Genomic DNA, 144179 nt, shown 5'->3' on the forward strand with positions numbered 1-144179 from the left:
TCTACATGCTCATGATCTCTCGATTACAGCTTTTTGCTTTGTCGCAGGCTTTTTCTTGTTCTGCTGAAATGGCGTTCATGGTCCACAGACGCTGATTCCAATCACCATAGTGACCTTTTTGCGTTTCCATCATATGTATGTCAAGCAAATTTTGTGAACACGCTCATGCTAACTAGAGGGTGAAATGAACCCCCCAGCTTTTGACTTGTTGCCCTCTGAATAACCAGCACTATAAGCTGCTTACAGAGCTGTGCGTAATGCTCTGTAACTGCAGCTTGATTCAGATACAGTAGCTGTCGTGTGATATTCCACCAGGCAGCAAATAGGTCCTGTATCAAAGTAGCCCCCAGGCAGAGCATTTAACACCTTTTTATGGCACGGCATTAACTCTCTGGCAAGGCCCTTCCCCATTAGATCATGTTCCTTGTCTGCTGCTTTTGCAGTTACTCTGCTTTGAAGAGCAACTGATATATGGAATCATCTTCCATACTTCTCCTCAGGAGTAATAACCTCGCTGAGAAGTGGGAGCTTTGAAACCCTTTGAAGCCCGGGGGCTGAGGAAAACTGTGCTAAATGACACGTTGGGGAGCCTCCCCTGATTCTGATGATGAATGTTAAAGAGTCTGTGGACGGAGAGCTGCGGGACAGAGGATGGAGACAGAACCTTGATACGCTCCAGATGCTACTGGCATTACGCATATTACTTTTTACAAATCATGGCAGCAGCGCCGGGCGATCTGACTGCCTTTAAAGGGCATTTAACATTCAGTAGGGCTGTGTGAACATATACAGGAGAGCTGCTTCGATTCCAACTTACACCAGCTTAGTAAATGATACAGTAGGGAATCAAAAATGTAACACACACTGTGGCTTATTACGGTTTTTATTTATGCTCAAGTGTGTTTGGCACATTTGAGTCCGGAAAGCATCTACGGGCTGCATCTTTGCAATTAAATATTAATAACAAAACAAATAGTGTGTTGCTATTGTTGCTGCTTCTTTTCTTCCTTTATAACCAGCTGAAACACACGATGTCTGCTCTGTAGCTTGTCCTGCGGTCAGCAGTGTTCAATATAAATAAACCATAATGACTTCAATGCTGTACATAAATATATTTTTGATGTACTTGTATTTTACTCATGTACATTTCTATCTCATTTCTCTCATTATTTTTACAGTCCAGTACATTTCAGAGGGAAATAGTGTGAAATGTTAAAAATTCAAATAAAACATTGAATATAATAAGATATAAATTATCCTGGTCATTAAAATATGAGTAAAACCATGAGTTGGGCTACATCAGGTGTATATAACACATTATTACATAGACTCACTCTGCACCACCACCTGCGACTGACTTCCAGCATCCATCCAGTTCTTGCAGCTGCTGTTGTTATATTATATGAAGATACAGATGGAGTAAACTGCACGTTGATAGCTTACACAATAATACTTTCACAGTTTCTTATCACAGCCATAGAGGCCGGGCCACTTTCTGCACAGGTTCACACTCACCTCTTGAATCTGTACTGAGCAGCAGCAGCAGCAGCAGCTCAGGTGGTGGAGGAAGATAAGAGCAGAGAACAATGCACAACGCTTAGCACGACAAATACTCTTCTGCTAAACAGCTCAAACATTTTCCTGTCCTCATGCTATGCAGTTCCACAGTCTTTTACCTTTTTGAATCATTAAATATATAAAATGTGTGTACAGTATGTAGATATATACAGGTTCTGACTCTTTTAGCTGTCTGCCACAGACTGTGTCAGTCTGTTGTTCGGTGCTGTGGGTTTTCAGAGGTCTCTCTCTCTGCAAACAGCTGGTTCCTGTGGTTGAGAACAATGCTACGAGGGTGGTGAGAGCGAATCGAAACAATAACACTGTGGGTCGGAGCGAAACAATCAGTTGGGGCTCGGTGAAGTTCAGTAAAGCCAAGCAGAGCTGCAGATACAGGTGATAAGAAAAAATACTTAACATGTACTTATCTAATATACAGCATTTACTTACACAAACTCAGGGCTTACAAATTATATTTCAACTATTATTTATACTATAATTGATTTTTGAACAACTGTTGATCATTGATATTTCTATTGTGGATTAATCTGATTATTTTAATTGATTCATGATGAATTGCTTGTTTTGTCCAGACAATAGCCCAGTCCTCAGACTTACAAAATGAAAATCATTGAAATAGCACAAGTAAAAGAAACAAATCCTAACATCTGAGAAGCTGGAACAATTAATTCTTTTGGCGTCCTTACATGAAAAATGATAATTTCTTTTTAATTTACCAGACAATTAATTGTGACGGAGTTTTTGCATCATTTTTGCAGTGATTATATTTCCACATCACTTAGCCCCAAACTAATGCTGTTTTTTAATCCTCATTTTTTTTAAATGTGAAAGACAGATAGAAACTTTCCAAAAACCATCATGAAACTAAAATATTTAAAAGTTTCCTTTGATGTATTAAGTTTGCTTTCGGTGCCTCAGGGCTCAAGAGTAGTGCTATACTCACATGCCACTGCAGTGCGCAGAGACACAGCGTGCGCTAATGAAAGTTTAATAAATCTCAGCTACTTTCAAATTATTCATCACATACTGCTCTGTTGTTTGATCACAAAGTGTTTTGCTGTCACACTGTTTGAATAAGTGGCAAAGGCAGCGTACATGAAAGTCTCTGCAACTCTGGAGAATGCATACAATAACAAGGGTAATACTGTTGCAGTGCAGAATTAGTGGATTCCTGTCAACAGGTGCCCAGACAAATGAAGTGCGTAGGAAAATGTGTGTGTGTGTGTGTGTGTTTGCTGAACTTTGTAAATGGGTAACAAAAGCGTAAATATTCATGTATGTGTTAAAGAATGGAATTTATATTGGACATCTTTAAAACAGGAGGTTACAGTAAAAAGATCATGAAGAACATGACCAACACAAATAATAATTTCACTCCAACAGAGTGAGCTGCACACAGTGGCAAAGAAAGTATGTGGAATATCATGGTTTAAAAATGTGATCTGATCTTCATCTATGTCAAGAGTATTAATAAATATAGTGTGCCTAAAATAATAACACAAAATTATATATATTATATATATGATGTGTATATATTTTATGTCTTTATTGAGAACAACCATAAAAACCTCATATTGCTAGTGGAAAAAGTATGTGAACCCATAGAATAATGAAAATCACTTTAACTTTTTGAGTTTGCACCGCACAACAAGAATAGGCTTATGTTAGTCATACCTCTCCAAAAGAAGCTTTACAGTCAAGAATTATTCATTTACATAAAGCCAGAAAGCATTACAAAGTGATGTCAAAGACGACCAAGTGGACGACCAGTCAAAATGACCCCAAGAACACAACAAACAATCATATATGAGGTAAAGAAACAACCCAGAGTGACAGATAAAGATTTGAAGGATCATTGGAACTGGCCAACATCTGTGTTCATGAGTCTACAGTAGATACAACATTGAACTAGCAGGGTGTCTATGACAGGACACCACGAAGGAAGCTTCTGCTAACTTAAAAGAACAGTGCTACATACTGTACCTGAAGTTTGCCAAAGAGCACATTGACACTCCACAACAGTGTTAGCAAAATGTTTTGTGGACTGTTAAAATTATATTGAACTATTTAGAAAGAACACACAGCACAACATCTGACGTAAAAAGGACACAGCATATCATCATGAAAACATGATCCCAATTGTAAAGTATGGTGTAGCCCAATAGAGATGCTATGGACTCTATGAGAGTCACACACACGTGACGTCCAAAGAATATGACAGAGCTAAAGAAGTTCTGCAGGAAGAATGGACTAAATTCCTCCTGAACAATGTGCAGGTCTGATCTACAGCTACAGGTAGAAGCTGGCTGATCAAGCAATTATTAATTCCAGGGTTCACATACTTTTTCCACAAGTACTATGAGGTTTTTATGGTTGTTCCCGGTCCAAGACCATTTTTTATGTGTTATTATTTTAGGCACATTATATTTGTTAATACTCTTGACTTAGATGAAAATCAGATTTACATTTTATGACAAATTAATGCAGAAAACCATGTTAACATTTCAAAAGGTTCACATACTTTTTCTGCAAGCGCTGAAAACAATCTTTCCTCCGAACATCTGTTCCAAGGTACAAAAAAAATTAAAAAATAAACATAGTTATTAACCTCCAATCTATTTGAGAGCACTATGACAGGAAGGCAGCAGTGAAACGACACAGACATCAGTCAATTAAAAAAAGATATGGCAGACAGTGACTGACTGCCGTTGTCTCTGTACAGACTGGGATGCTGACTAGGAATGAGCAGCAGCTGGCTGGGCAGGTTGTCAGGTCTCAACAGCTGATGAGATAAGGCGGGAAACTAAAACATGATGGCTGGTGGACAGGTGTGGAGGTCTGTACCGACAGGAGAGGTTAGTATTCACGACACAGACATTAATCTGATGAGTTAGAGGCAACGGGGGAAAGACAGGAGGATGGAGCTGCCGTTACCATGACAGCAGACTACCTAATTATGATTCTAAAACAAATTCAATTTCCTCTACTGTAGTGATAACATACCTCTGTTAAAGTTTAAGGTAACAGCTTTTCAGACCTTTCCACGAGGCTTGTGACATTTTTCTCCAGCAGCACTTTTACTACTGACTCGTAATGAAATTGACAGAGGCGCTTCTGACCGGTCCAGAGCAAACAGCAGCCTAACTAAGAAGGACAAATCCTGGTGTATACAGCCCGGACAGAAACAAACCGTGTGGGAGGTTGATAGGAGAAAAGGATTCACCCACATCCCAACAGGCTGCGACTCCTCACATCAAGCTCAGGATCTCAGATATGTTATGAATGGGCATGTAGCAGCTCTGTTTCGTGCGGCCTATATTTCCCTAAAAGTCCCCCACGTACAAAATACACATAAACCTGTCCACCAGGATGGAAATCGGATTTGCTGTTCTAATGATTTGAAACAGGCAAAAGCATCAGTGGAGAAAGAGTTTCTAAGAAGTGGATGTTACACATTTCAGCAATGATTCACCTTGTTTACTGTGAAGCTACTGTCACTGTTGTCACAGTGATGTTCCACACTAAACATAAGTAAATTGGAAAAACCTTTGCCTGCTTGCTTTCAAATAAAAATGAAATTACTCTGCATAGATAAAGCTCCAAATAAATGACTTTTCCATCCAAATGTCAGTGGAAGCCTACATCTCTGTAAGACAGTAGAATCTACTCTCAGTGCAGATATAGACCAGGACAAAATGTACTATTCTAATGTCATTTATTGTTCATCATTTATAGTTTTTAATTGTTGCTGTTAGATTATGACTGACTAAAGAGTGTATGGTATGTTTCCTGAGTCACAGATAAAATGTGTCTTAGATAAATTTGCCATAAATTTATTATTAAAGCACATTTAAATAAACTGATTAAAAATGTATTTTTCAATAATTGTACAAAAAGTTAGACTAGTAGAAAAGTTGAATTACGTATAATTAAATGTATATTTAAGATTTAGTACACTTCAAAAAATGGACTAATAATATGCTTCCACACAAGTGCAAATACGTACTCCTTTAACCTCCCACACACTTTATATGCTAATAGCATAATTAAAGATAAGATAAGATTTCACTCCCATGTCACAGAGTGAAGCAGAAACAAAGAAAGTAGTAGTTGTGTCTCCTGTTTCGTCCAGCATAGAGGCATCGGAGCGATTTGACTGTCAAGTACATTTAAGATCCTCAATCCTGCATTAAAATTCTTCATAAATCTCCAGCCAATCCTCGCTCGGATCCTATCCTGATGTTCATGTTCTGACATTACATACATGTGTTGGGTGCCCATGTTACGCACAGTCAGCTTGAAGTGAACGCGTGTTTTCAGTGAAATGCTCGGCTTTCCATACGGCCTCTTTGCTTCATGTCGTGTTTCACAGATGTCCATTCGTAACTAGTCTGTTTTAGGCTCCTACATCTACTAAGTACCGTCCCGCCCTCCCTCTCAGGTTAGCTGCCACTGCTCCACTCACTGATAAAGCTCGTTTGGGTGTTTGTGCAGACGTGTCTGGTAGAAAGTGTTTTTTTCGGCTCTCAAGGAAAATTAGGGAGGGGCCTTAAAGGAGGCTCAAACAAGCCTTTGTGGTTTCAAGGCCAGAAGAGCTGCTGACATGAATTTTTATTGAAACTGGCAAATACTATAAATGAAATGCAAGAAGAAAATATTAACCCTCAATTAAGGGTCAACAAGGCCGCTTTAAAATGTTTTCACATCTTAAACCTTGTCCACCACATTAACATTAGCGTTAAATTCACCAGGTGGTGTTAATGATGTTGCTGCTGTGAGGAATGAGAAGGTCAATTCAATCAATTCAGTTTGTATAGCTCCAAACCACAACAATAGTCATGTCGAGGCACTTTACAGTTCAAGGAAAACACCTTAGGAAATATAACTGTACACAGAATGATGTAGAAAACGGTTACAGTTCCTCCGTTTGGTCCCCGTCATGTTGGTTTTGTTTTCGTTTGTCACCTGCTCTCACCCTGTTCTCCTGCCACTTCCTGTTTGCCCGTATATGGACTTCCCCTTCCTCCATTCACCTGGACTCATTGTTGACTGACTCATTTCACCTGTTAGTCTCTGTCTCTATAAAGCTCCTCTCAGTCTTTTGTTTGATGCTGGTTTCTGTCTGTTAGTTTGTTGACTGGATCACTCACCTCCATTCCTGGTTTGTTTGTTCGTTCGTTGTTATCTTCCCTCTGGACTTTGCATTTTGTTTGTTGGCCTTGTTTTCTTTAGTTTGTGAGTAGGTTTCCTGCCTTAGCAGTGACTTTTTATTGTTACTTTGTATGTCTACTGTGTGCGTTTAGTTTTTTGTCTGCTTCGGTTCATTCATCTTCGTTTGTTACTTTGTCTCATTAGTGACTTTGTGTGTTTGGTTTTGCATTTAGTGCTCTGGTTTTCATTGCTATTTTGTATGTTGGTAGTGTTTTACCTGCCTTAGAGCAGCGCTTTTGTTCGGTACTTGTCATTAGATATCTGTTGTTTTGTATGTGCGATTATAAGGTAGTTCGTCCCTGTGTTAGTGCAGTGTTTTTTTTTTTGTTTTGTTTTGTTTTGTTTTTTTTGTTACTTTGCTTCATTGTATTTTGGACCGGGTGTTTTAGTTAATAAACCCTTTTTGTTTTGTACTCGTTTGTCCCGTGCCCCCGTCTGTAACATAAGAAACCTTCAGCACAACCAGGCTCAGGATGGGAGGCCATCTGCCTCGACCGGTTGGGGTGTGTGGGAGGGGAAAAAAGGAGAGGCATACTTATAAAAAAAAAAAAAAAAAGAAAAAAGGGACCTATTTAGCATTAGATACTGGGTGGAGAATTTGAATAATTTATTAAGGTCCCACTGTGAAAAATGATTAAAATATCTCAGTGGGCCTCGGTGACGCACTGGGTGAAGTGTCACTTCATTACCAGGAACACACACACAGTCTTTGACTAACCATCAACGGTTAAACCTGTCTTCACCCTAAAACTGAATCATTTACATCGTGTTTACTGACTACTTTATGTAAATACTGATGTATATGTATGAAATGTTACATGAATATTAGGCTGTGTGTTTACTGATTGAATTCAGTGAACTACTAACCTTATCTAAACATGCATGAAAGACTATTCTGAGCCTAAGGGCTTCAGAAACGTTCCTACCAGTTAATGGAGAGAAGGCATCCATGTCTGCGTACAAACACACTGCGTGCATCCCAGCCTCCACACATTTAGGGGATTTCTCTGACTTGTAAAATTCCACAAGGAAGGAAACCACAGAACTCACATAATGGAGGAGATAAGGATAATGAGGCTGAAGGCGTGTTTATTTATAGAGCACATTTAAAAGAAAATGAATCTGACCCCAGAGCTGTTCAAATCAGAGTAAAGAGCACAGCGATGGAAGCGAGCCGCTGATGTGGCCTGGACTAGCCTGCCGTCGTTTGAGGATCATGGTCAACATGTTAATCAGCTGTCTGCAGATGATCACACACGCTGCTTCATTCACACGCCCAGGTTTTGAATGATTTTCCTTGAAGATTATGGTGATTTCACGTTTGCTGCCAGGCAGTTGTTGGTCCTTGTCAGAGTTCTTGGCACAAGTAGCAGCAGAGACTCTCATCTGCGGGTTCAGCCAAGGACACGGCTTCCTTTACATCCTCACAAGCCTTATTCGTTTTCTCAGCAAATACCAATTGCTGTGATTTATCTCCAATTTATACTCTGTCTTATATCACTGTGCCAGCTGAACTCAGCTGAAGCCAGGAGCACATTTTTCCCATCTTCTTCGAGCGTGGAGAGTAGCCAAGCAGCGAATATCTGCCACATTTCAGTGATCTATGGAGGGGCTAGTCAATACAGAGGTGCTGCGTGGATGCTCTAAAGGTGTTATTCGACTGAGGTTAAACATTTTTGGTATTCAGCACGATGATCTTGAAAGGAACTGAGAAGCTATACCCTAAGTTATCAGTGTGTAAATATGTTGGCAATGACATTCAGGCCTTACAGAAGTACAGAGACGTACATGTAGAGAGGTGCAGAGCCTGCTGACTCAAAACGCTCGATGAATAAAGTTGGTGAAATAGAAGAAGAGTCGTGCGATGCCTTTGGATTCTGAAGGATTTGTTAAGTTGAGAGTTTCCATTTAGGCTGAAACCAAATTGTCCATCAGTGTCAGGAGTAAAGAGGTGATCGGGCAGTCAGGAAGATGAGATGAGGTTAAAAAAGGGCATCTGTCAGAGGCATATAGAGGTAGTAGAAGTAGGAGATTCAATTACACAAAGCCAAGGGGTTACAAAAGACTTTCTGAAGGGCGTTCACTCCCACAGTCGACTGTCAGGCCGACAACATGCCCCCATGTTCATGCAGAAATAGTTAAAATCCTGAGGAATAGCTCACAGCTATTCTAACGCTGATGTATAGTGAAACTACTGCTATTTCAATACACTTCCTCATCTGTGGGTTGTCTTGATGGGGAAAAGATGGGGAAATAGCGTACTGCTGAATCCTGCGGTGTGTGCAGCCAAAATGACGCAAGAGTTACATTAGTCATCTCTGCGAGAATCAAACGCGCAGCTACAGCCAACGCTGAAGCAGAATAACAAGACGCTTGCTGTATCACGTCTCTGGAATATTTCACAACAGGTTAAAAAAATCTGAACGGTGATTTTTTTTTCTACATTTCCTATTGAGCTCGCTACAAGCCTGTAATAAATATTATTATTAAAAATGCCATGAAAAGTGACTTCCCCTCAACGCTTCAACATCTTTATAAAGACATATAAGATGAGACTGAGACATTACATACAGCCTGCTGACAGAGAAAATCTCTGTCTACGCTTTGCGTCCCGTGACGGTGAAGGATGTGTCGGCAACAGATGGCTCCTGATGGGACAGATGGAGATGCTGGTCCCATTAACACTCACAGAAGGGCAGACTGCTGCCTTGCTCAGTCACCTGCGTGGATAGCAGGCACACAGGTAGGTAGAGCAGAGAGGAACGGGGGTGGGAGGGGGGGGGGGTCACAGGTGACGGAGGAAGAGGAAGACGAGGCTTCATGAAGCCCAAGAAAGCAGTGAGGAAAAGTTTGCACAGACAGAACGTAGTCACGACGCCTGTGAAACGACTTGACGGTCGTCAGGTCCACACGTAACGCTGTCACTGACTTGAACAGACTGGACTCAGCCCTAATACACAGCTACTCACTTGTGAGTGGGAGTTGTTCACAGGGGTCACGGAAAAGTTCAAATCACACGGAGTGAAATATATATGTAAAAAATGCAGATGGTACCACTTTAAGAGGATCTGTGTAACACAGACATGGTGGAAATGAGCAGTTCCAACAAAACACAGTGTTTTAATGGCAGACGACACATAGACTGCACCAGTCAAAACAGCTCCTCATCAGTGTTTGTCTTTGTCTACAACATTGTAGGAAGACATTCAAACTATAGAAGAGAGCACTTAAAGAACTGTTGGTAAACTAAACGACCTCGTCCTACAGATGCTGTGCTCCTCCTGTCTTCGATTTCGCCTCTGTTGGCTCTGAACTCTCTTCCCTCCGGCTCTGTGTGTAAACACGGTGTTCTGGAGAGTGTTGCAGCCTTCTGTTCGCTTGCCGGGCCGCGTCGACAACCTGGCACGGAGCGAGGGAGAGCCGGGAGTTTAAATACTGTGGTCTGATTAGCCGGGCAGAGGCGTGCCCGGTGGGGGGGGGGGGGCGAATACAGGAATACTGAGGGAACAGCTGCCTGTGTGTATGATGGCGACTTTGTCTCGTAGTGGACTTTTTAAACATTACTTTACCTTTACTTTTAAGTAAAGGGTCAAAATATTGACTTTGTGCACAAAATGAATGAAGAAGAAAAAAAAATCCGAGCGGTTTGGTTTAATGTCGCAGGCTCAGTCAAAGATTTTCTCCCGGAACAAACACGAGGAAATGATGTTTTGATGATTCCTCAATGTGATGTCGGTCTTGCACTAAATAAACTGTGAGGGGAAATGAGCGTTCCTATCGTAGATGGAAGTCAGAGCTGCCGGTGAATCGTGCTCTTCTCAGCATCAGTTGGAGAGATGATCTACACAATGAAATGTAAAATGTACAATCTAAAGATAGTTTTATTACGTGACCCGACAGATCACTGTGTCCTTAATTCCCCCGACATGACGACAAACAGAGGTGACACAGGCAGTCTCTATCAGCCTGCGCACACTGAAGACAAAGTAAAACACGGCAGCCCTGGCCTCTGGCTCCTGATTAGACTTTGAGAGACAAGCATTTCCTAAATCCTGTCATTGTATTCACTCAGGGAGGGATGTTTTCATGTGGCCCTGAGAGCCCTGACGATAAAGATGCTCCGTCATCCGGGTGAAGTAGCTTCCTCAGTCTGAAGATCAGGCTGAGACCTAACAAGAAAGAGGACCAGCGGCTGCATGAGGCAACTTCCAGACGTGATTTATGACGTTTAAATAGTTTAATAGTTTCACCTGACTGCTGATCATTTGTACTGAACTTACTATGTTCTGGTTCTTTTTAGCTTTGGTCTTATTATCACAGTTCATATCTGTCAAAGTGAACTGTGAATGTATTACTGCACCACATGCCGTAAACAAAGCCGTTTACACAGCCACTTCCTGTTTCACGTTCAACCTACTGGACTCACTGTCTGTGTGCGGTTGTGTATACCCGTCGCCAACATTTCATTATTTTCAGCGTGACTTCCTAATATAAAGTGCTGATGATGATCTGGATGTACTACTGTCTGACTTCCTGTTTAAACTGACTGGTGGAGCGAGATGAGCAGGGATCACATGAGGACGACCGTGTGGACCGTGGCAGTCTGAGCACATACAATTTCAATTTCTGATACTACGTCCAGACACCCGTTGTGAGTTTTTAATTTGAATACGGGGCCTCCATAGGCAAGCGTGGCTGGTACGAGTTAGTGGTGTCTGTGAATAAGGCTGAGAGGAGGACACAGATGTCATTGGGACTGTTTTAGACTGCACCGCTCAAGCTAAATTAAAGATCATATCCCAGAGAGAAGACAGAGTGAAGATGACTCACCACTCAGGCACCGGTTATTGAGCGTGAACTGACAGTGGGCTAAATGTAATCAGGAGAGATTCGTTGAACTGTGACAGCATCCAGCTGCGATGCAACTCGACATCAGTGATATACAAGGTGTGGAAAGAACATGCAGCTACCAGCAGCTCCTGGGTGGATCTGTTTAAGAAATAAATAGCAAAGTCAACAGGATAACCGATTCAATGAGACAGTCCCTGCGCTGTATGAAAAACTAGCACATCATTCTTACTCAGAGAGGAAGGATCTGGCCAAACCACGTTCTTTAACGCCTGGAGCCTCTGGTGGACTTGTGGTAGTACACTGATGGAAGTTCTGCTGCTGTTTATTCCCTCGCCTTCCTATGAGCTGGTAGCCCTGCAGAACACAGGCCTTGCGTGTGCAGGTCATTCTGTGATACAAATAGTGGTTCGAGCTGAGCATCTTAATCACCAGAGGACAATATTGATTTTGAGCATAAAAAAAAAAAGAATGTCGTGTAGTTATAACTACAATAGTCAGGTTGTAAAGGTGACATGGTGATTTTGAAATTATTAAAACTGGAATTTGCAGCAAAAAAAAAAAAAAAAGTGTCCTGGTAGCAGTGAGTGCACAGCTTCAAGGCAGCGAGCTTTAGGATAGAGACTAGTGAAGAAAAGTCTTTGTTCCCGTCAGAGCTGTTCTGTTGAATGTTTCCAAGAGTCTGCAGCAGCCCCAAGAAAAAAAGGCACTTCGATTTTTCTCCTAGAACAAACACAAGGAAACGATGGGTTGATGCTTCTTCACTGTGATGTGGGCCTTAGAAACAGTCGTTGTATATTGCATCAGGCCGCCTTGTTCTGCATTGACTATGAGGGGGAAAAGAGAATTTTATCCTGCGAAGGCAGAAGAAAATGTACAAGGAGTCAGTGTTTTCCCCCAGTTCTCTACAACTGAAACAGGTCCAGCTGGTAGAAATGAGATTCAACTCCCCCCTAACCTGACATCTAAAAAGAGTTCTTCCTCTCACTAGTTAAAGATAGATTGTTTGGTTACATGGCTCCACAAATCTCCGTGTTGTTAATTTCCTGACATGACAACAAACGGACGTGACGCAGACAGGCCGTGTCGATTATTTATGAATGTTGCAGTGCAGCGAAAGCCAGGGCCGGAGCCAAGGCCGTGTCTGCGCCGAGCTGCGGCTCTGCCCCGCGGCCGGTGATTAGGCTGTTAGTGGCAAACATTTCCTAAATCCTGTCACTGTATTCGTTCATTCAGAGGGAAACGCTTTTATCTAGCCCATTACAAGTCACCGTGGCCTTCATGTCACGCTGATATAACATATCTGTACTGAGAGCCAGGTTTTGATATAGTGAAAAAGTGTTTACCGTACCCGAGTCTCACAGAGATAGAGAACCGAAAGTCTCAGATTTGGACTAATCTGACAAATAAAAGCAATTTCCATTGTCCTTGGCCAAAGCTGTTCTCCTCTTATTATTGTTCTCCATCAGTAGCGGGTTGTAGTTTCTTATCATTTAACTTCACCAGGACTCCAGTATTTTCTGTACAGATCAGTGCCTCCAGCATATCACAAACAGTTTTTCAGCATTGTCGCAGCCAGATTCTAAGAAGTTTCAATGCATTTTGCAGTGTTTTCAGTCACGAGTGCTGAGAAGTGAAGACTGCAATAACAGATGTAATGCTGTTTGGTATAATTCAGAGAACAATCAAAGGCGACTTGTTCTTGTGAGTTTAAACCTCACGTTTCTGATTGTTGTTGTGCTGCGTCTGCAAATTCCATACAACATCAGATATTTCATCTCTTTTTGTCTTTGTATGCAGGTTTACGCTTGAAAACGTAATAACGTGTGGCATTGTGTGATTTTCATATCGACACTACAACCAGGATGTTTCAGATCTACATTTCCAACGTTGAGGTTGCAACTTCTGTGTCATCCTTATTATAACTTTGATTGGATACATAACTTGAGGCAGAGCACAGCAGAAGGTGGATTCATATTCGACTGGTTTTTAGCAGTGTTCAGTCGTGGTGCATTTGAAAGTGTGTGCGAGAGCGTGAGAGAACATAACTCCAAGGTTGCATTTGCATCTATAAGGATAAAAGATTAATATCTCAGTCCCCGAGCACACATTGGCTTCGCGCATATTCTGAATTAGTGAAGAAGTGAAGTCTGGAGCTGTGATTCTCGTCAGCTTCTGCTAAAACTGCTCAGAAATCCCTGTCCACTCATTCACCACTCCCTCTGTGACACTCACTCAGCAGTGAGCCCTAAACTGAGGTTTCAGACACTTCTCGCTAATCATGGTCATATTGTGTAAACTCACCATTAACCGTTTAAGCTGATTGACGATCATGTTCTCATGTCTAAAACAGGAAGTGGTGCATTGTGGGATGCTGTTTTTTTTTTCAGGTTTTGAGTGCCCGATGTAGTGGACAAGTTTCCACACTCAACAATGGCGAACATGCTGTGGAGTGATTTCAGACACAGCCTTCGTGTTCCTACAGAGTTAGTAACAACAATAATAATCAGCGCTGGTGTTGAAGCTTTAACAATGACACTGATTAAAAAATCTCATCCTATTTTCCCGTCGCTTGAGGCACTTTAGGTGTGTTTGGATTGCAGTTGGATTGCAGGTGTGAAGGCTGAGCTGAACTCATCCCTCTGCTGTGACGAAACACACTGCACAAACACATTGTTAGATATGGCATTGATTTTTTATATTTCATAAAATATGCATTAAGTTGGATTGTTTTCTTCCAATTCATTTTAAATTCTTGTGTTACACAGGCGAACACAAGGACGCTGCAAGGAAACAAGCACTCAGTGAGCCATACAAACCACAGCTGTTAAACATGAACAACAGCAACAACTAAAAAGTCTTAAGATCAGTGTAACACTTTGGGCATCTTGCTGACTGGTTTTCTTTCAGAGAGTGAGAAGACAAGATAGATATCAGCCTCATGCCTGTGTCTTAACTACAGAGCTGGAGTGAGACGGTGGGCAGCTTAACGTAGCACAGAGACTGGAACGAGCATTGTCTCCTTCTAGTTTGTTTTCCAAAGCTCAAAATGCAGGAGCAGATTAAACTGCGCTTCTCTCCTCTTCATTAAGCGCTAATAAAAGGGAACATCAAATGTTAGCTTGCCTAATTAGTCGCCGAACAACAAAAACAGTTCTTTGCTTAAAGTTAGAACTGGAACATTGTGATGTTAAAAAGAAATAATCATTTCATGTAACTTGTGATTCTCTCAGCGTTGGTACATCTTCAACAACTGATGCTGGCTTTATGCCCAGGACATGTTCCTTTAGTCTTTATCTTTTTCCACTTGATACCATGATAACATTTATGTATCATGTCAGCTAAGCTGACCGTGACATGACGCCCCCTCTGTACTTAATGCAGAGACACCAGATTACTGCCAATCTTCTTATTTCACTCCAAGAAAGAAAATAAGGGTCCTTCCCAAAATGTTAAATGTCTTCTTTCTGCTAAGCAAAAATTCACCAGAACATGAAAAGTAATTAAACCCATGTTGGCTCCGGAGGGCATAAACAGAACCATAACAACAATAATGTTAATAATTATAAGAACAGATGGAGGAGCCGAGGTGAGGGTTCCCTGCTACAGAGCTGCCTAGCACAGTAATACTGTTAGACAATGGGACACATTGTGCTGTCAAGGCAGAGAGACGAACACACAGACACGGGACAACACGCACTGTAGTACATTCTGGAGTAAAAACACTTCATAAATGTCATCATGCAATAAAGAATAGCAACTATTTGTTAAAAAAACAAAACAAACATGGCACATAGGTGATCATATTATCTCAATGCATTATCAGATACATATCAAATATAGAGACATTTCTTAACAAATATAAAATTATTGCATTTTTATTATTACTTCATATAAGATACTATATGCAAGGCAAAATCTCTCAGGAAAATCTCCTCTACCCCTAATGGATTGTGGGTAGTGACTAGCTGATTTTCCTTTTGTTACTGAATGGCTTCTAGTTCATTTGTACAGAGAGCAAGCATCCCTTTTAATGCTTTTCAGAGCTACTGGCCTCACACAAAGGCAGTGACGATGCAGGCTTTTCTGCTGCTTTATGCTGAATCAGAGCGTTCAGCTGCTGATGGGAAATGTCCTGACAGCACTTTAGTAGAAGTGGTGATCATAGAACAGTGTTTCCCTAACACTCGCAATACGGAAATATGTTGGTTATCACGGTGAAATTCTTAACTATGAAGACATTCAACAGTTTTTTAGGCGCTGTCCGGCTGACTTAGCAGGTTCCAGCTGTTGGATGATCTTTGTTAAATCTGAGAAAATAATCCTAATGAGGGTTTTGTCAAATTAGGGCTAGAGATAGAGAAAACTCTGCTTTGGAAGTCAAATCAGGAAAGTCTGCAAATGTCAAATGCTAATTCTGCGTCCACGCTGGCCATTTCGTAAAACATGTCTTCTTCTTTACAGAAGTCTAAATGAGTGGATAACAGGCTTATCGACCAGCTGTTGCAGTTGGGGATGCTCTGACACAGTATCATTTGATTTTCTAACAACATGTAGTTCTAGCAGACGACTTTCCATTTCGAAGCATCTCCTTCTCTTTTAAGCAACACGTCACGGACAAGAAAACTGAAGCAACGCTGACTCAAGGATCCCTCATCACAGGTTGCAAGTCTATGATTTGTGTAATAGTTGGATCAAAGAGCAACGTTTGCCACAGTTTTTTAACACCTGGAACTATCCCAGATTTCCCAATAAAAAGAGAAAAGATGATCTGTATAAACGCTTTTACCATGTTTGAACCATTAAAGTTTTTACCCTTCTATACGTCTTTCCAGGCGCACTGAATTAAAGATATTCTATCAACACCACTTCAGGTTAAAGAGTCGCCAGGTTTGTTTTGGAGAAAAGCTTGAGGATTGTCATCGGGATTGTCATCAAGATTGGGTTTGATCCTAGACCATCGCCATTTCAGCTGGGATCTACTTCAAACCTGGCTATCACAATCCTATACTTCAAATTTCTATATTGGCTTTAGATCAGATTTTGGCCACTTTGTTTGGTCAGTAGTTACAACCAACTTTGGAGGCTGGATTAGTTTCAATGGGAGCTGACTCGCTCCACGAACATGACACTAATACTGCTGAGGTTAGAGATTCAAACACTATATAGGTCCATATACACCTCACATGTATATACACAATGCACTGTGGTACAGACTGAGCATCTCAGTTACAAGAGGCTCCAAAAGTGTCACTTTAATGCTGATCAAACTCCATCTGGTCCATAAAAAGTCGGGATTTAGTGACACCAATTGTTCTGTGGGACGTCATGTGAGAGTGTGTGTGGACGAGGGAATTTCAGGTAATTTGTCAAACAGATGCGCTGCCAGACAGTGATGTTTTGTCCTTGCCTTTCTCTGAAATCCAACAGGACACACACACACACACACACACACACACATACAGAGACAGACAGAGAGAGAGAGAGAGAGAGAGAGCAGAGAGAGAGAGAGAGAGAGAGAGAGAGAGAGAGAGAGAGAGAGAGAGAGAGAGAGAGAGAGAGAGAGACTCAGAACAAGACAGAGTGATTCATGAAATTTACATTCCCACTTAACAGCTTCCAGGGGAGAGCCTGCTGCTGGGACTAATGGATAAACACTGCTGATATGAAGTCAAATGCTTCTTAAAGGTCGAACACACGAGCGCGCGCACACTCATTCACACAATTAAGCACTCTTCACTGGAGGGAAACCCAGTGAGTATTTCATCCACTGAATAATACTGTTCATCTGTTCATACCAAAGCTTTTTATAGTAATAGCTTTTCCACCGTCTTGATTGTTTGACGCGCAGGTGAGTCAGTAGAAATGATTGTCAAAACATGTCGCCACAACCTCTTCCTGCTCAGCGACCGCCCCAACACGCTCACCTCATGACAACCTGGTCTTCCCAGGAAAGGCGGTGGGGTGGGTGGGGGTACTTTGGATCGGTTATTTAGGGGAATGCTAGGAGGAGGTAAGAAGAACTTAGAGCTGGTGGAGACCAGGGACTGTGGCAATGAGGAGGCCAAGGAGGAAGCACACGAGCGGGGGTAGAGGTGAAGGCGGAGCGCCACCAGAGGAATGGATGGAGGAGGTCTTGATCTTAGAGGTGAGGAAGGCAGAGAGGGGGACTTGGGAGACCAGTGTGGGGCTGGCATAGTTGATGAGAGAATCGATCTTCTCGGCCTCCTTGCTGCAGGCTTCGATCTGGAAAATTCAAAAACAATTTGTATGGGATGGATGTCAGTCACCTCTTCCAGGGCACATAAATCAACCTCACATTTCTAAACATTATTTGTCTCTCTTGCTCCTACTCCTTCTTACTTTGGTTGCGGTCCCTGGACCATATCTCTCTCCTCTATATCTGAATGGTGTGTCTGAGTTTGCCCTCATGTGTGTTTGTGTATTCGTACTCACTTATTAAATTATTTCCAGTTTTTGGAGAAGGAGGGGGATTTTTCCTTTATTCAGTTCGATGATCTAACCTCGGAGGGGGTTGTTAGTTGTACAGATTGTACCAGAGCCATGAGGCAAAATCGAAGGTTGAATGTAAATCCTTGTTTGCTGGATAATGTATAAAATTAATGTATAATGTATCAGAATCCACTGAAGAGGCTACTTGGATGAGTAGTGAAATGTTTCCACCTAACAAGAAGGAAGTCCAGTTGCTATGCCTCAACTTCCAGATATCAGAGTCAAGTTACTTTAAACTTGACAAATCACTGCATAACATTGTTCTTGAAGGGCTTTATTGGTGTAACACAGTAAAGCTACAGTATAGAAACAGTCACACATTGTTTTAGTAGAAATATGCTGTAAAACTCCACTTAGAGTGGAGATGTGATGTGAACAGAACAGAACAGCACTGCTGGCCGAGATATTTGCTTCACCAATGTCTTTGAGCAAATTGTGCCAGACAACCTGCTTTTAAGAGCAACTGTTGTTTTAGGAACATCACGACATTTTTTTAAACATGATAAATGTTCTGGTAGTTTTGACCAAAACTTCAGTTTTTAGTTGAGTATGAAGGTATACAGTGACCATGCATGAAACTAAATAGATATCAAGGGCTTTCTGGTAAGTCGCTCATTTTGTTGACACACTGCACAGATCTTTGCTGTGGAACTGCCCTCATCAAAGCTACGGGATGAAAATAAACCAAAGCCTACCACAAGAAGTGTACTTTAACCACTCAGACTCTTAGAGCTTTTTTCAAGTTTATCCTTGTCTTTTCATTTCTATCCAATGCCACCTGTGAGATTCATCCTGCTTCTCTTCTCTTTTGTTAGCTGGATGGTTTGTTTTTCAACCTTCAATATGGTTTTATGGGACTTAATGAATTACCTAATCTTTTCTGTTTTTCCGCTTTGTTGGACTAGTTTTATCAGAAGAATTACTAAACCACTCAGGGGCTTCACTAAGTCTATTAAGTCTGATTATTTTGTGTGTGTGTGTGTTTTGGAAGCCTGCCTAACTTTGCACCATGAACTCCTAAATGTAAAAGTGTAAATCAGTCACTCCTACAGGCTCGGTTCATTATTGGCCTTAACAGATGGAAGAAAGTGAGGAATTGCAAGCTAAAAGTGAAGGAGGCCTTGAATCAACAAGACATAATTGCTGGAGAGGGATGTGGACACGACTGTATCAGTACCAACTGATCATCTAATGGCCCAGAAGCACAAGCACAAACAAGTAATGTAAACCAACTGAAAGACTGAAAGTCAAATTGCACAGCTCCATCACCATATGCTAAGTTAATTCTCCACGATGTTTTCAGCTACATTACTGTGCTGATGAGGGAAATGTAGCTGAAAACATCTGGGGGAATAAACGGAGCATATGGTGGGAGGGTTGTTACCACAAAACACGAACAACCTTCATCAGTGCTTGTTCCTGTATCCAGGTACTGATTACATATTAATACAACATCAAAAAGAGGCCCCAAAGTCTAATAGAAATAAGACTGCTCCAAGCCTCAAAGAATTTGAAAGCCCAAATACGTAGAGGTGCAGTCGTTATGGAGGCAAACTAGCTGTCACTAAGGTCAATCACTTTAAATGCTCTATACAATACATTTCTTTTCAGCATCTCACTTTTCTTTTAGAAATACATTTGCTGCAAAGTCACTGTGTTTGCTCACGGAGATAGAAGGACCTTGATCTAAAAAAAGACACAAACAAAACGAAATATCTGCGCTGCCACACCCTGCTGTTTCCTGAAAGGTTTCAACTGCTGTCACAGTGACACAACTGACGCAACCCTCATTACATTCTCTCTGCAAAAACGTTGTTGGAATGACGTCCTCTGTTGTTGTTTCTCCGCTGATGATGGGTCTTATCATTGTTTTTGACAGGAAGCTGCACTGTGACTTATTCAGAAAAGCACCAAATGAAAATAATCATCTGAGAGGAAAGATGATCAAGTCAGGCTGATGCAGCTGGTCGAGTGTTTGTATAGCAGAAGCTGTATATGAAACAATATACTGTTATGAATTTAAGTTGAGACCTGCGTTAGTTATGGCTTGAAAATGTTTTTTAAACACATTCAGTGTATTTGCCAATAATGCACATAGTAAACTATCATGACAATGAAATCATCCAAGCAAAGTGGAAAGGGGTGAAGTCAGACACTGAAAGTGACAGATGCGTCCTCCCACTCAGTTTACCACTTTAATCACGGTTAGCATGAATATTTATGTCGAGAAGGAGCGGGTGGATAATTAACACAGCTAAACACAGCTATGTTTGGAAGTTGCTCACTCTGGGTGTTTGTATGTGTGTCTGCAGAAAAAGAAACAGGAAGAATGAAAGAGCTCACGTGTCAGGCAAGCTGGCACAACGCTACTTTATTAATTACAAGAAGCTTGGTAATTTCCAAAATCAGCTGGACAATGTAGCTTTTAGCAGACATTACTCCAGCAGGGGAAAGAGGGCATTTGTTGAAGAGCCTTTTTCAGTAGTGGATTAAAGCACATTTCGTGCTGTAGTTAATATTTAAGTCAGCAGGATGGTGTGTGTGTGTGTGTAACGGTGTGTTTTTGTGGTAATAAAAGGATATGACACCCTCCGAGTGTGGGTAACAACTGAGCTCCATGGCAGAGAGGAATAAGAAGACTCAGATTTGGATACACTAAAAACCTTATTTTAGGGTTAGTGTAATCTAAGTTCATCAACTTCAGTTAATTTCATAAATTCAATGTTTGCTTTTCTTCATGGTATTCTTATTTCACAGTATTTGTAAGAATTCAAACCATCATAATTTACAATACTTGTTCAAAAACTGTTAAAAACAACCAGTAAGTGTCCCCTTGACTAATGTTTTCTCTATTACACATTTGCATCAAAATAAATAACATGACCAATATTTTCATTCAATGCAGACTTTAAAGGGTCATTTCCTTTTTATGTGCAATTAACACAGAAGCTTTGTATTAAGTGCAATGATGTTGGCATGACTTTGGCCTTCACAAACTTGCTACACAGATGATCATGAACTCAAATAAAACACTCAATGAAAACTCATTTGAGTTTTAGACCTTGGAAGTAATACTCTTCCTGGAAACTAATACTCTGATTTGTCCGTATTATAGGACAGCTCCTTACAGAGTAGTTTCATGATTAAAACTCGGTTTTAGAGATAAGTGTACAATTAGGTTAAGATTAGTGTTAGTATTGGGTAAAAGGTTGAGGTATTTAGATCAGGGTAATTGGTAAGGGAATGCATTAGATCACATGTACAAAGTGTGTACGTGTGTGTTACCTGCAGCGGTGTTGGCTGCTGGTCCACCGGGGCGATAAGAACCACCAGCTCATGGTCAATACTCAGGAAGCCAAACACGTCACACTGCGGCACCGAGACATGAAGCCGCAGGATTCGCAGGATGTCATGGACCGTCACCGGCTGGTCCTTATTCAACTGGACAGAGGTGAGATAAAACAGGTCAGACTGAGGGAACTTCTGCATTGTGGGTAGATATCATCTGGGAAGAAAACAACAGGCTTGTTTTCTGGGGCAGAGCTGCAGAATAAACATACACCAGAAAATGTTTTTTAAAGGCTTGATTGATGAACATGCCCAGCTGTGCTCTAGACATTTTAAGAAGTTAGAGAATGAAGATTAAACATTTGGAGGAAAATTGTCAAATGTCAAAAACGTCAAAATACTAAATAATAGACTTTATGTTTGCAATCAAAAGAATGTCAAAGAATAATTTAATATGTTGTAATTTTTCAAGAACAAAAATACGATATATTGAGAATGAAATTGGAATGTAATGAGATTTTTAGATTGTTCTGACTTTTTCTTGCAGTTTCTGCTCAAAACCTTTCTTACAACTAGAATTCTTTTTTGTTTTCACAAATTTTTTTCTGTGACTTTTTGTGACTCCATTAAACAGAGTCGTTTATTCCAGGATTAATGTGTTAATTGCTTCATGAAATAAAGAATGACAAAATTAAAGGGGATTCTGCAAGTTGAAGAAATCCTTAAAGAAGAATGAGGTTATCAGTTTTTGTTTATTTAATGCAAATTTGGAAACATGCTAAATTAAAAACCAAGACCATGGGTGGAATGGTTTGATCCTTACAATGTCCCAGAACTCACTCGAATATGGTTGGCAGGAGATAAAAAAAGCGTTTGAATGAAAAACAGTCAATAATAACGACACAGTCACTCGTGAGGAAATATTTTGTTAATATGCTTTCCTTTTTTTCCCCACTTGTCTACAGGAAGGTGTAAAAAACATATTGACAGATCTGATCAAGTCCAGAGCCTGGGCTGAGAGAGGGGGGTCTATACTGAAAGGTGTTGCATTTGCAAACCTTAACATGGTGTGTGTTTAGGCAGCTGTACCGTTTCTAGTCCTTTGTTCTTTTGTGCAGCCTGGTTGTGGCTGCAGACAGCCCCCCCAAGTGGCCAACACATGCAATTACATCTAATACAGCCCCCAGCAGCATCCAGATAAACACGATAGAAAGTAATAATTATTTTATTTTTCAAAAAAATTACTTCATTCCATACTTTCAGCAGTATTGAAAGACTACAGTAGTCTTGATTCATCATGAATACGTTAAAAGAAGACAGTCACACAGATCCCTACCTTAGAGAACCTGTTCATCTGCTCTTTGTTCCAGAGGATCTGCAGCATGCTGGCACAGATTGGACAACATGCTCCTGGAAAGAGTTGAGCCGATATCACAATACAATTTTCAGAAACTAATGGGGTGTATTTTTCACTGCAACCCCTCCATCGGAGGTGTTGGTCCACTCACCAGGTGGTATGACAGGGTGGCAGCCTGGAGTGGAGAGAGGTGGACACTGAATCAAACTGCAAGCCGAGTCGGAGGCCATGTCAGACACGGTCCCCACAGCGTGGCATGAGCCCTTGTAGTCCACAGCCACGCGGTCGGAAAAGGCATCACACACTGTGTTGTAGGTCTCACCGTTATGGCCACAAACCTGCTGTGGCTTCCTACAAGCATCCTGACAACAGAAAACAACAATCAATGTATACATGTATAGGATGTATATAAAGACCTCATCCTCACCACTAAAATCCCCTCGGCTCCCTTATGCAAAAGCATCAGACAAAAGCAAAACACACAAAGGAAGATTGAGAAGCCCATTAAAAATACTGGCATTCATCCACTGGCAACTATGATTATCAAACTGAAACAGGCACTGCACTGGTTTTACAGGTCAAAGGCTTGTGTAGCATTGATGTACTTATTAATAATGTTTAATGAACAGCAGTGTACTACAATCTCAAAAACATGATATATAATAAAAATGCAACTTCAAGGTCCATGGTATAGTGGTTCAGTGCCTGCTCTTTGATCAGCATTTCAAATGGACGAGGAACATCAGTAACAGATGACAGAGGTACACATCTGCTTGGATATGAAGATGAATTTACACACAGATGTGGAGTTTGAAAGACAAATGCATCTATCAGGCTAAAACAGCAGTCTCTGTTTCCAGTGGAACCTACTTGGCAGTGGCCCATGTAAGCCAGGGTTTTCCCAGACTGCTGCAGGTGACACAGACTGGGGTGGACCTGGCCATCAGTGTCACAGACTGGCTCCACGCTGTTCTTATCACAGGCTGCTGGCCGGTCAATACACTCGTGCTGTGGGCATTCTGATGAGTCACTCAGACACACGCGATACTTTGGGATGCACCTACACATACAGATAATATGGGTTAAATTTATTCATCTACACTATTCATCTTTCCATATGTGAGGAGACCAGGTGACAGGTTCTACATTTAATATCTGTATTAAGTAGCAATGCTGTGCACACCAAAAGGAATGTCTAACACAGTGAAATAGGTAAATGATACACATTCAGGAGTATAATTTGATAAAAGCTGAAATAAAAGAGCAAAGCAACAGTGCTCCATCACTGTAGCATCTGCCAAGTCTCCAATTTACCACAAGTTGCCTTGCCCACTTTTACTACAATGTTTACCCTCAGAACAAAGGGAAGTTGTTTAGAGAGGGTGTGTGTGTGCATGTTTGTGTGAATCTGCACATAACACCACTCATTGTGTGTTTCCAGTCTTTGAACAAAGAGCCAAGAGAGTTTATAAGTGAAGGTGGAAAATCTGCCTGTGTGCATGTGTCTACGTGGTTTACAAATGTCTTCCAGACCACATTCCTTGCTGGGAAAAGGGAAAACTCAGGTGTGAGGCTGGGAGAAACATGCAAGTACTCAGGATACATATTCTGAAGCACAGCTTTAGTGTTCCACAATTTAACATTATGGGGATGAGCACTGACAATTCTTAATTTAGATTAGTTGGAAATTAGAGATTTTTAGTAGCTAAAGAATTTAAGGGGACATCTATAATGTATTGTTTGTTTATTATGCAAAAGCCTCAGATTAAGAGCTTGAACCTTTTCAGTTTCATTATGTATGGTATATTTATGAAAAGAGGCCACAGTATAAGCAGAGTAATATCATCCCAGTATTTAAATCCAATAATGGTAATGGATGTTACAGAATGAATCAACCTCCATCTGGCAGCTCTTAGTCTTATCACTCACCCACTGTGATCATGGAATGTACAATTTGTCAGGTATTACCCCTTACTTACCTTTATCCAGAGCAATTGGCACTAACACATAAAGAACAGTAAGTAATAAAGGGCAGGAGTTATCTACAATTTCCTCCAGAGCTAAACATAGGGAGATCAAGGCAAGAAAAGTGAGCAGCTGAACCCACCTCTGGTTTCTCGAGCAGGGCTTGTTGGAGCATGGGTTACTGAGGCGGCACTGGCCAAAGACAAACTGGTCATCCTTGAATCCCATACAACGAGCCACGCAGGCACTGGGATACGTTCGACCATTAGAGGCACAGACGGGGACGAAGCGGTCTGGACAGCTACAGGGAAGACCTGCAGGACAGCAGAAGGAGACGATTATTATGAAGGAGGAACACATTCCTTCCATAACTAGTGATGAGATGAACAACATAACGGCATCCTTGTCGTAAGCACTGGTGGGCTGTGTCACAGAATTGATCACACCTTATGCAAACCATTACACGGACTGACCGGTAAAGTGTCGACGTTCGTTATCTGAGTTTCTGAAGTCGAGGCATTGTCTGGTGGAGCAGATGGTTTCACCGGCGAAGCAGGAACAGGTGTGGCAGTCGATCTTGAAAGATGTCCCGTGGCCTTATGGTAACACAGCGAAACAACAGAAAAACAGTTAAAATATTACAGATTGTGTAAGATGCATCTGTTCATGCATCCGCATGGTATCAACAGTATATCTTATTAAAACTGATATAGGAAAGGCATCACAAACTGAGTGATGGAGTATGTTATTAGATACAGACATGGAGAATATTGTTGCTACCTTTCCAATCAAGAAGGAAAAACCCATAAAGGTCACCTTAATATCTTAAAATAATAGCTAATAAATAAAATATAAAATAATAGTTGTGGTTAAAGTTTTTTTAAATAACAAATTAATGAAACAGGCCTGGCAAAAATGATGGTTCCTTTAACTTAATATTTTGTTGCACAACCGTTTGAGGCATCACTGTAATCAAACAATTTCTGTAACTCTAAATGAGACTTCTGCACGTGTCGACAGGTATTTTGGTCCAGTCCTCACAAGCAAACTGCTTCAGCTGCCTCAGATTTGAAGGGTGCCTACTGCAGACTGCATGTTTCAGCTCCTTCCACAGATGTTCAATTGGATTTAGATCAGAACTCTCAGAGGGCCACTTCAGAAAAGTCTAATGATTTGTTCTTAGCCATTCTCGGGTGTTTTTAGTTGTGTTCTGGTTATTATCCTGTTGGAGGACTATGACCTGTGACAAAGACCAAGCTTTCTGACACTGGGCAGCACGTTTTGCTCCAGAATGCCTTAAAAGTCTTGAGATTTCATTGTACCCTGTCCAGATTTAAGACACCCTGTGCCAGATGCAGCAAAGCAGCCCCAGAACATAACCAAGCCTCCTCTTTGTTTCACAGTAGGTACAGTGTTCTTTACTTTGTATGCTTCATTTTTGAGTCTGTGAACATCGAGCTTATGTTACTTGCCAAAAAGTTTCAGCTTTGTCTCATCTGTTCAAAGGACATTCTCCCATTACCTTTGTGGTTTTTCAATATGCATTTTTTCGTTTTTTTATGATTTGCTTTCAACAGTGGAGTCCTCTTCTGTCGTCTTCCATTAAGTCCACTTTGGCGCGACTTGACACTGATGTAGCTTGACCTTGGATTTCACCTCTATCTATTTGGGAGATGTTCTGGGCTCTTTTGTTACCATTCGTGTTATTCGTCTCTTCATTTTCTCAACAATTTTTCTCTTGTGGCTACTGTCCCTTTCAGTGGTCCATGTTGAGTGTGGTACACCATGGTTTTTAAGGAAGGAAGGGGAAGGAAGGGTACCAACGATTTTGTCCACGTCTGTATTATGCTATGATGCATCTAGTGTACTATTAGCATTTGACGTATTGCTTGTTATTAATGCCAAAAATCATTATTAATCTTCTCATTTCCAAATGAGAGCGGTGATTTATTACTATATGATGTATTACTATAGTACCATTACTGCCTTGATGGTTTTGCTTTTTTTGTATTACATTAAAAATTGATAGATTTTAAAATTTGTGTTGAGCCTCAAGAATATTTGAACCCAGAGAAAGCAAACTCTCCTGCCATTACTCACAATAAAGTTAACTTTCAAAAAACTTGATGACTGCACATTGCACAGTCTGGGTTTGCCGGTGTTCACTGAAACAATACAACAGGTGATGAAGAGGAAAACAAATAAATGCATTAGGCTAATGTAAATAAGGGCTGTCTGACAGAGACACAGGAAACACTGTTATTGCTCACCTGGTCAACAATAAATGAGTTTAGATGAGAATATAAGGTGCTCTTGTACATGTTGTTTGTGGTCGTTTTATAATCCAGCTGATCATGAACATTAATTTAGTTTGAGGACCTAATGTCTGAACAGTGATGTTAGAGAGGAGCTAATAAAAATGCAGCTTTCTCCTTCAATGTTAACTGTTACCAAGATCTCACAGCAATTACAAGCAGAAATATAATATAATTTATGGGTCTTTTTCCCCTGGGTCTGACCTCTCAGGTAACATACATGCTGCCCTAAACCTGTCAACTAATCACTCTCAATAGCCCCATTAAAAAGATTTTAAAACAACAGTGATTATAATGAAAAGCAATAAACAAAACTGAGAGGTGGTTGTGAGTGCTTTGTGGCCACAAACTCTACAGTATATCTATAATCAATCTTGAGGATGCATGCATGGAAACACAAATTGTATTGTATTGTATTTATGTATATTGTATTATGTATATTGTTTATTGTATTGTATTTATATGTCTTCTATTAATTATAAAACTATATGTTAAAAAGAGACACGTTTGCTCTAATGTGTTATAATTTCATATCAACCTCTGTATTCCTCAATCTGAATTAGTTGCGATCTTAATAAATGCTTTTATGAACTGGAGTGATGTGCTGTGCAGCAGTGCCACGTGGCGGGTTTGATTTAGTGACGCATTAATCTCTGTTTGGTAAAAACATTCAGTGTAACTGGGTGAAAAATTACATTCGCTGATGCAACTGACTGCAGGAGCTGAACTGTTCTGAACATGTTGTGTTTAACCTTTATTTAACTAGGTAGATCAAATATACATACAGAGAAGGGCTTGACTGGAAACTGGTTAGAAACCCGCCAAGAGATGGCTGGCGGCCGGGTGGGAGCAGCAGTTCTGAGTAGCTGGGATCATTTGACTTAAACATAAAGACTAAAAGTAGGTGGTCTCTGAGAACCAAACCAGTCTCCTCTTTGATGAAAGTGCAGTGCATGAAAAAAACAGTGTTCCATTTATTCTAATTTAGATGCTAGACATTAATCATAGTTGTCAAGTTTCTTTTTCCTCTCAAAAGAAAGTAATGAATCTCATTATTTGAAATGAAACAATCAAATTAAATTAAATGATTAAATGAAATGAGGCTCATCGCAGGATGTTTCTCACCCACAGTGGCCAAACCTTCATCAACAGAAGGTGAGGTGATTTAGCCAATGACAACATTTTGTCAGACTTGAACACATTTCATGAGAATTAATAAATCAGTACAACATGCTGTATATGGACGTCTACTACTGTATCTTAGACTTTTTAGAGGGAGATCTTACTTTTCTTCTGTCCTCCTATAATGCAGGGCTTGTCGATGTCCACACAGGGCATCTCCACACAGTTTTCCAGACGCCCACTGGGCCCACAGGTGCACAACTCATAACACCCAGATGGACCAGTACGAGTAGGCACCTGGATACGAGCATCCTGCTGCACCAGAAATTCTGAAGCCTCGCCGAGTTTACATCCTGAAAACATACACTCAGAATGACGGCCATGCTGCAGTTTGCAGACACTGGAATAACCTCGGTAAAGCTGCTTAGCTGTAGCAGTGGTTGGTCCTACCTGGGACACACAGATGTGGCTGACAGTTGTCATCAAGGCAGCCTTTCCTGTTAACCTGGCATAAATGGTTGCTGGGGCAGGGGTTGGGGTTGCACGGGTGGATGACCTCCTCAACAATGTTGTTGCCAAGGGAACTGGGAGCTGATGGATGAAATAGTGGAGGTGGAGGTGAGGAGAGGAGAGGCTATTTATTGAGATAAATGATCTAGCCTACTAGTTTTTGGCAAAAGGTCACGCGTGAGGCTGGGCCCTTCCTTATTAACAAAGAAACGTCTGCGTCGTCACTATCAAAGCCTAATCTTGACAACACAATTTTGTTGAAGTCATGGCGTCATGACTGGAACAAAGGTGGTTTCTGAATCTGTAGGGTCAGTGTTGTGTCTGGGAGATATTGTACTGTACACAGTGACTCACTGAGGTATCTGTGAAGGGGGATGCAGCGTTCAGGGTCATCAATGGGTGAGAGCAGCTCACAGATTCGCTCAGGTGTTTGCCCTTCATGGAAGCGTTTCCTGTCACCACACTGGGTCAGGATGTCCACACAATCAGACCTGAGGACAGATGAGTTAGACAGTAATTTAGGAGTAATAGTAGAACTGCATTTATGGTAGCCAAAGCTGTGAAACTAGACTAAACAGACGACACAGAGTAGAAAAAGAATGAAGACAAGCTGTTCCAAAACAGTATTTTACTGTGCTGACTAGCTACAAAGGCTTCCTATGTGACTGGCAAGTTTTGTATGATTCTTATTGATTGTACCTTTATAACTAATTAGGGCTGGGCTAAGCATAGAACAGTGGAATGAATTAAATCTTGTGCTAAGACTAGCTGGATTCCCAAATGCAGCATACTGGAGCTTTAAGGAAGGAATATTGGTAATTTGAAGTATAAGATTCTAGTATAAATCTGACTGGTGTCATAGTTCTCTCACACCACTTAGCAATTTGTAGTATACGCAGATGACACTGTATTTCCATCTGTAGTATGTTATGAAAGTGTGAATTGTTACAAGCCATAGTAGATGTTAGATGGTGGTGGTAAACATACATGCATATGACGCTCCCTCTGGACTTGCTGTTGCAAGGTTTAATCTGCAGGGAACAGGCTACAGCCTTCCACATGTCGGGCAGACACTTCCTGATGTCCAGAACAGGGATGTTCATGAACGGCATTTTGATGGTCCCATTGGACCACAGCTTGATGTCGTTCATGGCTCCCTGATCTGACTGGACATTACAGCTTCGGAACAGCTCTGTTGGCCTGTGAACAGAGTGAAAAAATCACGTGTAAAAACATCAACCTAGCACTATTTAACAATGCAAGTTAGGGATTGACATTGTGAAAGAAATGTGGTCAGTATCTCAGCAGCTGCAACCAGCTGACTGCAGAACAACTTGTGCTGGCAGTTGTAGCCGTGCAGCAGTCTTCACTGTAAGTCCCACACAGGGAGACCGTCTTCCTCTGGCTAATAGGAGGGTTGTTTTCCTCCTCTCACGCACCAGGAAGTGTCTTTGATGTCTGATTGGTGGGTTTGGTCTCAAATAAGTCAGCTAATTGGTGGTTTAAATGGAAAAAAAGCCAGAACTTCTGGGTGTGGCTCCATCATTTCATTTGCTTCTTATGGGCTGTTTTGTTTTGTCGTGTGTGTTTATGTGTGTGCATGTTACACTGTATACTGAACTTTATCCAACTTCAGATGGTCAACAACGATTTTCCTCTTTAACAATTAAAAAAATGCAGCAATCAGCTGAGTTTTTTACTCACTAAGATCTTTGTTTGATTCTTTGTTGTCTGTGTTTACTTATGGAGAAAGACAGGCCAGTCTAAATGGGGCTGCTGCAGCAGATACTGTCCTTCCTGTGGGTTCTTCATCTATTTCAGACAATCCAGGAGAATACATAAGCTATATTTGAGTAATGTGGTTCCACTCATTTTCAATATCATTGGGATCTTAAAAAACACACACAAAAAAGAAAAAAATATGATGAAAAATATTTGTTCATGAGTTCATGCCAAAAACAAGACTAAAACTAATACTTATAATAATTATTAATAACTAATGTATGTCACAAACTGGATGTAATAAATCAAAGTTTCCTTCACTGCCACCATTTAAAACTATGAGAGTGAGAGCAACACACTAACACTTGTGAAAATTTCAGCTATTTTAGGATTAGGTGCTGAGCCAGTGGATGCACTGTGGCACTAACAGTACTGTCAGGTGTCATTCTTTCGGTTGCAGTTTTCTCATTGCCGTGACAAATTTTCTGCTGATTATCCACATGCAAACACAAGTGATACAAATAGACTTTAATGATAACACTCTTCAAGACTGTCTCTGAACCTTTGCTGGTCACAATGGCTCAAATTGTACTGTGCAGCAGTAATTCTACTGTATAGTGATTATAAGTAATGCAAATGTGAGTCACGGAACCTGCAAAAAAACATTGTGTGCATCATAAAGAACTGTCGAAGGCAGTTGTGCGGTTTATTTGATGGCATTTTCCCAGATTCAAATGATACTACTACAGTCTCATTTTGGAGCAGGGCCCAATGGAAAAAAACTTAATCTCCTTAATCTGAATGTACGCAACAATCATATTCGCCATGTGTTCAGAGGCACAGAGAAACTATTCCTTCATCATTGCTTATGAATAATACAGTGTTTAATAAAACAGTTGAATGACGCAAATTAAAGGTACGTGAGTGAGTTACTTTCTAACTGACTATGGTGCGTTAAGCCTAACACAATACTCTGAGTCAGGCTTTACTTGATGAATTGAGGGATTTGTTTCTAATTTAAGGTTCTAGAGCTTTTTGTTTGTCTTATACCCACATGGACACATATAAACGCCATTATTATCCCCATGCTCCTTCGCTCTGGAACTCCAACTCCAGGCCAGTGTTTGTATTCCATGCTGTGCTCGGCTACACGACGCAGCGTTTGAACCCTTCAGGGGGGCACAAAGCCATAGAAAGCTTTCCTAGAGACCATCAAAGGAAACCCAAAGAGCCTTACACACAGTTTGTTTGCTCGAGTTTCAAGTCCCACAGTGCCACAGCAGAAGATCCATGCCATCATTATTTAAAACCACAATATGTCAAATGGTTTTCTTTGTGAACAATATCAGAAATAGTGAATTTGAATTTGAAAAATACTTGAAACACTTCATAGGTACAGCACCATGGTAGCCTCAAAGAAACTAACAAAGCTCCTTAGTTTAAGAGAAAGCTGTTGGTTGAGGCTCAGCTCCAGAATCTTCAAGCAAGTTTGACACATCAGGTGAACTGTAAGCAGTGAGAGCAGTAAAAATGTCAGCTGTGGAGTAATAAATGAAAGCATAAGAAAAGAGAAGGAGATGAAAGCAGCTGAAACAACAGTTCATGTCCAAAACATGAAAGCAGTAGAAATGTCAGTTGACTTGTACATGCTGAGTTATTATTCTATTCTATTCAACACCTAACTCACAAGTCATATTTTCTGTGATCTAAACGATGATGCACATCTCCAGGAATCCATAACTAAAATGCTTGAGTGGTTAATTTTCCTTTTTCCTGACAAAATCCTGGAATTATCCTCTAAATTTGATGCTGACTACACCCAGCCTGCAAATTATGAAGCAACACAATGTTCTCTCCCAGTGGCCCATGAACATGTAGAGCTTTGTAAGTAAGAAGTAGGGAACTCAGACTAAAATACTACCACTACTACTAGAAAGCCAGTAGTTTAAAGTTGGGATCACAGGCTCTTTAAGAAGCCCTGTTAGAAGAAAGTACTGTAATGCCACTGCAACAGCATTTGGTAAAAGTGCAACTTTTTAGCTCAGGAAATGTGATGTTGTCTTGACAAGCGCTGACTGAACAAGTCCAACACATATTGTAATGAAAAGACTGATGGTCCTCTTGACACAGTTTTTTGTCTTCTGGCTATTTTGAAGTAATGACAAAAGATCACTGGCAATTAAAGAAAAAAGCTGTTGAGAAAAGCCATAAACCATGAACATGCTTGTGAACAGCAGGAGACTGACCTGTTGTTGAAGTTGGTGCAGTAGGTGAGGTCCTCACAGCCCAGCTGGCAGGGCTCTCTGACATCGGCCAGGCAGTTGATGAGCTCTGTCTCCACTGGGTTGTATTCACAAAGCTGATCAAAGTCCTGCCACGTCTGGCTGCCCCAGTTAGTGCTGATCTCCTGACACATATCCCTGTCATGGCAGAGTACAGCATCTGAGTTAGAACAAGTAAAATATCTCACCTCAACCTGAACTCTGACTCGGAAGAAATCCCACTTTGCAGCAGAGGCAATGCACGGAGCAGTGAATCGTACCTGCAGAGTGAGGTGTTGGCCCTGGCGCAGCAGTGCAGCTTGGCACAGTCCATCTTGGCAGGATGGGGGGTCTCTTCTTCAGGTGGGGAAGGAGGGTGGGCACTGCCCAGAAAGCACTGCCACATGGGATCCTGAGGCAGGGGCTGCGAGCCACACTGCTCAATCAAACCCTCCATGATTTCATGCTCTGTGCTCATTGTTCGAAGGATTCTGTGACAAGCTAACTGGCAGTGGGGAGCCTCCGCCCGGTCACAGCAGTACAAACCTGGATAGGGGGGGCGAATGGAATAGATTCAGCCTCATTTTGATCGAGGTTTCTTTAGGTTGCTTCTTGGACCGGATTCAGCCTCCAAAACATTAGTGATGTCACAAATCATGCTTCTTCCAAGTTTATGGTGAACTTAGACAAACTTTAAAACAGATTTCAACCTATGACTCTGGGTTGCCATCAAAAATTAATTGTAACTGTCGTGAGGAGGAGCAGGATCCAAGAAGTTCAGAGCCAGCTTTCACCTCCACAGGTGGTGTCTATGAATTATGGTGGTGAGTACTTGAGCCGACTTGTACTAGCAACTGCCATCATGAAAAAAGATATGTCTCGGAGTTGTTTATTCCATCCTGCAGTAGAAAACAACAACAGCTGTCCACAGTGTAGAGTGTAGGTGAACTTACTGTCTATAGGGCTGCGTATGGGGTAGGACTTGGTGAAGTTGCTGACACAGTTGAGCAGCTGAGTGCTGTGACTCTGACAGTACTCTTTAACTGCATTGATCTGAGACACAGTGGGCGTTGAGTCGGTCCTGAAGATGGCCTGGCAGTACTCCCTACAGGTGGTGTGGCGCCCTGCATAGCTGCAGCACGTGGAGCCCACTGGAGTAACACACACACACACATTTTATTTAGTGATGATTTCTTTTGGATATTTGGATACTTTCCTTTTTAACAAGGAATGGACCAATAAACTAACTAAAGCACGCTGACAACACTTCTCCACGGGACCTCACATCCTGCCCGACAAATAACGTGGATGTTCATGTTGTGTATTGACAGAATGTGTAACAGTGCAAAACGGAGGCAGATGAATAAACAGAGATAAAACACAAACAGGACTGTGTATTGGTCTGAAACGATAACATGTTGAAGAGAGTTATTTCTTTACTGGCAGGTTGGAGAGGTATGTCAGTGTTTGCACGTGTGTGTTTCTTCACTGTTCATCTTGTGTAGGAGAACGGCAACTTACTTTCATTTTTGGTGATGCAGCTGTAGAGGGAGTTCTAGAACAAGAAGATAAAAGCTCATATAACTCCACTGCTGTTTTTGAACACAATGCAAAACAAGAAAGGATACTGTACTGAAGCGCTATGTGAAGCGTTCCCCAGTGTTTTGCTTGACACTGCCCAAATTTTTGAAATTAAATATTATTGTGAATCATGACAAAATCAACAAAACAGGATGTATTCCTATCTATAGAGGCCTGAAGAGGTGAAAGTGTGCAGTAGATATAAGAAAACAGCCAAATCAGGCTATTTTGTTCAGCAGAAATGTATATCTTTTCACATAACATCACATAACACATACTGTAACTTCTGACAACAATGCTACGCCTCACCCCAGGCTGGGAACAACTGCTACAACTACAGTATGTTTTCCTTAACATGAATATATATTGACATCTTAATGAGAAATACATTTGAAATATACTGTATTTCTTTTTTTCTACTTTCTACTACTTTTTAAATTGTGTCAAAGTAAGACAACCTCTGATCATTCGTTCATTTCTTGGACTTACCTCTGTGACTTTTTTGCATACTTTTGTTATGTCATTTTTAGATGATGCCTTAAAAAAGGGAAACAAGAAACAAACTCACATTAGGTCAGGTCAGGTCAGGTCATAAAAACAGAAAACACATCATTGAAAATTGAAATAAGGGTCTAAGCAAAAGTGGTGTTAGGGAAGACGGTGTTAAAAGGAAAGCTTCTTACCTGCCTACATTCCCTGCGACACTCGGCTGAGATAGCTAGCTCACAGCAGCCTAACCCCACCCAGCCGTCTGACTTCCTTGATACTCCTGTAGACCAATTAAACACCACACAATTAACCATGTCCAATGTCCATTTTTATGGAGAATTATACTAACTTAATTCTGAGTACTGTTCACATAATAATGAGCAATACTTGCTTTTATTAAGAGCTTTATTTTGTATATGAATTTTCCACTGCTTGTTTTGTTACCTACTTATATTTGCCAGAACCAGTTTGAAAAACTATATTAGATATTATATTATGATATTAGATTATTGTGGATAAATTACTGATTGCTGCCCTTTGCAGCAATAACTGCTAGATAAATCTGTGGTGCTCTATTGATCAGTTTTTGTTGATATTCAAGTGTGATTTCCTCTCTCTCCATCTGCAGCACTTCCCAAAGGTCAGCTGTGCTGGTTGAGCTGTGTGTCCCAACTCTTTGGTCCAGGTTGTTCCACAGCGGCTTAATGGAGATCAGATCTGGTGATTGAGGTGGCCAAGCCATTGCCAAGAGTATTTAAGCTACTTTCTTCTCCAAATGATTATTACACAACTGGAAAGAATACTAGATGGTCTACATGTACCTCCAGATTAAACTGAGGATCATGTTTTCTGTGTGATTTCTTTTTTTCCATTTCATTGTAAAAATCTGATAAAGTGTTGGTGTTTCCAAATTTTTTGTGGCCATATACAGAGAGATACAACACCTCTGTGCATGCGGACTACAGCAGGTCGTAGGTCCTACCTCTTGGAATGAAGGCACACTTTTCATTTTTGGTGGAGCTATGCCCCCCACTTTAGCCTCCAGTGCCTATATGCCATTTGTCATTTATCTGTGTTAAGGTAATGCAGCACATAAACATTCTTTTCCTGATAATGTTGGCTGGGTGCTTTAAGGGAAAGAACTTCAAGCGTTATGAATGTCTGATTGTGTATACATCCTGAAGATTACTGATCAAACATGGACAAATGTCACATAGTGTGAGGATTTCCAGCATACTGTGCTGTTTAGCCAAGAATCAATACTATATCAATACTACAACCATTTGGCATTAAACAAATATTCAACAGAATTCCAAAGTAAAGTGTGAGAGAGACCAGATCTTCCAGTCACTGTAACATCAATAGCTATACGGCTAGTAGATTTACATTACACACAAGTAGTTTTGGCCATTGCTAAAAGATTTGTTGTGGGGTTTTGTGCTACTGTACAGTATCCTAGTGATATAGATGGCCACAGTTAACTTAGGTTAGCCCCTAAGGGTATAGGTCATCTGGCAAATGTAAATTAGAGCTGAATCCGCTTCCACTGTCAGTGAGATCTGTCATTTGGGAAAGTTTTCATTTCTTAGTACAGTTGCTGAAAACTCTGTGATGACCTGTTGAACAGAGACTGACTGAGTTTATGCCTCTTAAAATACAAAGAATAAAATAAAACACTCTAAATGTTTTTAATTTGAACCCTGTTATAATGTTCTGTTGCTTATCTGCTCATTAAGAACCTCAAAACTGAACTTTACTGTGGAGTTTGTGAGCTCCTACTTTTACTGTAGATGTGTTACATTTGGATTTCTAAAAACTTCCAAAGCAAACATTGTAGAGAAGTATTTGGTTAAATGAAGGAAATGGTGTAATGAAGAAAAGTGGTTACAACAAGAGACTAAATCCCTAAAAGCTGCTGGTGAACTTCAGTGAATTGATGATATCTCACAGCCTGAGAAGAGGCATTTTCCTTAACAGGGTCAATCTTTCCCAGACTCCTGAGGCTGATGCTGCCTGAACGTTGGCAATATTTATTGGTTACATTCAGGTAAGAATAACAATATTTCCCAATGTGGAGGCAATTAGGGTCCTGACAGATAGATTTGTTACAACCACAGGCAAAAGGATTTAGGCCTTTGATCCACTGCCCACAGCTTTAACAGATTCACTTGCTACCATTTCACTTCTCACGCAACCAGAAAAGCAGGAGATAGAGTCTGTGTCTTATTTGATTTAATGTATTTACATTGTTCAGTTGCATAAATATGTTGAATAGTTTTAAGAATGTTTTTTGTTAAATCAAAGCACTTTCTACAATTATCACTTTTACAGTGACACCTTAATCAAGCTTTAATGTTCAAATTTAACAAAGTGAAAACCTGCAGCCTTATAAAATTGATATGACTTACATGATTGAGGAGGTGCTAAAGTCAAAATCTGTAAATCTCCTAAACATTTTGGCTTTAATATTAGCCGTCTTCCTTACCTGGAAGTGTAGAGTTGATGCAAGTCCACAGTTCATTCTACAAGACAAATGAGAGGAAAGAATTGATAAAAGATTTCTGTTGAGGATAAATATACACCAGGAAGTGTGAACATCTACTAATATGGAGCATTTGATGTCGTAACAGAAAACATGTGTCAGTGTCATAAACTGAGCTCCTACCTCTTCTGAGGCACAGTACTGTTTTGAATCACCACCAGGGGAATAAAGTGACACAGTGAGTAATATGAAGACCATATTGACTTAAAGAAGTTGGTTCTAGTGATGGTTTTAACTTGCTTATGCGCATCCACAAACATCATTTATGAAATTATTAAGATTGCTGCTTGCATGCTGAACTTCATGTAGTTCTCCAAATTCAGCAGCCTACAATTATTTTATCATGTATGCATCTGGTGTATGGCTGGCGCATGGTTTGTATAATTAACAGTTGTAATGAATTGTTTATGAGACAGAACAATATACCTTTGTCTGAAGAACATAATCTTGACAGAAATGTTAAAACTAAACTATCAGCATCGGACAAAGGAATTGGACAGTACAGAAAAAACAGGAATGTCTAATTACTAATAAGGAGCCATGTGTATTCAGGTCAAAATTCCTGGTGTACACAGGTATTTGCAGAGCCTGCTGCAAAAAGCAAGTAGCTGGACTATCTGTCAGAAAAAATGTAGACTGATTGCTGGTCTTACTTTTTTAAGAGATGGAGTTGAACATGTGCTTGCTGCCAAAAAAAAAAAAAAAAATGCTGTACAGGCAACACCACACTGGTTTGAGTACAGGCGGTGGCATCATACTGGTACTGGTATACTTTGGATTTTGTGTGGTTATTGGAACAAAACAAACTCATACTCGTGTTAAATATATCTCCCTAGTGTACTGTTGTTATGCTACTTCACATGTAAAAAAGTAAGATGTGTTAAGTACAATGTTGATATATGTAGTAAGGCTGGACCCAAATATTCAGATACTTCAATAATTGCTTGTTGAATGGGTATTTGGTATTTAATTTTGATATTCGACTAATCAACTAATACTTTTTATTGGAGAAAGAAGAAATTATTCATTTATTAAAATGCTTATGCTGCTGTTTTATTTATTTGTTTTTTTTATATGGTTAAATGTGAAATTGCTATTGCTAATGCTACCAACCTAGTTTGATTTCAGTTCATTCCATTGTTTTGGGTTTTTTTGCTGGTAAAATAAAGTGAAATAGATCTTGATCAGCAGATTGAATATTTACTTCAGACAACATAAAACACCTAAACAACATCACAACCAACAAAACGAAATTAAGCATTTATAATAACTTCCCAAAGACCAGTTAATTAAACAGGGAATGTTTGTGAATTTAATTTGACCTTAAAATTACTTTAACTACTAGTTATTCTCAACTAATGTTGCTTATTGCATTTAAGGTCTCTGAGATTTTTACTGCAGCTTTATGCTGACCCTGTGGTGGCGTTTATAGTGCCTGGTGTAAATTGTCACAGGATGTCCATGTTGTTGGACATGGCAAATACTGCACTGGCATGGTGGTGAACTCATGGCTTCAGCTTCGGCTATATCTGACATTAGTAGTTCATATGGAAATGATTTTTGGTTTTTGGTCAGGGATTGGGACATATGATTTTCTGGAATGTGATGACAAACACTTGGGTCCAGGGTTAGACTCAGACTAATTATCCAGTAATTCCTTGGTTTGGAAAAATTTTGTCACCAACAGAATATCTTAAACAGACTTACTGTAGATGTTAAAGAGATGTGAGAAATCAATGAGGACTTGTGAGATGTTTTTCTACTTTCACAGAGAGCAAACATTTGATTTGATTTATTGGATTACAAAAGGGTTGAAGTACAGGAAAACTTATAAAACACATGTTGAAAACTCACCCCTGTCCCTGTCCCTCCTGCCTAGAGGACAGGGGACAAAGATAGGGACAGAAAACAGGAAAAGAGAAGTGTGGAAAAACCAAGCCTCTCACATGCTTCTACAGGACAATCATTTCTGTAAAGTCAACGTCACTGCTAACACTCCCGCCGTGTCTCTTGGCTGGGGAACAAAGGTTCCCGTCAGTGGGCGTCAGCATCATTTATGAGACAGTCTGAGGAGTAACTGGGTCTTTACGTAAAGCATAAACATGATTTGCGATGAAGCAGGGGCCAGAAAGGCAAGAACATGACAGGAAGACTAATGCTGCAGTTAAGATGAGCCAAAGCAGAAATCCCTTCATCTACAGAGAGCCAGAGCTTTTGTGTGTACATGTAACTTTTTTTATGCTTTTGTTTTAAGGCTGATGTGATTCAATAGCTTCAAACTGACCAAATAAACCTGTGTGACAGCAAGCATACCTGTGCATAATATAAGTTGAGATTGAGATAAAATTTGAACCGATCTTCATCTAAGTCAAGAGTATTAACAAATATAATGTGCCTAAATGATACAAATTATTATTAATGTTATATAATACAAATTATTATTAATGTTATATGTTTTAATACTGTACTCAGTACTGTACTGTGCTCAGTTGGCTTTAAGCTCTACCTACTATTGAGTGTAATTCACAGTTCACCACTGATTCACCACTGTTATGGATGTGCTCTCACATCTTCTGCATGTGATTCCAAAGTTGCATAGTGCAATAACAGACATGCAGGCCATGCAGTGGCATTAGCAGAGACCCTTTTCCTTATTAAGGGTTATTAAGGGCTTAATTTAAAAATGCAACATGTTGTTATTTATGTGATGAACCTAAAGACTATACTACACCCTGAAGACAGAAGCATCCCTGAAGTGAAGCACTCGAGCGATGTATGACATCACAATGAGAGATGAAGGATGTGGGGAAACTACTTGTGCGAAGTAGCAAAATTTCGCACATGTAGTAGCAAAATAGCAACATTTTCAGAAGAGAGATTGAACAAAATTTCATAATTTCCGATTCAGACATCAGTTATCTGGAGATCAGACCAAAATCACTCAGCATCCACTAGCAAGAAGACAAAGGTGACCAAGCGGGTGTCTGCCAATATTCTATGTGCATACTATACGTACTGTGCAATTACCCTGCATTTTTTACAGCATTTTTTTTATTTTTTTCAGATTCACTAAATAAGTACAGGGGACATGTTTAAATGATATAAAACATTTTAGGCTGCACAAGTCTAATTACTGGTATGGTTCTAATAAACTATTGGCGAGAGACAAGACAAGCACACAACTATCCTCTCTGCTTTGTAATTAGCCATGGTGGGAGGAAGGAAGGACTCAGCATGTGTGTGTGTATATGTGTGGGTTTCACCAGGTGCTATAGTAACCAACCATAACCACCAACCCACTTCCTAAGTTAAATTAAAGAGTTGATACTAATTATGTCTTAACATTGGCCAAGAGTTAACAATCAGCAACACAGTTAAACCAAAATGATATTTTGTATCAGTCAGTGGCCCTTCCTGTGTATGTTTTGTTCATATGAGCATCACGTTCACCAAACCCCCTGGCTTGCACAAAGTGTTGCAAACCAATTATTTCAGTATGATGAATGCTATCTGCTCCTGACAAGCTGTATCCATGAGACTCACTCACTCCTAAAATTGCCATATTCCACTTTGTTTATGAAAATGTTTCATTCACAAAAATGTCACATGACCATAAAAAGAGTAATTTTACACTGCAACACTGCAAGATTGCTGTTAGAAATCAGCTAACTAAAACAACAATTATACCAGAGTCGGCTGGTCACAGAAATGCCAAAGTACCTAGAAAACTACTGACACAAATAAAGCCGGGCTGTTCACAGTTGATGCTAAAAACATCTTTCTAAAGCAACATGCTCTAGACTAATTTGGGATGTGGTCAGTTATATAGCCTATAGTAGGTGATCTTACAATGTCAGTATGTTATGATACTGGACAGACCAGGTGCTGTAACAAGAAGGGGAAAAGAAATGCTTATTTGCCTTCATGATGAAAGTTCAACACACTGCCCATTCAAGGTAGGATTATTGCAGCATGTTGCTGCCATGAATTCCTGTAATAGAAGGTACAAGCCCATGATAGTGGGGGTCATTGCTGTTGACCCTGCGTTACGCCAGCAGTGAGGATAGTAAATTGCTGCATCTTTGCATTTTGCAGTGACATTTGAGAGTCAAATGACTTCTACATCATTGCTGGCAGAAAACCAAATCCAAATGTTGTATGTGATGCACAAACCAAATGCACAAGATTAGCAGAAGCTCATCTATTCATCTGCCAATTATTATAGCAGCACAAGTGTGCTTTGTATTTTTGATGCCAAAAGTTCAAATAATTAGTTCAATTCAAAAGAACTTAGTAAAGAGTAGAGTTAGTAGAGTTACATTTCTTTGCCTTGTTATTGCTGTACTCAGCTGAAAGGGAAAGGAAAAGGAAATAACCACACCCACAGAAATGCAAAACAAACGTCACCACCCTGATGAGTATAAGATTACATAACTAATAAGAGATATAAGCAAAAATTATGATCATGGCAAAAAGTTGAATGGGAGGATGTGATGACAATAAATTCATTGTTCAATTATTATACATTTTCAGTTTCATGTTAAATACAATATGACAGCTCTAGCAGTGGGATGCTGGGGGCTGTTTTTGGGCCGTCATTCTGTCTGCTTTGGTTTAGTGTAAATAATGAAGGGCCAAAGTAATGGCAATAAAGCAGGATCTCCACAAGGACTGCAGATATAGGCCTGCCATGATCATTCCCTTTCTCCTTAAAGAAATAACAACACTAACTAGCCTAAGAAAGTTAGGTAGCAACCTACCCGTGATGTTAAATTATGTGTTCACATAACTGTTTTTTAATTGGGTATTTTTGAACACAATGTTGTTATTATTAGATTCTTTAAATATTTCTGCAGTGAGGTGCTGTTTGTTTGTATTTTGAAAAAACAGTTAATTCTTTTTCCTTCTATCGAATATATACATTGATGAAACAAAATTTGTGTTAGTCTGGTTTGTATAAATTCGTATTTTTCCTACAACCGACCAATGCAACCAGTGCTGTTAACTCACCATAGACTCTGGACAATAACTGGGTAACCTCTGGAGGAGATGCTTTAGACGGGACTCACTCTTTATAGTGGCAAGCTGCAAGACAGGAAATAAACATACCATTAATATAGAAAATTATAATTGAAGAATTTCTAAATGAATAGATTTGTTGTACACAGACAGTTATTAAAAATCACAGGCAATCTCAATCTCAGCTATTTGCCATATGTGGAAACTCAAAAACAAAACAAAACAAAACAAAAAAGCATTCAAGTGAAACTTCAAAGATGAGGAACACTGCAGATATGAATTTGAAACAGGAGTTTATATTGAGAGAACACTTCTAAAACATTAGCCCCTCCAAATTTCTGAACTCTATTACTGAGTCACATCGGTACTCATCAGGATGTTGATATTATGTTCACTTTGATCAGTGAGACCATGAAAATATAAATGTGCTGGCTGCACATTTAGCCTCACCTTACGTTGTTTTGTAACACTGAGGAAATGTGAAATGTGTTTTGGCCATGGGAAAGTGTTGGATAATGTAGTCGGTTCTGAAATATGCTCATTTAGACATCAGTAAGACATTCACAAGTCTTGGGTGTGTAGCCACACACACACACACACACACACACACACACACACACACACACACACACACACACACACACACACACACACACACACTTAACCATAACACATCCAAGTGTTATGTGAACATACAGGGCGAGAGCCTGGGAGAATGCAGCCATTGCCAGCAGTCTCTGGCTGAAGTGTGAAGTCATGAAACCAAGTGAGTGAGATTTACAGCTTCACACACTCAGGCTGCTGAGAAAGCTCGTCATTTTGTGCATCATCTCATACCTTCCACAGCTATAGGACATTACAGTGGCTGAGAACACTGTCTGAAAAAAACGAAAAGGCTCAGTAGTTTCCAGCCACACTGTTGTGATTGTGATCTTCACTAACAAATGTGGAAAGAGAGTCTACTTTGTTGAGAAAATACGCCCACACAATAAATAATGGACAAATCCTGATGTTTGTGATCAGAGACTTTGTAAGATACAAATTTCTACAGAAACTGGTCAGATATTTGTTAAGCGGAGGCCAGTTTTCAATCTGTAGGGCACTTAAAAGGTAAAGGTGAGGTGCAGACAGAGAGATGGGAAGAAACATACAAACAAAGGAAAGCTGCCCTCAGTGGCAAAATCATACTAAAACACGGGACCTACAAAATCCATTATTAATATTATCTTTTTTCATAATTTTTCACATTTTTACATGCTCCAGGTAATGTCACATCACCATAGTCTTTAATTGCCTTAAGTGTCTAAGTCATGGTCAGATTAGCTGTTATTAGCTGCTGAACATAGCAGCTCAAAGGTTTTAATCAAAAAAAGATAAAAAAGAGTGAAATACTAATGGTAAGTTGTGTATAGATTTCACTTCTTGATCTTCAAGAAGAAAAAAAATACTGTCATTGTAGGTTATATTTATTTTAACCTTATGTTGCTTCTACTATAGTTTCAAAATGCTGTAATGTTTCTGTTTTTATGAGTCTGCTGTTGTACATTATTGTACAGTATTACTAAGTACTATGTTAATGTCTAGTTTTGTTACAGTGTCCCCAGTGGACTACTAAAGTTTCTTTTCTCTAAACTCTTTAATGACACTGTGAGATTCAGATTTCTGATGTAAACCACTGCCCTTTTGGCCTATTCATTCCTTTTGACAGGCTGCAGGTGCTCATAATGTGTTTGTAATCAGGTGTTCCTGGACTGTTCTTTGTTGGAACAAGCTAAATCAGAGGAATGCAGGACAGACTGACAGTAACTTCATCTGCCCCTTTTCACAACGTCCTTACATCCTTGCTGGACTGACACAAAACTGCAACACCAAGCAAAGCATCAGTGATTAGTTGGCGGACAATCAAAGGAGAAATCTCACTGATGCAACAAAAGACAGACTCTGAAAACCAACCAGACAAGTGGACCTTTTGTAAGACTCTGCCCTTCTGCATTAAGGGTGAATAAGTGCTGGATGGCAGACTGATCAAACACTGCACGCCTAAGAAAAATGCAGCTGCAGCTTCCAAAAAGCTGTCATCAAGGGCTAAGAGTTGTTAGGGACAAAAACAGCTGATTGTACTGACTCTTCTATGTTTCGAATATTTATTAGTAGAATTAACTAAACAAGATACTGTAGAAGCATTGATTTGTTTGCTGTTAAGACGTGCTCTTTATATTGAAGCCCTGTGTAGAAATGGATCCTCATTATATAGCACTTTTACTTTTATTTAGCCATCATTCTTAACACTTTATCCTTTAAAAAAACACAAAGATTTTCGTGAATAAATCTAATCACTAGAACAAAACCATCATGGTTTGAGTTCCAATAACTTTGGTAAGGTTGTTGTCATTATGCTGAAGAAGAACTACTGGGTTAAAGTTACAGAAAAAGTAGTTATAATTAAAAGAAACACATGTATTTACATACTTTGGTGACACACTCACCCCAACCTCCTACTCAGAAGTACTGTGATTGTTTATTGTCCCAGTGCTCACACCTTTTCACTGGATAGATATGTCGTCATATTTTACATGACCACGAAAGCTCCTTGTCAGTCAAACAGAAACAGATCTTAGCATAGATTTGCATAAATGATTGATGCATTACCCTCTTAAATTTTAGGAGACAAGATGGATGCATCATTTTAAATTCCTGTCTTTCTGGAGACATACAAAACAGGTGGACTTTCCCCTTAAAACATGATTAGTTGATGTAGTTTATTGGAAGTTTAGGGGACCCCTCTGGGATTGCATTAGGTTTACAACTGCAAAGTGCTCATTTTTTTACTTATAATAATAATTTATGTAATAGATTAATGTAGGACCTTACTTTAAAAACTGTTATGAAGCACATTGTAAAACCATTACAGCAAGCAGCAGCTTGTTCTCATAATTCATCCAGGAGCTTGATAATAAATCAGGGAACACCACCAAGTTGTTTCTTTCAAAAAATTCCAACCAATCTAATTTTTTAGGTAGTTATTTATCCATTATCACCTATAAAAAGAGCTGTTTACTGTTTTGGTGGTCTCACCTGACTCAAAATAGATAAAATGTACTACAAATTCAAATTTATTTTAACTTTTTCTTTCAATCTTGGTTTTGCATTAAATAGATTTAAATTAAACATGTTGTACTGAAAACAAGTTAAGCAGTTAAGCAATACTGGTCTTTCGTTTACCAGACTGATGGTTACCTAATATTAGTACCCTTTTATATTAAATGCACTGTATCAGACCAGCTGTATCAAAAAGCTTGGAACCACATCAGGCACTTTAATCTTGTTAATTAATTTAAATAAAGAAACACAAAAGGATTTTTTGAGCCTTTATGGTTCTATATATAACACCAGAAACCGCTTGTTTTCTGGGTGTAACCAGTCACAAGGCAGTTTTGATTAGAGCTAAAATGGTCCTGGTGATTACATATGTCTGCCAGCCACCCCCTACACTCTGACACCAAACCACATCTACCCACACACTCAAGACCTTAACCACAAGCTCTTAAAGGGTGTTTTTAGGCCATTACACTCCTAAAAAACAGTTATCTTTCCTTCTCCATCTTTTTTATCTTCATCACTTGTTTCTCTTTGTTTTTTTTTCCCACCTTTTCTTACTTCTGAGATTCCCCCGTTCTTCACTCCTTTTTTATTCATTTTCATCTGTTATTTAAGGTCTTTCTTTCTATGGTCTTTTTATCTTTGCCTAGCAAAATGATGATGTCAACCAATAAGAACGCAATAAGTTCTGTCCAACCTCCCTCTTCAGATACCACACCCGTACCCCCATCCCAGCCCATTACTTCAAAAGCAGCAGATAGGTTTGAACTGTATGCTTGCAGAGAAAAGCTTCTTTCACATCTCCTTTATGTGTCTTTTGCGGTAAAGAAAGACATGAGGGCTTCAGAGGGAGAGACAGAGAGACAGAAAGAGAGTGAGCGTCACCTGCTCCCAATTGACACAGAGTGAGACAGAACTTTTATTCTGCACTTCAAAGACCCAAAAGAGACAAAAAAAAGACCACTCCCCTTTAAAAACCTCCATTCATGGACTAACTATAATGGGCCAGAGGAGTGGGCTTGTTTGTGTGTGACAGTTAGTGTGTTCGTTCATACCTGGTCACAAGCTTCTTTACAAGATGAGAACTCGGCAGCATGGTGGCAACAGGAGGGATCTGCAGACAAATACACCAAGTTAGTTTTGATATTGCTATCAGGGCAATATAATGTTTATTGTATTATCATAATTTCAGATACAAATGTTAGGATGAGCAAAAACAGTTCATTCAAGTAACCAGGTTTCAGTCAGCTTTCTCGAGAAAGCCAATTTCTTAAGTGTCATGTAAATGGGGAAACCTGGTTACCGTAATCAGGGTAGGGGATTAGAGAAACATGATTTCCCGAAGTAGATTTCTCCTGCAGAGCTCAGATTACACTGCTATGTAAACACATAATCTGGTTTTTAATTGGCTTTCTGCAAGAGCGCATGTGCAAGCACAGGCTGCAGACACTAACCACTCTGCTACTATCAGCTGAGAGGACCAGCTTGATAAAAGACAAGAGATCATTACACAAAGTGACGCAATATCGTATTTAAATAAACCTAAATCACTTTTCATTGTGCATTTCTTTAATTCAGACAGTTTGAGCTGTCCATCACCTCTCTGACACACACTTTTTTTATGAGAGAAGGAGAGAAAAAGATAAAGAAAAAGCGATCAGAAAGTATTGTTTCTGTCTCCATACAGTTAAAATCTGTGAACCATGCTTCCAAAATTAGCTCAGGGCAGAGGAGAGATTACTGTTTTGCTGCATATATATACTCAGATTTCCAGGTTATACTCAGGTTTCTTGAGTGCATGTAGACGCACCTCGATTACCGGAGAAACCTGGTTTCTCTCAGTAACCTGGTTACTTAAGTCCATGTAAACACACTGAATAAGTAACTGTTTTTTTAACCTGGTGAATCAACAAACCATAAACACAGAACCAGACCTGTTTGAACTTTCTTGATATGGGTGGTGACTCAGAGATTTAACTACTCAGTTAGGTTTGGTTTGCGATTTTCTTGTGATACTAGAAAGTGGAAAACCAAAATTCAGTTGTGTTTCTTATGGAAAAAGTTAGTACTGGGAGCTTGGTGGTACAGTGACGAGTTGTGGAACTAGTCGGCTATTCACTTTATGTGGTTACTAGGGGTGTGATGATACATTTAGCTCATGAGGCCAAATGATACGTGATACTGAGGTTTCGAGAACGAGACATTGAGACTTGAGTCTTTTCTAACAATGCCTAACAATGAAAGTGTACTTTCAAGTGTTTGAACTAATCATCTTGTAATGAATGCCACTTTAATTACACAATCAGCTACAACAGCCTGCCAAGTTTGGTTGCTAAATGGGAAATAAAAACTTACATCCAATGTATACTGTATACAGACTCAGTCTCAACTCAAAATACTAGTTACATTGATGTACCAGAATCTATCTCATCAGAGATGATACCATGGGAAAGAAAATCATAGTAGTCATCTTCCAAACACTAAGTGAATGCACTTGTGGGATGATGCTTGGTACTGTGGCAGACAAAATCATCTTGTGTACACAGAGCTGTAAGGCAACATATAAATAATATTGTCTTGTCTCTTCTCTAAACAGGACTAATACACACACACACACATGGTCAGAAGACGTTGGCTGGTTACAAAGCTCCAAACCACAACCCAGCCCAGGATTCCAGTAAGTGACTTGGATCAGTTTGTTGTCAATAAACAGCTCCCACCTCTTCGTGTGTGGACTTCATACTTTAAAACTCTTACACAGTGACACAGAGATGTTCAGACACTAGCTTGCCTTCCATCCATTATAGACATGAAGTACAGTAGTAGTTTGATTTATTTTATTCAGTTAAAATATTTACTGCACAATGTTGGTAATTTAAAGACTGTATTGGTTTTTAATCTACTGTATACTGATTTATTTTTAACAGTTGTTAATACGTTGTAGGAATCTAAATGTCTCCAGCTGAGAGAAGTAACAAGCAGTGACTTATTCCTGCTAGGTCCCTGTCCTTATTTGGCGCTCTCTCCCAGTTGCCCCCATCCGCCAGCCAGCAGCCTCTTTATTACAATCTCCCAAATTGACCACTGCTGGTAGGCATCATGGGACTTAAAAGAAAGTGAATATACTGGAAAGGTCTGACACACGGCGATGGAAACCACAACACCCGCTTATCTTATGCTCTTGTGTGTGACTACATTTGTGTGTGCGTGTGTTGTGTCTTCAGCTGCCTGAGTTTCTGCATTCTGTCACTGGATCTGTTACACATCTTAAATGCCCTAAAGAAGAGCAGTCTTCCACTGTGTGCATGTGTGTGGTGTGTGATGTGGAAAGTGTGCATGACTAAATCATTATGAGTAAAGCTAGTGTTGAGAGTGCTCTTTTTGTTTTACTGAACACAAAAGTGGTGGCGGTTCTATTTCTTTGCCATTGGGTTTATTTTGTAAGATATTTTGTCTTATCAATATTGTTGAAGTTGCATTAGATTATGTTTTGGGACCACAGGGGGGACAGTTGCCTATTTACAGGTTGTTCATTGTCCACTGCCCTGGTAACTTACTGTGCATACTTTGTGTAAAACACAGTAAATAATCACAATGTCGAGACCTCAGCTTTTGCCCTGTTTTGTTTAAAATTCATTCAAGTTGGGGAAAACTGACTGTGCTTTGGTTTTGAAACTGTTGTGATTATGCAATCTCTCTAGATTTGCTGGCTGGTATCTTACTACAGAATGGGTGAAACATGTCAAGTTTCTGCAAAGATTCTCAGTAATCTAGGTCATGTTTATCCCAAAAGTGCAGTTCAGTGGAAACTCTTGAAGATGTTTCACCTTCCATCCAGAAGGCTTCATCAGTCCTGACTGAACTGTCGAGCAAGTTGACTTTTAAAATAGCTCTCTGCTGAACAAGATGATGATTTCAAATCTCTGTTGCAATTATATACTGTAAATTTTGACTTTAAACAGCTCAATACTGTATGAAGCTTGAATCTTTGCCCATTGCTGCAGCTGGATAATGAGATTGGAGTATGCAGTCTAGAAAACAGCTATAAAAGCTTAGATGAACTGAAGAAGTGGTGATAATACTTTGGTTTGTTGCTGCAAACCAAATTGGCAATGATCTTTCAATGCATTCTTAATAAAAAAAAAAGTTTTAATATCTGATAATTTTGTGAGCTTGATTTTATTGTTTGTGGCAAATTCTTCAATTTACATGATGTTTTATCACAAACAGGTATTAATATCTGAGCACCACAAAGCAAAACAGACGGTATAAATTCACAAAAACACAGGGTGATCTAAGGTAAATTGGTGATCTGTTTGGGGAAAAATTAAATCAAAATCAAGCTACTTTGACTCTAGACCAACCAGAGAAGAACTACCCATTCATTCTACATTTAATGACATTGCATGTCATTATATGTGTGTCTTCCTCGGCCTGGGAGCTGTATATCTCATTCAGGTTCATTTGACCTGCCCAATGTTTTTTCAGCTTGTTGTTGTTTTTTGGTGCCTGCTGTTCTTTTCTCTCTCCTCTTTTCACTGACTCCAACCGGTTGAGGCAGATGGCTGCCTACCCTGAGCCTGGTTCTGCTGGAAGTTTCTTACTCTAAAGGGAGTTTTCCTCTCCACTGTTGCCTGAACCTTGTTCAAATGGGATTGTTGGGTTTTCTATGTAATTTTCAATTATACTGTGTAAGGTCTTAAACCTTACACTGTAAAGTGCCTTGAGATGACTTCTGTTGTGATTTGGTGCTATACAAATAAAACTGGTTAAAACTTAAATTGGTTAACACTAACTCTCCCAAATAGGGACAAAGCATATCTCTGTAGAAAGAGCAAAAATAGATGTTCAACCAAGATTTCCTCCACTATATGCACTGAAATACAGTACAATGTACTGATCAGTGCTGTTTCTTCATGTTTCTCTTAAAACAGGTGTAGGAGAAAAAAATTCAGCCTTCAGTAATCTCAAAATAAAAAGTGATTCTCTGAAAACAAAGAAAAGACAATTATGCAGTCTCTGGTGCAGAAAATATGTTTTTATCATATGTATCTCCTTCTTTTACAAAGAACTGAGAACAAATTAAATATCTCACACACACACACACACACACACACACACACACACACACACAGACAGCTTTTCCAAACAATGGCAGGTGACATAATAATTTGAGGGAGGGGGGAGTGATGTTGGAGTCCATTCAGCTATGTACAGTATGAGGCCCCTGTGTGGCTACTAATGAGTGCTGGCCTCATTCTCGCTCAGCATTCACAGGAATAAAAACTCCCCCTCAGCTACATTGTTACATTCTGAGTCACAAGAACGAAGCTCACAGTAGTAACCCCTCACGTGCATTGTTGCACTTCATTCAGCCAATTTACTAGTTTTTGTACAGTATACTAAGACATTAAATACTGCCTGTTTGATACTTCTGTCAGAGCCAGTATGGCATTTTCTAAGTAAATAGTGGAGGACACTGCACTAAATGGTAATGAGAAGCAAACAGAAGACTTAAACTCTGGGTTAATGAAAGTAAAGCTCACTTTCCCCCCAAATAATAAATAATCATTAATGTTTGTGGATGTTATTTTCTGCAATTTACAATTTAGAGCACATTATTTTTACTATTATGTAAACATGATAGTTTTTGTAAACTCAAACATGTGCAAAAAAATGTAACCGAACAAGATGTTTTGGAACATGGTGACAGAAGCATTATGAGTGGTGTGAAGAAAAAACACAAAACAACAGTTAGTGATACCACCAACAGTCTCCACAGAGCAGGAATGAAGGTATCACAATCCATCCTTCAAACAACACATGCAGAAATATAGAGGCCAAATCGCAAACAGTAAGAATCTGAATGGCAGGTTGGGATTTGCATGACTGTGTGTCTTGTGTCAGAGGGCTGCCTGCACCTCCAAACATACAGTAGTGTCAGAACAGGGAGGTGGAGAGAGATGTGCCTTGTGCCAACAATTAGTGATCTCTGGTCTATCACCACAGCAAAGCATTTAACAGCAAACCTGTCAACCAGTGGAGGTCTAAGTTAAAAGCTAAAAGAGAAGTTTAGCCACTCGCTCCATAATGAACTGTGGCAGATGGGAAACTCACTCAGTCACTGTAAAGATAGTACAACAACATCTGTGCCCTCTCCGAACAATCACACATCTTTTCCATATATCAAACCCAACACCTTCTACTGCATATACACTGCTCGTCCAAAAAACAGTCACACACTGTAATATTCCGCCTTTAGCTATGATTACAGCCCAAATTCACTGTGGCATTGTTTCGATAAGGTTCTGCAATGTCACAATATTTATTCCTGTCCAGAACTGCATTAATTGTTCTCTAAGATCTTGTATTGATAATGGGAGAGTCGGACTGCCACACAATCAGTACTACGCTGCTCTTCTTCAGCACTTTCCAAAGAACTGAAGGGGGTTAATGTCTGGACTCTGTGGTGGCCAATCCATGTCTGAAAATGATATGTCTGAACCACTCTTGTACGCTCACTTCATCCTCCGCTCTTCTTACCCTGGTGCACCCATCACTCTGGAACAGGGTAAATCTGGACTCATCAAACCACATGACTTTCTTCCATTGCTCCAGAGCCCAATATTTATGCTCCCTAGCAAATTGAAGCCTTTTTGTCCGATTAGCCTCACCGACAAGTGGTTTTCTTAAAGCTACACAGCTTTTTAGTCCCAATCATCTCCTTAAATGTTTTTTTTGATTGATTCATGTCAATAATTTGACCCCTCTGAAAAAGATTAACATCTTTTCCACGACCACAGGATGTGTCTTCAGATATGGTTGATTAAGAAATGAGAAACTAGTCATTGCATCAGTTAAATAACTTGTTGTCTGCTGAAACATAATCCAACATCCATGCACTAATTACCCAATGGGAGACTCTTACCTATTTGCTTAGTTAAATCCAGGTGGTGACATTTTTTTTTTTGAATGGGCAGAGTATTTTAATGTAATCTTTGTATGATTATTTTTATTGCTATTGTTTTATTATGCCTTTTTATTACACAAATAGTGCTTGCTCTTTTTCCTTGTTCCTTGTTTACTGTTATTATGTAATTAGATAGATAGATAGATAGATAGATAGATAGATAGATAGATAGATAGATAGATAGATAGATAGATACTTTATTAATCCCGGAAGGGAAGTTCTGGTGTTGCCATTACACATAGAAACATACATACACAATCAGAAGATAATACATGAAAAAATACACATCTAAACAAATCTAACAATAGGGACAGAAATCAAATTGCACCTTAAGCTGCACACAGTTAAATCTACAGAATAAAATAGGCAACTATTTAGCATTCTGTGTAGTTGTATATGGAGACGATTGTGTAATACTAAGGAATGTAGAAATGTATATAATACAATATAATGAGTAACTGGATTTTGTCACTAGGTGGTTTGGTTAGGCTGGAGCAGAGCTCTCCGCTGTCTGAATATAGTCATTGTACAGGGTGATGGCTGCTGGCCTGCTGATGGAGCTGGAGAAGTCTCTGACTAAAACCGCTCCTCTGTTTGACCAGCGGCCTGTGGAGAGGATGTAAGCTGCTCTCCATGATGTTCAACATATTCATTGATTTACTAAGGAATTTTTTTATGCTTTCACAGCAAAAATGTAAATGTGCGATTATTTTGATTCATTAATCACAGAGCATGTAATCCATCTTTTTAAATCACCTACCAAAGTATTAATACATTTTTATCAAACTAATAAATTGCATTACAGGCAGCATGTATCACTGTCTAAAGTGCCTCACTGGGGATGGATGTTTAGAATAGATGGGTGTTTTGTAACATATGCTTATTGCATATCTAAAAAAAAGTCAGCAATGTCACATTTCTTGAGCCTGAGAAAGGCTTTTGAAACCTGAACCCCCTTAATACATCTGACAAACACACACACGTTTTTACTTCTATCTGTAAGGTCACTTAAACCTCAAGTCTTAACCCTCAAACAGCTCTTTGAAGGTGTCTCAGAAAGTGTGGAGCAGCCCAAATGGCCTCACTCAAGATATAAACACACACTTGTCCTCAGCCACACACACACACCTTATCCCAGAGATAAGTTACGTCAACATGAGGTCTGAGATCTCCACGGCAGGACCATGTGGCCCGACTGTGGGGGGTTACTCAAAACACCAGAGGTATCCGTGTGTGCTGTGAGGAAAACAAAGCTATGTGGGGGGCTTGAAACAACATCAAGACAGATTGTCACTCATACAATATGTTGGATAGATCAAGCCTTTAAATTGTGGTAGTGTTCAAAGTCTATCCTGCAAATCACATTAGAGAAAATTGCTTTTCAACACCTGATGGTTTGAAACATCAATCGCAGCTTAATCTGCACACACAAAAAAAACAAAGCAACACAGAAGAAACAGCAGCACAAAATAAGTTTTCACCTGAATGGCAGTAACTGCCAAAGAGCATGAGAACTCTAGTGTTTAAGTCTCAGTGGAAGCTGATGGTGGCAGGGACGTAGTAGAGATGTTGTGTAAAATGGTGAAAAGCGGCCAGCTGGTGGCCACATTTAAGCTAAACTAGATGCAGGAGCGTCATTCCAGTGTGGAATGAGAGAAAGATCTGCTGTGTGATGGTAAACACTACTGTGGTTTCTGTGGAGTGGAAAAAAATTAAATCTGCGCACTGTTTACTGTGTACTCTCTGAACTGTTTTGGCCTCCTTATTTCTGTAAATAAGGTGGCCAGAACATTAGAAACACCTTTGAATGTCATGCGCTGCAGTAGGACTCCCCCATTCAATATGATCTCAGTAACAAACATACTGTATAGTAGAACTATCAACTTCCTGACAAAGACAGAAAAATTATAATTTAACAGAAAACATTATTTAATTATTTTAAATTCAAATTTAGCAGCTAAATATTTTCTCAACAATTGAGAAAACTGAAGGAAACCATGGGGAAGTTTTAAAACACAACTCAATAATATCTTCCTTAAGAGCCTGTGTAAGTGAGTGTCCATCTGCATTTTTTGTGCACAGGATAGAAAAACAAAAAATGCCTAAGTACAATGTTATGCTGTTGTTGTGTGGTGTCTGGAAACAGAGTGCAGTGAAAACCGACGTAGCCAGTACATGATGTGTGCATGTGACTTCACTGAAAAGATGAAAACAACAATGTTGTGTTATTGCAGTTTCAAACATGACAAAGCTCATCTGAAGTATGTTATCACGTCAACAACTTGCATTCATGCAGTGAAATATCTGCATACAGCATAAAACCAGTTAAGTCTTGTCTTAGTATTTGTTTACTAATTGTTTGTTTTAGTTGGCGAATGACAAAGCTGCATCACAGCCAATATCTTGTAAGGAGTAAGAGATGGCCCAGCTGACCCAACCGGATTTTGTAACATCTAGAAAAAATGTACAGAAACAAAAGTAAATAACCACAGCTGTGTATCATCACCTGCACTATATTGACAGTTTAAACTTCTTAAATGCAATAAAAACTAAAATCTGTGAATTGTAAATGGTCTGCACTTATATAGCGCTTTTGTACCTAGCTGGTACTCAAAGCGCTTTACACTGCGTCTCATTCACCCATTCACACACACAAGCACACACACATTCACACACACATGGCAGAGCTGCTATGCAGCTGACCTGACTCACCGGGGGCAACTAGGGGTTCAGTATCTTGCCCAAGGACCCTTTGGCATGTGACGTGGCAGCCGGGAATCAAACCAACAATCCTGTGATTGGCAGTCAACTGCTCTACCTATTGAGCCACAGCCACCCCTTGTCAATTTGTCTAAACTTTTACTGTCTAACAAAACAACAAAGATTTTTTTTACTGCTTTCACCATCCAATTTAATTAGTAAGTGCAGTTTAATGCCTGCAATCCACTAAAAAAGGAGGGACGGCAAAACGGTTGAGGATTAACTGGTAAGAGGTAAAAGTATCATGGGTATAAAAAGTGAGTTCAGGAAGATTTGTTGTCACCAGAAGGCTGTAGGAATTTAAGACTTTTACTAGTAAATAATATTGTGAGAAGTGAAAATTCAGTGTGGAAAAGGTGGGTTACTGGTCTTTTACACACTGATAGGTTTACTGCTAAGATTAATTATGTTGAATCAATGTAAGTAAACCTCAGCGGCAACAGCTCAGAAGTAACAGTATTCAACTGTTCTGAATTTTAAAATGAGTAAATACGGAGAAAGTTAGAGGCCACAGAAACTCTCGGTAAACCTGTCCGGTAAACTTGCCAAAGCAGGCACACGGCCCCTCACTCTGACTGGTCAGCTTAGGTCATCCTTTCCCTGCACACACTGAAACCCTATTTTTTCAGAGTGTAAAAGATGTTTACACTGTGAAGAAAAATCTAGAAAAGATTCATTTTTGGGTGAGAAAAACATTCATTCGGTCTGGACAGAGGGCTGCGACTGAGCGATAAAGGCGCATTAGTGTGGGTTTACTGAACACAGAAAAACATGCAAATTGCAGAAACTTTCTGCACTGAAATGTTTAAGAGATACGTCATAAAGTCTTGAAATTTTGTTTTTCCTCTACCACACACCAAGGCCACTAGATGCTCCACTTCAAACAGCCAAAAGGAAAAAAAAAAAAGGCAATTTCAACTACGACAAACAATCTGGAAATAGCAGTGTGTTTGTGACTGGGAGCTTGCTGCTGGGACGATAAGGAGAGGAATTTCAGAGCACCCCCTTCTACTTAAATGTAACATTACTCGGGGTTTCCTGCCAGCCAGTTTCCTGTGTGTATGTGTGCATGGAAGGAGAGACTGGACATAAAGGTGTGGCTTTGGCGCTCTCTTTCAGATTTCAGTAAGCACTGAAACCTTTTTAGGAAGAAAATGGATTTTTGATGCCTGTTTTTGACAGAACAGACAAGGAAAGTTGGTTATTTCTAAAGGGGCGGGATAAAGTGGAGGTGTGTAAATATGCTGCATAAGAGAACAAACTTTTTTCAATCAGTAGAGATTGGCAAGAGCCTTCAACCAAAGCAAATAGGTCAAATACGGTGTTTTAGCATTCCCAACTACACTGATGCAGTGACTGCTAATGGTTTAATAGCATTTGTGAATATTTAGATCAATATCTGGTTTCATTCTTCCATAACTACAGCAAAGCTCATTAATTTGATTCGCTGATCTAAAAGAAAGACTGTGGTTTTGTCAATTTACTACAAACTGCATCTTGTGTATATTTTACACGACTGCTGGCCATTTTCCAGAGCGTGGTGCACTGTTCCATGTTTTAACGTGAGCCATTACACAGCCTGTGGTGGAGACAGCTGGATTTATTTGAAATAGAACTGCATCTGTTTTTGTCAGACGTGTACGAGACAGGCACCTCTTGTGTAGACAGACTGTTATCTTTGCACAGTGCTGCGAAGTGCAGATTGAGTATGCACTGACTGATATCACAATATACATTTGATGTAAATTTGCAGAAGTGAAGCTGTGAATCATTAGGTAACTACCAGATGGTCTAAAGTCTGCCAACAGGGTGGTTTTCTCTGTCTCTATACAAATTTGTTCTGATTATATATTGAATGAATGTAAACTGTAACATGATATTTTATTATTATAATATTTTTAGGGTAACAATATCATCAATCATATTAAAACAGTAATATTCAACAATATCTTTTAGGCTACAAGTCTTAAGTGCTATACAAACAGTGATCATAAAAACAACAACATCAACAAAAAAAAAAAAAAAAGAAAATGACTGGCCCATTATTGCATAATAAATTAGACCAAACTAAATTGTTGGGTTTTGACAGGAGAAGCTATTTTTTGTGTGAAGGAACCTTTACTCTAAACTCTACTTCTAAAATGAGCACACTACCATGCTTGAGATGCCCACATTACTGCACTTATGCAAACACATCACATTGTGAAATTGATGATTCTTATCTTGAAGAGAGATTTTCATTATATACTGTGAACGATAAAATATGGCACAACCTTCCACACAATGCACAAAGAGCGGGATGAGGGTATTGAGAAGAGGCAAGAAAAGGCCAACAGTTCATTTGCCACAGGGCCCCATTAGTGAGTTCATATAGACATGGTCTTTACAAGGATAACACTGATAAATCAGAATACTAATCTACAAATCCAGTGGCACTCATGTATAATATTTTATTTGTAGCAGCACTGGTGAAAAACATCCATAAAGCTTGGTGTACACTGTATACATGGCATGTAAAAACTGCAGATTCTGTTCATTTAAGTTAATAAATAATTGACATACTCTGAACCTACCTAAAACAGTAATGAGACTTAATAGCAGTACAGAAGTGACAGTTTTACCTTATAACAAGACTCCACTACGCAGATGCCAAAAAGTAGAAAGTTATAGCAAACATAAGACATCAATGTGTGGCTGTGTATTTCCAGCTTGTGTGTCAGGCACACACACACACACACACACACATACACAGACCAAAGAAGCCGCTTGTATGCTACCACTCTGCTTCCTGCATTCCTCAGAGCCGCAGCAGACTCTCTGGGTGGAGAGTTTAATCGATGGAGGTCACAGGTCACTTCCTGTGCAGTGATTAATTGAGCTTTGCCATGTGGAGCTGAGCATTAAAGAATCAGCAGTGCATAGAAGATGCAAGTTTTTTTTTCCTCTGCATTTGTAATTTTTTATGTAAAAAGATAAGCGGATATTCTTATTTTAACTCAGACTATTAAATGAGAGTTTTGTGCTCCATAACGCTTTTTTGGGAAAAAAAAAAGAAATTCATAGGAGCAAACTGTGTGTGATTTGTTTACATAATATTACTCTGATTTGACAGTGATCCCCATCCCAAATGCTGTCAGAAATCAGAATCAACTGAGTGATCATTTGGCTTTTGCTAACATTTGGTGACATGTGAAACAATGAAAAACTTGTGCTTCTACAAAGTTTACAAAGTTACAGTGTGACTGTATGTATGGAAGTATGGTCATATTCAAGGAGAAAATGTGGCTGGCGCAGCCACATGCTGACCGGGTGTGTACACACACCCACAAACCTCCAGAACACCTGAATCCTATCAGACAAAGAGCAGATGTCCAGCACAGACACAGGCTCCAGATGATGCAGCTTGCCCTGCCCCCTCATTTCATATTCAATTACCAGAATCAAAAGACGATGCAGACCTGGCCTAACTGTAGCCTGCGTGTCTGACAGAAAACTACATAATGAGACACATGTGGTCGTGTAGAGTAAGGCAAAGAGAGAGAGAAGACAGAGTGAGATGGGGAAAGAAAGAGGCAAGGAGAAGGCATTTAGGAGAACTATTCAATCTTTCCATTACATTCAGTCAGGTGTAAAAGCTTTAGTGCCCAGGTTGTGACTAACTGGATGGACGCCAAAGAGACAGAAGAAATTACTTTAACACTCCCAGTAAGTAAGAATCCCAGTAAGCCTGTTACATCGAAGTCCAGTGCACACATTTGATTTATAAACTCACTTGACGCTCCTCATGTCTTGAGTCTTTGAGGGTGTCACTTACCTAATAACTTAGGTTATTAGAACATATGCAGATTAAGATTGTAAGAAGATAGTAAGACTGTCATTTCCTATTTTTGGTCCTAATTCTTTAAAGACTTGTAAGAACTTTTGATATATCGTAAATGAATGAATATTTCTTCCTAAGAGTGTCAGTGTTAATCAGACAGAAACACCCTTCACTGGAGTAAAGGTTTAAAGAAATTCTAAATTGAACCCAGGATTTTTTTTTATGCTAGTGTATCAACTATAAAAGAGAAAATAAATCTTTGGGAAATGTCACTTCTAAATGCCCATAAAGGTTGTTTTCCTCTACCCTCTCATATGACCCACTGAAACAACTCTTCAATTAGTGCCCCTATGACAGCTGAAATCTGTTGCACTAGCTCCCCGATGGCAGATGTTGTCTTTTTTAAATTTAAAATGATCTAATATCTGTTTATTTTATTAATTGGATAGACAAACATTAAGATAAGAGTGAGGAAGATGGCGTTTGTATAGCAGGAGGCTGGAATGGAGGAATGATAAGAGACACTCTACTAACAAGAACAATGATATGCATCTGATCCTGACTGCTGCAGTAAGTGGAGCGGTGTGGGACAGACACTGTGTAAGGAAGTTGTGCATGTTCTACAGGGACAACATGCATACTAGCCTCAGACTCATGTGTCACTCTGGCAGGATATTAGACTGATTGTAGCTAGTCACTGTGGTCTGGTTCTAATGCAATAGAGATTTCCTTTCTGACCACAGCTCTTGCACACATACAGCTCAACATAGAGCATCTAAATCACACAACACCTCAACTAATAACATTTCATGCTTTTTTTGTTATTCTTTTTATGTTTCCTGTTATTGTTCATTTTTAAGAAGGTATCTCCAAAATCAAGAAAATTAACTAACGCATTCTCTGTGGTTCTGTGATGATCAGCCTGTCAGTCACAGTCCAGTGAGCTGACAGATTCCCAGCTGTGGCCAATAAAAATGAACGGAAAATAAAGTTTGATTATAGGCAATTACATCTTAATTGCATTTGGGCTAGGAAAAACTTCAGAAAGTGTTTATTCAAAAATTTTAATTGAGGAAAAAACACACACACAGATATCCCAAGTGGTATGTCATAACAATATAAGAGCATGAGAAGAAGGCTGTCAGGAAATGAGTAGAAAATGTAATTATCCTGCAATGGCCCTTTATCTATTTCTACATTGAATAACCACAGGATATTCAAGCCCTTACTTTTTAAAACATGTGTTGATTTTTGAACCCCCCATTTTGAAAGTTTAGAGTTATTCTCTTTTGAGGTTTTTATGAATTCTAGTAATGTTAATGAAGAATTTCTATTCAACACGTGAAGGTTGACCTCTGTAGTAGCTGCCAAGGAGACACAATTTCAACCTAATACCTCTTGAAATGGGAAAAGAGAAAACACTGTAACTGTTATTCATGTTCTACAACTCTGAGCTTTCTAGCCTCTTTTGGATCATTGTTTTGCTTTTAAAGCTGAACACTAACGAAGCCTATACCAAGCTGTGTGAATTGTGAATTTGTGCCAAGACAGTGTGTTTCTGTAAAGTGCACAAGTGAGCAAGCATACTAAATAAAACTAAATAAAGGAGAAGAAGAAATAGTTACCTATAATATTTTTATTTCCACTCTAGGTATCGCTATGGCTTCATCACTGAAGAAGCTCATGACAACATCATCAGGCAAAGGATTAACTAGAAATCACAAATGCAAATCCTCCTGCCACCATCAAGTCTTTATAGTGTGTTTTTATAGCTATCACTAACGACCATATACATTGAGATGCACACTAATTAACCTGCCTTTTTAAAATCAGAGTTGGTTACAATTACAGGGCCTAGCAGCGATGCATGTAGCAGATATTAAAGTAGTAATAAGAACTGTAGCATCTGGTGGTCAATGCTAAACTGACTTGAATATGATGTACAGTAGCTCATATGGTGCATCTATCTACAGCTAACCCTGCTGTCTGATTGCTTTCCTGTTGGTCTGCAAATGTCTGTTTATTAGCATGTAAACCTCAACTATGACAAGACTGCTGATGCTGCCCTTCGATAGCACAGTGCTTTGAACTCAGTGTCTCCTGGGAACACAGAGGGGTCAGCAGTCTCAGTCAAAGCACAACTGCTGTGATTATGAAACAGCGAAGGTCTGCTTTTGAAAATACCAAGAAAATGACTGCATTATATATTTTGATTTGCTCTAACATACTTTTAGGCAAATTCTCCACAATCACATTCTGTTTTTATTGTGGATGGATGGATTTTACCTTCTCTGGCTGTATGTCCCTTCCTTGACAAAACACTAGCAACAGGTTGCTGGTAGGAAAAACATTATATTTCATGGGCAATTCAACAATCACTACACCAAGGGATAGCTACAAAATTCAACCCTTTATGCTGCACTTTAATTTTGCATTCAAGACTATAATTAGGTTTGTGGGACTCCGGCCCATGCCGGCTCACAGTGGACATGGAAATAAAGGGGCTGCCGTTCACTTCCCTCCTTCCCCTCCGCTTTGCCTTCTGCTTTGAGGAGTCAAATTGGTTCCAGATGCATTCTCTCACAGCTAGCCTCCATAACCAAATCACAACATGAAAGCAATGAAGGAGAGACGTTTTGCAAAAACACAATAAAAGAAAGAAATGTATGGAATTTCTACATGAAATATACGGAGGGGGAGAAGTTGGAGAAGAACCCTATGGATTTCTTTTCCACATGGTGCCATTCATCACACCTACAACCTTTTTTTTCTGAGGCTGTTACTACTGTCACAAGCCTTTGGGAGACAATGTGCACCCCAAATGAGGATCTGAGAGCTGTGTTTCTTTCATGTTCCAGGCAGATGTGCCAGTGATATTTAGCCAAAGCAAATCCACATCCTGCACCCATGTGGACTAAACATCAAAGACCTACCCATGAGCATGCTAGACCAATTTATAACCCTGCTCATGGAGTCCGGTTAGCCCAGGCATTAAGGGAGGCTACATCTACAGTGACCAAAATAATAGAAAAGGTTGACAACTGCTGGAAGGCTGATGAGAAAACACTGTGCCAAATGGCCTAAAAATGTAGCAACAAAGTACAAAGTGGCTGCTCCCTGTTGACTCAGACAATTAACAAGTGAAAAGCAAATTCAAGGCCAGTTGCTCTACAGCACCAACACACACCAAGGTGTTTGTATAACTGCTTGAACAAGTCCCACTGAATTAATTAGCACCCTGAAAGACAAACACACTCGATTTCGCTTTCACACAGGCTTGTCTTTTATATGATCTTATATTGTCTTTTAACCAGACTCAGTTATAAAAAGCAGACATTTTGATATGATTGTTTCCTTTCTTTTCTAATACAAGAAAGCTGGTGTAATGGGTTTAGGAGAATAAGACCCACACATGGCACGTCCACAATCCACCTACCAGTACCTGGTTACAATTAAATAACTTTCTGCGCGCAGCTTGCCAGTGTTTACTAAGGTGTATGGTAGACAATTAACTATATGGAGAGAATGAAACGTACACTATACTATACTTTCCAGAGCATAGGATGGATGCCGAATTCAAGATTAGACCATACTAATTGCTATAAGAACATCTTATAGACGCAATGTGCATTTTTCAATAAAAGAGAGGCGTAAATGTGTTAAATTGTTAATGACGTTTGCCTTCGCGGTAACGGTCCCTTTTTTTTCCAAATCCGCTATTTCAGCCGTTTCCTTCCTATGCCCGGCTATTTCTCAGGAGAGTGGTTCTACAGACTCTTTCAAGCTATTATAACCTGCTTACACATTAAAAGTTTATGAAGCAAAAAGCAAACTTTATACTGAGTTCGCCAAAGTTGTCCTTAAAACTTGTTCTTGTCAGAAAACGCCACACAAATGCTAACCTCATATGTTGCGTTCTCCGAGACGGATGGAGCGTCATGCTAACCTTCGTGTCATTACTGTGTTGCGTCAATTTATCGCTGCTTTTCGACAAACGTACACACCAAAAATCACCACTCAAACCTTTTTTGAATGTCAAGGATATAGTCTTCAATTCGGCGTGCAAAAATACGCTGAATATGACAAAGTCCAACTTTTACTGTTGTTCTTTCCTGTTATTCCCACAGTCGTAACCCATCTAGACACTCAGTGATAGGTGGTAGCTAGCGCTCCAAACTAGGTAAAACGTATAGATTTTATTGAAAAAGTGCAGACTGTCGGGTCATTCCTTTATCCGAATTTACCAGAGGAGTTTTATTATTCAGAGTATGACTTACATCTCGTTTACGAAGTGTGCAAGTTCATAAATGAGCAGGGAAGTGTCACATTGGAAAACTTCTGAATGGAGTTTGGCGTAAGAGTCTCAAAACACAAGAGCGAAATCTATCGGCCGAACAGGACGCCAACTGTCACTGGATCAACAAGTCGGTCAGGACCTTCAGCGCAAAGAAGTGCTCTGGCTTAATGCTTGACTTATACAATGTTTTGACTAATTGTCACTGGGCTGGTCAATGCACGGAGTCAGACACAGACGTCAATATGACTTGAGTTGAGGAGATGAAATCAGATACTCACCCTGAGCTCGGAGTGGCTGGCAGTAAAAGTTGACGGCGAAGAGGAAACTGATTATCTGGAAACACACACGCATCTTATTGAAATCCTAAAGTGCATCGTGGACGAGAAGACATTGGAAACTCTAGTGCTGCGACGTGCTCCATGGGTCTCCTGTTAACTCCCTCTCTCTCTCTCCATCCCCCGGTTTACCCCCCGGTTGTACGGGCCGTGTTTGACATGCGCAGAACGGTCTTCAAAGTATCAAAAGTCATTCATTGTACAGTTCAAAGTTCAAAGTTATTGTCATTTGTGCAAAGTAAGTAGGCTAATTTACAGAAATATAGTTATGATGTAGGCTACTCCTCCTTCTACTTGAGTATTTCCACTATATAGTGTACAGATCCAGTTTCATTGCATATATAGGCTATAACAGTTGGGCTATGATAACTAGTTACTTCTCAGACTCTAATTCATAATAAAATCTCTAATTAACAAATATGTTACACATATAAGTAGAGGTTGGGATAATACCTTCTGGTCCCTTCTTTATTTTGTTGATGTAATGTACGCTAATGGACCAATAATTAGAATCCAATATTAGGCTGTAGGATGTGCATTGTTCGGAAAATTAGTAGGACACATTCTGCATAACAACTAATCCTTTTGCACTTTTACTAAAGTAACATTTTGACTCCAGGACTTTTCCCTGTATTTTGCGGTGTGATATTATTACTTTTCAATGAAATAAAAGCTATGAGTAGCTACCTCTTCCACAACTCTAAAGTAAAATCATGTATGATCTTTTTCCACTTATGAAACTGGAAACTGACATGATGTTGTCTATCACACTGGTACACAACATCAAAACAGATATAATAATATAATGAGTCTAAAATCTGCAATCAGCTCATACATCTGTCTGTGTAGGATGTCATCTCCCTCCGGTTGCTAAAACGCCATGAATGTCCAGCACAAAGGACATGACACTCAGCATGTAATAAAGCCATATAGTAGTGTCACTGCTTAAAACTAAAGTAACTAACTGTGAGGCAAATGTGTTCAGAAGTAAGTTTAATACAGTACATAATACATTTCTGTAAATGTTTTTAATGAACACGTCTATGAAGTTGCACAACAATCATACTCAATGTGTACAAGACATCAATCGAAGCATATTTGTTTTTCTTTGTCAGCTTTGCAGCAGCTGAAGCATGATTAATGTTTTCATGGTTCTGCTTTGGCAACTCAAAGCACTTGGTTTGGCTAAAGGAAGAGCTCAGACAAAAAGCAAAGATCTTACCAAAGCCACAATTTTTCTCTAACCAAGTGTCTTTGTAGTCTGGGTATAACCACACAAAGATTGGACCCTGCAAGTTATATAAGAATGTGGTAATCTGTGAACTGGAATAACTTTACCAGAGAACATAATCTATGCTGCAACTACCTTTCCTCCAAAATGTATTAGGCAAGGTATTGCTATAATGATAGCAATAGCAAAGCAATTAGTAGGACTTGTAAGGAACTTACAAGGAGTTAAAGGAGTTCAAGTAGTTTTTATTAAATGAAAACAGTCCATCATAGATGGGATTCTATCTTGATTTAACTTGCACCATTGTGTGACTCTGACTATTAAAGCTGCACTATCTAAGGCTGATATTCACTTTTAAACATTTTGAGTAAGGCTCAGCCTTCTAACCAATCACTGAGTTTCAGTTATTTCTGTTTTATTAGTACATTTTGCAGAATTCTCATTTATTGTAATTTCATAACAATGACTTCTGAAGCACTGTGTAGGGCATGGCAGAGCGTAGCAGAGCAGAGAAGGAAGAAGGTGGGTGAGGAGGAGCGGTGTGGAAATTCCTAAGTGCTAGCTTAGGTTGGATTTTGTAGCTTTAAGATATGTGCCTACAACACTGTAAATATACCAAATAAACCAGACAACATAAGATTCATTCTCAAATACCAATATCAATAAGACAGATATTGATTTTCCAATATACACATCCAGTGACAGGAAGTGTTTTTTCCAGGGGGCCTCCCAGTCTGTCCCCTCATTGTCCCTCTTAATACCCGTGTCAACAGGGCCAGGCGGCTTTTTGTGCGGCACAGCCGCCAAACAGCAGGGAAATCTCTGTCCAGGGAGACACCCTCTTTTGTAATGGGTCAAAGGTGGTGAGGGAGGAGGATGTCATGGGCTGGAGTCAGCACTTTGGCCCCATGTGGCTACATCATGCTGCTGACAGGCATGAACAGTAAGGGGGCCACAGAGAGAGGGACCGCTGGCAATAGAGAGGGGGGGAATGAATCATGTATTCATACACATGTACAGAGGTCCACTGGGATAGACAAGGCTTTGCCACACACACTCTCACGCACACAGTAAGTGAGAAAATGTGACATGACATTATAATGAGTGTTACTTGTTTTATACCCATACAGTGGGTAATGGACCAGCATATTGTATTACATTATTAGATGTTGTGATCCCATTACTTTTAATACTAACATTATAATGCATCACACATTCTTTAAAGAACACGGATTAAGTCATTTCACCACAGACGGTAATTTAATTGTACAGGAATTTCAGGTGTGGACTTTCCCTGTTCCAAAATTGTATATTTATGTACTTGCATTTTTTTCCTTCTGGCTCATGTAACTACAATTTGAATAAAATCAGTCAGGAAAAGATGTGGAATAGTCTTCTACAGTATTCCAGTGGTCACTTTTTTCACTTCTAGTAGCACTGTAAATGATTTTTTGGTTTGTGTAAGAACACAGCAAGTGTGTAAATTTGCAAAGAAACAAAGCAATGTGCTTATAAAGGCAGTGAAGGAGACTGTGAGTTTTGAAAAGAGTGCAGCTTTGAGAAGGGAAATGCATGTTTGTTATGTATAAAAAATACTTATAATACTAAACTTTATATTATTATAAATCATATCATAATCATCTGACCAAGAGATTCCAAAAACGAAAGTATATGTATTTTCATATGAGGTGATAACAATAATAAACAGCTATGATTCTTATTTTAGAGGGCCTGCGCCACCCATCTTCCCCTGCCACAATCAAAGTTAGACAATAGATACTAAGCTGTTGTCAAGTGAAGGGAGTAAAATGGTTCTAAACTTACAATTTAAAGTCTCTTATTGAGGTCTACACCGGATATCCAGTGTATCTGTATGCCAATACACTATGGTGGTTATAATTGTGTGGCTATATCCGAAGAAAACTGACTAGAAATATGTATAAAATCTGCTCTGGGTCATGGCTACTCACCTACTGTCATAGGTGGTGCTGGTGAACTGTATGTAGACCGGATGTCTGCAGAACTACAGAACATCTAGAATGCTAGATTTGAACATAGGGAAGCAATAAAAAGTGTTTCCTGTGTAGTAAAGTTTAACATAGAGAGTTAATGTTAGTGTGCACAGTTATTCCCTTTCACATGATTCATTGCATCTGGCCTCTCCCTGTGATAGCAGACTATTCAGTCCAATTGGGACCATTGGGATCATTCATGAACTCTGCTGACGGAGATCTTTATCCAACTTTGCAATCCTAGCTGCATGAGATAATCCACAAGTATTTGCGATTACATTATAAAATCCTTTGGGTTCTAAATGTTACAAAGATCTAGTGGCTCTTGTTTCCATCTTCAGGTCATGCATAAAGAGCCCTGATATCGACTGTGACAGCTGCGTGTTGATTTAGAGGTGACTTCACTATGTGTGCAACCCCGACAATATGTGCAACCCTTTCCCAAGTCCACAGCCCTCTGCTGGTATCTAGCCAGAGGAATGATTTTCAAATGGAAAGCTACCAATACGCGATTGGTTTAAGGTTGGGTGGGGGAGGACATGGCTCATCTAAGATGGCTGCACCCTTCTCATTGTTCTACCACAACATTTTTGGAGGTTTGGCATGAGTTTTGAAAAAAAGGAATTTTCCTGTTGATGCTATACCACCACACCATTTTAACCAGAACATATTTGCTTCGTAGATTTAAATTCTGCTCCTTTGCAGTGGTGTGCAATCCTTTGATGGGTCCATTATACTGTATATGAATTTGAATGATATTTCTATTTGTCAATATCTCAATGATTTCTCAGTCAAAATTACTAAAAAAATTCAAAGAAACAATGTAAGCACACACATATGCCTGCATCAGCAGCTGACAGACCATCAGAACCAGCAAATTTATTCTTGTAAATAAAATGCGAGTTGAAGACAGAGTCTCTTGTTTGCAGTACAGACCCTGAGGCCAGAGGCTCCATCCTTACCCGACTGGCCAACTGGGCCCCAGCTTCAGTATAAAGCTTCATTGTCATGGCAGATGTAGTTAGACAGCATGATGTATTCAATGTTGTTGTTTTCTATTAGGTCTGTCGTTGTCGCCGCTAACCAGATGTTGTTTAATTTCAGTTTTTACAGGACTGTAAGGGCATGTGTTTGTGTGTGTGCGTTTGTGTGTGTCTGTGTGTGTGATGGGGGGGGGTTTAGAACACTTTTATTTAAATGTAGACAGGTGTAGTGGCAAATAACAATAAGAACTCTTACTGTGGTTCAAACAGAACACAACATGCGACAAGCAGCATTTGTATCTTTATCGTGTGCAAAACAAAAATAGTAAATGCCTTCTATATTTTAGAATTTGGTTACAAACAGCTCATGTTGAGATCATCTAAGGCCTGTGGTTTGAAATTTGTGACATGTAAAATTGATTAATAACTTCTGCCATCATAATACAACCACTAAGGAGCACAATCCAGTGTCATCTTGTGTCAGTCCTAAGTCTGGATAAATGCAGAAGATTGTGTCAGGTGGAGATTTCAATGGACATATTGGTGAAGAGAACAGAGGTGATGAGATTGTAGTGGGCAGGTTTGGTCTTCAGGACAGAAATGAAGAAGGACAGATGGTGGTAGACCTTGACAAAAAGGATGGAAATGGCTGTAGTTAATACTTACTTCCAAAATAGGCAGAAACTTGGGGTAACATATAAGGGAGGAGGAAGAAGTACATCCTGTAAAATGACTCTGGTGGTGAAGAGGACTAAGGCAGAGCAGAGGAAGAAGTGGTGGAAGAATGATGTGTAGTTTTCATGGAGGAGGTGAGAAAGGCTCTGGGTGGTCAGGAGGTGTTTTCAGATGACTGGATAATTAAAGCTAATGTGATCAGGGAGACACGTAGGAGGGTACTTGGTGAGTCCTCAGAGAACAAGGAGTGATGGAGACTTGGTGGTGGAATGAGGAAGTCCAGGTGTGTCTACAGTGAAAGAGGTTAGAAGAAGTGGAACACTGAGAGGACTGAAGAGAGCAGACAGGAGTACAGGGAGGTGCAGTGTAAGGTGAAGATAGAGGTGGCTAAAGCCAAACAAATATATGAGGACTTGTAAGCTAGGTTGGACAGTAAGGAGGGAGAGGTTGTATTGTACAGGTTGGTGAGGGAAAGAGATAGGGAATGGAAGAATGTGGAGCAGGTTAGGGTGATTAAAGATAGGGATGGGATGGACATGTATTGACAGGTGCCAGGAGGGTGATGGGACGATGGAGGAGTACTTTGAATAGCTGATGAATGAGGAAAATTAAAAAGAACCAAGAGTAGAAGAGGTGAAGTAGAAAAGATTAGTAAAAGTTAAGTGAGGAGGGCATTGAAGAGGATGAAGGTGTTCTTGAGTGGAAAGGCAGTAAGTCATGATGACAAACCTACATTGAGGTATGGAAGTGTCTAGGAGAGGTGGCAGTAGAGTTTCTGACTAGGCTGTTTACAAGATGGAGAGAGAGAGGATGCAAGGAAAAAAGCTGATGAGACATACAATGAAGTGGTTGGAAAGAGTAGTAGAAGCTAGGTTAAGGAAAGAGGTGAGCATTAGTGAGAAGCAACATGGTATCATGCCTAGAAAGAGTACAACAGATGCAGGATTTGCTCTGAGGATGCTGGTGGAGAAGGACACAGATGGGCAAAGGGAGTTTCACTGTGTCTTTGTAGATGTAGATAAAGCGTTTCACAAGGTGCAGAGAGGGGAACTGTGGTAGAGTATGAGGAATTCTGGAGTGGCAGAGAAGTATGTTAGAGTAGTGCAGGACATGTATGATACAGTAAGAGAATGTAAGACAGAGGTGAGATGTGCTGTAGGAGTGACAGAGAAGTTCAAGGTGGAGGTGGCAGCTCTGAGCCCCATCTTGTTTGATGTGGTGATGGACAGGTTGACAGATGTGGTTGGACAGGAATCTCATTTACATTTATATTTACATTTAGTCATTTAGCAGACGCTTTTATACAAGTGAGGAACAAGGCAAGCAAACAAAACCTAAGTCAAGGAGAAACCACATTAAAGCAAAGTGCTATCAAATAGTGTTTCTGTTTCAAGAGATGTGAGAGCAAAAGAGCAGAAAGGTTTTTTTAATTTTTTTATTTTTTGCATTGCAAGTGAGGTGGCTGAGCGTGCAGAGATAGGCAGCTCATTCCACCATCGTGGGATCACTGAGCTGAACAGTTTTCCTTGGTGTCGACTGTGTGGTGCTGGTACCACCAGACGTCGTTCCCCGGTTGAGCGCAGTGGACGGGAGGGGATGTAGTATGAATCTCAATGGACTTTGATTTGCAGATGACATTGTGATTTGTGGTGAGAGCAGGTGGAGGAAAATCTACAGTGGTGGAGGTGTGTCACTCGGTTCTAGCCATTTGCACAGTTGCCTGCCATTCCTCATTACTCACTGACCTGCCCTACCTTTGTACACATCATTGCTCCATTTCTTTCAATTGTGGGATACTGTATGGATATCAACCCTGTTTTACGAGCCCTCTGCTGTATTGTTACATACTACTTTTGTTTCTTTGTGGTCTAACCGTGCTATATCTTAAGCTGTTTATACCTGTTTGTTCTTTACTTGACCCTGTCTGGATCTTCTGTCCAGAATTATTGGACTCAGCCTTCTTGTCACTCCCTTGAGCATCTCTGCCACATTTCATGAATTTTGTTTGGCCTGGAACCTTAGTTCTGACCTTTACCTGTCTTTAGATTTTTCTTCCTGTCGTCTTTGCCTGGTTTGTTTGCTTGGGCTTATAAGCAAGGTTGTTTTGACTTTACTAAAGGCACCTGAAATTCTATAGCTGTCTGCCTGCCTGGTTGTCTACATTCAAGTCCTTTTATACATAAACTTTGAAAGGCATTTGGTATGGTGCAGCTGCTCTGCAGGTACACCGAGCTACACTGTAAGTGGGCAGCAGAAATTCAAGTCATTAACATATACTCACACACCATAACAGTAGAAATCCTTAGAATAAATTTGTATATGAGTTCTGCGTTTATGTTAGAAAAGATCAAAATAACAGAATTGGAACTCAGTGATTCTCCTCTGAAATGTAATGTAATTAATGTAAAATGAATAATAACCTCCATTATAATCAGACCTTAAATTGCTTGCAAGTGCGAAATTATATTGCATTGCAATTGCACTTGCATGTATTTGATTGCCCAACACAGTGCATGGCTGGATGATGGCAGACTGTGTTGCGCACACCTGCTGTGCCGACACAAAGCACTTACTGTACAATACAATAACCTCACTGTCACTAAATCACTAAACTATCCACAAATCTGCACAATGTGGACTGTAAACATACTCAAATGTATGGACTTTATCAGAACCCTTTCAGTTAAAACTGTTAGCGTGATTATGAAACTTCCCTACGCCAGTATTTAGAAAATGATTTCAGCAGTAAGAGTTTTACATGAAGAACAAAGATGGAAGTAATAGAGTTAAGTTCAAACTCAAAAGCAAAAGCAGTGTGTGTCTTCCACACATAGCTCACTCATATAACAACAAACAATAAATTCCATTCACAGTATCAGAGTCTCATGTCTGCTGTGTTCCAGGTTGATCTACAAGCCCCACAGACACACTGCTGTAAGGGGGCCTGTGTTGTGGGGTCAGAACGGGGACTGATACCAGCTACAACAATCGAATACATACACAACACATGCATACGCACACACATACACACCAACCTGACCCCTATTCAGTCAGGCTTAATGGATGAAACTAGTTTATAGTTCAATAAGGAGAAAATCAATATCTGCACAATTTTATTGATAAGATTTAGAATAACTACATCAAGCCTTTGTCTCATAGCATTACTAAGCTTCATCTCCAGCAGGTGACATGCATGTTCAGTTGGATTAAGATCATTGACTTGGTCAGTCCAAGTTCCACGTTTTCAGTCTGATAAGTGTGTTTTGACATCTGTCGGTCACATGTTCCCATACTTTTGCTTTCTGAAATGTTTCACAAACATATCCACAAACCAGATAGTATGGTTTCTTACAGCACATATGACTATATCTGTATTTTAAGCACCAATTTTCCAAAGAGCTTCTGTCCAGTACTGCCTTTAGACATTCTGTTCATCAACTGAACACCCTCTATTGTAATGGCTTAAGACACTTCAGTGCTGCCCCATATGCTGACTAGTGAAGGCTTGTTTCAGTTAAAGTGAAGGAAGCCCCATCAACTACCTTTTCAACAGAGATACTGCATGTGTCATGTGCAATGAAAGGTGTTTGTGTGTGTCAGAGAGAGAAAAAGCAGAGAAAAAGAGAGCAGGCTCTGCCAGTGTTTTGGTGTCAGCCATGATGGATGGGAAACAGAAACATATGGTTTGCTATTGTTACCCAGGAAATCTCCCTTCACTATTGAGCTGTTTGCTTCGTTTCCAGGCACTCGGTTTGACATGGTTGAGATAAGCCATGACTCACAATGCCACTGAAAGTAGAATGAAGGAAAAATAACATGAGCCACCTGTGGCCCACTGTAGAGCTGGGACTGTCGGCTGACAGCGCCTTGTCTGGCTGTTTTTATTTTACACAAATGAGGACTAAAGAGGTCTCACAAAGCTAGGTTTATGTTTTTAATATACTATATTGATTATATGTTAGTAAGATGACTATGTGTACAAGGTTCTTTGCAGATATTGTTGGTGCTGAACAACATTAAGGCCGCTGAGGAGGGAGGAGGTTGAAATTCACCTTGAGGCCACCCGTGAACCATATATGCTCAGAAATGCCATTTAGTGAAAAAAGACTACACACACAGGTAAAACCTGCCCACAAAACCATAACATAGCCCCGGTACTTTGTAGTTACAGGATGTCAGTGAATGAGCCAAAACTCTGTGACTGAGTTTCATTTCATCTGACACCAGAATAAATTCAAATTGTGATCTATTCTTTCTAAATAATTTGATATGGCAGCTGCACATATGTTATTTTTGTCCTAAATGCCTTGTTTATTGATCAATTAATAATGATCTCAAATGGTGCAGGGAAAAAAAAAGAGAGATAATGTTTACAAACTGGGTATAACCCTTAAGTTGATCTTTTTCTCTCTGCTGTGGTGCACCATCTGGACTAAATTGTAATTGTTCTCCCCTTGAACTGAGCTTTTACAAACTGGCCTCCAGTGTGTGTAAATCTGAGAACGCTGCCTTGGCAATGTAGTGTGTACAGGGAAATCTGAGCTTTGTAGAAACACAATTATATCAGTGGCCAAACAGATGGTGGCAGTAGTGTGGCGTGTCACTCTTAAAGGTAGAGTGGACTTCTTTGTCTGCATAGCTAAAAAAAAAAAAGTTTGATTGGCTTTTTCCTCCATGACAAAGTCATAACTTGATTAACATAGATGTAGTTTAAACTCTAAACTACATCTTAGAGTTTAAACTACATAGTGAAAACGAAAAAGGAGTTAGACTTCCCATGGAGATGGCATCTAGTGCTTATTAGAGGAACTGCCATCTAAAACTTGACATCTAAACATCTTTAGATAACTGCATCAGAATTCAGCAAGCAAAGAAACTAGCTACATACAATTCAGTGAATCTACCACTGTAGCTTCTTTTCTGCACAAGCATGACCAAGTTACTAAGGCGCTACAGAACATCTTATATCTCCCAAACAAAGTTCCTCAGGCCCCAAGTGGACGTTTCACTTGGATCACAACTGAAACACAAAAGACAGAGCCCTGCTGCTATAAGTTGGAATCCCAGCATGCTCCACTGCTGGCAATATGCCAATCAATGATGTCACAGCAGGTGTTTCCCATCAACGAAACACCTGCTATGACATCAGTGTAGGTGATCTCACACCTAATCTCAATGTGTTAGGGTAACAAGGATGCATGGCGATGGCATTTTCACAAATCACTGCCAAAATATTCATACTGTCTCACAATTTGTACTGTTACTAGGCTTCAAAGAGTCCTGTTGATAATTAATATTATATTCGGACTGTTTTTTTTTTGTCTCCATTTTTTGTGTTTCATACTTTCATTCTACCAGGCAGGGTTAAAAACACCACAGGCTCATGAAAACCATGTAAAAATTCAAACCACATTGTATATTAACTGAGAACAGAAACACAGAGTGCTTACCCTCTTTGTGTGCCTCGTCAGTCGACATTTAGCTGATCCCAGAGCAAAACACAAATAAGACCTGGCTCCAGTTGCTATGTTCCTACTCGCTTGTTTCTATCCTTTGTACGTGTCTTTAGTTCTGTGTAAAGTACTGTCGGATTAACTTATGAAGCTAATCAAATTAAATGAATCAGACAACTATATCCCAAAAATGGAGAGCTTTCTGAAGAGACTGTATTCCCCTAGAGAGCGGGGATTTAATTTACAATCTAAATTACAATATAAGCCTGAGTTTTCCAAACTTTTGATCAACAAAGCCCTGGTTTTGAAGTCACGATTGATTGAAGAATCTATTGTTACTGAAATAAATTCATGCTGACCACGGCCTTTGTGAACCACGATGGAACTATGAACTGTTTAGAGCCACCTTCCACGTTTACATAAGTTGGGTGTTTGTTACACAAAAGGCAGATATATTTTCATCAGGCCTGGGAAGTAGCAAAAAGAAAAAACTGAACGACAGTCGTCAGTTTTCCTCTAACCTATTGTTCTTCTTAATTTCCCAATAAATCTGGGCATTCATGAACATTTCAAACTGGTACTCTACACATTGATACGTAAAACAAATAAGTCAAATCATTTTCAGGGTACTTCATTTGCTATCAAAGGTGTTGTTTGTGTTGGCTTCCTGTGGTTTTAATGTCTAATCTTGCTGCGGTGATGTAAACATTTATTCCAGGGTGTGTTACCAGCGGACCAGAGGCATCAGGGAACAGTGAATACTCAACATCGTGTAGAAGGATTAAATGTTCTGAGGCCCACATCTGCTAATGTGTGTGTGTGGTATGCATGCTCAATAAATACCTCTTTATATGTGCGTGCAGTACTTCAAAACAGCAATGTGGGCAGCACATATGTAAACACATGGCCTTCATTCATCCTGACACTGTGAATTTGGCCGTCCACTGCTTTCTTACTATTTACAGAGAGAAGCTTGCTTTATTGAATTGAATAAGGAATAAGGTTGGAGGTAGCCCAGAATCATTTAATAACTCAGTATTTGCTAAAACTTTACTGTCTATGTCCCTGACCAATAATACTAAAGCCTGCTCCATGCTTCTTGTGAAAAATCATGTTTGCTGCTCAGGTTTTTTTACAACTCTGCATTGTGCTAGTGCAGGGCTCCTTGTTGGTGATTGGCACATTGGCCTGAGGGGGCTTCACATACAGTCAACATACAGTACAGTGTTTACATAGAGGAGCTAATGTTTTATAATATAACCATTGCGTTCATTTTCTCCTGCTTTCTCCTGTCTGCTGCTGTAGAAGTAGAGTTGGAAAGCGTGAGTATGAACGTATGGATTATTACAGATGTAAGGAATCATGTTCAACCCAACTTTTGTGGAGACTGTGGACTATTTCTGGATTAAAACTGTGGTCTTCCTCTTCTACATCTGCACAGGGCACATTTCTAAACCATTTGCAGTAACTGCATCATCAACACAGGCATCCACTATCTATACTGCTTACGTTCACTATGTTTACTGCTGGTCAGGTCTCCAGTCAATCACAGTACTGACATAAGCTGTTTTCATACATGCACTGGAACCTCTCTAGACATTACCCTGGTGAGCTGAATGCACGCTCTCTCACTCACTCCATGTGCTCTATCCTACCACTTCCCTACATCACCATTCTGCCCATGGTATCAAGACCTGGGGCGGTTCTAGGATTTCACCCTTAGCCCTCAATACTGTATAATATCACTACTGACCTTGATCTCCGTCAGCATGTTCATGGGGAATTCCACTATTTATTGGCATTAAGCTAATAGGCTAGTTTTTAGCACATCATGGCACACTTTCATTGTCATTTGACTAGGATGGTAAATATGTCATACTGCTGTAGATATTTAAATGTGCTGTCAATTGTGATATAGTTGATTTATATATATTTTCTTTTTTATGTTTCAGTTTTACAGTGTTTTTATTTGGGAGGCAAATAAACAGCCTGAACTGTCTCTCATTTGGGAAACTGTTTACCCATCTGCCGAACTGGCCCCCCTAATTCAGGGAGGGGAGGATACAAAGAATCCCTAAGAGAATCATGATTTTTTTTTTTAATTGACATGTCCTGCATTTCTTGGGTATTTTTTATTTTTTTATTTTAAAAAGTAAAAATTATATTTTTCATAAATTCTGATAGTTGCTGGAATGACAGACAGGGTTGTTTTAAAAAGGGTCTAGAATGGCCCCTGATTAGGACTATGTGTAATGTAATGCATGTCTCTGTTGACTCAACTCTCTCAGTAATATTGGATGGATTCCTGTTTTTTTACATTAAGGTGCTGACATTATCTCCCTCACAACATATACAGTATTGGAATACCTTGGATGATCGCCACTGACTCAAATTCATCTCTACATTAAGCGTCGGCTTAATCAAATATATAATGTGAATATAGTTAGTATTGTGTTTATGTCTTGTTTTACAGCTGGTACACTTTGCTAGCTTCCAAATCTTTAAACCAATACCCAACCAGCTGTTGTCAGCAGCCTGTATGTTACAGCGATTAGTGTAGCAAATAATATGTCTTGCTACATAGTCTTTACCATCTGTTTGAAAAAACATCTATAAAAAGACACTTTTTAGGCCACAGCAACCAGTTCTCTGCTCTGTGTGTGCCTATTTTTAATTCAACTCTGTATAAATAGGGTGGATACAGCTGGTTGCATGTCTTACTGGAAAACATTCTAACTCCATGCCATGTGTGGATTGTGGATGTGTAATATTTCTACTTACAGTTTAACCTTAGACTGGAAGCTGGGACAGAACAAAGAGCCTCGACTTTAACCAGCATGTGCAAATATTTGTTTTCTATCTGTCTCATTTTTATGTACGTATGGACACATTTCAAACATCAAACATGCAGGAAACATTCTTGTTATTAATTACATTTTTTATCCAATTATTATTCGTAATTGCCTGTAATTTGTAAAGCTTAAAACGTACCCACCAATGTGAGTATCATGGTGTGGGGTTGATTCTTACCACTGTCTAACCACGCTAACAAAACACTCTCTACCTCTCGCACATTGTCAACAGTGCCTTTGTTTTCAAGGTCTCCCTGTGTCAAATCAGCTGCCAATCAAATATGTAGCAGAACTAACAGACTAAGAGTGAACATGTTAGTAAAGAGGATTTTGAAGACCATTTGCCTTCACTTTAGTTGAAAAAGTCTGGTATAGTAAAAATGTTTCACTAATTAGAAAATCCATTTGATGACAACATGCAGTATGTTAATATAAATTCCCTGTTAGTTTCTCAGATGTTAAATGCACATTATTGCAGTGACTACAGCATTATACAACAGTATATTTTGGCACTAGCTACACTGTTGAGGAGCAATCATATCAATCTCTATATGCATGGCCACAGTGATTTGAGCCGCTTGAGTCATTACTTTTCATAACCTTAATGAAAGGGATTCTGGACGTGAGGGATTGCTGGTGTACTGTATTTTATATGCTCACTATCCATCCGGACCTCCTCCTAGCAGCTCCATTACTACAACACTACATTCTTAAATGAAATGTTTATTAATTTATAAAGGAGACAGTTTATTGCTGTACTGTGAGACGGTGACTTTTTAGCAACTTAGGCAGCAAAACAAGCTTATAGGTCACACGTTGACAAATGATCACTTGATTAAGTTGCAATGACAGCTGTAGAGGGCGTGGTACTGAACCCAAACAGTAAAGTTGCAGGCTGTAAAACCAAAACACTGAGCTAAAAGACACTCAAATGTTCTCTGCAGAGTTGCTGATCATTCTCAGTTGTGATAGTTACAGAACAGCCAGAAGTACTGCTGAAACACAAGTGACCTACACTTTTTATGATCCCTGAATGCCTCCCAACTATGTACAGGCTACTTTTATGTTTATGTTACGAAAGTGACAAAAGGTGTAGTGTAACCTTTTGTCACTTTCTTAACATAAACTCTAAAGCAAATGATGGATAGAAAGATAGAAAATGTCTCTAGGATACTGCACATGATTTGCAGGTGTCAGGGAGCTGCTATTAATGAACGAAACATAATTTATGTCAGACCAGCATAGGGGCCAGTCAATAGTATTAATTCCTTCCTCTGCCAGGAACAGCCTGCATTCTCTTGCTATATGAGGTCAGACACTGTGTTGCACCAGGATGAACCCAGGACCCGCACCTAGGACCAGTGTAGGGTCTGACAGTGGGTCCAAGGATTTCATTCCAATACCATTCAGGGTGCTGTTGTATGGCCTGTAGAGGTCCGTACGTCCCTCTATGTATATGCCTCTCCAGACCATCACTGACCCACCACCAAAAAATATTACAGGCACAGCAGGCAGTTCTCCACAGCTTCTCCAGACCCATTCACATCTGCCACATGTGCTCAGCATAAACTTGCTCCCTCTGAAAAGCACAGGGTGCCAATGGCAGACTTGCCAGTCCTGGCTGGTGTTGTAGAGAAAATGCAAATTAGGTGCCGGGCAGTGAGCACAGGGCTCATTAGAAGATTGGCCCTCAGACCACCTTCATGAAGTCTGTTTCTGATTGTTTGATTAGAGACAATCACACCAGTAGCCTGCTGGAGGTCATTTTGTAGGGCTCTGACAGTGATCATTCTGTTCCTCCTTGGGCAAATGAGCAGATACCAGACATGTTGATGAGTTAAGGACCTTCTACAGCCCTGTCCAGCTCTCCTAGAGTAACTGCCTGTCTCCTGGAATCTTCTCTGTGCTCTTGAGACTGTGCTGGGAGACACAGCAAACCTGCAGATAATGGCACGTACTGATGTGACATCCTGAAGGAGTTGGACTGCCTGTTCAACCTCTGTAGGGTCCAGGTATCGCCTCATGCTAACAGTAGTGACACTGACCCTAGTCAAATGCAAAACTAGGGAAAAAACTGTGAGAAAAGAAAAGGAGGGAAAAAATGTTATTGACCACCTGTAAAACCCTTCCTGTTTTGGGGGTCGTCTCATCGTTGCCCCTCTACTTCTACCTGTTGTTAATTTCATTAACACCAAAGCAGCTGAAACTGATTAACAACCCCCTCTGCTACTTGACTGACCAGATTAATATCCCAGAAGTTAAACTGAGTTGATGCTAAACTAGATGCTAAAAAGAGTTCCTTTAAGTAAAAATACTGATTATTGCTGCTTTATCTTAGGAATCTCAGGGACATCTGCATCCTAGCATTGATAGTCTACTGTTGATGTCTTTTCACTTTAGAGTTTTGACTTTTTCTTACTTTTGTTCTCTGTAAAATCAACAATAATTATGAGCAAACAACTGTGCCCATATTTTCATACTTACGCAAGTAGGCGCTATGGCTGCTGTGATGCTGCCCCATTCCCACTCAGCCAAACCCTAGTCCTCGGGGCTGTCCTCCACTGACAGCACACAAGCTGTAATTTCCAGTTAAAACTGGGATGACCCAAACCACAGAAGAGAAAAAAGTCATCAGATCACTTTTAGAACTCTCAGACGCTCAGTTTGTGGCGTGAAACTTTTTCCAATTACTTTGAACCTGAAATAACCCAAATGCTTAAATTAGAAAAGATTTTTTTTATTCTGCTTTTTTCTTTTGTTTCTACTCCGTGGAGGTCAGTCGTTCAGAATTTGGGTGAGCAGAGCGACTTTCACAAACATGTAACTTGTCATTTTCACATGAAATATTTTTAGATGCCCATTTGCATTTCAACAGAAAACGGTGGTTTGATATTTTGGTTTAGTTTTCTTAATCTTGGGGATTTGAAAAACAACTGTGACTGGAGCTGAAATGCATGCTGTCAGCATGAAAGTGACCCAATGTTCTGTCACATCAGATCGCCATGAAAAAACAAAATCTTATAATTTATTCAATAGCTTTGAGATCTGTACAGAAGACTAGAAGGAAATACAGTGACACAGGCAAAATTGAAGCAATATTAAATTATTTTATGTCAAATAAAACACATTCATACTGTGATCATTAGCGAAACAAACAACAACAAACAGTATTTGTATGAAGTGGTTGAAGGAGCATGGTGCTGCATTGTTCTTGTCCCCTCTAATGTTTGTAGCACTGTCAGCAGGATCAGCATTTTTCCTCAGCAAATCCTTTTTACGCACCATTATTAGAAGTGACACAGGCATCATCTCACCCTGACATCGGTTTTCTCATTTGAGTGACAGGTAAAATGATGATAATAACTCCTTTCCTATTCGCCACCCAGAGTTTGAAATATACTTAAAATGACAGTTTAACTTAATCTTCACAGTGAATTCATCTCCTGCGGCACCACCCAGCTTGATAAGGGACGCTGCTGAAAGCATGGGAAAGAAATGATAATTTCATGTGACTCAAAGCAACAACAGGAGATTCTATTTGAGCAAAGGAAATTAGAAGTGGAATAACACAATTTTCAGACAGAATGATGCAAACCCCTCATGAGAAATTAATAAGTATTTTTCAAGTTGCGCAACTCTCATTTCGTGCTGGAGAAAAACAATTTAGGAAAAAAAGAAGCCTGTGAAAAAAAAAAATTAAATATTATAGTGTGGCGCTGACTGATAAATCATAATCAATGGAATGCGCTTTTTTTTAAAAGAATAGACAGAAATGGTTTGACTCATTCCTACTTGTACTTGTTAAAAGTTGTTTTCTGGTGATGCTGAGTTGACCTTCACTCTGCCTGTTACTGTTACATAAACTCCATGTAAAGGGTTTATCTGTGTAAATGCAGCCTCCAGTCGATTTCCTCCAAAAGAAACCGACTTGCCCGTCCCCTCATGTGTGTGATCAAAGCTCGGGAGAGAGGAAACAAGAACAGATAAAAAGGCTGAGCGAAGGAAACATATTAAAAACAGCAAGCTGAAAATAGCACATTCATTGCAATTGCTGTCCCAGCTGTGAAATGCACTGGAATTAATAAGCAGTACAAAGCCATGAAGAAAGAAAGTTGATGATGCCGGCCAAAGGAGGCCTATTAAACCTCAACTAAATACCACAGTATTTACATGTTGCCTTTAAACACTGTGACATTCCCCAAATACACCTGATCTGATTCTAACAACCTGCCTTATAACAACTAACAGAATGGGCCAGAGCACAGAAGTCACTTGACTAACAAACCATCTGCTTTGTTCTCGTGTTCAAACATTACATGTAATTAGAATTTCATTCAATCTGAGAAAAAAAAAATCTGAGACCCCATTTGTTTCCTGTCATATACTGACATCAGCTAATTCTGCTGGAGCAAACCTGAGCTCAATTAAGCCCAACAAGCCACCCTTAACCCAAGATCAGTAAGTATGTCAGGCCCAGAGTCAAGACCAACAAGTTAGCCAAGTCCCTAGTCAAGACCATGCTGAGACTAGCAGGTCTATAGGAATGATCAACAAGTCAAGGCTCTCATAAAAGGTACTTTGCAAGAAGGTCCCAAGAGCCCAGAGGCAAGACGAGTCCAGCCAGGAGTATTTACAGGTAGGCAGACCGACTCAGGACACAAAGAGTGCAATGGTCCAAATACATAATAACTCCATACACTAGAAAAAGGGTGGAAGCAGGCCAGTGGGAACGACAGAGAAAGAGACGGAGACATGGGAAGAGAGAACAGGAGGGAGGTGGCCAAGTCACCGAGATACAGGAAAGAATCATGAGCATCTGACAGCAGCTATTGGAGATCCATGAACAGAAGACCAACACAGCAGGACTAGGACAGAGTTCTGACACCAACAAGTCACGTCCCTACTAAAGATCAAGTTCCAAACAAGTCAGAGTCTAAAGTTTAAATCCAAGTGAAAACTCTTCCAAACCAATCTCAAATTATTAGTTTTAAAAGATCACTGCAGCTTTAAAAAATCTATTAGAAGTCTCACTACGCCCCCACTATGTTTAAAATGCGAAATATCTGATTAAACTTAGTTTGAAATGTATGAGTGTGTAAGTGTGTGTGTGTGTGTTGTACATGTATAGTTCATGATAACATTACAGTAGGAAACTCTTCGGCCTCAATATGTTTAACATGAGTGAAATAACCTGTGAGAAAAGCCGAGTTTTAATCAGTGAGGCTGGTGTTAGGTTGCACACACTTCTCATTAAATGCAGCCTGGAGGTTTTCAGGGATTTGGCTTGTGATTGCCTTTGGGAATTAGATCCTATCAAAACCCCAGCTGTTGACTAATAGAACGATGACGTGTTGGGTTTGCAATTGTTCATACTCATTTATCCTGAAAAGTGAGACCCGTAACCCTCTTCACATAAGTCAGTGAATCATCCTACAGCAAACAGCGGGAGCGCTTTCTACCACAACACAACACAACACTAAACCCTCTCATGTTTTCATTCCAGGCCCATTAAGAACTCCAATTAATTACACATACAAACAACTAATAGAGCCAAACCCCCAAACTATTTTATTTGGCATCGATGTAATAGCACCATGTTAAAGCTGTTGTCAGTGCGGCTGTTTACAACCACAAGTGCACAAAATCATAATGATGCTATGTATTCCCAACAGAGTACATCTTATATGATAATTAGTATAAATAAATACATAAATAGATTCTGTAAGTGATGATGATCCTGAGTCCAGATACTGGAGTATTTAATTCTATAATAATATAATCTAATTATGACATGAGCTGGTGAAAATGTTGCGAATGTTGACAAGAAGAAAGATCTCTGCTGAGGGGGCACCACCTCAATAACTGGTGTTTAGCTGAGTTGGATAAGTATGTTGCTGTAATTCAGAACCACACCCCACATCAGGCAGGCAGAAGACCAAACTGTAGGCACCACAGTCACATTAAACTAAATACTGATGAAAGATGTTCTCTACCAAACAGTACCTACAGTAAAAACATCTAAAGGTTGAGGTAGGATAGAAGCCCTATGCTGAAATCTAGATTTCAGATCTTTATTGGTTCTCTTGAAAGAGTTCCTATACAGTAAACTCCTTTTCGAGAAAGGTTGGAACCCTCTCATACATTTTCCAAACTGCAGGCAGGCTGTGTACATGGTGTGCAGCACATGCAGGATGAGGCCTGGCATCGTTGTGCTGAAATATACACTGACCTCCCTGGAAAAGAAGTTGATTTGAAGGCAGCAAATGTCTCCAAAAAGTCCAACATACGCCTCTGCATCAATGAGACATTCACACATACAATAATACAATAAATTATTTTTTTTATCTTTTGCCAATAACACGTCTTTAGCTTAGAGAACCTGACGGCTGTTTTCCCAGAAACAAGTTGAAACACACAGTTCTGCCCTTTGTATGGCAGCCATACAAAGGGCAGAACTGTCACATCATGGACCCGGGTTTGACTCCAGAATCCGGTGTGTGGTTGGTAAGAAAAGCACTTTGGTTAAGTTTAGTTGTCACAACAACAAAATCTTGATGTTAGACTGCAAGAGAGGATATTTTGGCGAAAACAATATGTAGTATGTCCTTTATTCCTCCTGGCACCAGTCAGTGGTAGATGTGGAATGATCAAAATTACATTAAGTGAAGGTTCAGTGGTAAAAATATTTATCAAATGGGTCAGAAAGAAATAAAATGCAACCCTTCTACAAAACAACAACAACTAAAACCACACCCATTTCTAATGAATGACACAACATTATGGCCACAAAACGGGGAATGTTAGAGTGCGAAGTCACAGCGTCACCCAAGAGGTCACCTTGATTTCAGAGATGGGCTACTTGGACTAAAGGAACATGTTTGTGAGATTATACTGAATTTCTCATTCAATTTTCCCATCACTGTCAACCCAGGGGATTTTAAACACTACCATCAACAAAGCTAGTTACAAGAACTGAGAAGAGCGTGGCTTGTAAACTGAGACATGAGCTCACTTCTGCTCATCTTGAGCTATTGGACCCACCTTAACCAGAGCGGTTTGCGTATGTAACATGTGTTCACCTCACCTCACAGTCTTCATATTTCTAGTCGGACAATAGAATTAAACTATGTAAGAAACTAGGAGAGTGAGAGTGAAGTATGACATGACCCTGTACCCCTGTGTTTACTCACTGTAAAGTGTGGATCTTGACATTTTTCCATTAAACTGTTCCGAGACCAAACATTAAAATAAAGTAGGGTCTTGTCGCCCTCTAGTGGGCATCCACCTGTTCTACAGCAGTGACACAGTTCAACGCTGAGCCTGTGATGATGTTTTTAATAAGGCTTTTCTTCTTTTCTTCTTATTAGTTCCCACTTATGTGGGAAGACAGATTGACCAAAGAGTAGAAACCGTGCTTCCGTGCAAAACAGTTTCAACTAAAATCAACCAGTGAAAAACAAACAAACAACAGAAAGCGCTGCATTTGAACTCCACTGGTAGGTTTAAGGTTTAGTTGGACAGGGGTCAGCATGAGCACTCTGCAGTCTGCAGCTACACAGCCCCATATGCAGCAAGCTGTGATGCTCGATATTGTTTTGTCCTGACAGTCAAAGTTTGTCCATGCTGACCTACAGCAGGTAATAATAATAATAATAATAATAATAATAATAATTATTATTATTATTACCTGCTGTATGTCCCCAGAACAGCCAGTGTAGTTCTGCAAATGACCAGAGGGCGGCAACACGCCGGCGCTGTGTGAAGTGTGTCGCAGCTTTCACCAGAAGAAGAAGTCTTATTTCCGGTATCGCAGCTCGGCTGTCCCGCACGTTGACATTGGGAGAGCGCCGCATCGGTAACTTGACATAACAACGACAGGTTCGTTATCTGATTGTTTTGTATATGTTTGTTCTTTGTAGTCGTTTATTTGAGTGGACTGAAACTAACACAGGCATCTGAAAGTATTAGTAACGCGCTGTGTTTAGATGACTTTAGTGTTGAGTAAGCTAGCCATCGTTAGCATAGCTGCTAACGTGATCGGTCCTGGAAACGTTGTGTTGAGTGATAGTAACTAGTGACTGTAGCTACTTATTCTGATCGGACTGATCAGAATAATTAGGCCCTATTTCGATTAATTGTCTTCTGTTTAATATTGTTTGGATCGCGGATAAATGGGGCATGTAGGGGTGATCCAGAGGTCAGTTAGCCAGATGTAATGTTAGGTTGAGGTTGACTGTTACCTAACTGTGGTATAACCCATCTTTCATAACCCATATATTTATATTTATATTTATATTTATATTTATGTCTGGAAGTCAGTTGTAATTGAGTTAAATGGGAAACTTTGCCGAGATGTGTTGTCACCCACTTTACTGCTATGCTACTGTTTTTGTGATCAGTACCTACTTTCTGTGATTATATGTAGGTCTATACCACTAGATATGCTATTAAGTGCATACCTGACCCTAATTTCTTGTGTTTGCTGTCTCCATCATCATCATCATCATCATCATCATCATCATCACCACCACCACCATCATCACCATCATCATCATCATCATTAACATTATAACACAGCAGGATGGGAGCCTCCGTGTCCACACCCACTGCTCCTACAGTAAAGGCAGAGGCTGTGACTGCCACACCTCCTCAGGGCTGCCCCATGCACAGAGAAGCCCAGCCTGCCAAAGGTAGTGCCGTGGGAGCGACTATTAATTTATCACTATGTTAGATCGTCTATAAAATAATTATTAATTGCCTGAACAAATTGTAATGTCTGTTTTTCTACACCTGCCTCTCTAGTGTCTCCACCTTCCGAGTGTCCCATGCATCAATCTCAGCCTGTAAAAGGTATCAGTTTAAGAGTCAGTGCCATGCAAACATGTCAAATTATTCGTAACGTCACTTAAAAGACTGTGTAAAGGACTTTTTTTCACTTAAATGTACTATTTCATATTATTCTGTGTTCAGATTTTTATTATTATTAAAATCTGTGTTCAAGTATTAAGGCCATTGTGCTTCAATCAGGCGTTCTTGTCCTCTTTAGCGTCTCCTCCATCAGAGTGTCCAATGCACAGAGCAGAAGCTGGTCCAGCTCACCAGGACCGAGCCTATGAATTTGTGGAGTGTCCCATGAAAGCTGCAGCAGGCATGAAGAGTGATATTGACCCAGCTAATATGGTAACTGCACCACTTTAGAGCGGGGAAGTGAGTCCTAAAGTGAAAGCCATGAGGGAATTAATAAGTGATGAAGATGTTTTGACTTGAGCACTGGGCTGTTCTGCAGTTCACAAAACAAAAACCAGATAAGATGGATCAAGCCTGAAGTTGCATTGATTAATCCAGACATGTTACTGGTTTGTGACAATATACTTTAAGGTTGTAGTTTGTTGGCCAGAACAAGTACTTTGATGGACGTCTGCATGTACTCTGAGTAATAATAGATGCCAGGATCCACGAGAAAATGCGTAATTGGTTAATTGGGGGCACATCCCTACCCGGGTTTTTATTTTGACTCAGTTTTCTTATTGAAGTGTGTACTGGGTCGTTGATTTTGTCTGTCCTCCTGGTGCAGATGCCTCCTCCTAACCAAACACCAGCCCCAGACCAGCCCTTCCAGCTGTCCGTCACCAGAGATGAATCCAACATTCCACGTCACGGCACAGATAAGAACTGGGTCTACCCGTCTGAGCAAATGTTCTGGAACGCCATGCTGCGAAAGGGGTCAGTTCTCACTTCACGGGTTTTATAATTCAAGCATTTGACGAAAACTCACTGGGAGATAATGAGCTAGTAGGGCTGAGTGATTATTCATTCAACAATGTGTCCTGGGTTGCGTGTGGTGCTGTGCTACAGGTGGCGCTGGCGTGACGATGACCTCAGTGCTCCTGACATGACCAACATCATTAAAATCCACAACCAAAACAACGAGCAGGCCTGGCAGGAGATCCTGAAGTGGGAGGCCATGCATGCACGGTGAGGCATGGAACTCACGGCAATAGACATGAGATATTGTTCATGTACTTTACACGATCTACCTGTTAGTCAGAGTACCAACACTTGCTTTATGAAGATCTTCTCTCATGTCCTCTCACAGTGAATGTCCGTGTGGGCCCACCTTGAAGAGGTTTGGTGGGAAAGCCAAAGAGTACTCACCCCGGGCTCGAATCCGCCACTGGATGGGGTGAGTTTATACCTTATGTGCCTGGATTTGAATCCACAAGTTGAAGCTTGTTTACCTTTTACTGCACGTGCCTCATTTCATTGTATGTTGTATTGTGAATGTAGCTTTTGTTTCCCAGGTATCTCATACCTACATCTAGGTGTGTTCAGATCTTGGGGTTCCTTTGATGGTTAATTTCTAAATCCCTCCCCTCGTTCTCAGCTACGAGCTGCCTTTTGATCGCCACGACTGGATCGTCGACCGCTGTGGAAAGGAGGTGCGCTACGTCATCGACTACTACGACGGCGACATCAACAAAGACAACTATCAGTTCTCCATCCTGGATGTGCGCCCCGCCTTTGACTCTTTAGGAGCTGTTTGGGATCGCATGACAGTGGCCTGGTGGCGCTGGACCTCCTAAAACAAACTAATAACCATGCACACTGGTCACCGTGTGAACACATAAAAAGACTGTGAATATAACGTTCAACATTTCTGCTCGTTGCAACAACAAGATGTACAGAGAGCAAAAGCTTTAGTAGAGTCTCACTGCAACTTCATCTGCTTCTTATATTGATTTCAGTGGAAAACATCTCCGATTTTATTTTCAGTTCATATGTTTAAAACAGGAGTAACAGGGCTTTAGACTAAACTGCCTTCAGGAATCTGTTCAGCCGCCAAACTACAGCAGCAACATACTCACTTTACATATTTGAGGTTATTGTAGGATTTATTTTTAGTAATCTAGTCATTCTTTTCCCACAAAAGTCTCAATGTAGCATTTGATGAAAATCGTTTAAATGCACATTTGGAATAAAGCCTTAGTTGCAGTTACATGCTGTGTATTAACCAGTAGGTAACTGGATGTTGGAGGTGAGGATGCTATTTATGAACTACATATCCATACACACAGCCTACATGTTGCGGTTCTCCTGAAATGCTCTTGATTGAGACTGTGCAGTGTTGGTTACAGGCCGAGGTGATAATGGCTCCTATGGCAGTTTGAGTTGTTGCTTGTTTTCACTTCAGGACAGTGGTGTCACTTGCTGAGTGACTCAATAGTCCTTTTGCAGCTGTTGTTCAGTTTTGCCAGGTTCGACCTTATCGTTGACAGATTCATGTCTTCAGCTGGTTATTAGGAGTTATTAGGTCACATTTTAAAGGAACGGGATGATAGAAACTTTGCAATCGAAGACAACTTCTGTTTCCCTCTGTCCTTATTGTGGTTACTTTGCTCAGATGACAGCAGCTTGTATGACGGTTAAGTTCAAGTCAAGTGAACTGAATACTTGTACTGAATCATGTTCTTGCAGTGTTCTTCAGATACTAGATTACCTTTCTACTTTGTATCAGAAAAGGGATAAAATCTATAGAGTTCTAAGTCCTGTCAGATGTATTTATTGATTCATGAATGAGTGTGGATTTCTCTCCCTGCAGTGTGGTCTGTATCACAAAATTATTTTAGAATAATACTGTTAATAAAGCTGCTCCCCCATCAGAATAATGTTTCTTTTCTCTCTGTCTAACTCCAGAGCTTAGGTAGATTTTCTTTTTTTGTTCAGAAGCATGTAGGCACACAAACTTCATTTGTACCTGGCTGCAGGGATTTGCTACCAATCAGCTGCAAGAGCATCAGTGGTCTGAAAATCCAATTCATCCCAGGAGTGTTGAAAGGAGTGAGACCAAACATGGAATCATTGTTAGGAATCAAAGTTTGATAATATCTATGCCCCAGCAGTAAGACTTCAGTCCATATATTGTATATTTAACACCATCTGCTGGACATTGTGCAGTACTGCAACTGAGATTTTAATGCATATGTTACAATATGGGGCCTCTCAGGTCATTGGGATAAAGTTCTAATGTGCTTTACAGGAAAGATCAGATCTCTCTTTAACCTTGTATGTGAGTAGTTTTAATTTAAAATCAAACTATTAAGCGACAGAGAGTTAGTGAAGAGTGACTGAAACTCCTGTTTGGTTTTTAAATAAAAGCGTTTCTGTAGAGCAGGGATGGCCAACCCTGGTCCTCAAGAGCCTCAGCCCTGCTTGTTTTCCAACTATTTCTGCCCTACCCTCTGCTGATTACATGGATCAGGTGTGTTCAGCCAATCAAAAGCAGGAAATGCAGAGATAGTTGGAAAACAAGCAGGACTGTGACTCTTGAGGACCAGGGTTGGCCACTCCTGCTGTAGAGGCTTGGACCCACTTGAGAAAAGGTAGAAAAGATTTGCTAAGGCAGGTGAGGAACGTGTTACTAACCAAGTCCTGAGTCCGATTTTTGCAGTGCAGTTTTAAAGCTGAACACAAGAGGGAGGGGTTTCACTAGAAATGCCATTTTAGATGTGCACGTGGTGAGGACAAAAAAAAATCGACACAGTAATTATTGTTTTTTTTTTTAAATCATGATTTTCTTCTTTTCTGCATATATTTACTGACACATCTCAATCTGGGACAGCAGTCACTGCCTCCTGGTCTGACGCTATTTACTTCCATGAAGCCTCACAGACGTGCTACCATGGATGTAGAATCTCATGCTTGTAATTATGTAATAACCCATGTCTAATATTTTATCCCCAGCACCAGTGCACGGAGTTCAATCTTTCATTTCTAGTTCTAGGCACACATAATGAAAACATTTCTTCCTCTTTCCAGTTACTTTTGAATCTGTAAGTGGCCTAGACCTGGCTTCTTTATTTCTGCTTCAGGTAATTACTGTCTCTCTGTCGTCTAATGCCTACAGTATAGACAACAACAGAAAACCAATCAGCAAACACCACTCGCTGCTGAATCTCTGATCAGCTGTGGGCTATTCATGTAGGTGGATAGAGCGAAGCATGGTGAACTTGTGGCTGTTGCATTGCATTCTGGTCTATTAAGGCTCTCGTCAGTGGAGAAGCTGGTCTCTTTGCCTCTGGAGTGATGGATTTCTGTCTGTATGATTGTTGAATGTCAGCACAGGAAGGAAAAAAAACTCCCTTTAAATTTAAAGGCGGCTGACACCTGACATTTACAGTCCATGTCGGAGACAGCACGATGTCTCAACATGATGTCTCATTGGCTATAATTGGCCACTCATCCATGGGAACAAGACCAAAATGGATCCAGGATGCATCATACATCACCAGTTGCTCTTTTTTGGCGGATGTCTCCTTTAAATACAGGACTGCGTGGGTCGACCACAGAGCCATGTTGCCTGAAATAATGTGTGCATGTTGATTTCCCATGTGTTTGAGGGAGGCCAGATAGCTGCACAGCACACGGCAGATGTCCAAACAGCCCCTGGCATTCTGTGTGAAAGTCAGATATTTTATCATATCTGCTCTCCGCAGTCCCCATTTCCATACCAAAGAGGGGCCTTTCTAGCGCTCAGACTGCCACCAGGCACCCGCTACCCCACCATTACCCAGCTCCATCCACTCGTCCTCTCGCTATCAGTGTTGGGAATCATCTTGTGAGGGAGGGAGGCTACTCTGTTTGCTGTTTTATGTTGACTGGGCCCGTTTGCTGGCTCATCAGCTGAACAGTGTGAACATGCAATCATTAAGATGCCTCAGTGTGGGCTTGCTGGCACCCATTGTCAATTCTGAAATGTTTCTGCGTGAGCCTGTTGCTTCATTGTGTATCGATTTGAACCATGCTGAAGTGAAGAGGTCTACATTGGCTTCAGTCTCAAATCGCAGTGATTTGGACGCGCTCGTCTCCATAAAGCCGTTCTACCACAAGGCTGGTAAAACGTTAGAGACACAAACAGTGGCTTGATTGCAATCAGAGGAGGACAAACCCACAAATGATCACAGCCTCTGGGGCTCAGCTTTAAAGAGCCTTTCAGCCCATTTTGTATCTTTGTTTTGGCTTCGTCTCTAAGCGCTCGTGTGCTTCCATCCCCAGGCAGCTGTTTGTAGTGAAGAAGCTCTGATCAACCCTCTGCACGTTATCTGGCCAGCACCAAACAACAGACACGCACAGTTAGAGACTAGTACGAGCGGGTTAGAGCTAGTAAGCTATTGTGCTAGATATGTTTTCCTCAGGAGTCAGTAGAGACCAAAAGGAAGGAAGGACGTTTTGGACTTATATTGTTAGGGGAACAACAACAACAATGGCTCCAACTGAATGATAATGTTGCTTTGTAGCTTCTGGGTGTGTTAATGTGCAGCTAACACATTAACTGCCAGCATTCAACATTTGAACTTTCAATCCTGTCTCCAAAAAAATATTTAACCACAACTGTCTAATGAACTACGACCGGGCCCATGTTTGAGATCGTCCCAAATAAACTCCAGTTCAGCCAGTCCCAAGTCACGGTCGTTGGGATCAGTGTGTGGATCAGTAAGTTGTCTTCTGTACAGACTTGTCCGTCTCATATGTATTCCTGATTCTCCTCTCCTTCCCTTTATCTCAGGTTGTGAAGGTGGACGGGCTCAGGTTAGTTTACTGACCTGTAGGTAACACTGTGACATCTGTGATAACCATCATCCAGCCTCTGTGGGCAGATCCACCATGCTGCTGTTTATTAACTCACAGTGATACAGATCAGCGCAGTGAATGCATTTAATAACAATGCTGTTAAGTAAGGGGGGGGGGGGGGCTCCAATTACTTTTTCTGCAATAAATATCATTCATACTGTATCTCAAGTGTGACTAGTGACATCAACAAATCGTCCCACCTCTTCCATCTGATAGTTCATTTATTTCTAATTTGTCCCTCTGCACTACCTGCCCATCTTCTGTCACCAGCTATCACAACGTGGGCACCACTCTTCTGAATAGGAGCCCACAGCTCCATTGACATTCTGCTATAGCCTGTTCCTTTTTATTCATTGGGTCAGTGTGTGTGTGTCATGTTAGGAGATCCTGGAAGTTGGATTACTTAGTGTGGCCCCTTGCACCAACACTATCTAGTGTAACTGCTCAGGAGTCATTTGTGGCTTAAAGAAACTGCTAAAAATGACACATTGACAGCAGCTTTTTGTCATGTTTACCTGCTGCAGTCGCCTGCTGTCATTCACCAAATTCATCTCAAATACGTTTACAGCCTCATGTGATACATTTAAACCGTAAATATGAGCAGTGGAGCAGGGAATTATTAGTGGAAGCCAGCCTTCAGTTTGATAGTTGCAGATATCACGAGTTTCTCACTGATGGTATCTCTCACTTGGTAAAAAGAAATACAGAAGAAACCGTTGGCAGAATGGCTGAAAATGTTTCGTCACTGGGAGTTACATCAAAATAAACACAAGATTAACAGTGATACAGTCAAAGCAGCATAAAGAGTCTGAAGACACAGGTGTCTGTTCTTTATCACTGATATTGGTTCATGTGGTTTGGTGAAATCATGTTACTCCAGGATAACTTTGCCCAACTTTTGTACAACAGTGCAACTGGCCAGAAGAAGTGGAAGCACCTGTGCGGGTGCTGGGTCTTGAACAGTTCTGTTTGGTGCTAAGTAAATGAAGAATCTATACTCACAGCATCCACATTTCTATATCTGTAAATGTCCCCTGGATCATATTTATAGGCACCAATCCACATCGCATTTTGAATTTACATTGATTTCTTTCAATGTAATATCCAAAATCTTATTTAAATAATACAATAAACATAATATATTGTTAAATTATGTCTTAAGTAGTTAAACTTTTCTGCCATCTCTAATGGTGAATATTATTACAGTAGATGGGTAAACACCAAGTCAAGGTAGAGATGAGTATTATTTTTAGATGATGTGAAATGTGAACTGGAGTTGAGTTTATTAAATGATAAAGTAATAATGAAGAAAAAAAAGAAGGTTTATTGGATTGAAAAATTAGAATGAATGTTTGTTTTTTTCAGATTTTATTTTTGAGCATATTAGTCTTAATAAACAGTTTTGAAAGTAGAAATGCAGACAGGAAACATGAGGAGAGAGAGTTTGTTACATCTGTTTGGGTGTCCTAATGCTTTTGGTGCAAACCAGGAAACATCTCAGGACCCACGTTACCGTTGCTCCCTGCTGTCTGAAGGAGACTTCCTGTTTCTCTCTGCTTGATCTTCCACATACTATTAACTGCACACTATTCATAGTGTGTGTTTTTCCAATAAACCAAAACTTGTTTTTATTGATGATCAGTCTATACAGAAAAATATTTGACCTTATGTGATGTTTGCTACAAAGGCTTTTTACTGCCTACTGTATGTAAATGTGTCTTTTCCTAAGAATTCAGACTGTAATTGTAATTGAATGTTCAACTACTACTCAGTATATTTTGATTTATGAGTATTGCCTGCAGTTCTCCTCTCAAGCTGCTGTTACAAACTCCAGCAGTCACAGGAGAGAACAGCGTCTTTTCAAAACCCAAGAAGCAAAACTGCTGTCACTGCTGCTGCCACAGCTTAATGGCTGTTGAGTGCATACTAATAATTTTTTTACAGCAACTGATCTGATCTGAATGGAAGCACAACCACAATTGTTCCATAACCTTTTTTTTGTATGTAGATGTTGATATACATGTACAGTAGGTTGTGGTTGTTCAGCTCTAAAAAAACCTGCACGTCACCACCTTCATGCAGTGCGGGGACTGCAGCTTTAGCTCGCAATGCCTAATAAACTGACAACTGAGTGCACCATACATCACACATTTACACACTTTGCTCATTAAGTGAAATAAAGTACTTGGGGAGGCAAAAACAGCAGCATGAAGCTCTGTGAGAAGCCAGTTCCCTCAGGAATACAGTGAACTGAAAGGATGACAGATGAATTTAGTGGGCTAATTGGTCTTTCACATAGTAAAAAGCTCATCTGGTTTTTTATTTGGATCATCACAGTTATGTTGCCGACACACCGTGATGACCAGCGACATGTTTCCTGTGTCATGTTGTGCATCTGTTGGAATTTGTTAAGACGGGTGGTGTTCTTGGTTAAAGCAGCGGCGTCCTCCAGCGCAGACGGCCTCTACATTCTTGACTCCATGCCCTGTGGCTATTTTTGTTTTTTGTTTTTGTTTTGTTTTTTGTTTTTTTTTGTCTATGAAGCCATATTCTGCTATGGAAGTAAACACTTCTGTATTAAAGAAGTTTTGCCACAAAAGCCATGAGAATTTGTTCTTGTTTAATTGATGCTTTCTCCTGAAGTGCCCGCAGGCGTTAATATTTGGTGTTCCACTGGCCGGCTAAGGACACAGCGCTGCATCTGTAGGTGATGCAGGCACGTTATTAAGGAGCAGCTCGGTTTGACAGCAGGGCTGCAGAGGGAGGAGGCTCTGTCAGCTCGGATGCTGGTTATACCTACATCCTCTCAGTTTGCTACTACAGAGGCTCGGTTTGTTTGCTCCTTTATTCCTGTCTAAGGCTTCAAACTCAGTGTGACCAAAGTCCCACAGCCCTTTGGCGGTTTCATTTTTAGGGATTTAATGAAAATTAAATTGTAAGGGACTTACTCATTTCTTAAGTAAATTAAAAAAAAAAAAAAAACGAGTGAACATAAAAAAATGTCAAAACAAAATGTTTACACTGATGTTTAAAAGTGTTTAAGGTGAAAAAGTTGCTCTAACGATAAAATTTAAATGTGATAATGTACAATGGAAACATCTTGTTGCTCCTTGAAGCCTCCAACAGGAAAATTAGCCCCACCAGCTTTTCATCTGGATGAACCAACCACTAGTGTACATTTGGATGGACAGACCATTTACTCACTAGTTTGGAAGCTGCTTGTTCACTCACTCAGTTTTTCAAAAATCTTACTCCTGGTCCAATTGGATATAGTTAAAACCTACAGAAGAAACTAGTACGACATTGACATTGAATCAAATTGCAACAAATTTTGTAAATAGTTTTGTATGAGTATAAGCGGTTATTTCATTTTCAGTCAGTCATTTTAAACCAAAAAGTCAAACGTGATGGTTAGAGATTTTTAAAGATATATGGATTTGAAAAACTTTTAAGTTTAAGTACATTCTGCTGATTAGGCACTTTCATGCAGGAGACCAATTACTCAGCCATGTTTTCAAATTGTAACCACAGTTTTATCATGCTGTCATGTGCAGATAGTAAAACATTTTTTCATATTGTTCAAATGTATGTACGTCCGATTGTTGTCTGATTAGTGAGAGCAAACTACCGTGAGGAATTTTGCTTTCCATAAGTAAGAGCATATCCCACAACTGCAAACATGTAAATCAGATTGAAATCATAGCTGAACCATACTACTGTCTGGTGTTTTATTATAAATAATGTTCTAATAAATCAAAAGCACAAAAAATTGTTTAAGCTATTTATGAATTTATGTTCAAAAGTTTCATTGCAGCCTGAAAAAGTAGCATAAATACAGTCAAATCAATCAGAAGGTGGCATTCACTCTCCTGTTTGAAAGCAAGGCAATTAATTAAAGTACAAGTCATTCTAAGACAGGACGAAGACTGATGTCCAACCACAGCAGCAGACAGGAGGAAGGCAGAGTTAACTGAGCTGTGATAGAGGAGGGCTAAAAGAGATGGAGGGCTGGATGAAATAGAAGTAGACGGCATGGATGGAGCTGAGAGCTTCATCACAAATCTCCTCAGGGACATAATCAGTCCTCCTCCAATTTGGCGCCTGCCGCTTATCACACTACCGGGAGCCATGACCCACCGACTTTTACGGTGTGGTCGACTGGCAAATGGAGAGATAGGCCCCGTCTGTCTGCCAATGTCTTTTAATGAGCACGCCGATAAACAGCAAGGAAAACGACAGGGGAGAAAGACCTTTATAATTACTTCTACAATGATCACCCTATTTCACCCTGTATACTAGATCAATATTACAAGACATGGCCTTGATGACTTACAAAGTCACTTAATCTCAATTGATAATGCCTACACTGAGTCAGGAGGAGGCTTTAATATGAGGAGGAAAAGGAAAGAAGAGAGGAAAAAATAAAGGTCGAAGGTTTGCTTTGAGAAAAAGAACATACGTTAATATAGATGAGGAGGAAAAGATAACAAAGCATAGGGAAGAGCCTGTTCAGTAAAGACCAAGTGAGATTATACTGTTTAGAAATGTTTGAATTTCAGCTTCTAATGTACACAAAGAAAAGTTATATGAAGGGTGAAGGATGTTATAGAAGACAGAAGTGAAGATTAAAGGCTGATAACTGTGCAGCATTGTTTAGAGGCTGGTTATCTACTGTATGTTATTCTCATTGTTCAGTTGAGGAAGGGTCAACCATACTGAAGGCTGTGCTCCAGTGTCCATCAACTTTTCACTTTCACCAGATTAGTTGTTGGTGTAGAATAAAGCTGACTGACCTTCTGACCTCGCAATCAGATACTGAAGCCGAATACTGCATCTGACTCAAGTGGATACCATCTAAAAAACATACACATGTACTAATCAACCACTGGAGAGCTGTTTTAAACATTTCAAACTCTATTTATTGTCACCCGATGTTCTCATCAGGTCTAAGGTGTAGATTCAAATTCCAACTTGGCAGAGCAGTCATCTACGAACCCCAGGGTTAGTGATTCAAATACCACTTCTTCCTGGCTACTTGTCAGGGTGTATTGGACAAGATACTGAAACCCTGTAGTAGCGCTGACATGTACTGTCTGGCAGCAGTCAAACACAATTTTCCCAAGGGATCAATAAAGTATGTTATTATTATTCTTATTTTGAAAACAATATCCATGTGGAATTATTAACGATAAATGCTTCAGACCAACTTTACAACTTTACATTCATCTTTCCATCCTAGTTTTCTGGAAACAATACAGCCTAACATCATTTTGACTTGTAACTTTCTAATAGCCTTTCATTCTATTTTCAGGTCTGTAATTTTCCAGTAATTTCCTAGGAAGCTAGGAAACTAATTAATTATACAGAAAAGCGAGACTGTGTTCAATTAATTAGTATACTGCCAATAGATGAATTCCAATTAATTGTCTCACATAAAATACTTTAGTGTGTATTTTTTCAAATAATTTTCCAACAATTTCTGAAAAGGTTGCAATGTAATTTAATGCTAACTAAGGTGTTGATAGAACTGTATTATAATTATGAAGACTGCTGATGAACTGTACTGTATTGGGGTGTTTCTATAATTATAACTAAACTTGCTACATTGCAGTTGTGTGGCTCCACTAACCAGTGATGTTGTAGTTAACATGCAAGTCTGTCAAGATTCATTCATACATCCATTAGGACGAACACCCTCAAGCAAGTAGAAAGCACATAAAGTAAGTTACTTAAATAATTTTACCCTTTCTTTAAACATTTTAACTGTGCTAGTATTTAACACACATCAATCTAACACATATATGTACTCCTCTGGCTCAACCAAACCTGCCAGTGTAAAGAAAATCTTTTCCTCAGGTCTTCAGCACTGTCAGCTGAGACAAGCCACTCTACACAACATTTAAGTGTATTAAATAAAATACCTTCTATCTGTGTCAGTGTATTCAGTGTAATTGACCTTGACCTTTGGCCACCAAAATGTAATTGCACCATCACTGAGTCCTTCAGGAGTTCTTTAGATATTGTGTTGATCAGAACAAGATGGATGGACGGACCACCTGGCTACCACTGGTGTGGCAGCATAAAAATGTAGAACATCACTGGCCTCATAAATTTATCCTCTAAATACACCCAGTAGATTTTACCAGGTAATTAAACATTTACATGTAATGTTAATAATTAATTAAATTTAAAGACTGAACATTTACAAAAAGCGTTTCCTTGGTGATCAACTGGAATATGTTCTGTGTTGTGACAAAATAATCCGAGTTCTTCAGACCTCACTCAACTCACTCTGTTCATTTGTATCCGGACGATCAAATGTGTTTTAGTACTCTGAGGTCCACCTTCAAACGTACCTTTAATTTGTCATTAGGACTAGAGCAGATCAACAGATCTGTCAGGGTAACTGAGAGATGTTTTGTTTTTAATTAAGTTAGACTCTGACCATACAGTATGTGTGTGTTTAAAAAAAACAACTGACTAAAACTCAAAGTAACATTACATTATACATTTTGAAGGTGTTAAAGGTTGTTACACCCATTTATTATTGGGCTCTGCTGCTCTGCTGGCATACTAACAGCTAAGTCCCATTATCCTTCCAAACCCACAATGATGTAAAATGCCAGGTAAACTCTGGTAATCTCTGTTTAAATAGGACATAAACCTTACATGTTCTTTAAGTTGCTCTGATGATGACACAGATGATGATCTCAGAAGAATAATGAAGATATGATCTATCTCAGTTTAGACAAGAGCAAAAGTAAGAGGTGGTCAGTTATGAAGACCATTTTGGACGGGGTATCTAATGGTCTTCCCAGTAACATCAGGCAACTTTCACTCTTTTCAACATATTGAGCCCCATCCTCCTCTGGGAAGGTTGGACCCTCTACATTAATGTGATGACATCAACATCACTGAAGCACACTGCGCAGACACTGGAATAAACTTGTTATGTTTCCGTTTGCTAGGTGTGTAGGAAGGTAGAGGTCACATTTCCATCGCTTTTTTTTAAAAGTTTGTGAATAAAAATGTATGCCAAATTGATTTTGATTGTTTTCGGTAGTGGAAAAGAACGTATATAGCAAGTCTATTTCAGTGTTGCCTGAAAAAAAAGGAACAATCACCAGTAGAAATATTGCAGATTTTAATGACTGTGCCTGTGAAACTACACAGAGGTCATCACTAACCTCCATGTATTGAAGGGCATCTGAAGCTTCTAAGACCGGGGTACCCTTACCTCTGGTTATGTCGTTACCTAACAGAAGAACTGCTGCCTGTAGGAGTAACTCATGGCTGACCACCACAGGGAAACAATCAGTGACAAACTTTGATCAAATGTAAATATGATGCACTTGTTTAGGGGTGTAACCCATCTCCATCCATAGACACATGCTGACTGGTCTTAAAATGACAGTGTGTTGGCAAAAATCTGCCATCAAAGATGAAGGGGTGGAGGGAAAGAAGGTATGTGGAACATTAGCATCACCAGAAGATGTTAAATTATAAACCCCTATACCTTTAGGTGGTGGGCTGCTCTGTGCTTGCAAAACTTCCCTTCTTTTGAGTGTATGAAGGTGTACGATAACATGTCCAGGTTTGTGACAGTACCAACATAGAAAGAGAAGAAGTGACAGTTTTGTGAGTTAACACACACTTTCTACATTTTGCTTATTTAAGTACACAATAATGTGTTGAGGTTGACATTTCTAAAGCATCCCACGCAGAATGGGTTTTTTCAAAGCACTGAAATTTTCTTTGCAAGCAACACACCGTTTATCAAAAAGCCTTCCTTTATCGCTTTCAAACGCAATGTAAGTTTGTTATGGGGCTTTTGTTGCTGTTGTCTGTATGCTTCAGGCACTAATTCATGGGCACCTAAGATTGCTTTAGTCATTGATTCATAACAAAGACTTTCAGCAATTGGAAGAGCAGCGACAACCTCTTTTGCCTTAACATGGATTTTACCTTGGATCATTAGAGATCATCTAAAATCATCTAATTATCTAACGCGATGTGTTTACTTACTTTTAGGTACCTCCCTTTATCTTCTGGCCGTCTGTTCACCCTGGTACGTCCTGGTACTTTCCATCAACTTTTGCTTCTCTAACCACTGACTTGTGCACACAATACTCAGTTTAACTTTATCACAGAATTGACTTCTTAAACACATTTCGCATTGATTTCTTATTATAAAACTGATTTTTATATACTATAATCTCATTTCATAAATATATGTCTGTATTAATAATCAATTACCATGAAAATCACAAAACCGTAATTAAATTCAATTTTCTATTTATCCTCCATCTCCACTCACTGCTTGTTCCATGGTGCTGTTCTTCATCTTCTCCCTCTTCTTCCTCTTTTGGTAGGGATTTCTCTGAAATTGGGGTCATGCAGGTATAATCAATGACCAGCTCTGGTTCTTCTTCCTCATCCTGAATCTCTTCAGGCTCCTCTCTCAATTCTCCCTCTGTGTTTTATTCCTTCTGGTCTGGATGCTCAGGAGAATCTCTCTTAGGTTGGCTTCTTTCCTGCTGTTTTTCCTCCTGAATCCCCCAATGGCCTCTCCACTTGAGATTTGACTTCCTGTTGTTCCTTTGTCCTCTCTGAGGCACATAGGGTCTCCTCTCGTTCCATCTTCCTTGAGACCCATAAGGTCTCTTTCTATTCCAGCTTCCTCCCGCCCTTTGAGGCCAGCGGGGCCTAAACTGCATATTCCACCTTTCACAGTGTTCTTGCTCATACCTCGAGTTGTGGTTCAACAGAAGTTTTTTAAAAAAACTAACTAATGAAATAAAAATTAATATTTTGTTGCACAATCTTTTGAAGCAATCGCTGCAATCAAACGATTTCTGTAACTGTCAATGAGACTTGTGCACCTGTCAACAGGTCTTTTGGCCCACTCCTTGTCAGCAACTACCTTCTGCCTTCACCAACTCATCTGAGCCTTCCCATTGAACCTCTGGCCAGGTTTCTTCCCGTGCCTCCTTAAATCCCGCTGCTGCTGCTTTGTTGTAAGCAACACAGATACTAATCGTCTTCAAATATTAATTCACAAATGCTGGTACACAATATCATCATCATTTTATCTGTAAGACAAACTGGTTTAGTTCTGTGAGCCCGTGTGCTTGAGCATATACATCATTAGCATATTGAAGTTCCAGGGTGGATGTGCAGAAACTTTGGATTTGGCCTCAAAAAACCCGTTTAAACTCTAGAATTTGCCACAGACCATCAGAATAATGAGAATAACACTTTAGTCATATACAGTTCTAATTATTAAAACACTACTGCTACTAAAAAGCATTGCACTGTAGCACAGAACAGGGCAAACATAAATTACATTAATATATACAATTCTTTTTTTATGTTACACATTATGCATAAATAAATAATAAGAAATAAAAGTAATAAAACATTGATAAAGCAGCATTTACTTCCAAACAAGTACAGTTGACCTTCAGTTCCCAGGTACAGTGATAATGCATAAATGAACAATAGAAGCAGTGCTAGACCCCCCCCCCCCAACAAACTGTATATTTTTCTTCATATTCCAATTTGTTGTCACTCTGACCCCCCATTCTCTGCCGATGCACGCATGATGAGTTATGCATTCAGCGTCCATTCACATTACTGTTAGCCATTGTTTCAGCTCAAGCCGAAACCACTTGTCTGGCAAGCACTAATTACTTCCTTGATATGGAAGAGAAGCAATGAAAGAAATAGCAAGCTCAGTACGAGATTGGAAGGGTAACCTCGACATCCTGCCTCTTTGTTTGGAGGTACAAAGACACTCGCTATAAACACGCATGAGTCTCTGTGTGATTGTAGGCCCGCCTCTGAACGTATACTAGGCCACTTTTTCATAATACTTTCAACATCATGACATAGCATACGTAAATGCTCTTAAATGTCAAGACACCGTATGACCAGACAGATCCTTACCCTGATCAGCAATGAACTGGTGAGAAATTCCACCTGCAGTGTATCAACCTGTCCTCTCTTGTATTTGTCTTTCGTGGATGACCAGCCTTCTTGGGGACCTTTTTATTAGTTTGTGAAGTTGTAAAGATGCAATATTCTGAAAATCACAGATTTGGAATGATCAGCTTCTCCTTCTGTGTCTGATAGGATCATCCCTTTGGACTTTATCTGGACAACTTGTTGCTAGAGGTATGGCAGGCTGTTTTAATCATTTAAGGGTTAAACTGAATATGATGATCATGTTTAAGATGTCTAAAACGGCATTTTGATGAGTTGAAATTATAATGCAAATACGCAAAATTATAATTCAATATATTTCCATTTTTACTAGTCACAATTCTTTTGCAGATATTAGAAATGAAGATATCAAAGCTATTGTGCTGATTTAGCATTTTTTTAACTGGAAGAGTTCACAAAACAGATATCTGTAATGTATTTCTGACCAGTCAAAACTGTAATTAAAGATATCTGTAATTTGACAAATTTTGACTAGTCAGAATGGTTCATTGACTTGAATTGGAAAACTAGTTTAAGTTTATCTACAATTCAGTTTTGCCTATTCCTAAAGTGAATATAAGATGTCTCTAATTACATTATGACTAGTCAATATTCAATCTACAGATATCTTTAATGGCATTTTGACTAGTCACAATTCCAATTAAAGCTATCTAAAACAATGTTGGTGACGTCTTTAACCTTTAATTACAGTTTTGACTAGTCAGAAATACAGTACATTAGAGATATCTGTAATGTGAATCCTGTCTACCTTGTAATATGCTTAAAATACTGCTATTTTACTCCTGTTTAGATAAATTCAAATAGGACTAAGCAGTGACCTTGATTTTTAGGAAATTGCAGGTTGTTCTCTAATTTTGATCTCCAGTGTATATATACAGTATATATACTGTTCGTCTAAAAAAAGTCACACTCTCTAATATTTAGTTGGACTGCCTTAAGCTTTAATTATGCAAGCACTCAACATGGCATCATTTCAATAAGCTACAATAATAAACAAATACAAAAAGCAGCAATGTTACAACATTTATTCTGTCCAGAGTTACATAAATTTTGAAAGATCTTGTATTGATGATGGGAGAGTCGGACTGCAGTCTTCTCCAGCACATCCCGGAGATTCTCAGTGAGTTTAAGGTCTGGATTCTGTGGTGGCCAATCCATGTGTGAAAATAATGTATCATGCTCTCTGAACCACTCTTTCACAATTTGAGCCCTATATATTCTGCCATTGTCATCTTGAACTATGCCCATGCCATCAGGGTAGAAAAAAATCCATTGATGGAATAACCTGGTCATTCAGTATATTCAGGAAGTCAAGCTGACCTCATTCTTTGGGCACATAACGTTGCTAAACCTACCCTGACCAACTGCAGCAACCCCAGATCATAGCACTGCCCCCACAGACTTGTACAGTAGGCACTAGGCATGATGGGTTCATCACCTGCTTCTCTCTTCTTACCCTGATGCTCCCATCACTCTGGAACAGAGTAAATCTGGAGTCATCAGACCACATGACCTTCTTCCATTGGACAGTTCCTAACCCCCTAACGCAGTTTTAGTAGTTTCAATCTCTTTAGATGTTTTTATTTGCTGGATTCATGCCAATAATTTGGCACTTCTGAAACAGATTAACATCTTCACAGGATGTGTCTTTCAACATGATTGTTCAAGAAATGAGAAGTTACTAACAGCATCAGTTAGAGTTAAATAACTTGTTGGCAACTGAAAAATAATCATTCACGCATTAATTATTCAGTGGGAGGCTCTTACCTATTTGCTTAGTTAAATCCAGGAGGTGACTTTTTTTTTTTTGGACGGGCAGTGTATCTAAATATATTGATGAGGATATGGTAATGCACTGCATAATGCATTCTTCCTTCTCCCAGAACTGCATCAATTATGGGAAAGACACTTTCTCTTCTGTGGAAAAAAGCTGTAATACAGGTAAGTGCAGTTAAAGTACATTTCACTCTTTTCATCATTAAGAGTGCACCAAATTGTCTGCATAATTATTTCTGGTGAGAAGTCTTTTTTTGATTAAGTGTGTTTCTGCAGTAAGAAGGGAAGAGTAAGTGTACATAAGTACTTGAGGCTAAACCGTGATAATATCTGCATAATATCAAACATTTGTTAGAGCTGAGAAAAACATCCTTAATTTTCACTCAAGAAACATAGGAACACATCTACAGCATGAAAGGAAGGGTGATGTTGCAATGTAGAGCACCCTGGCTCTATCAAGTAACAGCAGACCAACGCTTCTAGGCTTTCGAACCCACCTTTGTATTTGTGATGTTGTAATAGAATAGAGCCATGTGCACTTAACATAGAGCAGGTTAAAAGTGCAAATAGAAAACAAAGGGTGTATCCAATTTAGCAATGGACAGAAAGAGCTAGGCCAGCATGTAAACTATGGAGTTAATGAGGGAAAATGGGACACAGGTGTCCAGGTAGGTGGAGGCTGAGTCATGTGATCTGGAACAGAGGGGCCCGCTGGACATTGGACATTACACGGAATGGTTGATTTTTGAGTTTTAGATGTGTTGATAGGACTAATTTTGAACTATGAATAGAGCCAGATTATGTGTGACCCACTACTTACAGGCTTTGTGCTAAGCTAAACTAATTGACCACAGGTTTTCTTAAAAGACCTTAACACAGCTCAGTGTTCTGAAATGTTCACTTCCATACTGTATCACTAGTTTGTGGGTTTGTGGCTTCCTCCACTTCCATATGAGTTGCGTGTGTTACAATAACACTGGACTGGAAATATCAAGGCAAAATTCCTTTAAAATGTATTTGGCAAAACTACTAAGCAGGATACAGTATAAACCTACTAAGACATATAGTATTTAGAAATGTACACCACATACTTGTATACATTTTTGATGCCAATGACCATAATCTAGTTTCCTTTGCATACAACTAACAAGACACATGAATGGTAACATAGCTCTGGATTATGCACGTTGTTCATGTTTTACATGTAGACCACTTGGCTTTTATCTTGTCACACTAGACCACTGCACAATCAGGGCGCAATACCTGTGAAAAAGGGTCTTGAAAGACTGGCAACAATAGCAGCCCCCTATTTCAGTTCCACTTTACACGCTACAAATGTTAGGTGTTCCCTCCACCATCAAAGACGGACATACTACTGCATGTGTCCTCCAAAGTGTTTCAAGACATGAGAGGAAAAGGCAAAGGCACTTGGCCCGTATGCTAATCAAATTCTAGCAATTTAGTGTTCCCCACTCCACAGGATTTTTTTTTTTCCTAGAATCTAAAATAAAAAGAAAACATGATTGTGCCTCCACACCTGATTTGCTGAAAACTTTAAACTCCTAATCAAATCCTGCATCACCTGATGGAGCATCTGCGGCACGCTCCAAGTATTAATTCCACTAATACAGAGGGATGGTGGAATATCATGGGAGGATATTGGAAAATAATTTGTTGCTTGGTTATTCATTGCAGAATTCATTAAAATCCAATTTTGTGAAATTGAAATAAAAACAGCCATTTGCTGTGATAGACTGGCATTACCAGCAAATATAAGGATGGGAGCAGGGAGGGGTAAGGTGCCGGGTGATGGGACAGGATATATTAACAAAAGAAGATGGAGAAAACAAGGGGAGAGAGGAAGACAAAATACAAAAACACAAAAACAAAACAACAACAGCAAAGTAAAACACAGATATATGGAGATATTTTTCTTGGTTCTTGCATTTCATAAGGCTGATCTGGGTATGTCCTGCCATCTGTGCAATGCATTCTGGGATAGGCTTTAGGCTAATGAAGGGTTCTTTTGTCAGTCCATCTCTGGGATGTCACCATCCCTCCCCAGCTCGTCGAGTAACACTGGCAGACACCTGTTTCTATTAGCCCCTAATGTTAGCCGCCACTTCCCCGCATTAGCCGCTGTACACACTGTTAATTGCAATAACAGTGGGACCGCATTAGCTCATTAGCATTCTGCACCACACGCTCAAGAATAAAAGCAGAGAAACACACAACGCTGCTGTGATTAAGCAAGAATGGTTGTTTAGTGACGAAAAAAAAAAAAAAAAGAAACAGGAAAAATGCACAGCCTTGCAATTAAACCAAAGAGGTTGGATGTACTTGTCAGGGATTAGTGTTTCACAGATCTGAGGTACTGAAAGCAGAAAACAAAATTTTCATTCTAAAATTATACTGCTGTTTTCAAGACTTTCATAATTGATCATCAGACATGTTTACTTTACAGCATCAAGACTGAAGAGCAACAACATTAGGCTGAGTGTCCCCACCCTCCCCAGAGCACACCAATTCAGTGAAACTTGGAGACACAGTAATGTTATGAAGAATTAATTGGTTTTATTGAAGATTTAAATGAATTTAATGTCAGGTTGTCTGGATTGTTTACGTCTCCGTTGTCAGGATAGAACCTCTGTCACATCAGCGTGACAGGACAATCTTGGCAAAAGGCCAATATCCACTCCATATTTGCATGTAATCTATCAGAAACATACATTCATGGTGCTACTGGTTGTCAACCACAGGCGCAGTATACATCTGAAGGCTATGAGGTAAAAAATGTCATCTCTAGATGAGGATGTTTACAATAACAAAGATGTGTTAAAATCATCTGGCTGTGTCATTCAAATTCTCAAAATGTGATAAACCAATTGGAGTTCTGCAAAAACTGTGGAGGAATAAGCATCTGAAGAATGGATCAGCCCAGGCCACGTTACAGACCAGACAGCTCTTACTACTGGCTACTCTGCTACTTCATTAAAGGGAGGAAGGAAAAAACAACAACAAGTAGCTACTGTCTTAGTCAATTGCAAACTACGGCTGTGGAAATGCCCGAGCCACTGAAAACACTGTGGATAATGTCACTAAGCAGCGATCTGAAGAGGTGGAGGAACAGGAAAGGAAGGAAGGTGCTCATAGGGCAAAGAGTCACTGGCCAGTGGCAGGCGGTATCCAGGTACAGGGACAGTGTGGAGCCATGGTGATGTTTATCATTGACCACGGGGAAGTGATTAATGTAAATAAATACCACAATAAAAAGCTGTATGAAAATCAGAATTGTGGCACCATGTGTTAGTAAAGAAAGCAGAGGGTCCTCATGCTGTAGGTACGTCTCAGGCTATATAATCGCTTCTCCATGCATCTCTCTAATCTCTTTCTCATGTTGTTTTTATATGCTTACATATTACATCAGAAAGGAAATAAGTGACAATGCACCAAACAGCAGTGTGTTGTTACTGTAGGCACGTTAGCATGCCCATGTTCGCATTTATGATAATGCATGACTGCGCAGAGCTTATGTTTGGTTGCATTTCATACGTTTGGTGCCTTTTCTCTGTTGAGACTTGTCAGGCGATCGTCACAGCACGTCCACACGGAAAGTGTGTTTTTCAGTCGGCCGTGTCACGGATGTCTGACAGACTAAGTTAGTGTGAATGATAGCACAATCAGCACCTCCTGCTCAGAATGCTGTGAGCTAAGAGAACTGAAACACTTCTGAACCTCAGCCAGCTTCCAGTGGGGTCAATCAGAGTGGACTGACTCGGTGTCAGCATCAAGCTCACACCCCACTCTCTTAGGCCTTCATTAATATTATTTTCCTGCCGAGCCGTGTCACTGGCTTATTGCTCTCCTCCATGCTTCACATTTCAATGACTGCCACCTTGTTGTATTTTTAGGTGTATCTTTTGAGAAGGATTCTTTTTTTTATTTGATGAGGATCTTTTATATGCACATGAAAACCTGGATGCTGGGCTGCAACACAAGCAGCACAATTCTTAGGTCTACATACCTTAGGTGCAGTAGGAACAAATAAAGAGACATCGCTGTGGCCTTACTTTCACATGAAAACACCATCTTTAATGAACTTGCTCAATAATAGTTATATTATAGTAATAGAAAATCTGTTCGAACTAGATTTTCCATTTGTAATGTTTTCTGCTTCAATGCACTGAAAATCACTTTTGTAATGCTTTTATCAACACAAACATTTTCTTCACTGCCCATGTTGGAAAACAAATAAAGTGTTGCAATTGCATTTGCAATTGTATTTTCCAGACAGCTCAGAGTTTTATTTCAATATAAAAATCAACTTGCAGAGACCAGTCTCTCATGTTGAACATATGCCAAAATCAGCTGTGTGGAGGAAGTTAAAAGTCTACTGCTGGATAATGGTGCACTTGTGTGCTAATGAGCATTTGAAATCTGGCTCCTTTTCACAAAACCAGACTTTGCTGCAGGTGATACCAGAATGTCCCACAGTCTGTTTTTACCTTATTTTTAGTAACAACAATAAGTTAGTTTTATGAAACCTTTTCATAAACCTTTTCTCACAAAGTTCTGCAAAAATGATTTTCTACGGTACATTTGAAAATAAAATATATAACAAAATGTTGCAAAAAAAATCTCACTATCACATAATAAATCTTTGGCCCATGTGATGCCACACAACAGTATGCTTATTATTTAGCTTCCAAATGCTGTTTCCTTGTTTTTGAATATCTGAATATCTGAGGAGATAAAATGTATCTGTGGTTGAGCTGCTCCCATTTTATAGACACAAGCAGTCTGTGATGAGTGGTTTTACCAAAAGGTTGGTATAGTGTTATATGTATGATATAAGAGACCTTGAATTGAATTTCTTTAATTAAATAAATAGCGAATCCTTGTTTGTCCCTGTTACAAACAAATCCAGGACATCAGAGCTTCACTGAATATTAACTGTAGCAAAGGCTCCATATGGATTTAGCACAGTGGACATGGAACCGCCAACTCTGTTTTATGCCTTACTCTGAAGAATGACAAGTCTCACTTGGCTGTGTTGCAGCACCTCGCTGCTGGCAGTGAATCCCTGAACCCTGGCGGTGTCAGTGCTTTGCTCTTGTCTGTGCAGCTTCACAGCATTGCATAAATCAGAGACAGAGTTATGTTCGAGTAGATTGTTTCGCCCTGACACGTGTAAAGCCTAATAACACTCAGTTTGACCTGATTGAAATTAGCCTTCCATACACTGCTACATGTTTGACCCTTGATTCAACTTGAATCCAGCACAATCACAAGCTTTGCAGCAGCACCAGGAGCTGCATGCTGCCACTAGAGGCTGCTGTTGCACTGTGCAGCAGCAGTGGTCGTCTGGAGCCGTGAGAGGCGTGGGAGGTCCCCGTCAGCGCTCATCTCGCCTGCCTTTCTATAGAAACGCAACTTAATGAAAGTGGAGTGAGAGATTATGTTGAGCATTACATTTAATTGGACTTCTTTAAATAACTCTGGAACATTTGTGTTCCATTGATATTGTGCGTTTGCGTGCACGGTTGTGTTCGCTCACGAGCTGATTGGACAGTGTACTGAGTGCATGTTTTCCTGCATCAGTGTGCGATAACCTGCGTGTGTTGCCTGTTCCTGTTTGTCATCTCACACGCACACATGCGCATCTTTGTGTGCGTGCATATTGGCTGCTTGAGTGCAACTTAATTTCCCAGCGGGGCCATTGCTTTGTTGCTGCAGCAAAAGAAAGGAAAGATAAGAGAATGAATGTGAATAATAGTGGCATCACAAGAACATATGTAATGTCTTTAAACACACTGCAAGCTCAGATTTAGCCTGGAGTTGTGAGACATCAAAGATTTAACATCTGTTGATGTGAGGTAATTTTCTTTTTAATAAATAACAGCTTATGATGCCTCGCCTGTCTCACATTATGCATGTATTGTATCACCTTATGTATGCATTTCATCAATTATTGATGATTTCTGTAATTTGAATCTTTTGTTCACTAGTTGCTACAGCCTGTGACAGAAGTACAAAGATATCCTTTCATATGAGTGAACAGTAAGACACGTGCTTTCTGGAATTTTAGTGCACCTTAATCTACCACACGTAGTTTTGCAGATACAAGTCGTTTCGCGCACGCATTTACACCTCAGATGGTGAAACAGAGTTTTACATAACACGGTTTCTCTATATGGCAGACATCAGACAGGCTGCTCATATTGAAGGAAGGAAGTGTCGGCACATTGTGCGGTATCTTCTGGGAAAGGTGGACAGGGGAAAAAAACAGTACGTGCTTGCTGAGAGGACATCACAGCTCCACTGAATAAACCTCCTGCACACTGGTGCAGGAAAACATGCAGAGAGGTGTGAGGGAGGGCAGCACCAGCAACCTGGGGGATGGGATCTCCTTAGGGGTCGAACGATTTCATTTGAGGGGGCTGCAAGATGAAGCCGATAGTTGCGGTATAGCTAATATAGCTGATAGCTATGCCAAATGTTATTTAACAGCTAATATAAAATAAAACACCACTATACAGTGAAGTAATATAATGCTCATTAATAAAAGTAGCCTACAGTTAAAAGCTGGCATAATGTAACTACACACTAACACTGCGATAGTATTAATAATACGCAAGAATATTAACCAATCTCACCTCAAGGTCCATTTGCTGCTGATCTGCAGCTTTAAAAGATAAACAACTGAAGACGTGATGAATGACTCTAATATATACAGAAAATAAATGATACATAGAATTCATGATGAATAAATAATGGTGAATAAATGTGATGAATGACTTTAATAAATAGCCTACAGAATACAAACAAATACATGTTAGCCCAAGAAAAGCACATCGCCCCAAATGTATTAGTTCAAATCATTCTCTGGCTGCTGCTTTTTATATGTGAATAGACCAGGTGCATTTGTGTAGAGAGAAATCCTGCTGTACTATTCAGAACATAAAGCAAACACGTGCGTTTAAAATGACCATTTTACTCTATGAAGTTATTCCACTTGGAGTTTTGGTTCTGTAATTCAATCCGAACTGAGACCCACAGAATCCATATTGTTTCATATCTCTTATTAAACCCTCCCCTCTCCACGCATCCCTGTGTGGTTCTTCCCAAAGGGAGGTCACTGTGTACCAGCTCTGTTTGAAAGAGGACTCTTTTCATGGCTGCATTTGTGTGTGTGTGTGTGTGTGCATGTGTGTGTGTGCGCGTGGAAGAATATTGTGTTTGTTTTTGGCATTTGGGAAGCTCTTGATTGTGGCTCGAGGACTCACCGATCAATTCTGTCTCTTCCTTTTCCTCTAAACAGACAAAAGTCTTAGCTTTAATTGCTATAGCGATGAGACACACACAGTAGCCAAGCCTTTAATGTCGCCGCCTGTCAGGGACCATTACCATTCCACCTCTCTCTCCATTCTCCCTCTTCACCCTCTACAGGTCCCTAAGAAGTCGGAGAAAGCTTTAAAGGGTAATTCCAGTTGGCCACATTTTTCTACATTTTGTCATTCTGAAGATTGCATTTTAAATTTCACAATTTCCCCTCACTGCAAAGCATTATGTACCTGCTGCTCAGTGAAAGCGCTAATCTCTAACATACATCCACAGGGCAAACACAGTCGCCTACAGCTGAAGCCAAAAAGCAATTAAAACACAGTCTTTAACCCACTAACACTTGAACAATTCCACAGCCAACTTGTCTACTGTTCTGTTCGAGCACTGGGAGACTGCTTTCAGGTGGTATCACACGGTCGGTAAACACAAATAACCCACTATTAAAACCTGTTGTCGTGTTGATTATGAAATGGGACTGGTTTTACTCTCCCACCAGGTCACACAATTAGTGGCAGCGTGGCAAATCGATTTTTTTAAGCACTCATTTTTTAGGGGTTTGCCAAAATACATGGAGCAGTTAAAAAAAACTAAAAAAATAACCAAAGTGCCAGCTTGATTAAGAAAACTGGAAACAAGGAAACATGAGACGTTGCTGACATTCTCTTGCATGCAACACATTACAAGTGGCACTGGCACTTGACGCTGGCATGGACGTCTGATGCGACAGCTACTGTATAACCCAATCCAGCAATGATGAATGTACGAGCCGTTATCAGAGCAGAGAATTAGGTGCCAAACTTCAAATGAATGAATGCTGCTCAACCACTGTTACTGTGTGCTAGACTCTAGACTCAGCAGTAGCCACCAGCACACGTCCCACCTCTCCCATCGCAGGAATATTGATATGTCATGAGTGGACCTCACTTTGTGCATGGGCTTTAAATCAACAAAATAATACTGTGTGTCCACAGAAAGGTTTGGCGTGAGCAGTCCGGTGTACCTACACTGGATGCATTCAGGGACAGAACAGAGTGTAGGCCATCTGTGTTTTGGAAGTGCTCAGGCTGCTGTTAAGCACAAACCCCATGCTGTCCAGTCTACCAGACAAACTAGCTGAGCCTCTTCAGCTACTTCAGCCAAACAAGCAAGAGCTAATCCACCTATGACTATAAGAGAATGGGATGACATTAAAAGTTCAGCACCTACTTATCTTTGCTCCGGTCACCCCACAGCTGTTCACTGGAATCAGGAACAGTGTCGGATGTGCTGTGGTATGATGCCTTCCCCTTTTACCTTTTCACAAACTTGAGAAAACCAGCTCGATACACTGGCTAAAACATTCACATGTCACTGACAGATGGCGATGGTAATTACATTACACTTCCTGTGCTTGGCCCGTAGTGCACATATTCACAGAAACTGATGACATGCACACTAATAAGGACACAGTGTCATGTCCAATCACTTATACTGCTTCCTACATTCATGTAAGAGGTGATGGGTTGGCTGACGTGTACCGTGTAGCCTCTTTATTTCTTCATTTTAAGCAATAAAAACAAAATACACAAACACAAAGAAGGAGAAAAAGAAAGTGACACACTGCTACTTGGATTTCTGCCCAGATCAAGATCATGATTCAGAGTTAAAGATGTTCATCATAGCAGCTATTCACAGACCGTTTCAGTTCTAAATCTACCTGGACACCTTCACCTGCTCTTTCTTTTTATCTTTTCTCACTTCATTCTGATAGCATATTTGATTCTTCTGTTGTGATGGTCAATCATTTCTCCAAAGACCAAGTTGTTAGAGCATTTCTCTGATATATGGCACCATACTGCCTAAACACTGAGCTCAGACAGTGACAAATATACAATATTTTCTGGCAAAAACACTCAAAGTGGACAAAAAAATGTGAAATAGGCTGTAACTTTTTCACAGCAGGCTTGTTTGTCTTGATGTAGCAGCTGGAACAAATGTTGTTAACAGTGGACAGAAAGCCGTGACCGTGAGCCAGCCAGTACAACATACTATTATTAATGCTATTAATTACTTTGACTGTGATGACATACCAAAATGTCTGCTATGACTGACTCCTCGGGTTTCACTCACAATCAGTCACAACTGAGTGAAATTTCAACTAGCTGCTCAGTGTGAGGGAAGACTTACTGCGGTGTCTTTGAACTCTATAACACTGCTTCATCTCAATTTTATGTACTTAAATTCCTCCATTATGGGAGATAAATGCAATACTACAACGAAGAAACCGCTAGACAATATATTGTAGTGTCACTGTCAAATCTGCAGAGCTGCTAAAAAATGTTTTCCAGGAGAAATGGCTCCGCTCTCGAGTGTAAGACTATTAGTGCTGCTATTAAATGAAGCTATTTTAAGAGCAGTTCATCTAAAGTCTCTTAAGTGTCATTAGAGGGACTGTAGTTTCTAGTCTCCATGTTCACATGCATCACCGACCCCCTCAGACATCACGGCAACATTAAGAGAATGATTAGTGACACCTCAGACATGTTTACACATGATCACTCATTACTCAACATGTGAACTGAACAGTCAGCAGCCAGTACACAGGATGCACATGTATACTAATGTACTGAGATACTACTGTACATTCACATCACAGGCCTTAATGCTCAATTAACGGTCCACATATATGTTTCTAAGTGATGTATCCAACACTGGTGTCAACATTTGTGCGTATGCAAATGTGCCAACAATATATGCCGCATGCTTACAACAACAACAGCATCATTTGTGTGAAAGGTCAAATCGCACTACCTCCTCACACAAACATCTTGGTTTCAGTATGCTCACTGCAGTTTGGCTTGAAGAGAAGCTTTTTCTGGTTTCCTGGTTCCAGACTTGAATTGAATTGAAAATCCTGAAAATCTTAAACATCTTTTTAAATAAGCCCCGCCTGTTTTTTATGTTTTTCCCACAGTGTTAGAGAAGTGATGCATGACACAAAGTCGAATTACAGCTGCACATTTGTATGCATCCACCAACCGGCGAAGCTGCAGTTTAGATGCATGTTTTCACATCAGTTCTGGACGTTAGTGTGATATGTAATAATATTACCTCTAAAGGTTCCTGAGTTATTGTGTTGACAAGAATGGGGCAGAAGTGAGGTCAAGATGACATTAACCTTTGATCACCAAAATCGAATCAGTTCATCTGTAAGCCGAAGTGTATATTTGTCCCACAATGTGCCAAAGAAATCCAGGGAATTATCAAGAATAGGTTGAATTTAAGGACCTTTGACCGCCAAAATTTAAATTAATTTCAACTGAATTCAGTTCAATTAAATTTATTGCTGTAGCGCCAAATCACAGCAAAAGACAACTCAAAGCACTAAACGGTGTAAGGTTTGAGACCTTAAAAAATATCAACAAAAACAACAAGGCCGGGGATACCCGCAGAAAAGGACAGAGAGCGGGAAACAATCTTATCATTTTATCCTTGATGCAATTAGACACTTTTGCCAATGTCAAAAAGACGTTACAGAGATATTGTGTTCATGAGAATAGGACAGATGGATAGACAGTTTGGAAATCCTTTGCATTTGGCCACTTTTGTCCATTTAACTGTCCCTGGCACCTAGGCATCAAAACACATGATTTCCAATCAGATTGTTTCTCACATGAAAAATGGGTGGGTTCAAACAAAAAGTATTATTTTCTAAGTTTTGCATAAGATCCAGATGTAACCACAATAAGAGCTGAAATGTTTAAGTAATAAAGGTTGAAATGTGTTGGTGTCAAACCCAAATGTTTTCAATCCACAGCAAAAATAAAGTAACTGGCCTCACTGTTCCAATACTTTTGGGGGGTAGTCTATGTGCCTTAGGCTTCAAGTTATACCACGCCACAGAGTTCAAAGAACCAAATTAAATTAAGTGGGAAAATGTTTTTTCAGCATATTAACAACATGTTAGCCCAGATTATTAAAATCAGATTTACTTACATATGTTGTCTGTAACACGGATACATGTACAGTATATGTTTGCAAAACCTAGATTATGTGTAGTTGAATCTATGCAGTCCAAAATCGAGGTGCTGGTCATGGCGCTGTGCTAAAATACTAGTTTTCATAATTTCTACAAAAGTTTACTGTATATTACCATGAGCTATACAAACAGGCAGTTTTACTCCCTAACACTGGGGAGGACATATTTGTTATGTTATGATACGTAAGAGTGAAGACAAAGTACATTTTGTGTTATTTTGCTCTATTTGACAATTTAAAGGCCAGTACAATATTTTCCATCTCTGGTGACTTCTTGTGATTGAAACCCTTTTGGGAAGGGACCTTTGTTGAAGAAGATTTCATTTGTGGAGCCTTTGTTTGTAATGTAATGTTGTAATACGTGAGAAGTTATGTTCTGCAAGGATACTACATAGAAACAACTGCTACCAGTATCACTACTACTACTACTGCACTACTACTACTACTACTACTACTACTACTACTACTACTACTGCTGCTGCTTCCAATAATATTAATAAAAATAACAATAATAATAATTGACAATTGAGACAGTAAAGTCTTTACTACAAAACAAATGGGGAACAAACTCCTGGCTGGTTGCTCTGCAGGCGGTCTGAGCTTCCCAGCAGGACTACTGAGCAGGAGCTGCCGCCTGCAACAAGAGCGACACACAAAACGAGGAAAAGACAAATTTGATGGTGGAAGGGATTATAGTTAGTCCAAAACTGATTAGATATACACAACAGAGAAAAAGATAATGGGATAAAAGATCTGTTAATTATATTTAAAGGTAGGTATTTTATATGGTGAATTATACTATGTGGTATGTGAGGAGTTAGTTTTTTCTGCTTATGCCAAAGACAGTTTTGTTGCCAAGCAGCTCCAAAGTTGTTTTTTAACTACTATGTCCATCCACAGGATTGAGAACAACATCAGACACACTATCACATATTGACAGTCTTTATATTAAATTTTTCACTTAACATACATGGAGGAGGTATAGCATATTTATAAAAGACAACAAGAAAAATAATGTATTGTTAAAATGTTGAATGTTTCTGTTCACATGTGATATTCACATGGGAATTGTGTGATCACTTTCAAAAAACTGACTTCTCTAGCTTTCTTTACCTTTTACTTCTGCCTGAGCTTATTCTAAAGTGTGCAGAATGTACAAAGAGTAGTTACTGGCTATGTTTTGTATTAACATAAACGCGCTCAGTTTATTTAGTCCTGTAATATTCAGTCCTGTCTGAAATACTCACTAGAGCACCAAATTATTTAAAATAGTCCTCAATTTTCTCTTGTTTGAAAGTCTGCCACAGCAGCCAGCTGTTTTAGGAGGTTACTGTGCATTTTCCAAAGAAAATGGAACAACGTATTTGTGAGGTGATTTGGATTGACATGTTCAGTATGAAGCAATTCGCTTGGGGCTGAGTGCCAAAGACAGGGTAGAGATGTCAGAAAGTATTACGAGACAGACTAACACACTTTAGGTTTTGGTCTTTTTATGGGATTTTTCCCACTATAAGACAAATAAGGAATAATACCGGCCTTATCCTGTACTGGTGGTTGTTATTTATTATGAAACAGCACAGCAATATGCTGTAATACTCCAGTCTGAACTGAAGAAAAAATGTACGAACCTATGCTGTAGGCAGTCTATATATTTATATAGTGTCTGTTACATCTGTCCATTATTGGGCAGTGCTTTTTCTAACTCAAACTCTAAGCTCTAACACCTTATCTTGTTTTTTTTTTCTGAGGTACAGCCATTATATTTAGCTACCCACAAAAGCCAGGACCTATGTTCAAAAAGTCAAAAGTCAATAAGCAGTGTATTTCAGGCAAAAACAGCCCGTCTCTCGCAGGTCAAACTCTCTGAGCTACAACCAGCAACCTTTAGTCACCATTTAGTCTCATTTAAACATAATTCTTTCTCCAATCCTCTGCTCTCCGCCTGTCTCGCTGAGGTTTTTCTCCCTGCTAAGATTACTGGGCCGGCCTTTAAAAGCACACCTCTGCTCTTTTTACTTTCAGTCCCATTCCCTCCCATTAAAGCCCTGAAAGTCCGGAGCTACGCCTGTCTTCTCTGCAGGCTATTGATCAGCGTCAGTGTTGGCTGGCTAGGATTCCTCTTCTACAGATAGATCCGGAATGGGCTCAGCCGCTGGCTTTTCATTAAGAAAACACCACAGACGAATGGCAGAGAAGAGGTAAAGGGCATCAGGGCTAAGAGTCTGATAATCAAACTTGATGGTTTTTCTACCAGCCTGTCCTCTGTCCTTCCTGTCGGTTTATTAGTCAGGCTGTTTGTCTGCTTCTCTGACCCATCCAGCTTGTTTTGATTGAGGAAACTTGGGAGAAAAAAGGTGATGAAAATAAAGTCGCTCATCAACCTTAAGGAAGCTGTTAAAACATGTTATCAACAGCAAGGAAAAAATACTTTATTTCCTATCTGTTTGAAGGTCTATCGTTTCCCATGTGAATTAATCAGACATTTCAGTCCAGATGAGCTTCTGATACAAACAGATCAGCTCGGTGGCACTTTTATTTGAAGTCCTGAAAGGGAAAAAACTAATTTCACTGCAGGGCTAATCTTTAATGATTTTGCCTGTATCGGCTTATCCATTTTATCACAACCATCATGCCACTCAGTGGTAATGTGTGAAATAAGAGTCGGTAGATGTTACATGCTGGTCCGATAAATGAAAGCTGAAATCTGAACTTGGAGAAGATGAACGTTCAAAGGTGAAATAGAAAGGAGATGATGACAGCAGTTAAACAGATGTATTGGTGCTCCTTTTTCAGAATTGGTTAGAGCACTCCACTAAATCTCATTCAGTGAGAGTTAAGCTGTTTGGGATTACTCACCTTAACACATCTTATTCATGTGAGAACTAATTCAGCAGCCCGGGTCTGTAGTGTTTTCCCCGTTGGCTCTGCTTTTCTCGCTTTCTATTGGCTCAGGTTATCTCTGATGCTGACAATATCTCACACTTGGGGAAAGGGGCTACAGACATGTCAAACTGCAAATACACCAATCGCTCGTACAGCTAAATAAAAGCCCATATTAATACCAACACAGTTAAATCAGATCTTCTAGAAGCCATATTTGTGTCTGCTTTCATTTACCAGATTCATAAAATAAATAAATACCAAAAACAAATCACAACAAAAAGCTTATATAGACAGTTTTTTTTGGGTGTGACCCTACCAACCAGACCTCCAACCTAAATGACCATATACATTAGTTATCCCAACCTTTTTATGTGACCCACAGAAGTGTTTCAACAGATGTAGTAGGAATCTTTTGATCCCTCCCCCCCCCCCCATTGGTACCAGGCACCAAAGTTGCAGCTTCCATCTTGTCACCCAATTACTCATCCCAAACATAAACAACCAAAAATGCTGGATTACACCTGTGGAAACACAGCAGCTCGTTTGGGTTTACATTGAGTCACATATGTGACACCCTCATGGCTCCAGTAACAACAGAAAGTTTTCTCACACCTGAGTCGAATTCATTCACCACAACCTCCTCTCTATGAATGTTTGTGTGTATAAACACTAAATTACACATTTACTACAGTCACACACCTAATATTTGTCTGGTGGTCATATTACACAACTGATACAAACCACCGATGGAACACTACTCTACAGTCTTGAATGAGCTGATTTTAGTAGAATAGTCATTTTGGACCAGTGACAACATCTAAGAGTGCTTCCACTAACTTTGTTAAGTCCAGTGTTAGGCACTGAAGTCACTACTAAGCATTATTTTTATTATTGTAAACAGAATTTAGCATGTAGTAAAGTCCAAGTTTCCTCTATATATGTCATCTTTAAATTACAAAAATAATCAAAAGGCTGCAGACAGTGGAAGCAGTGGTATGAAAGTGAATGAACAGTAACTGTTTTACATTTGATTTACTTTACACCTGTATGGATACGGTATTTGTAAAAGTTAGGGAAAATATCATGTTTTATTAGTTAGAAATTGGAGATCTGTTGTAATAAGAATAGGTAAAATTATAGATAAAAGAAATCAATGAAGACTGTTGGTAGAAAACCATTGAACAAACAGTTGTCTTGTGTGTGCGCTGAGTTGACCTCTCCACCCTCAACCTTCTCCTTACAACGACTACATCACTCTTTACTAATCTGTCAAATTATTTTCTTCTTTGCTTTTAAAAAATATACCCAAGTTGAGATGTTTGATCACTTGTGCAACCACATTTTTACTGGCGTCTCGGGGAAGCATTACATACACAGATTTCTACATGGGAATCCACAAAATCAAACCAGTGAGAAAGAATAAATCAAATTTGTAGTCTCACATGAATATTTTGTCAACATCGGAGGGATAAGAAAGCAGACAAGTGGAGACCAGAGTCAAGTACTTCAGCCCTGCATTTCACCCTCTACCCCCACCTCATCCTCCATCCCTCCATCAGGCCAAATTGCTTTTTGCTTTCTCCCTGTCATCGCTTGGCGTAATCCTCCCTGTTGTCTTAATATCAAGTGGAGAGAGGGCGAGATAATGGAGCAACAGGGGAGAAGGAGGAGGGGGCAGCATGGGCTCGAAGACCGTCCTCTAGGGAAATAGCCCTCCCTCGTGTCAAACACACACAAGAATATTATTAAAAAGTCACCCCCTCCTCATGCTGCCCCCTTACTTCCTCTCCATCCAATACATTTACTTTCCGTGCATAATAGCTCTCATATACATAACAAAAGCCAACACATGGGGGGAGAACTCTAAATGCTTGTGTAATGGATGTGTAGTGTACGTATCACGAGACACTGAATCCACCCTCTGCTGCACTTTTACAAAAGGGACCGCGGCGGACCGTGCTTCTGACTGATGCTGTTGTTAAAGTGTGTGTCTTTGTTGTCATTGTTGTCCTGATTGGTGCTTGTTTGCAATGTAAAATACATACAAGAAGATGGCAACAAAAATGATAGTGATATGAGTGGTTTGGGTTTCGTATTCGACGCCACTATCGTGTTGGCTTTAATTGCAATGGAAGATGACAAGCGTGCGCATACATTTTCAGCAATTAAAAAGGACAAATAAGAGCATCTGCTCTTTATAATTACATGCCGATGCATCCGGTTATAACACCGGATGCATCAGCATTAAACGTTTAAATGAATAACAGGCACAGAAATACCGGGTACGATTGGAAAGTAGTCCTAAGCATAAGTGATGCACACAGCAAGTAGCAGCACTGTATAAAACAAATAATATGGCTGGGACTTTTAGCATAAACACCGCTCCGGGTCCCCTGTTAATCCACCAGATGGTCTGTCAAGCCTTGAAATCATAGCTTTCCAGCACCTGTACATTCAACTAGGTTCCTGTCTGACGTCTTGGACTTTGACTCTGCCTCTCCCTCTCGCTATTTCTCTAGAGTCCCGACCTCCAACTTGACCATATCATAACTTCAGTCACTTTCATTCTGATTGGTAAACACAGACCAGTCAGCGCAATCCTACGTGATTTGTTGACACTGAATAGCATCCTCCCTTTTAAACCCCTGAATGCCTTAAGGTTAACTGCATGTTGTACTTTACTTACACTTGGAAGAACAGTCTCACTGTGTCGATCCCCATGGCAGAGTACGATTTGAATACCAACAACTTCAACAATGTTCTAAATAAAAGAGTGGCTTTATAGCAATGAGTCAATAAACCCAGGTCCTGCTGAACCTGTTGTAAAACTCTACCACATGAAACACAACAATGAGACGTCCTCCACTTGGCCAAGTGTGCCAAGTATTCTTTCTGCCTACTCATAGGTAATGTAACTATAAAATGTATTGATTTCCATTACTAATGGCTTCCTGCATTTGACCTTTACCCCCAAATGGAGTATACTGTGTGCTGTTACACAAGAACCATACAAACAGACAAATTGGTCACTGCACCAAAGTCATTTGTCAGTCAGGCTCCATTGTGGAGGCTCGAGGTCAACAATCACCACAGGCTTCATATGATGGTGCTGACTGACTACGAGCCTCAAAGCTGAAAGGAACTTAAATGAGTGTGTAGGGGCTGTGTAGACTGTGGGAGTTAGCACGGCTCTCAGGTGAACAACAGCTAGTTCACAAAGGTGTAAATTAAACACTGTTGTAACAAACATTTCACTGTCATTGGCCTTTGTCAATGGCATCACATGCACTACAGCCAAACAGCATCTATCTCTGCCTGCCACTTGAATTATTTCAGCTGCAGTTACAATCCAACAATATTAGCGAAGACTATTTCCTGAAGGAGAGATCAGTACCACCTCAACAGGTTCAGGGTGTAAATAAATCTGTGGAAATCCTTTGCAAAGTAAAATGGATGGACATGTGCCCCCTATTATTATATTAAATTATATTATATTGTTGTACAACTGTTTGTTGATGTAGAGACAAACTCCAAGACGTCTTGTCCCACTCTCCCCGTCAGCACGCACATGTACATAGACTAAATCCGAAATGCAGTCAGTCTCAGTTAGCCAGTCAGTCCACAGGCATTTCCCTACCTGCAAAGATGAAGTACATTGGCCTGGAGCTTGTCAGTTTTATTGCGGGGGGACTAGACATTGGACGATAGCTTGTAGTAGTGGTGGCTCAATTTCTTCCGCTTCATCTTCAGGCATATGTCTGTCTCTACAGCTCCGCTTCTGTGTTCTGAAATTCTGAGAAATTTCCATCGTCAAGATTCTTGCAACTGATTAACCAGTGTGTCCAATTCAAGTCCTGGCTGCTTCTATTGCAGTATGAATTCAAGGGAGTACTTCTGTCTCCCGGGATAACACGATTGATGGGAGTCATAAAGGCAAAGTGAAATGGGGACTGTTGTCCTCCACACAATTACAACGAATCGTGGAAAAAAAGACGATATTGACGAAAGAGTTGCTTGTTGGTGAACCTTTCTATTTGTCTCAAAGTTTGTAAAGAGCTTCTGACATTTTGTCTATGTCTGTGATAGTTAATACTTAATAATAAAATAAAGTACATTGTTTTACCATTGGCATTTCACGCATAGACTGGCAGTTGCAGCTCCTTTGTAAAGATTCATTTTGCTGCGTAACCACATTTCACCTGTCTACCGAGTGTCCATTACACAGATTCTAAAAAGTACTGCGTACATTTCAAAATGTACAGTATGTCTTTCATAGTAACACAATAAAAACACAACTCTCTCGCTCTGAGCTGTGTCCTATAAGATCAGTGGAACAACATCTATTCTGCATCTTGCTACAAGTGTTGGTGTGTGTCATGTGAGCCAGCAGTCACCTAGAGAACAGTGTGGGTGCTGCTGACCTGCAGCTGACATTCGAGTCTTCACATACACACACATACACACATACACACACACACTCAGCTGGACCACAGTGTTGCTGGGTCAGGTCTCAAGGATAGCCAGAGAAACCCCTGCTTAAAATGAGATCCACTGTCTGCATACCAATGGAATGGCCTCAGGGCTCACAGCGTGTGTGTGTGTGTGGTCTTTACAGTGTAAGAGACTGCCCAAAGAGCAGAGAAAACTATTGATGGTGTGATTTAGAAGAAGTCAGTAGATACCTGTGGTTAAAGTGGCTTCCAGCGTCCCTCAGGGGCCCCTGAGGTTGTCAGAGATGGGTCGGAGTGGGCAGCGTGGGTGAGCTGGAGGTACTGGGGATTTTGTTGTGGTTATTGGTGAGGACACATGCCAAGGCCAATGACAGAAATACTGCATGACCCCAAGTTTGATATTTCTTTTCAAGCTCCAACATTTCATCTTTTTAACTCCTGGGATTTTCCCCAAAGCTCCAAATATCCCCCTTTTTTCTTTACCCACACTTGACATGCTGAAAGTTCACATTTCTTTCACATTCTATTAGTTAAGTGAATCAGTGGCTAGACTATATTAATGGGTGTGGCATGAGGACTGAAAGCACCACGGGGGTTTGGATTTGACTTAAACAAAACTAGAGAACCAAACAAGTGGGTACGGCTGTTGCTCTCTCAAAATGCACCACCAATAACAAGAACAGACTCCTGTCCATATTAATGTGAGGTAACACTTACCTCACTCTAGTTATTTGCTGCTTTTCAAAAAAATATACATTTAAGCTCGTCAGAGTGGAGTTTTCAACAACTACATAAGTTAAAAAGGCAGTTTGTAGTATTATTTTGAAGCAACATGTAACTGGTCAAGTAGGTAGACAGACTTAAACAGTGACATAAGTAAATGTAAAACTTTGTAGAAAAAGTGAATGATTAAACAACCAGTTTCCAATAATAAGTGTAACACTTTATTCATTTTAAAATTTTATGTGCTGTGCTGATGTCGTCGTGCAGATTATCCATGTAAAAGTAACTGGGTGGGATTATATGTACAGTTTAATTATTCTTAAAAAAACATCAATAAAAACTAAAACTGTTTAAAAAGTCTAAAAAGCTCTTTTGGCCATATTTTACACCCTTTGAGCTGCAACCTAACTGCAGCTCTTCAGTATCCTGTCAGTGCCCAGACGCGCTTCATGTAATTTCAGAGAGCATCTGTTCATATGCATATCATGTATTATATTCAATGTGGAGTATTCCTGCACATCTCTATTAGACTGTATCAGAAGATTATATAAAGATGCTAAACTCCTTCCCTAGTCTGACCTTTTTATGAGCAACAGGAGGCATTGATGCACACACACTCACAGACACAGAAAAGGTCAGTCATGTCAGTGTCACCCGGTCATTTCCTCTAACAGTGGGGCGCAACACCAAGCGGTAAGTCTGCTGCAGCCCATCCCTACTTCACCCACTGTTCCTTTCCATCTTCTCTCTTTCCGTCTCCCCCTCTGTTCTGTTTTAAGACCAAACCTGCGTCTCTTTATCTGTTAGGTGAAAGTGAAAAAACAAAAAACAAAAGGAGCAAGGATGGGGAAATAAATGTCTGATGCAATATCCTGACACAGGGCTGCGAGGGTGTGATATTGAGAAGAAATTCACTACTGAAAGCTCCAAAAATATCAACAAATCAGTGTTTTAGCTATTTCTTTCTTGTCTTTATGGAAAGCCTAAGTTGTGTTACCTTGAACAATTTTCTATCATAGACCAAACCTAATGTGTTTTTAGAGCGTGCATTGTGGTAAATTTCAGGGCGTTTGAGGTATTAATATGCTCGATCTGTTCAGCCCGCTGCTGCTGATTGAGAGGAGCTCTCTGGTGCTTTAAAGCTAAATAACTGCTCCTGCGAGGGCACTGTCCATATTTTTGAAATTCAGCAAGAGCATGATTTGGAGTGTTTCACAGTCATTATCTCTGACCTTCCCAGTTTGAACCTCTCCAGGTTTTAGATTGATGGAAAAGCCTCCAAGTCACAGCGCACCAGGAGGCTGATTTTACGCCACAGACTGATTTTATACTTAGTGGAAATTTGATCAAAATGTCTTCTGTGGATAACTTCAGTGTCAAAGAGAAATGTTCTGCTATACGAAGTAGCTGCTATGAATTACAAATTCACTGTCACTGCTTTCGACTTCATTCCATTTTTTGGTTTAATAAAGTTTAGACTGTTTTGATGGATGAAGATGAAAGTATAAAACCGATTATGAAGCCTAAAGCGAATTATACATTAGAAAATGAAGATAATTATAAAGCCTAGTGTTCTTTGTCATTTGTCATTTTAAAAATGGACCTGTGTTTTTTTTTTTTTAATAAATCTTTTTTTCACATTGAGGAAAATGCACACTTTCATCTGCTTAATCAGCTTAAATGAACAATTTTACTACTTATTGGCGAATAAACCACACACTTCCCCAACTGCCTAATGACTAATGTGCTACAACATAAAAATAGATGAAAGTATTTGGGTTTGGGTCAGTAGTGGGAAATAAAAATGTAAGTAAAAAAAATAGATCAGATATATTTACTTTGGAAACACGAGTTTACTTAATTTCTCTTTTTAGAACCCTATTGCTTTAAATTCACATATGGATTTTTATCTACAACGACTTTAGGTTTTACTTTACATACTGCTCCTCCAATTTCCAACAGAATAGCCTGACAGGCAAAAAACCAGGGAGAAAAACAGTTACTCCAATGTTGGGGTGTGAACAGTGAGCGTCCAGAGAGGTTCTATTTACCTGAAACTAAGAGGCACTCCACTGCAGCAGAGCTTCTTTATTTCGTTGAGTGTTACTTCCCAGTTTTACTTAAGTTATTTTGATTTCCATTTAGTGAATTTAAATTCAAAGGGCAACACAGTGGTTTGTAACGTCTCCTCACAGCAAGAAGGTCCTGGGCTTGAATGGATGAATGACAGGCTCAACGGATGAATGGAAATAAAATGAATGGGTGCTGAGTTGTTATATGTGTGTGGACCATGTGCTCATGTCGGAGAGAAAATTGAACGCACCTGAAATTGAGTGCTCCTGAAATGTCATCAATACCTCGCCATCCAAAGAGAAAATCTGAGTGTGTGCTCGACTACAGCATGTACAGTAGGACAAAGATCACAAGAAGTCAAACAATCAGAAAGGTTGGATCCAAACTCTAAGAAATGTAATGTGGAGGGGTGCTTGTCACTTACAGGATACATTTTAAAAAGCAAAACCCTTTAACATGTTGGGGTATCATGAGCAAGAGACAAGTCCACTGATGTCCACTCGGTGGTAACGGTGAAAAAAAGTCATTTACAATCACTAATCTATTGAGACTGGTTTGTCAAGCAGATTGTTTGAAAGACTTTCAAAGAATTTCATGCTGCACTTGATCCAAAATTCAAAACCTCCACAGAGTGCAAACATTAATTAGCCTAATTGTTTGGCAGCAGTGGAAATGCAAAGTGATGATGATGAAAAGCTGTTATATAGTTGATGCCTGTGTGGTTTAAATATTCCATTACACCTTTCATGCAAAAGGCTTAGCCTGTTGGAAACACATGTATTATGTACATTAGTAAAGTTTAGTGTTGAAATGTTAACTTAATAATCAGCAGAGCATTAAGATTATACATATATTTTGTCTGTAGCTGACGTTCATTACATTGTGCTATAATTTATACATTTCATTTAGGCTAGGTGGTTACAAATACACAATACATTTAGACCTTATGGTCCATGGCACCCACAAAATGCTAACTATTCTGATGTTAAGCTACACATAAAAAAAAAACAACTCTTCCTGTGTGATCTTGTGCCTGCTGTCATCTGTATTTAGCCTAGTCTGATTTTTTTTGTGATGTCAGTGTGTTCCCAGATTTCCAACACTGAGTTAATGAGTAGAATGAAATCACTCAAGATAGATTAGTCTGTAAAAGAATCTAACATGAAGCTTTTGTTTTTTTTTTGAGTGCAGATATTTAGAGCATGGATAGAATGATCATACATATTGGACAGGCTCCTTTCTTTGATGTAAGTAATGATTTTATTGAATCAAAAACCAGCTCCATATTTGCCATTTCTTAAATTGGGAAAAAAAACAGCTATTCCCCACAATGAGTGAATCATGTGCTAACCCAGGGTATTTGATGATAATGTTGGTTATTACACCATTGGATTCACAAATGATCTGCGCATTCAAAGAATGTCTGTGCTAATGATTCCTGTACATAGTATGCTTTGTGTTTGCAGAGGGACAAGTTGCATACATTTAGTCAGTTACTTCTTTAACCCCAGAAAACCAGCAACCTTATAAAAGCCCCATTTGGCCTTAATTAGTGCATCCTGAGTGCAGGGAAACTTGAATTAATGGCACATTTTCCATAACAAGGATTTCAGTATTTAGAAAAAAACACACATGAAAACCAACTTTGGTGACAGTACACAGGAATGACCAGTACAGTACACAGGAATGACCAAGATTCAAGGAAATGCAACAATGCAGAACAAGTTTTGGCATGGCAGGAGTGAGCTTGCAGATACAGGGCAGACATTGTGTGTGTGCTGCAGTGGAGCCACACATTGAAACCATTGATCACAGCACTTTCCTTTTCTTCCCTCCATTCTTCTTCATTCCCCTTCCTGCTGTTTGAACAGAAGCAGTGAATTAAGAGCTGCTTTTATCTCATGTGTCCACTGGCTCCCCAGACCCAGCCTACAGACACCCACCTCCATTGATTAGCAGTAAATTGATTTTACACTTCAGTAATACCCAGACCAGGCTATAACAGGAACTAGAACTAACTGTAGGTCACGCAAATTAATTACTGCAATTAGTTTCCAGACAGTTAGAGCGGCAGAAACAACAGAGGTGGAGAAAAGCAGACTCAGTGCTGTTCAGGCAGACTAGGAGAAGAAAAAGTCTTAAAACTCTGATGATTTTTCTTATAAAACATTAACTCTCAGCCCTACTGCATGTACCAAAACATTTAGCAATCACCAAATAATTCAGAATATCCAGTTTCATGGTGTATAGTAATCTGTAAAGACTGAGAAACTATTACAACTAGATTAGATCTAAGACAGGACGAAAAGTCCAAAACTAGGAAAAACACATTAAGCCTCACAGAACAGTCACACAACAGCAATTGGAAAAGACCAGTATATTTATGTGGGTGTTGATGAACTCCATGAGGAGACAAGTGTGTAGGTGGGTGGGACAGGTCTGGGAAATGGAAAACTGGTGTTCTATGTGCTGCAGTTCAGCATCAACAGGAGTTGTCAAGTAGACTTTCAGTATCAGTATTAGCTTAAGGGAGTCAACTTTGTACATGTTTGAAGTTTCAGCGTAAATAATCCAACAACCATTCTTCCATTTTCAAATTGTATGTAAAGAAATGATTGCATATAACTAATTCTAATCATTCCTGATCATTCAGTATCAGTCAGCGGTATAGTGCACTGCTCAAACTGTGTAACACAACAGTAGTTGCTAGATGACATTTTTGGGAAACATTTAAAAAAATAATTCTTAAATGTCGATCAGATTTCTAGATAAAAGGAGCCGACTAGTTGGCAACATTGCAGGTTGCCATCACTGTGCATGATGATGCTAACTGCACTAATCATGACCAGCATCATCATCTAGCTCTGTATTGAACACATACAGTCGATATTAGCATGGCATCTGTTTTGTCATCTCGCTCCTGAAAAGCTATTCCCAAAATGACTTTCCTTTTAAAGGTGCAACTGATCCACTCCAACAATTGACAAACCTGATAAAATAGTCTAGATGGTGGTTTGAGAAACTCTAGGTTCACATCTCATGACCTTAGTTTATGGCCATTCCTTTATAAAGAATCTGTCTGGAGTCCCCCAATGTTATGGCAAAACTATAACCAGAATACACGTTGTTCTAAATGCTTTAAAAATTAGAAGCTGTTCTGGCATTAAATACCAAGATTTTCATACATCGTTTCTAAGGAATCCATTATCCTTGTAGAGAAATGGATTGGTGGGTGATTTTTTTCTCCAAACAGACACATCTAAACATGGCTTAGACCGAACAGATCTGCATGCAGTGAGTATAGAAGTGTGACCTCTTCACCTTCCTTTCAAACACTGAGGATAGCCTGACTCAGTTTATCATAGCTGCCATGACTGTAGATTTGGAATAAAAGTGATGAATAAAACATCTGGAGAAAAAAACAAAAAACAAAAAAACAGTCTACTGTAAAGCCAGCTTCCAAGATAAATAATTCAACAGCCATTCTTCTATTTTCAAATTACATGGAAATACATGATTGTATATAACCAATTGTGATCATTCCTGCTGTTTCAGTAGCTTTGTAGTGGTTAGAGTTTCCACATTGTCCGACTGTTCCCTCTATTACCTCTGCCATTCATAACAACAATGATCCATCATTTTCCACCTGCCAATTTGTTGGCTCTCATATTATCAAATACAACACAGTGTACAGTACACAGAATCCAATGTCCCAGTATCAAAATATGCCCCATGTGTGCTGCTGATTGTAGAAGGGGAGAAAAAAAAAAACACATATTCAAGGCTTTCATGCAGCTCATTGAGGTTTATCAATGTTTTCAATTTCCCGTCTATCTATCCATGGAATTGAATTTGGAGCCCAAGCTTGGAGAGCGCTGGTTCTTCCACTTGGGGTAGTAGCTATTGATGTAGGCCACATGCTCATCTGGCCTCTAGCGAGCAGCCCAATTTTCTATCTATTTACGCCACAGTTATGACCCCATTGATTTCAAATAGCCCTGCTGCTATGAAGGCTCATCTCTGATGCATGCAGTGACAGCAACTGATCAACAGTGTGGGAGCAGCTGAAAGCCTCAGTGGGCCAGCTAAATGGGCCAGCTAAATGTGTTCTTTGTCTCTTGTCAGTGGTGGAGCGCATCGTCAATTATGGCAGTGATAGTGTGTGGCTGAAGTTGGATCAAAGCGCCGTCTTCACTGCACTATGATTCTAGACACGTCATCAATGCATTGATTAAAACAGGATGAATCAGGCTTGCTTTGTTGTTAATTTCAGCCTTCAACAATCAGCCATAATTCCTCAGAATAATAAAGAATAAATGATAAAGAGAATATAACATTAAATAAAGATTCCACGTTAAGACACACGAAGGAGCAGTGATTAACTGGCACTGGGGGTCCTGGGGCCGAAGGGGGAGTAGAACTGAGAAATCTGGGACATGGGTATAGACCTCACGATCATCCTGGTGCAACAAACAGCAGGTAAGTACTGAGGCAGATTGGTCAGGTGAGATAATGCAGTTGGAAAAAAGTGAGAAGTCATCCAAAAGTAGATGGTGTGAGGTGAGTTCCAGGATGAGATGGAGGTGGCAGGAGAGGAGAGAGGAAGATGCGAGGTAGAGCCATGTGTAGACAAGGTTGAGTTAGACAAAATGGCTGAGCTGGTTTCATCAAGCGTTAGCCATCATCCATGTGATATGTAAGGAATTGCACAAGCACTGGTTGCAGGAAGAACCTCTAATCAACAGATAATCAGCAAGGGAAGCAAGAAATACCAGTCCTCAATCCCAAATCCTCTGAACAGGTCCCAAAGCAATCATTCAAATACACAGAATAATCAACAGTAAACTGTGGCAAGACAGAGGTCGATAGACAAGGTAGGAGAGTCTCTGCCAACAGAGCAACGAACTGCAATAGACAAACAGGTAAAATAAAATATAGCCCAGGTGAAACTAGCCGAATGAATGCCAGAGTGAAACCAAAGAGCAGACAGGAACCAAGGTAGAGACCGGTCACAAACCTGGTGGGTGGGGCTGCAGAGTGACATTGTGTCATATTAACTACAGCCAGACGTTAAACTCCAGCATCTGTTGGTCTTTTTTTTGCTGCTGGTACAAATGACCCAAGGAGTCGTATTCTACATTGATTTATTGTTTTTCAAGATAGGCTAGAATGTCTTTAGTTCAGAGCTCAAATTAAGACATGGTTAGATTGACATGAATACTTAGAGCAGGAAAATAGAAGCAAAGGGAAGTTGTCTGTAATTGGTAGCTTACTGACATGTAGAAAAGCAGGTATTTTGTGGCTTGACTCATACTAGGTAATGAAAGTCAACATATCCTGGCATTCCCTTATTTTTAATTGAAAATAAAACATATTATTTTACTAAAACATAATAAAATAGTCCATTAATTCACTGTGATTAATATGAAATGTATTGGTTTATGTTGCTCTAACATTTAAATACTGCATCCTTTGGAGAAACAGGCCGGCAGAGTTGGGTAGCTGGTTTCTGACGATGAGTGACAAGGTTCATATTTCTATAAATGACATCCTGCTCTGTTTATTCCACTGAGGAAATCCTGGCATGGGCACAAATCAATGTGGTCTGTTGCCTTTGGCACTTCTCTTTGGCTCTTTATGTATGCATCAAAAAGATGGTGGTAAAAACGCCAACATACATGTTAGTGTGATGTGGTGTGTCTGTGCACATGCTAGTGACAGCTCCCATTGTGAAGCTGGGATGTGTTTCTCATCATCGCATCTTCTAAAATGTGTTGTTGGGTTTACACAGAACAAGAAACTGGGCTATATAACAGCTATTGATTGTAAACTTGATTAGGACTTGTGTAACTTCATACTAAAATCTGTGCTTCTTGTTGTGAAAAACAAAAAAACCTTTTCTATATTTGCTTTCTTTCCTATGTATTGTTAGTTTTGTGATGTAATATATTATGTGTTTTGTAAAGTTAAATTATACATTTCCAAAGAGTGCAAAAATAATTTGGAAAATGCAAAATGTAAGTACAAATGTCAAACTTCTCTCAGCTAAATTACAATGCACATAAACCCAATTGTAATAGATATACTACAGTGAAATATCACTTAACATGTTCCCAACAAATGAATTGCACAACATAGATGACAGCTGCACTATTTTTCTCTTCATTCCCTCAGGAAATACAGTCAGTGCAGCTTTCTATTGGTCAGTGGCACGAACTTGTTTGTCAAAGCTCGACACAAACGAACTTAATAAAAACAAAGAGAAAAATCCACAGATTGGAATAAAATGACTTTTTTTGCAAAATGTTTTTTATCTAAATTGCAGCTTAACTGGGTGGTTTGGAGAAAAGCAAGTTTCATCACATTTATCTTCACTGCTTCCTTGATCCTAAAGTTTAAACACTGAACTGAATACCTGGAAGCCCTTAATGAAAGCATAAACCGTCAGGTTATTCAGCAGCTGTCCAGCCCTGCTAATTATACTGTCCAGCTTACACTGAGCTGTCATCCTCTAACACACATGTATGAACGTGTGCACACACACACACACACACACATCCACGCACCTATTATATATGGCAGGGGTTACCTCTCATTACCTCCAGTGCTTGGGGAGTGTCAGCCTCACAGCACCTGTGGCCAGCGGTTAATAACCTCCATCCAAATGCAAAATTATGATTTTTTTTTATACAGCTTGTAAACCAAGAGAAGGGTGAAATTATATATCAGAAGTAGTAATTGCTGGAAAGCTGTTTCCTCTGCATCCTGTTATTCTGCCTGAGCAGAGGCAGTGCAGCCGGCTTGTTAAAAACATTCACACAGACAGAGACAAGGTGAGGTATTGATGAGTAAAGGGCACAGGGACACTTTAGTGACTCGGAATGCTATTTATATTCAAGCAGACAAGGAGATGAAGTGTGTGTGTGTGTGTATGTGTGTGTGTGTGTGTGTGTATCCGTACAGTCCTGCTTTTAAATCCTCAATCCTGTCTGAGCGCTGTAAGGAGAGACAAATCCCTAGCAAATGCGCTCTTTTCTCTTGTTTGAGAAACATTTGTGACAGTAACCAGTTGTTTCGGGAAATTACTAAGAGTTTTTACATCTTTTAAAGAAACAATACATTTGTGAGCTGGCTTGGAGAAATATTAACATCAGCAGGAATCAATTGATTGACTGGGAGTCACAGACATGGTAGGAACATTAGATCAGTTCCTATAAACTGAGATCACCTGGTTCATATATCTAAATCCCAAAGAAAGGAAGCATCATAGTCACCACAGCAGAAGGTGAGAGAAAGTGAACTGTGAAGTCAGGAGAAATGTATTGTTCCTCTTTTTGAGCAGGGCTCCTTGTTAATTGGTGGAGCGTCATGCTGCTGGTGTTCTCTCTCTGTTTGGGTCTGTCGGGGTCAGCTGCTTCCTTGATCAGGTCTAATTATCCTCTGATTCATTCTCCAGTCCTGACTGACTTTGAATGTTTTCTGCTTTCAGATTGGATCTTTGTTGTAATTAACACAGGCATGTGTGTCAGGTCCAGGTACAACGTCCACAGTTGCAGGAGTCCGTTTTTTAAAAAAAATCCTTTTCTAATTCCCATCTGGAAAACATGCATTGTTTAACTTGATGTTGATGTTGTACGTTATCTTTACATGCACCTTAATTACATCTTCATATGTTGATTTGTAATACTGATTCAGATAATAAACATGTTATTTGTACTGTCATCCTAACATTTCCCCTGCTGGTTGTATACTCACCTTAAGCTCTGCTTTTACACTGTATATAACTGCAATAATGTAAGTCTTGATACCTTGAGATGCACAAGTGAAGTGCAGGTCCACGGTGTGGGGTACAAACCAGCAGACCAGCAACGAGTCACTGCGGCTCTTTGTCACTTCACTAGTCTAATTGGCATTCCTCCCATTGCCCTAATTATCGACACAGACTTCTGCGCTTGAGGTAATTAGCATTTCATATTTGTATGAACAATCTCTGAGGACACCAAACCTCCACAGATTAGAAGCCATGCAGCCCTCTGAGCCACTGCACTCATTTTTTACAGTCACTTTAATTACCATTAAGAAAAAAAAAGTGCCGCGGCTCTGACAATAAAACTGTTTCCCCTAAAGATCCTGCATTAAGAAGACAAATCACAATAATTATTTTTTTCAAACATGGCCTCTTTTGCCCTCGTCTCATTCTAACATGAATGCACATGACGTTTTAAGTGAAAAAATAAAAATGTAACAGTACTTTGCTCCTGCAAAGCAATTAGTGGAGCAGTGATGAAAATCAGCTCGAGCCCAGCAGTATTTTGCCTCCTGACTTAAGTGCATTTATTGAGATTGTGTATGATCTAATCATTATGACCCTATAGTGAGGTTAAGTGAGGCCAGACACTACACTCAGATGAGACGGTAATGAAAGAAATTACACCCCAGTCGACTCCGGGTACTCAATTGTTATGATACCGTGACAACTGAGAAGTATTTATTATTAGCTGCTGCACACGCTCACATAGAGTACAATACAAGCTTGTTAATTGCTAATAATTTGTACTGAAAAACAACCCGAACTCGCTTGGCTCTCTGCTCGTGTAGTCTTAATGCCGAAGATGTCACGGTATGTAAATTGTGTGGTTTTGTCTTGATGTGGGACTTTGCTCCGTTGGCTGTTGCTGTAAATCTGATTGATGTGAGCCAATGCAAAACAATAAATGTGGCCCTACACATCTCAGCCCGGCACTCCTCTGAAGCTGACCTGCAATTGGACACACATATTTGTCTTTCAGTTGTCTGCGTCGCATTTCCCTACACACCACTCAATTGTGCTCTATCAAAAATAAGAACTTATCTTCAACAAACAGGTAAACCGCAAAAGGCAGTTACATATCAAGCTGGGCAGCAGATGGCTTATAGCCAGATGGAGAAAAGAGAAAGAAATCAATAGCAGAAAGGAACACCAGAGCAATACATTGAAAAGTCAGCAAATACATTATACAACGCTGTTTGCCCTTGCAGCACTTCCTGCATTTCCTACTTCCACATCAATTTCACAAAGTGTTTATTGCCTTCTTCTCTCCTATTCTCCGTAGTGCACTATTCCCACTCCAAATAGCAGAGCTGGACAGCGTGCTGAAATGGACCCCTGCAGATTCCCTTTGTCCATCGCCTCATTTCTCAACCATTCTTACCGTCACTCCTCGAGAACCACTCGGGCGAATCTCATGGTCATTTTAACGGGAGCCATCTTGAGAGCGGGATAGAAATACACAAGAGAAAGCAGACAAAGAAAGGGGACAGGGAGTGATGGAAACAGGAGGAAAGTGAAACAGAGCGAGTGGAAAAAGAAGTTTCGCAGCCCAGGAGTCAGGCAGTAATAAAGCAGGGTCACTCTGCAGCCAACACCAATAACAGCACGGAAAATATCCACAGAAACATTATAGGGGCATCACTCACCATCACCCTGCATATCTCCTGCTATCTCATAACACACACACACACACACACACACACCCTATGGCCCTATCCCACAATATTACAAAGGTCTTTGTAATCTCATTGACTGACAACTTTATTTCTAAGCAATACACACACACGCACACACACGCAGACTACTGAGCATCACCCTGAATGTCTAGAGGTGGTCCATCTGATTTGAGTGGCATCTTTTTAATAGACTTGGATGATGGTTTTTACATTTGTACTTTCGTACTTCTCCACGTGCTGCAGTCTATAGAAGTACATCAGTTTCTCTCTTATACCAAACTCACTCAAAGGACATTGACGTGTAAGACTTCAGGAACACTAAGACACTTTTATGTGTTTTATTTACAAAGTGAGAGTAGTGTGGGTCAAAGTACATTTAATAACCATGAGCGAGTGAGTTAAGTCCAAACATATGGTGTGTGTGGGAGGATTATAAAGGGCCCATTGTCAAATGTTTTACCTCCAATAGCAGCAATTAAGAGGGTGAACAGAAAATTCAATTGAAAACAAATGAGATTAAACTGTCTGGCTCCAAGTCAACTTTGATCGTGTCTCCCATTTCTATTTGATGTCAAGTTACAGCTTTATCATTATTACAATAATGTGGTACTGTTTGCAAATACACTACACGCACAACACAAATATAATAATAACTCTAATAATAATGTCAGACTGAGTATTTGTATTGAACAAATCAGAAAAATGTGAACCCTGTAATAGTTTATTTCATTTATATTATACCAAATGCACACGGCAACAAGAACTGATAAGAAATGTTTATGAATGGGCATCTACTGTATAACCAGAGGTGGCCCTGCTACAGCCAGGAGAATTATGTTTTTCAATTTAGTCATAGTAACACCCCATTTTAGTGAAGGAGCCTTGATGGAATTTCTTCAAGTTTGGCATAAACATCCACTTGGACTCAAAGATGAACTGATTATATGTTTGTGGTCAAATGTCAAGGCCACTCTCATTAAAACAGTATCTCAGGAACATCTGATCTTTTTACATCTGGTCCACTTGGACTTGATGAATGAACTGATTAGACAGACAAACTGCTCCATGCAAACTACTTTAAGGTAGATGATTCTTTAGTTTTATGAATTTAAAACATGAAACAAGGTATTTGAACTCAACTAATCTATACCTTCAGAAGTCAGGTGTAAGTACATGAAAGTAATTAATGTATAATAATGCATAACAATAAGGGAAAACTGTTATGTTTAGGAGGACATAATCAACATTTTAATTTATGAAATTCTTAGACTAAAGCTGCTTTCAAACAGTCAATGGACAAAAGCCTTTTGAGAACTTTATCAGAAAGCTATTAAATGGACTTTACTCTGTCAGCTTCCCAGTACAAACTCTGTGCAATGTCCAATTGAGCCTGTGTGCGAATAATGTCCAGAGAATTCCCAGAAAACGAGTTGGTGTTGATCTGGATCTGTCACGCGACGGCCTCTGTTTTGGTATGTTGTAAACACACCTCCTCTGCCTACTGCACCCTCTTCTCAGGTACCATCACTTTCCCAAACTAAAAAGTATTTCTAGTAGATAGGTGAGAAAGCATCTGACACTGACACTTGAACCTGTTAGTCAATGCATGCACAGAGTAATGAACATATAAGTAATCCATGTATTTGTTGTTTTATATGATTTTTCTCGGCGATACGTTTCCACTCATTGCAAAGAGCTAAGTGTTTGATCTCAGGGTAACAAACACTGACTGTACTCATTATTAGTGAACATAATAAGCATGCATATGGAGAGGCATGATAACCAGAGACCTGAGGGTGAGGGATGAGGATTTATAAATGACAGAGAGCTTCTCAGTCTCTCCACCTGGGACAGTAATTCCCTTGGAGAGTGAGGAAGTGTGTGTTAATGTGTGTGTGTGTGTGTACGCGCGCATGTGTGAGAGCCAGGCAGGCGGCACAAAAAAACAGAACTGGAGTGTGATGCCATGAAAGAGAAAGCACATGGGTCATTTTGATGGTTATTTCTGAACATCACCATAAGGCATGTGTCAGATGGACTCTTAGTCCAGAGCATATGCACAAACACGCATCCATGCACACGTACACACACATCAGCGCCCATACACGCACCTACAGACACGCGTCGGGTGTGTAAATGGCCCATTCCACGCAGTTCTGTCCTATGGGGTCTTCTTAAGTGGGTGATTATGTGTAAATGGTCATGTAATGACGTGTTGCCTTTCACTAATGTCCCCATCAAATGTTCATGGCTTCGACAGAGCTGTGTCCCCAAAGACGCCATAATGGACACTCTAAGCTCGTACTGGTCCTTGGGAACAGAAGGGTAATGTGGATGAGCAGCAGTAGGAGGTGAATCATCGAGCTGGGTAAGCAGTCATCTTTGCTGTGCCTGAATCTGAATCAGCCAGGGGATTTATGAAGTGGATGGGGTGTTTGGACTCCAGCTTTGGACCAGTTTCCCTGACCATCATCCGGGAAACTGGTTTGTTGTATACAGTATCTGCTGAACCTGAAATATCCTGGCAAAAGAGCAGTGTATGAAGAACTAGAAAGCACAAACTTACAATTCTGTCTTTCTCTCTTTTCACAAAAATGTAAACAAATGCAACTTGATCTGGATTTCCTTCAACACAGGGGGATATGGTGGCTCATATGTATACACTCACCTCCAGTAGTATTGAAACAGTGAAGCCAGTTCTTTTATTTTAGCTGTAGACTAAAAAACTTTTGGTTCGACACCAAAAAATGAATGTAAGACACGAAGATCAACATTTCAACTTTTATTTCCAGGTGTTTACATCAGCGTCTTTTGTTTGAACTCTCCTATTTGCTTTTATTGTTCTATTATTAATCCAGACAAAAATGCCCAAAAAACAGCAATACTTTACTTGAGAGCAAGACACAGTCTGTGTATAGTTGCATGTTTATCAGTAGATTGAGACCAAATAATGTATTGTGGTTGCAATTTCATCTTGATACTCAAGACGTATAGTAGAAACAAACACAAATGCACGACTGCATTAACAACTAGGCATAGCTGGCATGTCATGTCAGTTAGCTTTGTGTCAGGTTAGTGGTTTGTTCCTGCCTTCTCCTGGCTACTTGTTGAGGTCTCCTTGGACAAGACGCCAAAACCCCATAGACGCAGTCCCAAAGGGGATCAATAAAGTATGTCATTATTATTATTACAATGTAGGTTGAGATTTTGTCCTGTAAAATAGGGTATATTCCTTAACGACTACATGTGTTATTTCACCTGATGTTGAAGAGTGACATTGTTGCCTAGTGATAGTGGTAGCAAAAGATTGAGACTGGTAACAATCATGTCCGCTACATCCATGGCTCGCATAACTACGTTAATTTTAAGCTAACATATCACAAAGATTGGAAAGTTAGGGGGGACATCAGTTCAGCCGTTTTCTGCTCTGTGTGATTCAATGATTCAATCAGTATTTAGTTTTCACAGATCAAGCTAGGGCATCCAGTGTGAATGAAGTCAATCTAAAGTACCTTCAAGTACCAATACAGAAGTATGATTGAGTGTGTGCATGACTGTTTAAGTACCTGAAGCATACTAGCATGCAGGTACTACAGATCATCTCTTTAAAATTATCATTCATATGCACAAGGTCGGTTCTTTCAACATTCAAAAGTCTGACACTCTAACCCAACGTCTCCAATATTTGCTTTGGCTTTGTTCTTGTTCTTCACATTTCACAGTTTTTATCCTTTCCCCCTCTTCTCTTTTATCACTTTGGAATATTTTGCATTGAAAAAACACTTTTATGAAATGTTTGTATTGACTATTCAGTTATCTCCCAACAGCTACCCTCTCCCACTGATTGAAATCTCCCCCTTCCTATTTCACTTTAATTTTCTATTTTATGCACTTTTCTGTAAACATCCAGTTTGTCAGAGTCATGATACGATGCTGTTGCAGTATCACAAGATGGTTTGTCACAAATGTGGTGCATTGTGTGTGGATGTAGACACCATATAACATCATAAATGAGATATTGTGTCACTTTCAGAAATGAGCAGTATGGTAGGCGATGCAAACCAATCAGAACCTGTACCTGAACCATATACTTGTGTTTACCATGGTCACATCAGAAAATATAATACACAAGACTGGAAATAGAAAAAACTCAAAAAAGTCAATAAAGTGTTAAGTAAGTCAAGGTCAATAAGGTCCTTTGCTTTTAATGCTGTTAATCCAAAGACTAAAGCTTCTGCTGTACATTCCTTGGCTGCTCCTGGATGTAAAATGTAAATGAGTATTAGACAGTAAAGACAAGGACATGACAAGTACAACACATCTTTTCATAGCTGAAACAACCAGAACATATCAAATGTCTTATATTATTCAACTTTCAAAGACAGGAGAGACTGGGTTTGACCCTGCATTGATAAAAAAAAGTGTTTTCAACATGCTCAGAAATTCTTCGACAGTCTGCTCATGCAGAGATCTGAAAGCATTAAGCAAATCAGTGGGCTGCCAATTATTTTTATCACATGCAGCATTATTCAGGTTTATGCTAACATGACATATACCACTGGAAGCAAATAGCAATGAGGTGTGTGTGTGTGTAAAATCTAAAACATAGATTTGTGTTTTTGCAAATAAACATTTCTTATACAACGTGATGACTGTACACATAAACTTATTATTAGATGTATATCCCATCCACAGTATTAGGGGTCGGTATTGTATCTGAATAAATATTAGTTCCATGTTTCAGAACCAACAGGCAGATCTGAAAGTGAGTTTTTGCTATGGGAACCCAATACTTTACTTTTTGTTTTATATTTTTATAATGCAGTACGACTCCACTACCAACTACAAACTAAATAATAACCAGAAATATTGCAGAATTATCACCTTTCTGACAGTTTCATTAAAAATAGAGACATTACAACCTTGTAAAAGTAAAATCTATTGTGGAGCTGCTGCATTGGATTGAATTAGATTGTGCAGGGGTACCTAATAAAGTGGTCAGTTGGATGTTTATATAGTAAATTGAAAATAATTAACTACAAGGAACAAGATTCCTGTGCAGTATAAATGCAGTAAACATAGTGCTACACTGTTTTTCCAGTGTTGTAATGCGGTAGAGATGAAAACTCCAACCTCGTCCCAGTTGTCATGCAATATCTCTTTTTTTTTTTTAACTCACTCTCCAGATGTTGTCCTATAATGTTTTCTTTGCTATGGTGCAGTAATAGCTGAAGATTGTGCCGGGTCCGACAGCTTCTGCAGCATGAACAAAATGAATTTCAAATCCAACTAGCAATCAGCAGCTATGCTTAAAAAGAGAGGTTTGGCAGTGAGTGAGGAGTGTGCTGTCAGGTTAGTTATCGGGATGTCTACACTGACAGCATATTTCTTTAGACCTGCTGTTTTCATGTTTGTTTGATTGGCATAACATCATAAGGTGCTGTCAAGATGTGTTTTTCTATGTTGCACTAAAGTCTATTCCACAAAAATGTTTTTCAAGAAAATATAAATAATTGTTAAATGAATTGTATTGAAAACTTTGCATTTGCAAACGAATATATTTGTTGCCTCAGTATTTAAAGCATGTGTCTATAATGATATATCTTAATATTCAAAGATCAATACTCAAAAACTAAAAGTGCTGCATCTTGTCTCATGGTGTTTCCTGCTCCACAGCCATCGTCAACAGTGAGAGGAGCGTCTAGGCCAGTCGGTCCCTTCAACACCCTCCTCTCCACCCTTGCTTGGTGTTGTGCCGGCTGCTGATGCCATTTTAACTGTCACATTTGGAAAGGTCAACTTTACCTCGCTCCGGCTGTAAAGGCTCTCTTGCTGAGCCGCAATTACTTACAGTCACATGTGCACATAGTCAGAAATATTAACATGCTCCCTCTGCCTCTCTCTTGTTCTCTCACCCCCACATGCAGACAGACTTACACACACACACACACACACACATACACACATGCACTCCCATCTTCACCATCCACAACACCATTGATTGGTGCTAACTCATTAAAATAAAATTGAGCAACGGAGAACGTGTTGAAATGCCTTCATCTCATTCCTCTTTCACTTATAGCCAGCACTGCACTTACTAACATATCCAGTCTGACAACACGTTTCAAATGCAAGGAGAAGAATGTTTTTTAAAGGACGAGCTGTGGTGGGAGATGCCAATTTGCAAAAAGTACATCTTTTTTGTTTTCTACTGGAAAAACAAGCTACATTTTCATCAGGATTCAATGAATAAAACACATATCACTCATAACATTTATCTTTGCCAGTTTTGCTTGTGATTTGCTCTATGATCCAGATGGGTTTTCTATATGAACTTTAGAAAAATGCAACAAACCAGTTTTTTGGCCTGTCAATGTGTAAAAAGTAAAATAAAACTATAAGAACTGTGGCTTAGATTTACAGAATTATTGATAACTAAACCCTCAGAAGTTGTGATTACATGCTGGAAGTTTGGACAAAACTGTATCATTCTCCACTTGATCCTCGCTGACAAACCTCCTTCTGCGCCTCTTCCCTCCCACATCAACACAATCAAGTTGACGATGAATCAAACAGGCACCATCCAAGTTATCATCTGCGTTCACAAAAGCGCCACTTCGCTGATTCACAACTTCGATCTTTTGTCCTGCTCTATGTTCAAAGACAGGTGTAGCAGCATGGTGTAAGACCGTCTAGCATATGCAGGTCAAAGTAAGATAGCATCATCAATGTGAGGTAAACTGGAATATGCTTTCCGTGAATAGTCTTTTCACTTTGACCTCAGTGAGGGCTGCATTCATGAATATGTACAATGATGTTTTTAAGTCGCATTTCATTTGCATTAGCCTAAAATAAATGGCTAACTTGTTATTGGAGCTCACATTTCCGTTAAAATGTGATTTCTTTATGGCATAAAAGCTTTTCAAACACTGTCAATTGAATGACACAGCATCATAGACTGTAAGAAGCTCAACCTTGTAGTCATTCACAGAAATCAGTTTTTTCTCTGGGGCTTCATTATCAAGCCTGACTTGTGCTTGTTCATGATTTTGACTGGTTTTTCAGTTTTCCATGTTTCTCTTTGACTTCTGTCAGGGTGTGTCTCATTTTGAGGAACCCCTTCATACTCCCACATACCATCAGCAGCACCTGGTCATCTTTAATTACGACCTCAGATGCTAACGGGCCTGGTTGAGGAAGAAAGAAGTGCATCTCTGGAGAGGAGCACTGCACTTCTTTCTGATTCTCCTCACTCTTACATCACTGCTCTTTCTTCCTTTTCTTTTCTTCCTCCAGTGCCTTGTGGAAGTTCTCAGTGAATCCAATGAACTAAACCATCAGTATGTGTTATTGATGGACCAGTTGCTTTTCAAAAATACAGTCAGTGCCATTTATAAAATTAATTTTAGTGATGGAATTTTTGGTTTAACGATGAGATTTGTTTCTGTTTTGTTTTGCTACTACATTAGAAGCACAATGCTGCTTTTAGTGACCGGGATAGGCTCAGTCAGTTATGTAAATTTAGCAAAATAGAAAATGAAATACACTTTGTTGTGTGTTCTCCCTTATGTTCTGATGCAAATGCAAATGGGTACATTCAATAGAATAAACTAAATTGTAATTATGTTTTGCTGGAAAACTGAGGTAATGAAGGAACTCAACCGAACATGTAGCAATGCCAAACAATGCACAGTCATGATGAAAAATTGCAGTGCATTTTTATGAAGGTAGAGAGTGGGAGGACTTCATTCTCCAATCAGTGCTATTAGACAATCATAGAAGAAGAGGTTTTAATGTGAAGGTCACAGTCTGCTCTTTACTCGGCACAGATCTGATGTTTTTGCCTCTGCTTTGGGAGCCATAGAGGACCTGCATCTCACATGCTTTACGTACTCTGTCATACCAAGTTTACTTCCTAATGAGCTACATTTAGTCCATTACAAGTACAATGGCAAGGTTTTTACAAAATGAATACCAAAACATTGTCATCCTTCAGGAGAAAGTATCTCTTCTCCTCGCTTCTCACTCAGCTTGTGTTGGAGAAGCTGGACTGAAGAGTTTTGGAACAAAGTCCAACCAGCACAGATTTGTTGTTCGGTAAAATTTAACATGCACATTTGTTTTGACCATTATTCAGCGCCTAAAAATTAATTGTTATTATGTTTGTTTGGTAATTCATTTACCCCATCGATTGTTTTTTTTTCTTCCCATTTTACATGAGTAACTTTAGTTAACTGTAATTCTTGAAGTAAGTGTAGTAATGCAGCATACCTGCTATTTAGCAGATATAAATAACCAATATTATTAAGTTTGTCTACACTAAGATCATGCAAGTTTGCACTGAAGCAAAAGAAACATCAGATCTACTCTGTATCTAATCTGTATGTGGAGTGATGAGCACACTGTCATGTGTCCACCTTTACAATTCAAGCCTTGAGTGGAGCTTTTTTAAATTACATCTCCTTGTTCCGTCTCTTTCTGCAAAGGTTTAAGGCAAATTTATTTAAATGAGTCAAAGAAAAATTCACACAGCAGCAGCAAATGGAAACGTAGAATATTTACATTTATGTTTCAATACATTTCCAGATATTGAGGTTTGTGCAAATATTAGATACTTGGTAAGACACATTTTAGCATTTATAAGTGTTATATTCCGGCCAGGGCAATACCCGTAAGTGTCCTCACAACTATGATAAAACCAACACTTGTGTGTGAAGCTTTATATCTAGTTTTCTTTGCTCACTAACCAGTGTGACCTATATACACATCACATGCAGAAAGTTTTGTCTTCACACCTACTCAAGAACTTAACACAATTAGTAACCTATCACCTGAAATGAAGGATGATGTGTATGTGGGAGGATGTGAATAAAAATAGACCAATCATAACAGATACAGTGGCAAGAAAAAGAATGTGAACCTTTTGGAATTTCTTGGAGTTGAAGTTGGATTTTCTGCATAAATTTGTCATAAAATGTGATCTGCTCTTCACGTAATTCACCAGTCTACAGTTAGGAAAACAATCTACACATGGAGACACTTTGTGACTGTGGCTACTCTACCAAGAAGTGGGTGACCAGTCGAAATGACCCCAAGAACAGAACAAACACTAAGGTAAATAAAAAAACAACCTTGAGTGACAGCCAAAGATCTGAAAGCATCACTGAAACTGGCTAACATCTGTGTTCATGAGTCTACAGTAGGTGAAACATTGAGCGGGGTGTCTATAGGAGGACACCACGGAGGAAGCTGCTGCTTACTTAAAAAGAACATTGCTGCACGTCTGAAGTTTGCTAAAGAGCACATTGAAACCTCACAGCAGTGAATATTTTGTGGACTGATACAACTATATTGAACTATTTGGAAAGAACACAGCACTACATCTGGCATAAGAAGCATACCAGCAACACAGCATATCATCATGAAAACATCATTCCAATCTCCATCATACTTTATGTATGGTGGAGATTGGTGGCTTTATCTTTTTATAAGGTTGTACATAAGACATAAAAGATGTGATTTCTTTTGATTTCTCCCAAAGAAGCGTTTACATTAAAACCAATTTCAAGACCACGCAGAAAAGAGGTGTGCTCAGGTACATCAATAAGACACTTAGACTGATCATCATTCTCCAAACTTTGGCTTCATGTTGGGAGATTTAAACCCATTTGAAATCCGAACCCCTATTTTCATTTTTACCTTTAATACAATTTTTAAAGTTATAACATACATGTGCAGATTTAGGCATGAAAACTGTGTGGTCTAGAAAAATATGAAAGAACAAACATGACTACTGTATTAAAAAGAAAAAATCAGATGTACCGGTCACTGAAAACAAGTTCTCAGCTTGGAACCCATTCAAGTTTTGCTGCAAAGGTTTCAGCATCAACCATCTCTATCCTCAAACCCTTCTGAAATCTAAATGCACAAATATTTTGCTGATAGATACATGTGGAATAATATACATTTTGTATAGAAATCTTGC

General features: G+C 39.7%; 2 protein-coding genes across 3 annotated transcripts; one reads left to right on the top strand and one right to left on the bottom strand.

Annotated features, from left to right (window-relative positions):
* Positions 1-14313: 14313 nt before the first annotated feature.
* Positions 14314-63713, bottom strand: reck (reversion-inducing-cysteine-rich protein with kazal motifs). The gene is made up of 21 exons (XM_026363033.1): positions 63546-63713; positions 46476-46534; positions 42313-42387; positions 37246-37282; positions 34955-35040; positions 34761-34808; positions 34212-34245; positions 33644-33841; positions 32972-33236; positions 32676-32849; positions 29695-29907; positions 29062-29198; positions 28648-28788; positions 28362-28550; positions 25234-25356; positions 24903-25074; positions 23666-23855; positions 22947-23157; positions 22775-22848; positions 21436-21591; positions 14314-17883 (listed from the first exon to the last, which is right to left on the bottom strand). The coding sequence occupies exons 1-21, from the start codon at positions 63616-63618 to the stop codon at positions 17662-17664; spliced, it is 2877 nt and encodes a 958-aa protein (XP_026218818.1). The 5' UTR covers positions 63619-63713; the 3' UTR covers positions 14314-17661.
* Positions 63714-84602: 20889 nt separating this feature from the next.
* LOC113164887 (cytochrome c-type heme lyase) lies at positions 84603-88471 on the top strand. 2 transcript variants are annotated; one of them, XM_026364419.1, is made up of 8 exons: positions 84603-84686; positions 85389-85498; positions 85611-85658; positions 85855-85988; positions 86383-86531; positions 86664-86783; positions 86905-86991; positions 87193-88471. In XM_026364419.1, exons 2-8 carry the CDS (start codon positions 85390-85392, stop codon positions 87389-87391), a joined length of 846 nt encoding a protein of 281 aa, XP_026220204.1. In that variant the 5' UTR covers positions 84603-84686; position 85389; the 3' UTR covers positions 87392-88471. The 2 variants fall into 2 exon arrangements, with proteins under 2 accessions (XP_026220204.1, XP_026220205.1); XM_026364420.1 differs by having other exon boundaries at positions 84616-84686; positions 85386-85498.
* The last annotated feature ends 55708 nt before the right edge of the window (positions 88472-144179 follow it).

Source organism: Anabas testudineus, chromosome 2 (assembly GCF_900324465.2).
Source record: "Anabas testudineus chromosome 2, fAnaTes1.2, whole genome shotgun sequence".
NCBI lineage: Eukaryota > Metazoa > Chordata > Actinopteri > Anabantiformes > Anabantidae > Anabas > Anabas testudineus.

Coding starts and splice junctions, on each gene's coding strand:
- LOC113164887 (XM_026364419.1), top strand. CDS start 85,390: ATGGGAGCCTCCGTGTCCACACCCACTGCTCCTACAGTAAAGGCAGAG. Junction 85,499..85,610: donor AGAAGCCCAGCCTGCCAAAG/GTAGTGCCGTGG, acceptor CTGCCTCTCTAG/TGTCTCCACCTTCCGAGTGT. Junction 85,659..85,854: donor TCAATCTCAGCCTGTAAAAG/GTATCAGTTTAA, acceptor TGTCCTCTTTAG/CGTCTCCTCCATCAGAGTGT.
- reck (XM_026363033.1), bottom strand. CDS start 63,618: ATGCGTGTGTGTTTCCAGATAATCAGTTTCCTCTTCGCCGTCAACTTT. Junction 37,283..42,312: donor GTTATTGTCCAGAGTCTATG/GTGAGTTAACAG, acceptor TTTGTCTTGTAG/AATGAACTGTGGACTTGCAT. Junction 28,551..28,647: donor GCCACATCTGTGTGTCCCAG/GTAGGACCAACC, acceptor GTATGTTTTCAG/GATGTAAACTCGGCGAGGCT.